General features: G+C 33.3%; 12 protein-coding genes, 1 long non-coding RNA gene and 2 pseudogenes across 17 annotated transcripts; 6 read left to right on the top strand and 9 right to left on the bottom strand.

Annotated features, from left to right (window-relative positions):
• Window positions 1-6694: 6694 nt before the first annotated feature.
• Window positions 6695-8368, bottom strand: LOC7467540 (protein LIGHT-DEPENDENT SHORT HYPOCOTYLS 4). Its single transcript, XM_002311638.4, has one exon. The coding sequence runs from the start codon at window positions 7583-7585 to the stop codon at window positions 6974-6976; it is 612 nt and encodes a 203-aa protein (XP_002311674.3). The 5' UTR covers window positions 7586-8368; the 3' UTR covers window positions 6695-6973.
• Window positions 8369-20021: 11653 nt separating this feature from the next.
• Window positions 20022-27050, bottom strand: LOC7467539 (putative E3 ubiquitin-protein ligase XBAT35). Of its 2 annotated transcripts, XM_024607551.2 has the most exons (11): window positions 26669-27050; window positions 26442-26556; window positions 26146-26226; window positions 25922-26010; window positions 25726-25817; window positions 25454-25535; window positions 22991-23093; window positions 22822-22875; window positions 22523-22608; window positions 20755-21460; window positions 20022-20317 (listed from the first exon to the last, which is right to left on the bottom strand). In XM_024607551.2, exons 1-10 carry the CDS (start codon window positions 26768-26770, stop codon window positions 20783-20785), a joined length of 1482 nt encoding a protein of 493 aa, XP_024463319.2. In that variant the 5' UTR covers window positions 26771-27050; the 3' UTR covers window positions 20022-20317; window positions 20755-20782. The 2 variants fall into 2 exon arrangements, with proteins under 2 accessions (XP_024463319.2, XP_052311243.1); XM_052455283.1 differs by lacking the exon at window positions 22822-22875.
• A 1224-nt stretch (window positions 27051-28274) lies between these two features.
• On the bottom strand, window positions 28275-36279 carry LOC7467538 (PH, RCC1 and FYVE domains-containing protein 1). Its single transcript, XM_024606742.2, has 9 exons — window positions 35724-36279; window positions 34940-35026; window positions 34048-34137; window positions 33820-33906; window positions 33614-33712; window positions 30709-32799; window positions 30435-30581; window positions 29277-29746; window positions 28275-28709 (listed from the first exon to the last, which is right to left on the bottom strand). The coding sequence occupies exons 1-9, from the start codon at window positions 35769-35771 to the stop codon at window positions 28526-28528; spliced, it is 3303 nt and encodes a 1100-aa protein (XP_024462510.2). The 5' UTR covers window positions 35772-36279; the 3' UTR covers window positions 28275-28525.
• Window positions 36280-37024: 745 nt separating this feature from the next.
• Window positions 37025-44723, bottom strand: LOC7467537 (uncharacterized). The gene is made up of 8 exons (XM_006379838.3): window positions 44458-44723; window positions 44244-44339; window positions 42010-42093; window positions 41202-41362; window positions 39948-40065; window positions 38994-39129; window positions 37922-38100; window positions 37025-37366 (listed from the first exon to the last, which is right to left on the bottom strand). Exons 1-8 carry the CDS (start codon window positions 44650-44652, stop codon window positions 37127-37129), a joined length of 1209 nt encoding a protein of 402 aa, XP_006379900.3. The 5' UTR covers window positions 44653-44723; the 3' UTR covers window positions 37025-37126.
• A 1167-nt stretch (window positions 44724-45890) lies between these two features.
• On the bottom strand, window positions 45891-49731 carry LOC18101607 (probable glutathione S-transferase; annotated as a pseudogene).
• Window positions 49732-49969: 238 nt separating this feature from the next.
• Window positions 49970-51267, top strand: LOC7473462 (uncharacterized). Its single transcript, XM_002312548.4, has one exon. The coding sequence runs from the start codon at window positions 50386-50388 to the stop codon at window positions 50968-50970; it is 585 nt and encodes a 194-aa protein (XP_002312584.1). The 5' UTR covers window positions 49970-50385; the 3' UTR covers window positions 50971-51267.
• A 7845-nt stretch (window positions 51268-59112) lies between these two features.
• On the top strand, window positions 59113-66434 carry LOC18110048 (uncharacterized). The gene is made up of 7 exons (XM_052455147.1): window positions 59113-59221; window positions 59623-60999; window positions 61089-63658; window positions 65557-65830; window positions 65928-66027; window positions 66096-66220; window positions 66349-66434. The coding sequence occupies exons 1-7, from the start codon at window positions 59113-59115 to the stop codon at window positions 66432-66434; spliced, it is 4641 nt and encodes a 1546-aa protein (XP_052311107.1).
• Window positions 66435-66633: 199 nt separating this feature from the next.
• LOC112328457 (uncharacterized) lies at window positions 66634-67767 on the top strand. The gene is made up of 4 exons (XM_024607039.1): window positions 66634-66654; window positions 66737-66888; window positions 67002-67514; window positions 67638-67767. Exons 1-4 carry the CDS (start codon window positions 66634-66636, stop codon window positions 67765-67767), a joined length of 816 nt encoding a protein of 271 aa, XP_024462807.1.
• Window positions 67768-72690: 4923 nt separating this feature from the next.
• On the top strand, window positions 72691-76056 carry LOC7467536 (malate dehydrogenase). The gene is made up of 7 exons (XM_002312547.4): window positions 72691-72997; window positions 73696-73854; window positions 73990-74165; window positions 74471-74748; window positions 74836-74971; window positions 75054-75165; window positions 75687-76056. Exons 1-7 carry the CDS (start codon window positions 72955-72957, stop codon window positions 75779-75781), a joined length of 999 nt encoding a protein of 332 aa, XP_002312583.1. The 5' UTR covers window positions 72691-72954; the 3' UTR covers window positions 75782-76056.
• Window positions 76057-80402: 4346 nt separating this feature from the next.
• Window positions 80403-82683, bottom strand: LOC7473461 (transcription factor MYB30). Its single transcript, XM_002311634.4, has 3 exons — window positions 82431-82683; window positions 81964-82093; window positions 80403-81419 (listed from the first exon to the last, which is right to left on the bottom strand). Exons 1-3 carry the CDS (start codon window positions 82561-82563, stop codon window positions 80819-80821), a joined length of 864 nt encoding a protein of 287 aa, XP_002311670.1. The 5' UTR covers window positions 82564-82683; the 3' UTR covers window positions 80403-80818.
• An 11458-nt stretch (window positions 82684-94141) lies between these two features.
• On the top strand, window positions 94142-99040 carry LOC7473460 (cryptochrome-1-like; annotated as a pseudogene).
• LOC127905616 (uncharacterized) lies at window positions 97434-98381 on the bottom strand. Its single transcript, XR_008059800.1, has 2 exons — window positions 98236-98381; window positions 97434-98105 (listed from the first exon to the last, which is right to left on the bottom strand). It is a non-coding gene; the product is annotated as an uncharacterized LOC127905616 (long non-coding RNA).
• Window positions 99041-111491: 12451 nt separating the features above from the next.
• Window positions 111492-113945, top strand: LOC18101605 (phosphoenolpyruvate carboxylase kinase 1). Of its 3 annotated transcripts, XR_002983283.2 has the most exons (3): window positions 111497-112356; window positions 112470-112694; window positions 113326-113945. XR_002983283.2 is itself a non-coding variant. In XM_024606773.2 (2 exons), exons 1-2 carry the CDS (start codon window positions 111573-111575, stop codon window positions 112482-112484), a joined length of 822 nt encoding a protein of 273 aa, XP_024462541.1. In that variant the 5' UTR covers window positions 111492-111572; the 3' UTR covers window positions 112485-112854. The 3 variants fall into 3 exon arrangements, 2 of the variants coding, with proteins under 2 accessions (XP_024462541.1, XP_006379898.1); XM_024606773.2 differs by lacking the exon at window positions 113326-113945 and having other exon boundaries at window positions 111492-112379; window positions 112470-112854; XM_006379836.3 differs by lacking the exon at window positions 113326-113945 and having other exon boundaries at window positions 112470-112854.
• A 4538-nt stretch (window positions 113946-118483) lies between these two features.
• LOC18101604 (serine/threonine-protein phosphatase PP1 isozyme 3) lies at window positions 118484-123526 on the bottom strand. Of its 2 annotated transcripts, none has more exons than XM_006379835.3 (4): window positions 122788-123526; window positions 120194-120753; window positions 119861-120082; window positions 118484-118976 (listed from the first exon to the last, which is right to left on the bottom strand). In XM_006379835.3, the coding sequence occupies exons 1-4, from the start codon at window positions 122960-122962 to the stop codon at window positions 118953-118955; spliced, it is 981 nt and encodes a 326-aa protein (XP_006379897.1). In that variant the 5' UTR covers window positions 122963-123526; the 3' UTR covers window positions 118484-118952. The 2 variants fall into 2 exon arrangements, with proteins under 2 accessions (XP_006379897.1, XP_024462960.1); XM_024607192.2 differs by having other exon boundaries at window positions 118484-118966.
• Window positions 123527-128837: 5311 nt separating this feature from the next.
• Window positions 128838-129862, bottom strand: LOC18101603 (ethylene-response factor C3). The gene has a single exon (XM_024607193.2). The coding sequence runs from the start codon at window positions 129751-129753 to the stop codon at window positions 129091-129093; it is 663 nt and encodes a 220-aa protein (XP_024462961.1). The 5' UTR covers window positions 129754-129862; the 3' UTR covers window positions 128838-129090.
• Between the last annotated feature and the right edge of the window lie 9226 nt (window positions 129863-139088).

Below are 139088 nucleotides of genomic sequence, written 5' to 3'. Positions count from 1 at the left end.
CACGAGAAGCCAACGGAAGCCACTTCACTTCAGTCACTTCAAGTTGAAACAGAGTGCCCTGCTAACCACAGCTTGCATGTGATCACCTGTCATGTCATTCATGTGTATCATGTAACTCTTAATTATGAAAAAATATACAAGCCTTTTCAACTATTTGTTTTATGAAAAAAAAACCATAATGATAAATTGGAAAGTTTATACATGAATTTAATTAAGTAAAAATTATATATGCTAATAAATTAAAAAAAAAATTAATGCTACTATTTGAATTGTCTTTTTGTGAGTTGAGTAATTTTTTTCTAGTATGAAAAAAATAAATATGTAAGTATTATTAATATATTTTTTGATATCAAGTAAAAAATATAATTGCGAATGAAAAATTAATACCATGTATAGTAAAATAATATAAAAATTATATGTGTTAATAAAAATATATAAAATTTAAAATTAATTTTAACATTGTAGAAAAATAAGACAATGTTGTAATTAGTGAAATATCATTTACTTTTAGTTTTGTATGATAATTTTTCAAAACAAAGTGTAAAGAAACAATTTATAAAATAACAAAGATAAGAACAAAAAAATGGCATGAAGAAGTCAAGTATAAAGTGATAAATAATTCAAATGTAAAAAAATATAATATAATATTTTTTTCAAAAAAGAAAGTGTAAATGAAAGGAAAAGCTAAAAAATATTACAAAAAAAAAACAGTGATGAGTAAGAAATCTTAAGAAAAATAATCAATTTGGAAACACAATATATGATAAAAATTTGAGCATCTAGAATTTTTCAATGTATTTTTTTCACATTAAAGAATAATAAATGCAAATTAAAAAACTTATACACGCATCAGATCAAATAAATAACAAACAATTCTTTAAATAAATTTCTTGAAAAAGTCATGAATGATAAAATAAAAAAGTAATTTAAAAATTTTGAGAGACGAATATAAATTAAGATATTTAATATTGCAACACGGATCATTTACTTAGTTGTGTCTAATAATTTTTTTTATAAAATTTAATTTGTAATAAAAATCAATACACACAAAACTTATTGAATAAAATAAAAAAAAATAATATGCAATATTGTATATATTAAAAGTAGTATAAAAAAATATACATGCTATATCTATATAAAATAAAAAAATGCTGCACATATTAAATGAAAGAATAAAAAAAACATATATGCTAAATCTATATAAAATATAAAAAAACATTATTGATGAGTTATACTAACTTTTTTAAAAATAAAACACTCAATATAACCATTATTTCAAAAAAGTAAAATAAAACAAAAAAAAATCATAAAAATGGGTATTAACTAAAACACATGTTTAGAAAGATATAAAAAAAATATTAAAAAATAATTTTTTTAAAAGAAATAAATGGGGCCAGACGTTGCTCTAGAGAGCTAGTTTATCTCTGTAACCATACAATGTTTTTTTTTAAAATATTATTTTTTGTTTTAAATTATTTTTTTGTGTTTTTTATATCATTTTGATATGATAATTTTAAAATTGAATTTTATAAAATAAAAAAATTATTATTTTAATATATTTTTAAATAAAAATACTTTGAAAAACAATAATAATTAAAATGTAAAACAATAGCTTCTTGTTAAATTCAATTCATATGAAAATATACTAATTTCAAAAATAAATTTTATAAAATTAAAAATACTTTTAAAAAATAACAAAACATAAAACAATAGCCTGGTGTTAAATTCAAATTCATTTGAAAATATGAACATTAACTTATTGGGACGGGACCCAGTGGTTCACAAGCTGAACCTTTGGCATGTGGTTTCATTATATACGCTTAAGAAATTAGTCTAATGGTCCGTTCGCGTTCCTTTAAGTTTTGTTAAAAAAAATTTAAAATTATTTTAACGTGTTAATTTTAAAAATAATTTTTTTTAAATAAAAAATATTATTTTAATATATTAAAAAAATATATTTTAAACTGTATCTACTATAATTCCAATCAGCTCCTTAGTTGATGAACCCCGCAAAGGCGATCCACCAGCACCCCATTTGCCACTTTCAGCTCCAGTGGATACGAAAGAAAACTCACCCCAATGAAAGCGGTTCTTTTTAGTCATTGTGTCCAGCGACGAAGCTATAATTATCTGTTAAAATCGGCTTTTTTTATTTTCATATGCAAGAAAAAAAAAAATACCAGGGGAGGGAGAATTAATGCATTTTTTATATGGACTTACATGAAAAAGGGATAAATTGTGTAAGGACTAAGAGATAAATAATGAAAATTAATTTTTGGCAGTACCTAGTTCACGAGAAATTTTCCCATTGAAAATTTATGTAGCCTTGAAATTTAGAGGCCAGAAAATAAGTTTTTCACTTTAAATTTTGGAATAAAAAACTCAGTTTCAATATCAAGTGACAAGCACACGCTGCTTTGATGTACATTAAAAAAATTAAGAGTGGATTAGAAAAATTGAGAAAAAATATACGTTTATGAAACTTCAAATTGATTGAGTTAATTAATTTTATTTTATTTTATTTCCAGAGGGATCAACTAGAAAAGTTTTTTAAAAAAAGTGTGTATAGTCACAAGACTTTACTCGATAATTCAATCCAATAACTTGGCTGACCTAGGATTTGGTCTCGGCGGAGCAGTGGAAATTTTCTGACCACTCCGTCCACCCATTTCTAGACGCGTTGACAGGAAAAATCCACAAGTGCTCGGTGAGTTATTTTAGCCTAAAACAAAAACCCCTTGACGGTAGACAAGAACCCTCGAAAGAGGTCGACCTAGATATCTTCTTCACTCCTAGTGGGAGAAGAAGGAGGAAGGAGAGGGCGAGGAGGCCACCGGCACCCGATCCCTATACTGGACAAGGAGAGTATAAGGAGGGCTTGACCACATATGAGAAGATTTTCAAAGCAAATTCTGCAAAAAATAAAAACATGAACATCTTTATTCCCTTTTAATTTCCAAAACGTATTTTATTATTGTTTTTGTTTACAAATAGATTTGAACTCAAGAAATCTTCCAGTCGAGCCACAGTTACTTGCCTCAGAAAATCTATATTTACATGGCTTCAAATTACGTAAGAAGAAGCAAAAACCACGCACCAGAGCCCTTAAAAAATAAGCATCCATAAGAGTAACCATTGCACCACACACACACACACAGAGTGATCAATATTGCTGCTCATATACTAGGGCACCAAGTCAGCCATCTTTAATACAGGTCAACGCAAAATGAATCCATTGGCAATAAAAAACACAACAATCCATGGTCTGTTTGGTTTGGTGCTATATTTTCCATCACCCAACCATGACACAAGCATCGGTGCCAACAACAAAACAAGCCGCGGACCGCCTAGCTGAGTTTGGCTAGCTAGCTAGGTCAAATTTACGGTGAGTTAAAGTCAGTACGATGCATTATGCCAAATTTGATAATGCTTTCAAGTTCAATACCAGCACATCGACTCAACTTCAAGTAGAGCTAGCCAACTGGTTAGCATGCATTGAATATATTTATAGGCAAAGGAAATCAGACTGGCATCAGAGTGAGAAAATATATATCCAAATTCTTCTTATTCCCCTAAACTATGAACAAAGCAGTTAGTGTCTCTCTTAAATTTTCAACTTCAAAAAAACAAAAAAGAAGAAGAAACACACACACACACACACACACACACATATATTTTCATAACAAAGAGATCATCAATTTCCTGAGGCTGTAACTTGACCATGAAATATTTTTAAGATCGATCATGGACTGAACCGAAGGAGGTCATGCTCATTTCAGATACCATAATTTATCATATACCAGCCCTATAAAAATTGATATCTTAGCTTCCACTCTAATTAATCCGTGGTGGGTGCAAAGTGGTTCCTATAATTTACATGTTACGCAATTACAACAGCAATCTAGACCTCCATTTACCAGCAACCATTCTCCATATAAATTACTCACTATTAAGCTACCCCCAAACACGAGATGATCGAATGATTCTACTAAGCTAGATGTTTTAAGGCTAGGAAATCAATAAAATTAACACCGGACAAAATCAAGCCTTACTAAATTCTAAAACAAACGCTACTCTATCCCATCAAGAGGGTTGAAAAAGCGAGGGACATTTCTATGAAATTTTTGTCTAAATCCATGAAGACTGCATATAATCTATATAATTTTACATGATTGCGATGGTGATCAAAATCTTTTGACTCGTCTAGTTCCCCGGATGCGTATGTGCAAAGCCGAGAGAAATGCTGATCAAATCCATGGACATGGCCCAAACATGGAATTGTCAATTTATACCATATGGAGTTGATCAATGCCTAAAGTCATGACAATAAAAATAATTAAAAGATTATAATAGCACTAAAAATAAAACCATTCATGTTTCATACATTTGCCTGTCAATCAACATTAAATGCAGCATTCTTTTTCAAAGATAGGTAATTTAAAAATATTAAAAGTGCATTAACTTCTTTTCACCTAAGATTATCAATGATTTTATTAATAATGCCCGTGTTTGGTTTTAATATATCATAATATTTAATAATGCACCAAAAGATATATACATGAAAGAAGGAAAGTCCTTTCGCGGCCCGGCACCTTCTTACTATATATATATATATATATTCTTTTGTGTAGGAATTGTGATTTTTAAGATTGATTTAATAAAATATATAGCCTCATGTAATCATACAGTACTATAAAATAGGCACACGGTATAACTACCCATATCTTGTCGACAATTAATATAAGTTTTCATGGCATCTAAAGATATTTCTTTAATCAAATTCTTATGCATCTTATCCTTTAACTTGTCCCTTGATCGGATTTCAGAACATCTTCAGGCAACCTAGCTAGCTGTAGGAACCCACATTAATCTTTTTTTCTTAAGGTCAGGAGTATCTTCCAATCAATTTACGACTGAATTTTCTTTTTAGAGACCATAAGAACTCATCTAATACATATTTTTTTAAAAATTATTGTCTGGTCTCAAAATTCTAACTCAAAAAAGAAAACAAAGCTATCATGGATGTTATACATAAATATAATTAATAGCATGAAAATATAGATGTTCCATTGAAATCTAGAGAGGTAGCTATGAATCTATTGAAAAATCTAAGGAATATATTTGAGAAATCTATAGAGTGGATTTGTGCCAATTATGGGTTTTCTCTTCCTAAATCAAATTGTCACAGCTAAATATAAAACCAATGCTTTGGTTCGGGTCAGGTTGTTGGGTGTTATATTTTCCACCCAAAGTAATTTTTAAAAGTATATTTTTATTTAAAAATATATGAATTTTTTTTGACATCAACATATTAATTAAAATCATTTCAAAATACTAAAAAATATCAATTTGAAACCTTTTCAAATCAAACAATTTTTTTAAACACACTTAAATAAAACTACACATACAAAAACAAATAGCCTCAAGCTAGCATTGGTCCATAAAAATTAAAAAAATTAACCCACCACAAAACTATTATTAGAAAGACGAAAATTTTCTAGGAGCTAGTACAAAGGTGAAGACATCCAAGATCAAGGAAATAAGCTAAGACTTGGAAAATGGGGTTGGGGAAATTAGAAGAGAACTGCGAAGAGGGAATGGAATCATAATAATGAGTCCACTCTTCAAACTTAGAGATATTCAGTGTGACTGTTGATAAAATTTACACAGAACGTGTACTGTCATTTTAGGAAGAGAGAGAGAGAGAGAGAGAGAGAGAGAGAGAGTACGTGTGTGAGCTCCATGTATACATAATTCACCTCAAATACATTTTACAAGATTGATCACTCCATTTTGGGGAACACCCAGGATTGATATGACAGGATGGAGAAATGGGATGAGGATCTGTATGACAAATGAGACTATGGTAATACAATGCATAGTATTTTGAAAAATTAATTTTTAATTATAAGAGAATAAATTTTTTATTTTTGATATTTGTATATTAAAAAAATGTAAAAAATATTAATTAAATATTTCTCATGAAAAAACAACTTGAACATAAAAAATAAACACACGATAAGATTCCATCCACGCTATATAACACAAGAAACGAGAGGTGAAAAGCTTTTATTTTTTTTTCTCCTCATAGCTAGTTCCCACAACATGTATATATGCTAATGTCCCTCCTCTACCTTTTTATTAGCGATGTAAAATCTGAATGCAGAAACTCCATTTTAAGCTTAAATTACCACTCCTGACATCAAGTTTACAGGTTTGTCCTATATGATCTTCTCAACATATCCGTACAAGTTTTGCAAACATGGCAAGGTGTGAGCAAAAGCAATAACAGGAAGCAGGAGGAAAAGCAAAAAAAAACAAACAGAGTCATAGATTATAGAATATAATACCATTTATATGTAAAAATACGTATATTATGAAGGCACTGCTTGGCAAGCTGACACAATTCCTTTTTAGTGCCTGAATGATTTGCCAAAACGAGCATACATAAATATTACTTGACAAATCTGACAGGAACCTTTTTTATTGTCTGAATGATTTGCCAATACCTCAGTATTATTATTATAAAACCCTGAATAAAAGAGAAAAAGAAAGAAAAAAAGTGGAGAAAAGATACATAACTTGATTTCCAAATCAATTCCAGTAGTGCTACTAGTCATAAAGCCTCTCCTATGAAAACTGGATGCCGAGTCACAAACATATTTTACTAGCTACTACTCATGAAACTAATAGCTAGGAAACAAAATCCTTATATTATCCAACAATGCAATCTGACTACCTTATCAATGGCTCCTTAAACCCAACATCCGATATTACACATGCGATGCAACAAATTAATTAACGACACAAAATGAAATACCCTTAGCTAGATGGGAAATTCATTACTCATAGCAAACATACTTTAAGAGATCGTCATCAAGTTGTAATGAGTTATGTAATATACTCATTGATCTTTTTTCTTTTAAAATCCAAATTTCAAATAGCTAGATTACGACAGTAGCTTAATTTTTTCTTACTGATAATTCTCACTTGCACTAGTAGTACTCTCTGGTGGTGCTTGTGGTGGCATCAGTGAAGCAGGATTCTGCTGCTGTGGTGGTCTCTTTCTCTTCTTCTTCTCGTAGCTAATCCCTCTAGCTTTAGACTGCGAGTCCCTAACTTCACGTAGATAAAGCCTAACAGCACGAGCCCCAAAAGGGTTGTTCTCAGGCTTGCCTCCGTGCTCTTCAAAGGCAGCACGTAGACGGCCAATGAGTGCATCGAGGCTTCCCCAGGCCTGGCGGAGCGGGCATGGGCACGGTGCAGGCGGGTTCGGGTGGCCAAAGAAGGGGCAGAGTTGGGTGTGGACTTTGGTTTTTCCAAACTGATCAAGGTAACGCAAGAACTCGAGGACGTGGGCTCCACTGCACCGGGAGAGTGAGAGCGGGGGACGGTGGTTCCGGAGGTATTGCCCAAAGGTGTTCCAGTCTCGCCGCTTCTGGTTCTCATAGCGGCTGAGAGTGGTGGGGGAGGTGGTGGTGGTGATGGAGGAGGAAGAGGAGGGGGAGGCCGTGTTGGTGGTGGCGAGGGGGATTGTGATTATTGGGTTTGTTGCGGCACTGTTGAAATCTTGAACAGAGTCCATGTGTTTAATTTGGCTTAATTTCTAGGCAGCGTTAATCAAGGTCTTTACTAATAACTATCTTGAAGGACTGGAAAAGATGGTGTTTTTTGACTAGAAGATTTCAACAGGAACTTGATGATCCCATGAGAAATATATATAGATAGGTCCACATAGACTAAATTAAGGTATAGTACTGTTAATTCTCACTTCTCAGTGCAAGAAAGAGGTGTGAGATGTGGATGAAGGGGGCTTCAATAAGTGTTGTTGAAATATCAAGAAGATTGATAGCTTAAAAGGGGTTTGGTATGTCAAAGATGTATGAGCTTCGTATATCTAGGGTTCAAGAACGCCATGACTATGAAAACCACTACTCTCCATGAGAGAGCTAGGGAGGAAAGATAGTAGTGGTGAGATTTTGGAGGTGGAGAGGTGATGATATATAGGGTAAAAAAACAGCAGCTACTGATCTTCTAGTGGTTTTGAGGATTCTTTTTTAATCTATTGTTTATCAATCCTAGAAACCTTATGAAAGGCTTATGATGATGGTAGGCTTTTGCTAACTTCGTAATCTGAAGACATCTGTGAATTTCAGCGGATATTTTTCCCTTAAAAGGGCGAAGCAAGTTCCAAACAACCTAGCCAAGCTAGTCCTACAGAGAGAGATGGGTGGGTGGTAAAAGAAAATTGGGTTAAGTGGCAGGAGCCAGTTTTAGGGCTTTTGTGGAAATGTAAAGAGGTTGACAGTGAAAGGCAGAGAAGGAGAGGGAAGAGAGAGGTGGTGGGATGGAGACAGGAAAAAGGCACTGGGTTAAAAATATACAAAGGAATAACATGATTTTGTTTCTTCACACCCTTTTGTATTGATTGACAACACCTTTTTGTCAATGACCATATTGCCCTCCACTGATTTCTTTTCAGGAACATCTTGCATCTCAAATTTTCAAAATTGACAGCATGGGTCCTATATATGTCAACTACAGTTGCTGAGCACAGTGCTTCTACACTGTAGCAGTAAGATCAAGCTTTCTCCCGTTTTTCTTTTTTGAGCAAACCTGCCCGAATCCCTCCTCAATTCATATGGACCTTGCACCGTCGGTCGTGTGGCTTCGCTAAGCACCTCAAGCTAGGCTCGTCAGATCAGCAGTGGCGGAGCCACAATGGATCAAAAGGGGGCAATTGCCCCTTAATTTTTTTTTTATTAAAATATTAACTTGACTCATATGTTAATATATATATATATAAAAGCTCCCCAATTTTTCCCCTTTTCCTTTTTATTAGTTTTTTTCAGCTGTTATTCTGTCTTTTCTATACGCAAATTTCTCATCAATTAATCTTTTGTGCCTTTTAATTTATGCTTTAGGTATTTTTTTTATTTTTTCTATTTATTTTATTGTCTAATTTTAATTTTATTTCTTTATAATTAGTTATTAAAAATATTAGGGTTTATAATAATTTAGAAATTTTGTTATGAATATGTTCAAATATATTCAAAATAAATGTTTAAATATGCTAATTTAATCAATTAAGTGTTTTTTTTTATAAATAAATAAATTAATATTCATGCAAAACCAATATTCTTGACATCTCTTGCATTGACAGAGTAGTTTATTGAAATTCTAAGAGAACAATTATAATATAAGTTTTTTTATTTTAAAAGTATTTTTAAATTAATTTTACTTGAATTAATATATATGTTTTGAATTGATTTCTAATACATATCTATATAATATAATATTTGTTAATAATTTGTCCCCTCATTTAAAAAACTTTGCTCTGCCACTGCAGATCAGTGTTCAAAAACCACTCTACGCACAGAACTGTCGGAGGGAGGGAGTTGTCTATCAGCATGCCACACTAGAAAAGATAGTTGCTGCAGTGCTGATTGCAGAATGCGTTTATTTTTGAGTTCGCAATGGGGTTTATATTTATTTGAGTTTAAAAAATATTAAATTAATATTTTTTAATGGTTTTTTTTATGATTTTTATGTGTTACTATAAAAAATAAAAAATATTTTAAAATATTTTTCAAACAAAACGTCGCTTGTTTTTTTGTATTTGAAATTGTGTTTGAATATATTTGGCTTGAAAAAATATTAAATTTATATTTTTTAGTATTTTTAATAATTTTAATGTATTAATATCAAAAATAGTAAAAAAATTTTAAAAATATTTTAATATATTTTTAAATAAAAAACTATTTTAAAAAATTTATACATGACGGTACTAAGTACACTCTGTGTCAGTTCAATGGTGATGAACATGGTGTCTTTGTATTTGTTAGACTAAGCTATATTTGTATACTTCTAGATTTATTAATTTTCTACTTCTATTTCAATAGTTTAAAATTTTCCTGTGTTACCCCTTGTTATTTTAACATGTTTTAATTTTATTTTTTACTACTAATTAACTAACTAAAAAAACCTATTTTCTTTTATTTTTTTCTCTCTCTCAAGTTCACACACACATCTATTATAATATGTTACAAAAAAACACGTGAAAACATTAAAAAAAAAAACTCAAACCCAAATTTGAAAAGTAAAAGTTTTAACGTTAGAGATAGCATTGAAACCGTTTAAAAAAAACTATAAAGATTAAAAAAACAGAGAGAAATCTGAATATTGATATGAAACTGAAGTTTTTTTTTTTTAAAAAAAAAAAAAACTGGGTTGGAAAGAAAAAAACTCATCACTAAACCAGGCATCTCCATGTATATTTGAAAAATAACTAAAATTTGGTGCCTAGCTGTGTGATCTTGCTAGCTAGGCTGAGCCTTCTTCTGTAAATCTTTTAGCCATGTGCCTGTTTCCATCCTACCCCCCTTTTGTTGCGAGGGTAGAAAAGTAGAGAGTCACTAACTTCTACAGTTCTTTGTCCAGACAGATCGATAGACAGAAATTGTTAAAATTATTGATTAATAGTAAATAATTATATGTTATCTGTACCGTTTCCCTTTATAAAAAACTGAACATGAACTAACATTTTTTTACCCTTAAAAAACAATGTACTTTGCTTGTGAAATTCTGTTTCTTTAATTAATTAATTAATTGTATACATTAATTTCACATGAATGGTATTAAAAATTCAAAGAGGGACTGGATTTTACTTATAATCCTCGCTCATTTTAATTTAAAATTGACTCCAGTTCTTTTACTCTTGTTTAATTCTCAATGTTTTGATTTGAAGTATTGATTTTTAATTTTTTTTAATTTTTTAATTTTTTTCTATTAACTAAACACTAGATTAACAATAACTCATCCAACATTTCTCCTTTTAATCCTTTCACTTCACTCCCTTCATCATTTTTATTCATCTCTATATATTGACAAATATAAAGTTATGATTTTGCTTGAATATTTGATGCTCATAGATAACAATTATAAGATTTTAGTAATGGAATGCATTATGTTTTTTAATTGAAAATACTCTAATTAAAATAATATTTTTTTTATTTTAAAAATTAACACATTAAAACTATAAAAAATATAAAAAGTATGTCAAATTCAAACACTCCATACGAGTTACGACAACTTTATAATGGTATCATCATTACCCTAAACAGTCGCAAATAATATTAAAACCTTCAAAATCTATAATACGTGTCAAGAAAATATTAGGATAACCCTAGTCAAGAACGAAAGCCGAGAGGGGGAGGAGATCTCCCAACAGTCATGACCCATCTAATCACATAAATTAAGAGTTTAATTTCCAAGACCTAATAATTTAGATCATGAAAAAATGTTTAGAGCGACAATTGTTGGCCCGAGAAGTGAAGAGCTGCAGCCTTGTTTCACGGTCACTTGGCTTTGGCCTCCGAGGTAAACCGTACTTGCAATGTCAGGCGACCAAGAGAATTGCTAGCCAATCCTTGCAATCTATAATTGAATCAAGGCCAGTTATATCTCAAGAACCTGTACTAATCTTAGATAAATTAAACTTAAACACATGGCCCAGAAGTATCATCGTATCTGGTTTTGCCTCCGTTTAGTTTGACGATGGGGGCTGGTTGTACCGAAAAGTGTTATTGTGTTTCTCGATAAATTATTAACTTACAAATAATTAAATGACTGGTTTGGGAGAGCCATGTACTTATAAATTCCCTCATCCATCCGTCTATGATTTCTGGCAAATAATACGTTGAATCATGATAGTATATGCTTTTTTTATTTATTTATTAACATGAATATTCATGTCAATTTTTATATGCATTAACTAATTTTATTAATTTTAAAGTTAATAATTATATAAATTTCTAGTAATTCTAAAATTTATAACACTCAAACTAGTAAATTTTAAAAAACAAACTCAAGATGCAACCCGTCTCTTGGAATTTACCGCACATGTTTTTGTGCAGAGGGAAAGAGCAGTAGCTGGGTTCTAGCAGTACTTTATGTTATTCTAACAAATTTTTATTTCATACTCGTGACTTATATATATATATATATAGGTGTAGTAATTTGCATGCATCTTGTATGTTTCATGTAACTTAAATATGAAATCTATAAAAAAAAACATAAAATTATTGTTAATTCTTGTGTCTTTTATGATTTTCTAAGTTAATTCACTTCTCTAAGAAAATCATAAAATGATTTTTTCGATGGGAGTATGATGTTTAATATCTTTCATAGGTTTATGATTTTCTACGTTAATTCACTTCTCCATGAAAATCATGAAATGATTTTTTGATGGGAGTATATATGATGTTAAATATCTTTTATAGGTAATGTTTATTATCATAAAGTTATAAAAGAACCCTTGAATGTTTGAACATATAGAGCCATTTGGACTCCACGAAAGAATCTCTCGGGAGCATCTTACTACCATGTAAAGATAAATCAATGTTGAAGGTACAGTATATTTATAATCTATTTATTATCTGTCAAATAAAAAATTTAAATATTAATGCTCTATTCATTGAATTTCAGGTACTCATTACCCTAGTATTATTTCTTATTTAACATAAAATAGATAAAAAAATAATAGATATTTGAGGTATAAATACATGTATATTAAATGACAAAACTGTTATAAGCATATGCATGTATTGTACACAAAATAAGGTATATATATTAGATTGAGTTCAAAAAATATGTTTTACATATATATTCATATATCTGGACTAGATTTGAATTGATTTTTAAATTAAGTTTGATAATATTTATATTTTACTTATTAAATACCCATCGAGTAAGATATTTATTAAAAAAAACTTATTTATCGAATTCATTTTTAAATTCAAGGTAATATCTCTCTCTCTCTCTCTCTCTCATCATTTACTATTTAAAAGAAACAGAAGGGGATGGTAACTTAATGTCCCTCTGTACACATTGCATTGTGTAGTGGTAAAATTATCTTTGCAATGATACCAATTTAACATTTTAAAATTTGTCAGGGACAAGTCATATATCTTACTTTATTTTTGCACAGTAAAGTTATAAAGGAACTGTTAATCTATCAGTAAAGGGTATTTTTATATTTTTGTTTGATTGAGCACAATAAAATAACTATATTACTCTTAAAATTATAAAAAAGATTGAATTGACAATGAATGTTTTTTTTTTTGTCTTTTTATTTTTATAAACATAGTAAAAGGACCTACTTGCCCCTAGAGTTTATATTCTCAAGCCTATGGTCAGAATGTATTCTAGTCACTGCGCAACTAGATTTTTTTTTTTTAATGTTATTGTATTGGGTTAAGGGTAGTTAATTTGGTTATTTAGAAGATGAAAATAAATAATAATAAAAAAATTCATTGACACGTGCTCGCGGTAGCTGCTCTGTTGTCTTCAAACGATGCGTGCGACTAATTCTTGTGGCCAATAATATTGTTCCAGCATGGCGTCTACTTTGTCTTAGCATTTCCTCCATGAACATGTGGTGTGTGCACCGAGAAGAACTGTAATCTGGTGTTGACGACCATTTTTTTCTTCTTCTTTCTTTCCTCTATGCTCCTCGATGTTTGCGTCCAACCCTTGATTTTTCAAATCAACCCCTAAAATTCTCTTTTCTTTTGATTTAGTCTATGTTATTTTGGTTATTATTATTTTTAAATAACTCATTAAATTATTTTTTATTTTATTTTATCCTTGTTCAATTTTTTTTATATAAAATTTGGTCTCCATTCTTTTGATTACTTTTTTTAACTTTTGTTTTATCCTTTTTTTTAATTTAATTGGCTTATCTCGGGTCTTTTTATTTGTTGTTCTTTTTAAAATTTATTTTTAAATAAATTTTATTCTTGAAATAAATAGAATTAATTGATTGAATATAATCTATACTCATTTCATTTTGTTTTATTCAATTTGCTCTTCTAAGATGTTGCTTTAGCGGTTATGCAACTTCTTCACTCTTTCACTCTTTCGAGCACCCATCTCTTATTTTATTTCATCTCTCTCTTTCTATTTTTCTATTCTTTTAATTATCATACTAGCTCATCAATATCCTTTTATAATTTTTTTTTGTCTCTTCAAATTCTTTTCATTATCATTTTATTTCTTTTTAGTTTTTTTTACTTTAGTCTCCTTTCTCCTTTTTCTTTTCATGTTTTTTTATTATTAATTTTTATGTTGATAAATGTCATAGTTAACTATTTTTTTTATATGTTGTAGTCATCTTATCTGTGTGTTGTTACCTGTTTTTTTTTTTTTGTTATTGTTATGTTGTTTAAGATTATGTGTGTTGATAAAAATATATATTTGTTTTATTAAAAAATATGCGATTTATTTTAGTTTTTCTGTTTATAATTATGTGGGTTTTTTTGGTTTTTTGAATTGTTTTTTATTAAGTGAAATTGATTTTTTTTAATTCTTTTTATAGAATCTAAATGAAAAAAAGTATATAATTTAATTTATACCTACAGAGAAAAATAGAATACTTTGGATTTTTACTTTTAAATACTTTTTTTATTTAATTCAAATCTTATTTTCTAATAATTTGTAGTTTAATTACAAAAAGAATATATCCCCAAAACAATATTTTAAAAATACTTTTTTCCAAAAAAAGTAATTATTAGATTCTTTTTTCATCAATAATTTTTTTCCAAGGTAATTATTGGCGGATTGATAGGATATTTTGTTAGAAATAATGGGTTTTCTGGCATCATCACACAAGATCCCCATCTATTTTGCAGATCCCGACAACCTTTGCCAACTGATAAACCTCTTGTAACATAATCGATTAGCTTCCATAGCCGATCGACCACCAAAGCCAACCGATCCATGGCCGTGGATGATCTATTTTTCACCTCAGCACGTGACCTGTCATGTTATCACTAACATCTTTACTCTAAACAATATCTTTTCTCAAATTTCCCTCTTATATGCCCCTTTAGTTTTGTTTGTAGTAGCCAGTAGGTGAAATGGTCACACTTGGCTGATTTAAATGGCTGATTTAATTGTAATATGATATAATAATCTGTGGATTCAATATATATAAAGTTTTTTAAAATCAAAGCTATTAAGAAATTGTTCTGCTAAAAAAAAGAGGATTGGATAATAGTTTATTAATCGTTGATTTGTGTATCAAATTCCTATTTATATTTAGTGAGTTCTTGTAGAGAATTATATTGTTCTCTATAGATTGTTTTTTTTTTTTTTTTTAAAGAGCAATAGAATTTGGTGTTACTTGTATAAATAGAGAGGCCAGAAATAACACACTGAATTAGAAATATGAGTTTCCTAAATTCTAAAATTGTAGCTAAAATATAGAAAGAATTCTAATTTAATAAACTCTCGATGTTAATGGTTCTTGAATAATTAAATATATTCTGAAAAATATTCCTATTTATACTAGTTCTATACCTAAGACCTAATCTTTATAGGAAAAAAAAAAATTCAAATTTAGTGTTTATTTGATATTCTGGTAGTTTTTGTGATTGCGATTTGAAAATGCAAGTTTAAAAAAAGATAAATTGTTTTAAAAAAAGATAAATTATAGTATTTTTTTAATCAAGATTTCAAGAGAGAATTTTTAATAAGATCCATACAACACTGTAGTATGTGTTGATTAACTAAACACTTTTGAAACCATGGTTGAGATGAAATGCAATTTTAACGACACCATACTACACTCTTAAACAAACCTTTAATTTGGACATGAAAACAACCTTAGTTAGTTATAACAAGCTAACTTTATACATAATCGAATCTATAAAATATGATTGTAAAATTTCAATCAAATCCAATAATCATATAAAAAATTATATATATTTTTATCACTAAACTTACTTCAAATGTTCAAACTATAAATATATCTAGAACATTCCACGTGAAATGATATACCTCCTACAATCTTGTTTTGAAAAGTTCAATTATGGCTAGCCGATAGCTTGTTAGATATTATGATAGCGATTGTTTTTAAAAGTGTTTTTTGCTTGAAAAACAATCTTTTACTTGAAAAATAAAAAAATTAATTTTAACATCAATACATTAAAATAATCTGAAAAAATAAATAAAAAATATTTTTTTTTAAAAATACTTTTAAAACACAAAAAGAAAAGTAGTTGCGTAGGAATAAGAAATTCCTTGTAGGTTCCTCCATATTGGTTCAAGAACTAGCAATGTCACGTGATATAATCCCTCTTTTTGTCTCCAAATATAATTCTCATCCACAAAACTTACCAAAAAAACATGTAGTTTAACAAGATAGCAGTACTGTTTACTAATGGAAAGCATAATTCAATTAACGAGTGGCAATAGTTGATTGGAAGCATGCGATTATCTTCTAAGACTTGTTATCATAGTCACAGATCAACAACATAAGAGAAGAGAAAAAAGTTGTTAAGGTCACATAAGTAAATTAAAAAGAAGTCGACAGCATTTAGGTGAGGACACAAAAAAAAAGCCTACATGCTTTGTGGAGTTGGAGTGTGGAATCAATTTCAGTAACTTGCAATTGAATAAAACAAGAATCCGTATTCGCTGTTTCTTTCTCTTTTTTCTAAAGAAACCAGAGGAATATCTTGGATTATATGCTAACAAATCTCTTAATCATCGGTTTTATTCCATGTTTCTGTACTAAGATGGTCTAATTACTCCCTCAAGTACTCTCCTATCTACCTTTGATTTTTCTGTGCTGTGAGAAATCTAAAATGAAGCATTATTCGTCTGTTTGTTTTTGCGTTTTAAAAGTGTTTTAAAAAAAAATATTTTTTTTTATTTCAAATTAATATATTTTGATATTTTCAGGTGATTTTAATGCGCTGATATCAAAAATAATTTTTTAAAAATTAAAAAATATTATTTTAATACATTTCTAAGTGAAAAATATTTTAAAAAAGAACCACCCGCAAGCAAAATGACTCGGCTAATGAATACTTGGATTTAATCCGTCTCCTTTCCTCCTTTTTATTTATTATTTTTTTAAAAAAATTGATGCCAAATTGCTAGGCTAATTTTTAATACGAAGACCTGTAATTTTTTTTGAAAATTCTACTTCCACTGATTTTAAGTAAATTTCTTTTCTTTTTCCTTAAGAAAAGCGAAGCACCATTGAGACACAGGGTTGGTTTCGGTATTTTCCATCAAGATTAGTCACGATCTGTATACTTGAAATGTGCACGTAATATGCAATAATGGCGAAGCACGTATACTTGAAGGAATAGTTTTTAACATTATCTTGTAAGTAACTATAAAAGAGAAGGGTTTCTAATCTATGATGCAGAACACACACACACACACTCAGTTCACGGAGAATATGTGCGTGTGCGTGTGCGTGTGAGAGAGTCATTTTACCAAAAAGGGAGGAGAAAATAAAAAAAAAAAAAGAAAAGGGAGGAGAAAATCTACCTGCCATCCGCTTGCGGGATGGTCAAATGTCAGCAGTGCATCCGCCATGGCTGATACTGAGAAGGGCAATGAAGCCTGCACATGCAAAATGAGAATTGTGCCATCCCACTACCTTCACACTGCAAGGGGATGAGCAACTACAAAATGTATACAAGACACGCACTAAAGAGGAAGACCTGGAAAGTAAAATTACTAATATACCAACACTCAAGTTCAATCCCTAAATTTCTCATAACTAATGCACTAAAACACAATGTGCTTTTACCGTTCATCGAACAGTAACAGTGAATTGTGTTTCTGATCCCCAAATTCGTTCTTTTAGTTTTAGATACATTCCATTTTAGTTCCTCTATTTTTCATATTTTCCATTATAATCCTTGGATTTTCATTACTTGTTCCATGTTATTTTAGTTAAACTCCATTCATATTTACTCCTCGTGGTTCAAGTAAAGTCTATTTCTGGTCCCTTAACTTTTCATATTCTCATTATTTAGTCCCTTTAGTTTTGGGTATTTACATCTCAGTCCTAAACTTTATTTCCCCCACACTTCAGTCCCTATAAGTTCAGAAAAGAGGGAGAAAATCACTAGAAAAAGGAGGAAAAAAAGAAGGCTTGGGATTGGTTTCATTTCAACCACAAAAAAACCAATCTCAATGTTAATGGCCTCATCCTGGCTAAAAGAGTTCGATATAGGAGATAATATGGGTTTTTTATCATGCCAAAAGACAAAATGTATCGGGTTTCATTTTTTTTAATTCAATTTAATTTTGTATTTTTAGATTGATTACATGATTTTTTTTTTAATTAGAAATAGAGTTATTAACCTCCATTTATTTTATGTTTAAAAATAATCAAGTGCTCCACAAGACAGCATGTACAAACAAACTAATTACGTAATATATTAAAAGGGTTTAGTGTCCCTGTTATTGTTTACATAAACATAAAGCACTGTGGATTGAAGTAGTGTAATGGCAACCCAGCCCTTAACACAAAGAGTTGCAAGGGCAGTGGGGGAGGGATAGGGTTGTCTTTTCACTAGGGTGCATTTGCTATTGAAGGGATGGTTGAGGAGAAAATGATCAACACAAGTTTTGGTGTGGCTGCAAGCCATGGAGAGCGGGCACCTGGCAATGACGCTACCCACACAAGGATACTTGGTGCTTGGACGGCTCCAATGCGCTAGGCAGACCCCAACGCCACTTGGCACTTGGATCTTGGCAAAAAGCCCGATTAACTATGGCAGCTCCACCGCCACGTGGCGCTCGGGTCCGGATGCGTCCGCACCCAATCCCAAGTTTGATCCGGACGTGTCCGCGCCCAACCACATGTATTTATATAATAATGTGTGTTATGAATATTAAAAATATTATCATTTGTGTTATAAATATTATTATTTTTCTTATAATTAATATTATTAATAAAATAATTAATAAATTTAAAAAAATATATTTTTAATATTTTAAAAAATATTATGTGTTATAATTATTTTTATTTTCATTATGATTAAAAGTATTAATATTAAAAATAGTGTTATTATTTTTATTTTTCTTATGATTAAGAGTATTAATATTACAAATAGTATTATTTGAGTTATAATTATTTTTATTATGATTAAGAGTATTAATCTTAAAAATAGTATTATTTATGTTATAATTATTTTTATTTTTATTATAACTCACTGTCTGGGCATGTCCACGCCCACCCCAAGTGGGGCTGGACACAGCCACGCCCAAACCTAAGTTGGGTCGGGACGGGTCTACGCTCACCTGCAAGTTGGGGTTGGACATGTCCGCGCTCAACCACATGTGTTAATATAATAATGTGTTATAAATATTATTTTTTCTCTTATAATTCAAAGTGTTCATATAAAAAATATTATTATTTGTGTTCTAAATATTATTAATTTTATTATAACTCGAAGTATTGATATAAAAAATATTATTATTTATATTGTAATCATCCTTGAAATTCTTAATATAATTATTTATGTTATAAATATAATTATTTTTATTATAATTCTAAATATTTATATTAAAAATAATATTATTTATGTTATAAATATAATTATTTTTATTATAATTATAATAGTTTTTATAAAAATAAAAAATAATCCCGCCACGTAGCGCGGCATCCAACTAGTAAGAATCTAAAACACCTTGAAAGAAAAAGGAAGGAGAGGATGCCCACACATATCAAGTTAAGGCACGGATAACTTACATCAGATACTTTTTTAGCACGAACAAGTTATTTTCATAAACCTGTACATTTGATACTTTTTTACTTAAGCTTACATTTGCAACCATCAAATAACTAACATCAGATCATTTTCAATTAGATAAACAGCATAGCACCTCTCACAATTCACAAATTGACATGCAAGTTAAGGCACGGAAATTTGCAGGACATGTTGGATGGCGCAAACAACACATGATCCGCTAATTTCTCATCCCTTCGCACACGAAACACCAACCCAACCTGATCTTTCTTAAATTTCCCCAAGTTATTTACCATCTAATGGTGATTACACACAAAAGAAGCCTACGTTGGAGTATAAATTGCCAGATACTTTAATTGGGAAAGATGGTTAAAGATCAAAGATTTGCAAGCTCCATTAAGGAGGAACCCGATGAGGCTAGCTGATAAACCACTTCTGAAGCAAATGCATGTACATAGATTTAGCACGAACAAGTTATTTTCATAAAGGATAACCTTGAAAATTGCAAGACACTTTGGATCCCTTTTATGCAGTTCATATAGGACTTAAATATACAAGCATATTATGCATACAAATAAACTATACACAAAGGCTCATATAAATACCCAAACATGGTCTTAACAATAACCAGCTTCAGCTTTATTTCACAAGTACACGAGTAGAATGTTCCAAGAAGTTACTAACCCATAAACAAGGTGATCCAGCTGCTGCTACTGCAACTCAAGTTGTCAATTCCCTTGCGCTGCCAAACTTACCTGCAGAAATGGTTGCCAGCCATTTAGCGTTTTCTGTTTCTTGTAAAGTTTACTTCTCTTCATGATCATACATTCAAATTGATAAGCAGATCAACAGAGTCCCATGTTTTTTCACAGTATATCACTTGACTCCCAAAAGGTTCATGCTTGTGTCCAGCTATTCTCAATAAAAATCCTACCCACTCTCTAATAGTTTCATATAATTCAGATGTTGAGAAAATAGTTCTAATGTCCAATATAAGCTAATCTGAAATGTCGCAAGCATGGGATCTACATCAGTGGAAGGACAACGGTAACTCCAAAAATAGGGAATTCGAGTGATGCTACAGAAGGCACAGACACAAAGGCTTGTTCAAATAATTCATAAAAAAGGTTACAGCTATGTATTGTTCTATAGGAAAGGAAACATAACTCTGAGGGGCCCAGAAAATAGTTACCATTTCTAGCTTCATTCTTCAGCAATAATCAAACAGCATAGAGCCTTACAACCTGGTCAATCTTGGCACGACACACAGGGCAACCCCATTTCTTGGCTTTGATTTCCTTCAAACAAGACATGCATCCAGCCATGTGGCCACATGGAATGCAAGCGCCCTCAACCAGAGCATCTAAACATATTACACATGATGAAGAACCTCCATCTTCTCTCTTTTCACCTGTGTTTTCTGGTAAGTTCTCAACAGACAGGGAAGAAGTATCAATGGGGCTGGAATCAATTGATGGGTAGTGAATGGGACCGTCTTCTACAATCTCATCTACAATGGGTGGAGCTGATGGGACTGAATCTTGGGCATCAGTTGCTGTCTGGACATCAGCGATGCTGCTATTCTGGATCTTGGTTTGCTGAGTTGAACTGCTGGTAGCTCCAGTTTCATGCAGTGCCAATTCACTGATAGTTACTTTTGGAGGAGGTGCTGCTGGCGTTTCCAGAGCAACTTGACTGCCAGTATTCACAGGGTAACTCCAGCTGGTGGATGAACTTGCCCCAGCGCTAGAGTGGGGGTCAAAAATAGGTCTCTCTGCTGCAGACTGGATGTAGGCATTCATTGCCATTGCTATCTCTATATCTTCAGCAGATGGTGGGGCAGTTGCTTGAACAGCTGGAGCCTGAGAATTATGCAGAAATGCTGGAGGATGCATTACCTGTAACATTATAAGCATTCATGCCCCAAGTACTCTTGTAATGAACAAAGTCAATCTGAATGATATAAGCTCTTATTTACCATGCAAGTTTTTATATTGAAATTTCCTACTTTATGCATACATATGCAAACAACAACAAAGGGAATTTTAATTTAAGGGTATGAAACACTTGAAATGTGATCAGAACTTAAAGTAACAGATCACACCAAACGGATACTCTTGTAGTCACATTAGGAGCCTTTTCTAATTAATCATCAAATAAAAACCATTTTTTTAAAAAAGGGAGCACATCAACAACATAATATAAAATAGTTAATCAGGTGCAAAAGGAACTTCAATCTGTAGCCAATCTGCATTACAGTTACAGTGTTTCTGCCAGTTAAAGCAGTCTAGCACCAATCAGGAATACATGCATTTCTTCAGTAACAACCATAGCATGATGACTAGTTTTCATTTCAGAGATGTTTGAGCATGGGTCATAACTCGGAGGGGGCTATGAGCCTCAAGGGAAGTAGTACGTTATACACTATACAAATATATGGGAACAAGAAAACAGGTGGAATTTTAAGACGTTTAAGCTTTGACTTCTCCCAACATGAAAAGAAAGTATGAATGGTTCTATAATATGAGTTTTCACTTTGACCATGTTGACATGAAAACCAATAATAACCCAAAGATAAAATTGCTTTATGCCAAAAAATTCCCACAATAAGATCCTTGTGACAACATGAAACCTACTGTTTTTGAAGGCTTAGAATGGACCCCAAGGAGGGATTTTCATGTCTTCTAAATGGATCTAAGGAACTCCCGAACAACCCTATTCTCAAGAAGGCCTCTTATATGGCTAAACATCTAATATTAGTTATGCTGGAGTCTGGATAGTCTTGAAAATTATAGCATTATAAGAAAAGGATTCCTTAAAAGATGTTATGGTTTTCATCAAAAGAAAGGAAATGGCATTCAAATACTTTTCAGCTGAAAAAACATCTCATCTACTTGTAACATACAAATTGTCAATTGCTCTTTGACCAAAGAAGAACTGTATACTAGGGTGAATCAAACCTGCTGTATTCCTTTACATGCATCACAAAACCACTGAAGCTGTTGCTTGTCGCTTTCATTTGCAGGTGCAAGTTTAATTTGCGTTTCTGAAAACAAAACATTTCAGGTTTAAGATTATCAATATAGTATTAACCAAATGTAAGTTACTTTCGATGCAGTGAATTGTCAAATTTTTTTTGCTATATATCTGTTATATCTACTTCATGTTGGAGGCTGGAGCATGGCGAGGCACACTATATCCAGAGTAATTTGAACAGTATCTAATTTCTTATGGTGTCAGGATTATTTATCATACTTACGCCTAACATTTAGGGACCTACACCTCGCTCGTCTCCGCCTCCTGCCTCTTGAGGCTACGCATGGACATAAAATCCAGAGTAAATGTAGGGACTAGGAAATCAACATAATATAAATTTCAAAGAAGGCCAACAAAAGATTCACAAAAAGTTATCATCATTAAGAAATTACTGGTGGAGTTATCAACAATCATCACAGATGGATCAGAGTGGTGAAACTTCATTTCTTCCAGATTTGCTTTCCACAGTGCGACAATAGTCCGTGGTTGTGCATCCTGGTCATTCATTAATATGTCAGAAAAGTACTAAAAACCAGAAACTCATTGCTTAAAAGAGAAGAAAACATAGCACTTTTAAATGTAGGAATACAACATCTTGCATTTGCCAACACTATTTGGCATATTAATTCAAACCAGGAAACAGGGCTGCAAAACTAAAAGGAAGAGCTCTTCCCTAATAGCAAATTATCATCAAAGGAAGAGCTCTTCGAAAATGAGTTGGAGTCCCATTTCATGCAGCTTCATGAACCAAGTCTGCTTTGTTTTAATAAGCAGTACAAAGTGAGTCATTTCAAAATGCAACCTATGTGCTGCAAAGTCCTAATAACACCACAATGTCCCAAGTGGCAGTTGATACAAAGCATACTAAATGAAAAATCTGAATGTGGGAGCAATATCTAAATCATGACCACCTCTCATGCAGCAATAATCTCATTTGTGAACATCATTAAGGAAGATTTCTATAGCACAAAAACAGCTAGAAAGAACAACATAGCAGCACATTTGACACCAAAGATGGTAGCGGTACTGTAGGTGCTTGGATTCCTAAATAAAACAGGTAGACTTCAACCTAGGATAATATCCCGTGTCTCACTCACATGGGATTTTAGAGAGAGATTATTAGTTAGAGCTCTCCACCTGAGCTTCTACCTCTACTTGTGGAATGAGCTACTACCCAAACAACATTAATTGCTTCTCACCACATTCTACAATTGGTTATATTCAGAGCAGAACTGTCAGAGATCCTGCTTCATGAACCACTAACTCAGCCATCAATTCAGGCATCTCCTTGACTAATATACATGCCCATCTAGCTTCTACCTCTACTTGTGGAATGAGCTACTACCCAAACAACATCAATTGTTTCTCACCACATTCTACTATTGGTTAAATTCAGAGCAGAACTGGCAGAGATCTTGCTTCATAAACCACAAGCTCAGCCATCAACTCAGGCATCTCCTTGACTAATATACATGCCCAGTTAACTTCCTATGCAGTTACCATCACCCTTAGGTAGTTTATCAGTGTCATTGAATATGTAAACTTCTGGCAGCTCAGTTCTACTGCTAGATCTTGAACTTGGAAGCAAGCCCATCACCTCAGCAGAACTGGCAACTCAATTATGACTTCCCACAAATCTCATCCATTGGAAGAGTGACAAGTGGAACCACTCACTGAATGGACGAGACTTTTCACGAAGAGTCCTCCAGTAAAGTTAGCATTACTTATGGAGACTTGTCTCTTCTGAACTCTTATGTCTTCATAATGCAAGGAGGAAGGAAGAAATGGCTGTATGAAGGATTGCTCCAATACCAGATTGTAGTACAAAGAAGAAAGTCTCCTAAGATTACTCCAGTTAAAATTGGAAGCAAAAAGAAGTTTTATGAAGCTACACCACAACCTATAGGTGTACAGGAAGAATACTCATGTCTGAACCATGACAAATTTGGATTGATCATTTATCATGAAGAATTAACACACATGGCCATGCTCAAGCTCAGGCAACAACTACCAACAAAATTAACCATTGATCATTAAAAATAACACACATGCCACACTCCTGCTCCAGTCAAAAGTACCACCACAATTGATTATGGATAGGAAAAGTGCATTTCTTGTTCATATCCATTTTAAGGTCCAAATCTAAGAACCCTTTGGTCTCCTTTCCCACTTGGTGCTCAATCAGGAATATTTCTTGAATTGGATAGACTTAAGTAAGAGTTAATCCATACAAAATCCTATAAACTAAGGAAGTAAAAGCTGCAAAGAAAACTAACAGAAAGTATCATCTCAGCAGTCTTTGATACTGTTTTGAACATTGCAGTCTTCAATATTTCAGATCCAAACATGTGGTGTCTTACAACTTAGAGCCTTATCAACAATTTTTTTATTTCGACAAACCTATGCAACACTCAATCCACACAAAATCCTACCAATTAAGTCAAAGCTGTTAAGAAAATGTGACAGCAAGTTTTATCTCACTAGCCTTTAATATTCCAATGAAAAAAAAATCAGTGCATGGAAGGTTAACAGGGATAGCTACAGACTATATGGATTCATAACCAGAGAAATTTGATAGTAGAAGGTTTTCCTTTTGGTTCTCATAACAACACCAAAAAGTCAACCACTGTATAGACATGAATAAAGATAAACCACCAAAGCAAACTAGAAATGTGTCAAACAAGAATTCCCAGAGCTTAAAAACAAATACAAGGATCACTGCAGTGGAGCCTAAAACCAAAAAATAACTCTCAATTGCAGCACAAAAGCAAAGGCCTAAATCATTATAAACTTCAACAGTGAACGTGAATCCAGTATTCCAATTTCTTGCAAATTAGAAAATCTTAGTTGCATACCTGCAATCTAGAATAAATGGCAAGCTCCAATTTGTAAGGCCTTCTAGGATTACGGGAACCAGTAGGTAAAACGACAACCCATCTGCAAATGATACAAAACTAACAGGCATGAGAACTCCAGTGCTTCACGAGAACAATTTGATGTATCACAAATAAAGAATAGCAGATGTCACATGACAGAGGCCATTTCAAACTTCCTAGATGACACATCGCACAACTTAAAATGGAGTTGCAAAAACAACAAATGATGAACACATGGAAATGATACCCACACGTCTCTCGAAACCAACCGAGGTGCCAATACTTCTAGAAATCCAGGCCCATAAAACTCCCGCAGCCAACCAGAGAATAGACAAATATGACTCTGCAAAGAATTAGTAAAAACATGGTAAGTCACAGATTATTTTTCCACATTGTCCAAACACAAACTAGTTACACTGACATCACAACACGACGCATTTCGCATACCTCAATTGCACGAACAACAATGCTGTGCCCCTTCGCCCTAGCAACTTGTAGAGGAGTTTGACAATCATCATTCGTCACTAATGCATTCGCTGAAAATTCAAAAGAAAAAAAAAAGCACTCATTAAAGTTAAACTACCAGAGACACAAAAATAAAAAAAAAACCTACACAGCAGCAAGCACATGAAATTTCCAAAACGACAGCAAAATACGACAGTACACCTCACCTCCACGTGAAAGAAGCAACTTCACGGTATTTTCAAGACCTCTTTTCGCCGCATGATGCAAGGGAGTTCCCGCATTACGACCTGCAACTCAATAATAATAATACTAATAATAATAATTAACAGAATTCAACACATTCTCAAAAAATTAACCCGTTCACTCATGCATTGCAGTAATAATTAAGCATGAATCTCATTTCTCTTAATTCAAAATTAATAGTAAAAAAAAAAAACAGAGAGAGAGATAGAGAAAGCAAGAAGTCTTTAATAATTAAGAAGCAAATCAAAGCAAGGCATACCGGGGCGATAAGCATCGACATTAGCACCGAGCTCAATCAAAGTTTGAGCCACATCAAAAAGTTGAGGATTCAAACACGCCAATATCAGTGGTGTTTTCCCCTCTTTATCAATCCACTGCAACACACACAAAACCAGTTAAAATCTCTTTTTAAACATAACAACAACAACAACAACAACAACAACAACAACACAACAGCAAGAATTTTATAAATTATTCGGGACCTACCTCGAGGCCAGCGCCTTGGCTGCAAAGAGTCTTGATGCCTCCTATATTTCCGTAATTCACTTGCTGGTACAGCAACTCGTCCTTCGATTGCTGTTGCCCCATTTTTTCTTTTCTTTTTTGGAAAAGAAGAAAAAATGAAGGATGGATTGCGTTCTATTCCTGTAGTATTATTTAGAGGAAAATTGGATTGGCGCTTTCCAGGAAAGCTACGAGTAAATTAGAATTATTTTCCTGGAAAATGAAATATTATATACATACGATGGATTTTTTTAATTTTGCCCCTCTTTGTTTCTCTTGCAAGATGATTGCTTCAGAGAGAAGGAAATTAAATGGGAAATTAATTAATTTGGGTGAGGACTGAGGAACCGTTGAGCTGAACTGACGTGACCTCTCTAAATTTGCGGTGCGGGTTAGAGAGCGCGTGGACCCAAACCACCATCATGATAGCGGTAATGGTTTTTGGCAATAAAGATATTATTGGTAACGGTAATGTTTAATTAGCTATTTGGTATTTTTGTTTTAGCAGTTTTATGAAAGTTTTTTTTTTAATATATTTATTTTTAAAAATATTAAATTAATATTTTTTTTGATAATTTTAATGTGGTAATATTAAAAATAAAAATATATTTTAAAGTATTTTTAAATAAAAAATATAAATTTAAAAAATATTTTACATCACAATATTAAAACTGCACTGAATTTTTTACCAATGAAAAATTCTACTAAGTTTTTTATTAAATTATTTAATTTAACTATATATTTTTAAAAGTACATATTTATATTGATATATTTAAAGTGTTTAAGATAAATGGCATTGAAAACACTGTCACAAAAAAAAATTTTCTTTTATAAATTTTTTTTTATATTAAAACATCAAAATAACTGAAAATATTAATTTAAAATAAATAAAAAATAAAATTTTTTAAATAAAGAAATAAACAAATCCATAATAAAATAGTTAAAAATAAAATATTAAATATATTTTGTAGGCTTGTAAAAATTATATGTAACGGTGAGATCTAGTAAATTGCAAATCAATATTAAAAGTCAAATATAATAAATAAATAGTGTGTAATGTAAACTGTATGGATCAATAATTGACCGGCCTGATCCAAGGAAAAAAAATATTATTTTTTGAATTTTTTTTAACTTTAAAATATTATTTTTTTGTATTTTAAATTATTTTAATGTGATAATATTAACAAAAATAAAAAATATTATTTTAAAATATTTTATAAAAAATATTTAAAAAAACCATATTTATTACATTTCCAAGCAGCAGTTCGTCCGACCTGAAACTCTGAACTAACTGTAGACAATCAGTTCAGTTACCAACTGGTGGAGATCTAAAGCCAGAGTGATCTGCAAAACATGAAGATCAGGGCAGCTTCCGCTTCCGCTACTGTGGTTGCCCCTTTTTTTGTACCAAATGTTTTTTTTTTATCTAAGGTATTATAGTTTTTGAGGGTATTTTACACAACGAAGAATTCATAAAAAACTTTTAAGATCCAACTGAGACGAAAGAATTGTTTGATTATTTGAGATATGTTGACGATATAGATATAGCCCTGCATGTCCATAAAAGCAGGTAAAAAACCAAAGCAAGAAAAAGAATTGAGTATTTCTGCATTCCAATTTCATCGTGTCACATATTGAACTGTAATTTCAGTAAGTAAAATCACTGCTCTACCATTAAATTTCTGAAGGAAGAAAAAAAAGAAGATTCCTCCTCTAATGTTTTTTTTTTATAACAAGGGCACTGACAACTAGAGGATTGTTAATGAAGTGGTTGAAGAGCAACTCCTTGATCCTACGTTCAACTTTCTACTTAGTACCGCGAAAGACTACTTTCTGAAACTATGTTTCTGGTGGTCCTGCCTCATTTACCTCAGTAGGAGCTGGAGTAGAGGATGATCCAACCGGGGTCGATGGTCCTCCAACCAGACTGACATTTATTGTTGGTGGACTGTATTTCTTAAGTAGTCTATCTTTGTTTTCTTTCCACCATACTTCCGCTTGCTGCTCCTGAAACCTTCTTTTACTGTTGAAAACAAAGGAGGCAGGTATAAGCAATTGAGACAAGGAAGTGGAAGATATTGAAGCCATCATAATAACTGTTTTTTGAGCTCAAGAATGATTGCTAATTTCACAAATACGAAGGAAACTGGTGATCATTGAGATGCATATGAATTTTAGTTATTCAGAGCATAAAAGATCTTTGTTCTGTACCACCTACTTTATTTATTCCGAAGTCTGCATTTCATTACCAGTGATGAGGAGACTAATTTTTCTAATTTTGGTTGAGTTTGTTCATTCAAGCCTGCAATTCCAATTTGCCACCAACGTGGCATGTATAGGCTTTAGAAATCCCGAATACAAGACAAAAACCTTAACAATTCCTTGGAAACTTACAGTAATGAAATAGTTGGTAATTAGGGTGCAGTTTCAGTTAATGGTAAACCACTGCTGCAAAATATGATAAGTTGCACAACTATTTGATCCATCTCTATATGGTATTTGTTGCTTTACACTGTAAGGGTTTGACAACAATGAATATATTTGCAAACTAGTATTATGAAGTTCAATTGGATCAACCATGTTGTCATACCTGAATTTGACTCGCTTGAAGATCTTTACTCCATTGGGACGTAGAATGACAGTTACATAAACCCCAGGTTCAAATTGTTCGATAATTTCTTTTTGTGATTCAGTTCTCTTTATTGAAGCTGTAGGTGTTCTGGACTCGTTTTCTGAGCTTTCTCTAGGTACAGCCTCTGTCAAATGAGAAACAGATGATCTGCTGCTTTCCTCAGGGACACTTCCATCAGTACGAGACATCGCAGTAGCTCTCACAGTATCTGTTTGGCCTTCCATCCTTTTCTCCAGCAAGTTAGAAGAGTCACTGGTCAAAGGACTTGATGCTGATGCATTTTGGTAGTCAGACCCTACGCTTTCTGGCAAGGAAGAACTTTCAGATGCTCTAATTTTTTCTAGGAAAGCTTCTATTTTAGAATCAATGGCTTTCAAGGTGTCAGTTTCTCGGCCCTCAGGAGGCAGCTGCTGCATCATCTCCTTCAACTAAATCACAAGAAAGGTAACACGCATGGGGAAATTAGCAAGATCTAAAACGTGTACCAACAAACTTGTCATATTAAAGGACTTGAACGATAGATAATTGGCCAAACGGTTTGTGGAGAATGAAAAGAAAGAGCTTTTCGTTTTAAGAGAAAATGAGTACGGAAAAGAAAGTTCAAACTTGCACAAAAAAGAGCTAAGATGGCTAGAAGTTAAAACATGTCTGGTTATAGTAACTACTGCATGAGTGTGCTAATGATGCAAGAATGTCTTGAGCATCAACACATGACATATTGTCAATCTAGTTCTTATATTTACAGGTGTGTTTTACATAACATAACACAACAAACATTTCTTTGTTTATATTAGGCATCACAAGCTTGTTGTTTCAAATTCTTTTATCTGTTTCTTTCTTCTTTTCATTATCTATTAAATCTTCTAAATCAATTTGAAGTGAAGAATTCTTCACAAAAATAAATAAATAGATAAAAACAGTAAGTAAGGCTGCTTTTCTACACTGAATTCTGCCTGATGTAAGATAAAAAAATATCAGAGCTGGTAACTTAGTTGGGCTTTGGGAGGTTTCCTCTACAAAGTTATTGTTGAATATATATTATAATGTGTCATCATTTGCAAGAGTGGAGAGAATTATTTGAATTGGAGTGCAGCATCGAAATAGAGAGAAATATACCTCTTTTGTGATGGATTTGGCAAATTCCATGGCTATGTTAGACTTGGAAGATTCTGCTGCAGCCAATTTAGCAGCTCCTTTGGCACGGTTCTCTAGATTATGAATCTCCAATTCTTGGTTATCACACTTTTTCTTCAAAGTTTTAATCTGCAGCCAACAAGGATAATAGAAAAGACGAGAGTTATTCCTTTCTCTATTGAGATTCATGAGATGATTAGCAAACAAGTCAAACAAAGCATGCAATTAAGAATTACAAATATGATTGAAGCAGTACTTGGTTTTGCATTTTTGTCATGTCTTGCTTAAAAATCTCGTTTGTTTTCTTGAGGCTGTCAATCACACCCCTGGAGAATCCCGGAGAGGCAGAGCGTGGAGGACTTGGTCTCCTCGAGTATGGTGATGAAGGTCTTGAGTTGGCAGCGGGCTGAGAGGAGTTAACAGTCAGCTGAGGCACTATTGGAGGAGCAGGCTTCCATGCATTTTGAAGAGTACTTGGAGAACTTGGAAATGCAACGTCTTTTAGCGGTAAAAGTGATGGAACTTGTGAAGCTCGGACTATGGAAGCAGCCTCAGATTGTGCCCCTTGCTTTCCTGACTTGATCTCAAGGTATTTTATAGGTTCTGTTGTGGGAGAGAGTAAAATTCTTGAAAACCTGGGCTCTCCCCTTTCCATCTTTTCCCTTATGTCCATGGAGCGGCGTGGAACAGTAGTTTTCCTATTAATAGCAGAAGTATTTCCAGACTCAGCAGCTTTGAGTTTTGCATAGCAAGAATCACACACACGGTGTGGTTTGCCAGGAGTTGGTGCTAATGCTGCCTTCATTGCTTTTTTGGAACTGCAATTATGGCAGTGCACCAACCCACAATTGTAACAATTGTGCCTCTTTCTAGTAAAACCAAATGCTTGTCGACAACCAGAGCAAACTGATTGGTCAGCTCCAGAAACCCACTTATGGATGCATATACTGGAAGTAAAATTTGCGCCACATGATAGATTCTTGACATGCCTCTCTTTCAGTGCTTCAACCAATGTCGGAAGTTTCCTGTCTTCCGTGTCTCCATGTCCCAATTGTCCATTGGCACCTCTCCCCCAAGTGAATACTTCACTTCTTGATGTTAAGACAGCAGTGTGATATGCCCCACAAGAAATTTCTTCAACAAATTCACCAACCAATCTATCTTGTACTAAGCAAGGGATTTTTCCATTAGAGCTTGGATTTCCTAGCTGACCATATGCAGAGCCACCCATGGTAAACACGTGACCTGAGGTAGTGAGGGCAACAGTCATTGTATGTCCACATGCTAACTGTTGGAAGTTGTAGTCGATAAGGGAAGAGACACAGGTGGGAAGCAGATAAGCATCCTTGTTTCCATGGCCCAAACGGTGCTTATCACCATCACCCCAAGTGAACAGTTTTCTAGATGAAATGTTTGAGCCAGATTGGCTCATTACCTCTACGATAGCTGCAGTATGCCATACACCGCAAGCAACTTTTATGGTTTTTAGCCCATTCAACGACTGAAGTTCTTTGGGACTTGAAACACTTTTTCGATCTCCATGGCCCAATGCACCAAACGTTCCATCACCAAATGTAAATAATTTTCCGTTTGAAGTTGCCAAGGCTGAGTGCCACGTTCCACATGCGATGGATAAAACCTGAAGTCCTTCTAAAGGACCTGAAACTCTTTTTGGTATCCAATGGCTAACATCAGTGCCATGACCAAGAAGTCCAGAATTATTGCTCCCATCACCCCAGGTAAATAAGTCACCAGATGTAGATATAGCACATGTATGATACTCACCACATGCAACATAATCAATATTAGTGACCGCCAAAGACTCAACAAGTTTAGGATGAGTAAAGTGATCTTCAATTCCATGACCAAGTCTCCCCCCAGATTCCTCTCCCCAGGTGAAAACCTCACCTTGCCTTGTCACAAGAGCAACATGACGTACACCACAAGAAATTTGATGAACATCAAGAACTACATTTGATTCTAAGGGCTTAGGAGTAAGCACATCGTTCTTTGTAGGAACTGAGCTCACAGACCCATCAGGAAAAACCCCATCACTCCATATTTCTCCCCAAATATAAACATCACCTAGGGATTCTATGTCATCTGGACCGGATCCAGCACTCGAACAGCTAGGAGTGCTTGAAACACTAATTCGGAAATCTCCTCCAGTACTTGCTCTTAGTTGCATACTTGATCGTTCTGACACATCTGAGCTTCTCAAATCCAAAGGATTGTCACGAGAACCTAAATCAATAGACACCCTGCCACGGGCAAGACTTGAAGTGAACTCTAGAGTTGCACCAAAAGGACGACCATTTTGATATAACTCACCATCAGTTAGCTGAAACTAAAATATCAAGAAACAAACTTAGGTTTCCTCAGGAATAAACTGTAACAAACATATCATCAAGTTAAGAAAGAAGCAAGTATATTTTCAGATTCCCCTTAAATGCAGTGGGAACATGTGCTCACTGTCACGCATGGTAAGGTCATCATTGAACATAGGTCTATATGCACATGCAAGATTTGAAATCACTAACCTGGAACATGGTCAGATTATCTTATGGATATGTGACTTTATGGCTATCATAGTATCCGTTCCTGGTTAATTAGTTCAGAAAAATAATTTAATTGAGGTTTACTATGATTTGTATTTGAAAAAAAATTAATGATGCTGGGTGTCATGCAAGTTCTTGGTAGAACTTACCAACTTGTAAGGCGGTAAGCTTGTTAGTAATCAGTAGGTAAGTAGTAAATCCAAATATGAGGGGCTCTAAGTTCTATCTAGCAGGTGTGGAACCTAGCCTCAGAAACATCCGCTATAGAGCTCTAGAAGATATGTACTTTAAATAAGCTTAGCATTTTAAAGAGGACTAGAATGCTGCTTTATAGTGGAGTTTCCTAGCTATCCTATTTGTTTCAAAATGTTCTACCATGATCTTCTCATAGTTTTATACTCCAAAATCTACCCTTCAATCAGTTCCATTGATTTTGGAAGGACTTAACCAATCAAAGATCATTTAAAAAAAAAAAGTTAATTTAGCCCCTGCAAAATCATTGATAGTAGCTAAAAGTATTATCACGGATAATCAGTTTGGTTATTCATGCGAAGGTATCAAAGACAAAAGTAACTCTTCACATATGTTGAAATGATAACTCACATCTGAAATATTGCTTCTTGTACGTCTATTATGATTTTTTCCAATCAATGCCTTGAGGCCTGCAAGCCACACCTCTGCCTCAACTTTGTCCTTGCAGATCTATGGATAAAAAGTTTATATGTAATTACTGGATCTGAAATTGTTACTAGTACAAAGATAAATCAAAATCTGAAAAAAAATATAAGTGAACGTTTACTGGCACTGACCAGATCAAGAGATCTTTCACCGTTGTTATATAGAAGTGAAAATGACAAGTAATCCTTTTCAGGGCGCAAGTATCTTCTAAACACGGCCTGTATAAATCAGAACATAGCAAACAATGTCTAGACTTTGACACTTCAAAATAAGAATCTCAATGGTATTATACATAATTGAAGGTTAAATGAATGAAATGGATATCAACATCTAGTTCCCAAAGCAAATGTTCAACTCACAGTTCTCTGTCCAGGGATGATTCTCAATACAGAAGACAATTTCAGGTTCTTTTCTTGTCCATGTGACAACCAGATCAATGATGTTTCATCCTGTTAATAGCACTAAAATTGAAATCATTTATAACCTTGAGGGTAACGAGAGATGCACCAGAATCATTCTGAGGGTCATTATATAGATATTTGAGCAAGTTACTTTAGCCATGAAATGTGTATCTAAGAAAAAATGCTAAGGTTGCAGGACATTGCAGAAACAAGGGAATAAATAAAGATATGATTTTTTCTGCAAAAAGTTATCAAAGCATGCATCTAAGAATAACCAGTTTCGATGATATATGGAAATCCAGATAAACGCTCATTTGTAAACATAAATCCAGTATGTTGATGCAAGATATCATCTTAGATCATACATTAAGTCAGGACGACAGGCCAAGAAGAGGAGGACTGAATCACATTATAAGAGAAGGATCCTCAACTAGGTTAACCTGATAAATACTTACTTTATTGTGAGAACTGTGTAAGCACCCTAACTATTTGCTGAATAGGAAATGTGGTGATGTTGATCATACTCCTTGAAACCAATATTTCATAATGAAAGAAATTTTCTTAAATTGTATCTGTCATTTACTTTCAGTTTTCTAACAACTGTTGCCAATCTACAGTGCTTATAGACATGTCCCTACTTAGGAGAACAAAACTAAATCTTACAGCCTATGTGAAAAGAAAAGTTTCGATCACATATCCAATAGGGGAAAATCGGTTATTACATGATTTTAAATTCTCCAGGCAAATTAATTCTGGGGACAACGCAACATCCTGTTCTGTTGTGCCAAAAAGTTCCACAGGACCACAGCAAAAGCTGAAAGACATGTCAGCTAAATGGTAAATAACATACCGGAGAAAGTCTGAAGGCGCGAAACTTGGGTTTCCCTTTCCGGCTGTACTTGATTAATTGAGTGCCTTTTTTCAAAGTAACTAGTGCCTTCAAAGTTAAGAGAGAAGAAAAAAAAGCATCAAGAAACGAAAAGCTTTGATGAAAATGCAACCAGAAGAAATTCTAAGGTTATAATTTTCTATTTTTCATAAAGAGAACACTGCAGCAGTTTATTCCATCTTATCAGTATATTCATCTAGAATTCCTGAAGGGCTACTTCTAAGAGCCAGTTAACCATTTAACTTATGAAGATTTCCACAGACCACTCAATAAGCTTTGCTCTTGTTTATAGCTTTAGTTGTCTACCTTCTAAACTACCTGACCAACACTACAATGACAAATATTGGATTCACAAGTTTTTCAAATCTCATAACTACAAAATTTAAACACCTTTTTCTCGCTCTCTCTTTGTTTACAGGGATATCATCGCTTATTAGCATATTTGGATTCCTAATTTCTTAACCTAATATGTATCTTGGTATGTCTTAGGGTTCAACATAATCTTGCATCAACTTGATTGTGCAGAAAAGGCAGGGAAATTGCAAGTATAAAAGAAACTGTATTTGCGCGTCCAGTATATGTTAGGGATCCAGGAAAACACCAAGTGCCAGTGAATTGAACCTAATAAACCCAATGAACAGTTTGCTTTAATTTTTTGTTCTTTATTGAACCTCTGGTTTGCCTGCATTTTTATAAACATTGGACAAAAGAAAGCTGCAAGCAACGGAAAGGGTAAAGAACTAACTTGCTCAATGTCACGCTCAGGATTCCCATAATTAACAAGATCTGCCATTCCATCTGAAAGTTCTGCTGAAGAAGAAGCTCAACCGACAACAACTGCATCAGATGGTGCCGTGGCGACTTCTGTGCCTCAGTCTTCATAGATGCATATGTTTTCTTCTACTTTGGCCTCTCATCAACCTTCCTTTTCTCCTTAATTTTTTTTTTACCTTCTAAAGATTGCCCAAAACCAAGCGGAAGAATATATATAGAAAAGAAAAGAAAAAGGTGTATATCGGATCACATTCAACGATTCAAAACGCACAAATCATTAACCCATCTTGAAAATATCACAAGAATATTGACCCACATTGCAGATTTCAGAGAACATGACCCATGTCTGATTCAGGATGTAAGAATGTGATGTTTCTCTCCTTTTTTTTCAGTTTTTTCTTTGAGCGAGATGGATTCTGTCAATTGATCTTGAAGAAAAATCAGATCAAGAAGCACATCAACGTTTGTTTGTGTGACCGGAGAGAGGGAGGGAGGGAGGGAGGGAGAGGGAGTGGAGGCGAGATAGGAGGGAAGGAAGCAGCGTGTCACATTGTTAAGGTGGTTTTGTAGCTAAAAAGCAATTGGGTCAGATATTGGCGCGCTTCTTTGATTGCCGCCACGTCCCCTGCCTGGCTAAACTGCTTTTCAAATGTGCTAATTGTTATTTTCATTTTCATTTTTTGTTTACTATTTTTCATTTTTCTTCATATTTTAAACCATATAAATTAAAATATAATTGTCAATATATATATATATATATATATATATAGTTTAATAAATGAAGCATGGAATAATAGGTTTTCTTAAAATATTGAAGATTTTTCCGGCCATTGAAGGAAAAAAAAACCCTCAAAGGATTTATCATACAAGTAGGTCATGTTTATCAAGTCTGATGGCACATGATTACTCACGAGTGTTCAACACCCGCAAATATTAACCCACGCGAACCAGATACCTGCGAGCTCAGACAGACAACCCGCAAGCTAGCATAAACATATTTGTATTTAAGTTAGCACTGTTAAATTCATAAATATTAAACACCTGTTATTGTTCTTAACGTATGGAGAAAAAATGGTAGAAAGCTTTGTTGAGCTAATACTCGATTGTTTCATATCAAGTGTTCTTTTTTCCCTGGCCTCGATAAATGCTTGTATAGTGATAATATGACAATATATGTTTAATCTTTGAAGAGTCAACCTCGGCATCTGATCTACTCCCTCATGGTCTTCTTTCATGATCTGTGGCCTTTCTGCATATGAGATGCAACAAGTATAAAGAAAATGAATTTGTATTGAAATAAAAATGAAGAGAGCTGTATTTTTACATGGGAAATTTTGCATAAAAGATTATAACAGACTCTTAAGGCAACAACAGTTAAATGATGGACGGATCTTTGTATCTCTTGAAAATAGTTTCAATATCTGCAGTTAGTTCAGCTGGCAGAGGTCGCGGGGCTGTCATAATAGCATCGATATCTTCTTTTAGTTGCTCAAGAGAAGTTGAGCCAATGATTGAACTTGTCACAAATGGACGGTCTCGAACGAATCCAAGGGCAAGCTCAACTGGAGTTAGACCATGCTTCTTGGCCAATTCAATATACTGTACGGTTGCTTCCTGAGACGCAAGGAACATTGAGCACAAAAACAAACTAGCTGTGATAGATACAACTTGATGTTCAAAGCAATCAACTAAATGCAGTCAAAAAACAGATTCCAAAATAGTCATACATCTTAAATATACGATAACCTGCGAGAAATGTTCCTGCTCATGGATTTCTATATGTGTGTGTGTGTGTTTGATTGCCCTCTGACTTCTAGTGTATATGTGGAAGTACGACATTGTTCAGGATCTTTTTTACCAAGAGCACGAAAAATCTCAAAGAGCAATGTTTTTGTAAACTAGTCTAGTAAAACTAAAAATAAAACAAGATTGTAAAAGACAAAGTCCAACAATTCAACTAGTTCTCAACCCCTACACAGAGTGCCACTAATACTTTTTTCTGATTTTTCTGACAATAGAATTTAGACCACTTAGTTTCTCATAACAGAGATTGCTTCCGCCCTAACAACAGAGTCAACCGTGCTTTCTCTGCATTTGTATATCAATGAGTCCGAAACATGCTCAAAACTGTCCATTGCAATCTATAGAAACATTTAGATTATAGCATACCCTGGAGAGTGAATTTTTGTATCTTTCCATGTAGCCAGGGAAGAGGTTCAGCCTTCCTTTCTTTGCAGCCTCGGAGTTAACATCCAAATACTTCCCACTCAGCATGCCACTACCCAATGGAGAGTAAGCAAGCAAGCCAATGTTGTAATTTTTTGGGTGGCAGACTTCAAGGAGATCAACTGCAATAACCAAGGAGACATAATTACATTGGCCTTCAAACAAGCATCCAAACAAGTACAACTTGTCTATTGCTTTCTCCAAGTAAAACTTAGAATTAATTTATTAGTGGGGGGGAAAACTCCCAATTCTACCAACTTTATTAGTTTATTAAACAAGGGACAGAATAAACACAGCTTGACATGTATTAATTATTTATTAGAATGAAATCAAAGCCAAAAGCAAGGAATTAAAATTTTGAGAACAAATTCAAATTGTGAGGCATTGAACTTCAATCCCAGCATAGCAACATGACATTGTAGCCAGCTACTGAAACAAGATGTGCATATCAGGTTATCTGATAAACAATCAAATACTTTCAGTCTGGAAACATGAAACTTCCTCTTGTAATCACCTCCTCTAAACTATTTTTGCTGCTCAAAGCTCAGTTTGCATCCCAAGCATTATTGATGAAATTAGAAAAGCATTGGCCTCAACTGCAAAACCGTTAAAGGGTTTCTCTAGAAGCTTTAAAGGCATGAAGAAAATCTGGAAAAAAAGTACTACGAGAAACAATTGAGAAAAATTTACTTAACACAGATAGCAGATAAATGAGGCCAGCAGACATCGATGAGAACTGGTAACCAAGTTCTAGAGCTACAGAGGGCATGGTACTAGACATGTGAGGAAGAATTGGGTTCTATGTGTACAAAAATGCCTTGCCCAAGAAAGAGAATTAAGGTGACAAGTAGTTAGTGAAATAGAAAAGCTGGAGTGAGATAACAGGATCTTCTATTCTAAAATTTATGTTAGATGCAGCAATGAAAGTGGATTCTCACTCCAGCAGGTGTCAGATCAGAAAGGGCTTCATTTTGGATTTCCACCTGAAATTATATGAAGAACAGTAACCAATTACCTTCAAAACGACACCTAACTAGCAGACTATAGCTGTTTTGGATACTGATGATCTTTGGCAATCCTTCAACTTTGGCTGCATGAACAAACTCCATCACTCCATATGAAGTCTCATTTGAAACACCAATATAGCGTACCTAAATAATTTCAAAGGCATTCATATTCTCAAGCAGTTACTAAAATATTGATGTTAAATTCATGCAAGATAAAACAGGGATAAGTCATACAAAGACCTGCCTCCATGTGATTAAGCTAAGTGTTAAGATAGAAAACTCAGAGGTCAGAGCCATCTTCTCTCCCAGGCCAGTAGATTAGTGCTTATAACATGGATTGTTATTCATCAGCAGTGAGTCCTGGATGTTTAGGTGCAGTTTAGACTTTAGAAGACTGGTAGTAAGTGGGACTCTCTTCCTCTCTACCCATTTTGTTGTTGGTAAAACCCCAACACAAAGATCTTTATCTCCATTTCTGGATAGTGTCAATGACTTGTTTCGGAAGCATTTTACAGATTTTGGGGAGGCAAGCAGTGGAGGTGTGCTATGTCTCCACTTGTTTGGAGCATCAAGATGGAGCAGAAGTCCAGATTCTTTAAAAATTGCCTCACTTCACAACAATTTTTACAAGTTAGGAAGGATAGTTTTCTTAACTTCGTTGTGGGATGCTGCAGGATAGTTTTCTTCGAGGAGTCTCTTCAATTGATAATCAGTTTGAGTGATTTCTTTTATACTAGCTGAACATGTGATCTCTTCCCTTTCTATTATTTCAGAATGCAGTTCAAGATTTCTTTCATTTATAGTGTTCCTTGAATGTCTGGTGCACTCATCATTTATAAATTCACCGTATTACATCAAGAAAAGAGTATAAATTCACCATATTATCCAAAAAACAGTGCCATAATATATGTATTTAACACATAAGGGAGATACAAGTCGTTAAAAGTATAGCAACCAGTTACCTTTCCTTCATCAATCAGGTCTTGAAAGGCCTTCAGTTGCTCCACAAATGGCGAACTTGGTCTCCATTTTGAATAATCATACGAAAACTCACCAAACACTGGTACATAGCGATCAGGCCTGTATTGAAGATAAACCACAACTCATTTGATGAGAGTTTTCCTTTGGTATATAGCTTTTATTCTGAATGAAAACTGGCAAGTATAATAAGAAATTCCTTAGTGATATGACAGGACAAACAGTTGAGACATCAGGGAGGGAAAGTAAAGAGAGAAGAAAAAATTAGGAGGGTCAACTGTTTGTCCTGTTATAAAACTTTACAGCATAATGATCCCAACACAACAAAAAGGTTTCCAACAATATAGGAAAAATATGACTTTACACTTGGGATCATTAAGAATCTTGATCAAAGCCATTTTATACCTGATTTTTCCTTGATATTTAAATGCACCAGCTTTTGGTACTCTTCTACTTGTCCTTGGCATTTAAATGCACTAGCTCTTGGCCAAGCAAAAATGCTCATACTATGTCATGTTGCGGATCCTTTTAGATGGTACTCCTCTATGTGTCCTTGTTATTTAAATGCACCAGCTTTTGGCTTTTATTGCATTATGAATCTTTTGAAATAAAGAAACTATAACATAAGAGGATCAGTGACTCGGTTTCTGTAGGGACGCCCAGATCTTAATTTCTTTATTAAGACAAAGTACAACCTCTTCAGTGATATAAGCAGAGCAAAATCTGTTGCCATAAGTTCTCTTGATGTATTCATAGAAGATGTGATCATATAGGAGTACCATATCTGGTAGTTTCATACTATCATTAATCAGCAGCATATAGGAAGTTGAAATTTAAATGATTGACTAGCCAATATGATAAATATGTAACAAGTAACTAAAAACTAATGCCTACTCTGCCTAGAGAACCTAACTGGCTGTCCCAGTTCTATTGGGATTTCAATGCATGGTGTGTGAGACTCCAGGTAGCTGGAAACCAAAAATATTCCTGGTTCAGTAGTTAAGTATCCCACAATATATATCCTAGGACAGTTAAAGATCTTGTGAAAATGTAATCAGCATATGTTTATATTCTAAGCAAATTAATCATGTATTCTTAAATCAAAGTAATTGCAAATCTTCTTTTGGGGTCAAAACAACAAGTTCAATCATATAAATTACCTCCAGTCATAGGAAATCTGAACTTCAGATGCTAGGGAGTAAATCATTAAAACAAAAACAAAAAACACACAAAGTTACCAGTGGATTTGCAACAGGTCAATGTAATCAGTGCCAAGGCGCTTGAGGCTTTTCTCCACACTCTCTTTAATATTAGCAGCATCAACCCGCAAAACCTTAGCATTGCCACGAAGATAACTTAACCTCTCCGAATACCCACATACTTTTGTAGCCAAAATAACCTATGCATAATGAAAGATAACCATATATCATTGATCTGAAAGTACTAAGAAATTAGGTACTTAAGCTTGAGTCAACCAAGTGTTGACCAGGAAAGCTGTGTGGTGAAGAAAAAACTAAAGTTACTGATGATATTATCTTTACATTCGGTGATTAATCAAAGCCGGACATACAAATCCATGAATTTATCCACAGCTCCAGATTCTACCACCGCAAAAACAAAAATCACTCATTAATCAAAAGGAATCAAATTAACACAGGACATGATCACAAATCAAATTAGCAACTCTGGAGTAAATGTTCAGCATAAATTAAGACCATGGATCTGCTTCGAGCTTTTAACTGCAAATATTGTATCAACTTTATCCACCATTATCAGTTACCATTGACATTGAATGTAGCACACATAAAAACATGCACCATTAGAAGCCTAGACATATACTGAAAATTAACTGCTGCCACTAGCTAAGAAGTAAGCACGGCAATTCAAGCAAAGGATTAGGAAAGAATCACATGCTTTGATCAATTGAAGTACTTGATGAGATTGAAGAAACTGGAATTTGAAAGAACATTTAAAATCTTGATCAGGGGTGCCTATCGTGAACTCTAAAAAGGAAACATTGGCAAGTAATGTGTCTTAACAAAGTACCTTGTCTCGGGGTTGAGACTTCAACCAGTTACCAACATAGAGATCTGTTCTTCCTTGTGTCTCCTTCTTCACCGGAACAGGATACTGCAAGAAAAAATGTATGCATCTAGTTCAAATGATATATAAAACCATAAAAAAAAACAGATCAGATAACACTAAGCTCCAGAAACTAGAGACACGAAACTTCAAAACAAAGACCTTATAATCTTACATGCAGAAAAGGTTGAGTCTAGTGGCTTGCTAGAGATGCTCCTATTAAACTTTGAGTTTGTATCTGGCAAAGGCCGCTCTCATTTTAGTATTTGTTTTTACACTTGTAGGAGCATCCGTCTTTCAGAAAAAAAAAACATGAGAAATCTTTCAAGTAAAAGGAACTGCATGCAAAGAAGAATTGACAAAAAAAACTTTTATCCTTGGCACTTGATGATTCATTAAAATACTATGTATCGCCTTAACAAAACAAAGCCTTGAAATTGGATTAGAAAGAGAACAGCAATGTCTTTACTTTTCCCCTTTGTAACCACATCCACAATGAAAACTCATTTAAGATCTTTCCTAAAGGTTGAAGCTCATGATGTTGAGATCTGCAAAGTTTTTCGCACCTAGGGAAAAATTCATATGGACATTTGTTATGTCTAATTTAGATGCACATGCGAATAGGATTTAGATGCCATCAAGACAATACCCATAAGTTTAAATGAAACATGATTATCATGCTTGCACATGGTCAAAGCGACATCCATCCAAGTTGTACAACAAAAGAAGAAATCTACTTTTCCAATCCAATCTCAAGGCTTCATATTGTAAGATGGACAACTTATTTTACTGAATTATCAAGTGCAAAGGATCAAAAATTGGATTTCATTTAGAGAGCCTGGTCAAGGTAAGTATGAACCTTATGATGAGTTTGTTTATTAAACTTGATCAAATGCATCCGGTATATTTATTATAAATTCCTCTTTGCTTGGAGTTTGTTTCACTTGGCAGATTTTACATACTTATTAAAGACAATTAGAAGATTTTGGTCTGCTGCCTCCACTGGACTAAATCTTTTGTGCATATTGAGAGTCTGAGGTCAAATTCAGAAGTATAACTCCACTAATTTTGAAACATCACTAACGCCATATACCATTGAAAAGGTATGTCTAAATTCCAGTGCTTCAAACAAGTGCACTCATCATAGTTTTCTAGAGGATTTATGAGTAGTTTCCTATCAAGTTGTCAAAGCTTATTACACAATCTGAGAAGACTATTTTAAATTGTCTTCTACAGAATTCAGGGATTCTATTTTTCTACTGGATTTATCACGATTACAAAGCCTTCCTTCTATTTGTTTCAGTTCCCTTAAAGCTAGTACTCTTAATCTTGACAAAAAGTTAAACTTTATCATACTTGAAAGGTTGTAACAACCTAGTTTACATAAACTAAGATCTATCACTAGTAGAGAGCAATCTTTGTGTTTGAAAGAAAAAAGATTAGCATGTTCATTTACTGATCAGAATGGAGGTATCCTCCGACTAAATTAAATATGTATGGAGCAATCTTTGTTTGCATTGAGTGGCATTTACCATTAGTGACATTGAGTTGACTTCCACTGCTCCCAGTTAAGTAGCATCCTGTGATTTCATCTTTTCAATCTCCTCTTTCTCTATTTCATATGCAGGCCTTAAAAACGAGTCCACATCAAACCTATTTCAATATTTCTTTCCCCATTATATGCAGTCAATTCTTAAATCTCGAAGATTCCATCAACTAAAAACACTAAGTGGTAGCACCTAGTTCTAGAACAATTCATTTACCAAAAGTGTCCAGAAGCCCCCATCTCTCTAAGAACTGATTTAATTTTAAATGGATGATGAATTACTTAAGAACCGGAAACTTAACTTTTCTTATACCAACAAATTACGAAAGGGGTACTTCACTTTTCTCTAAGAAAATGAGTATACAGAAGCACCTAATAATTAGATAAAGGAACTTCACTCTCTGAGCTATTTCTCTTCATGGGTAAAGCAAAGCTCAAATTCATCACACGGTTAGGCCCACTTCCCTTATAAGTGGGAATAAAGAAAGGGAGCCACGAAAATCCTGTCTTCCATAGTTTTATCCAAAAAAAAGAGAAACAAACAAACAAATTATTACGCAATACAAAAGATTACAAAGCAGAAATTTGTTGGAGAGACCCAGTCAAGAATGTCCATAAGTGCGAACGTAACAAAGTTAAGCAAAGGACTTACTGCTTCTGCAGTGTCAAAAATATTGATTCCATGGTCAAATGAATAGCTAAGCATTTCATGAGCTTCTTTCTCTGTGTTCTGTTCCCCAAATGTCATCTGAAACAACATTGCAGGAAAAAAATGAAGAAACAGGCAAACTCATTTACCATTACTTCATTACAAACTTCAAACGAAAAAGAAAAACAAGATGTGGCCAGAAAACAAATGTTCTTACAGTTCCCATAGTGATTTCGCTGATTTCAAGATCAGAGTCTCCAAGTTTCCTGTACTGTAAGGCGTTGGTATTCTTCTTCTCTGCGAGCGTAGCAGTGATGGGTGGTCTAAGCCTTGTTTTACCATTCGGTGCATGGAGAGTGCTTTTGTAGAGAAATGCAGGGATTGTTGAGAAGGTGCTGGAGGAGAAAGCCATTATTTCTTTCTCCAAGAAAATAAGTGGCGCTTCTTTTGCCTTGTCGCTCCTTCCCTTATCAACGCCTTATTCTGGGATGCTGTAGATTTTTATGCTTGGGATAACCTCTTATTAGTCCCCAACAAATATACCAATTTTTATTTAGGTCTCTAGCTTGTTTTTACATCAATTTGGCCCTTAAGTATCATAAATTCCCAATAAGTTCTCCATCCAAATCCATCAATGTTTCTCATCTAATCTGCGCAATTTATGCAATAAAAATTCGTGATTTTTAATCAAAATTAGTAAAACTTTATGTCAAATGTTTGCAATAATTTTATACATAAGAACTTGATTGGATTATAAAGACCTAATTGATAAGAAAATAGGTTGGACCTAATTGAGAAATAGATAATAAAATAGGAACTAATATGAGGATACATCTTTATTTTTTTAACCCAAACATTTGGAACTATTTAACCATAGTTATAAAATATGGACTCGTTCACTCGACTAACTTGTAACTTGACTTTTTTAGGGTCTAGACTGATTTAGAACTCTAGGTTGGAGAGAAAAAAACCCGATGTAACCCAGTTAAAAACAGGATCGACATGCATTCTTGTTGACCCAGAGTAAAACACGATCAAAACTCAACCTCAACCTGTTAATTTATTTATATATATATATATAAGAAATTGTTTTGATTTTAAAAAAATTAGATTAATCGAGGTTATTCCTTCTTATTCATGACTTAAACTTTATCCTAAGTAAACCCGGTCTACTTTTAAAATTATGTTAATAGGAGAAAAGAAGATAAGGTTGTTTAAAAAGAAGAGAGCCACTCAGAGTTCGATTCCTAAAATTTCATTTATTTATTTATTTATTATTTTTTATATTAACGTCAATGTCCGGATCAGCTTGCACGCACTTCGATTAATCTCACAGGCCCTGAAGTTAACGACTATGTAAGCCTCCAGTGACCATCATTTTAGCAACCACAAGGAGAACAAATCCCTTGATTCCAAGCTCTTACCACTAGGACACCTACTAAATGGTTATTTTCATTTATTTAATTGTTGGAAAAATTACATAAAACGTAACTTGTCTCTGAAAAAATGCAGGAAAAAAAAGAAGAAATTTTTCTCATATATAGCATTATTCAATTTATATTACATAATCACCAATTAATTTGTAGTTCAACTGGCTCGCATGTTCCCTTCTCTTGATGTCTCATATTCGACATGTATAGCCAATGATCATCAAGTCCGAAATCACCCGTGAGGCCTAGAAGCACTTTGGTTCGATTCAGGAAATAAATGATCATCCTGTCTCGAGGAGGTAAATTGTCCTTGATCACAGGATGCTCGAGAAAATTTTTAATCCACGAAGTTAGCGCCGGAAATTGGAGTGGATCTACTATCTTCATGGACCCAACTTCTTCCCAAACTGGAAGCCAGTAAGACATCCATCCTAGAGCAATGTCCAAGTAGCCAATGCTCTCTCCTCCAAAGAATTGCTTCCCTTTTAGCTCTCCCTCTATCTTTTCTATGACGTCAACGGTTAGTTTTGCTGCCTTTTCCTTTTCCTCTCCTCGGGAGCACATTGCATTCCATGCAGCATGCAAAATCTTCAAAAAGAATAGGAAAGTTAAATGGCGTCATATATTCCAAGCTATAATAAATCGCACATCGAAGTCATGGAGATATAAATCATAAACTATATTAATTTTTTATTTTGTAATAAATGTAGTTATTTATTGCCCAATTCTGATCATGTCTAGTCCACATATATATCTGTGTGTGTGTTTGAGTTCGTTAACGTCAATCAAAATTATTATTTTCTTGCATAAATTAAGTGATCACGCACCCCTCCTATTAGCTCTAATATATTCAAATAATTTAATAAAAATTTCTAGATACTAATCTTAAAATCTTTTTTTTTTATTCGAGAAAACCTCACCTTCCGGGAAGCGCACTTTGTGGGTCTAAATAAGCGAGTAAAACCCTGGCTGTCCCAGGCTCTTACAAGAGGTGCACGCCCTAACTCGAATTCGAGATCTGCTGTGCAGATCTCAAATCCTTTGTCATCACGCCATACTCTCTGGACCTAATCTTAAAACCTGAGCTCAATATAAAACACATTTTTTTCAAACATTTATAACCCCTCAAGATTCCTAGCTCAAAAAAGAAAAGAAAAGGATGAGAGTATTTATGGGTATTTGGTAACGCAAACTCTTACAGAAGTTTTTTTTTATTAGATTAATTGGATGCTTAATTACATGGACGTGTCAAAGCACACGTTGCCAAACGAGAAACTCACATCATTTTTCTCACTTCACTTTTATTATTTTTAATTGAATTTTCTCGCAATAAAGTCCTAATATTACAAAAAGGAAAGAGAGAAAAAACTAAGTGAAATACTTACGTGCTCCACTTAAATTAAAAATCAAGCAATAAACAAAGTAAGAGAATGGTAAGCAATAATCACCCACCTTCTCTTCAGCAAATTTAGTCCAAAAGCGTATCATGGCTCTTTCGTGAGGATCTTGAGGCATCAGGGGACATTGTTTCCATGTTATGGGAGTGTTTGTAGCCTCCTGCAAGCGAGTTTTTTAAAATTTTAAATTTTTTAAATTAAAATAAAAATTATTTTTATGTTTTTAGATTGTTTTAATATATTAATATTAAAAATAATTTTAAAAAAATAAAAAAAAATAATTTTAATATATTTCTTAAAAAAAACACTTTAAACTGTTATGATTAGCATATTTTCAAACAGTCTTGAAGAATAACAAATGACTCAGCGATCACTTTCTGGCCATGAACAAACACTGGGACCTTTTTATGGACAGGGTTTAACTCTATGAGCTGAGAACTCTTGTTGAATATATCTTCTTCATTCTATGTACTCGTAATCAACACCCTTAAGTTTCAGAGCCCATGCTACCCTTCGCGCAAAGGGGCTAGCCCAGAACCCTAAAAGTTTTACCTGCTTGCCATCAGATTTTACTTAGTTGCTACCTCTTGGTTCCTCAGCTGCTTAGTTCTTTTATATATATATATATATATATATATATATATATATATATATATATATATATATATATATATATATGTAGAGTTGTAATATATAGTAGTTGTTATTAGTATTCGAATTTCAGGAAGCAAAGTCAGAGTAGATCGTAGTTGTTTTCTTTTTAACACCACCAAACGCGAGGGCCTAGAAATCAAAGGGGAGAAAAATATCGATAACTTTATTGGCTCAAGGGAAGATTCCGAGAGATTTGTGGTTTTCTTGGACCTTTCTTTCTTTCTTGTGTTTCTTCGTTTAGGTAGGCGTCCCGCCGAGCAACGACTATTCTATTCTACTCGTTCTCGGCATTTATTATATACGTGTGTGTGTGTACAACTGTCTTATTTATAGAGATAGTTTATGTGATGTATATTTGTCGTCTAATAAAATGAAGAAAAAAATGGATTAAGAAAATAACTTGGCATAATTAATTTAATTTGTCAAATAAGTGATTCAGTGGGAGGCAAATTTAATTAGCCAGCATGAACTCTCTAAGCCTCAAACTTACCCACTCAAGAATTATTAAGTAGTGTTTTATATTGTAATAATTGTTGTTTTTTAAAGTAAATTTTGCTTGGAAATATATGAAAATAATATTTTTTTAAAAAAATATTTTTAATATCAATTCATCAAAATAATTTAAAAATATATAAAAAATAATTTCAAATTAAAAAATTAAAATTTTATAAAACACGATTTTCACTCGTGACCTTTCATGATAGAGAATAGAGATAGAAGACACCCCAAACCCAAATCAAAGTCACTAGATAAACGCACTGGACAGCCTGACACGACGTGTCATCGATTTGAAACTATTGACGACAGGTCGTTTCTACGAATACAGCCATACAAGTCCAACAAATTAGTGCCTATCCATCGCCTGCAAAGAAAGCATACTGCTGAGAGCACCCTGTTTGTGAATTTCTGTTATAATACGACCTCGTTTTAGGTCTAAATCGTTTCCTGAAGAGTCCTAGAAGCTGGAAAGCGGGCTAGGGAGATAATGGCCATTGCCTTTCCCTAACAAAAATTATTAAAATTAAGGAAAAGGTGAGCTTATAGTCTTTACAAGTTGGAAAGAATAGCGTGCGTGCGTCTTGCAATGCCCTCGCAAATTGTACGGGAAAGGGGAGAGAAATGAAATCCTCGCATCGCTGGACGGACCATGTCTCGCAAGGCCATGTTAGGTTCATTTCGACTATCGAACGAGAAAACAACAATATTATTCAAATTCAAATACAATTGTATACCAAAGTCGGATTCCAACGCGGTGGTATTCGTTTCTCCGTCAACAATCCTATAAATGATCAAAATCATTTTTTATTTAGATTGATTTAAATAATTTAATTAATTTTGCTTTTTGAGTGAATGGTGTTTGGAATGAGATGTCCTTTATTTGTCACCACAGGCAACTGAATGCTGTTCTAGATGCTTCTTTCGAAGTACTTTTTAAGAAAACAACTACAACATGCCCTTTTTTATTAAATGTCTATTTGGTTTTGAAATTGCACTTGCCGTATAATCTTGGTTTTTCTATTAAAATGATACTTTCTATTAGAAAACACAGTTTATGTAATTTTTATGAGTGTTTTTAGAAACGCGATGTAAATTATATTATTTTTTAAATTTAAATTTTTTTTATTTAAAATAATATTTTTGTTTTTTAAAATTGTTTTTATATACTGATATTAAAAAAAAAAAAATTTAAAAATATTTTAATGCATTTCTAAGCAAAAATACTTTTAACCGCCACCGTTACCATAATCCTAAATACACGTGTGTGTAATAATAGTTGTTTTTTAAAGTATTTTTTGTTTGAAATTATATTTAATTTTTTTCTAAAAAATATTTTATATATCAATAAATTAAAAAAAATTATATATATATATCGCTAAAAAATTCTGTTTACTTTTGCGGTAACAGAGGAAGTGAAAATGAAAAGTTTCAGTAGCATGTGATGAGCTTTTCTAAGAAAAAAAAATTACTTTCCATTGAAAAATACAGTCCAACGTTGACGGAACCAATCATCCGTAAATAATTCACCCATGAATTTGCCTTGTAATAAATAAATAAATAAATATTGCTAAAAAATAAAAATAAAAATTGTCTCTATACTATCTTCCGAAATGAGAACATGATACCCTTAAGAAACATGTTTAGCAGATCTTACAAGGCAACCACCTTTTTTTATTTCCATCGACAACGAAATTATCCACTTTATATTACAATAATGGCGTCGGGGCCCACATTGAAGTGGCATTGCACTAAAAAAAAGGAGTTTTTACAGGACTCCAGCTTTAAGTCATCTCTTGGTAATCTTAGGACCCAAGATTGCTCCCAATAGGGCCACCAAGACTGCCGAAAGTTAAAGACTCACTCGACTAAGAAATTACATGCATTTTCCAAGTCCAATTTCTTGCCATCATCCCTACCAAAGCCATCTGTGTCTTGTTAATCTTTTTAGCATCCTTGATTGAGGAGCGGCATTTTGCAGCACAATAAATAGAGAAACTAGAGCAATATATAGGAAATACACAAGCCTCGCTCCATAAACACCAATGCACCTTACCGAATTTCTGTTTACCTGAGTGAAGCCTTCCTTACAAATCTCCTTCTGCTAGTAGGATCTCCTTTTTTCATAGCAGACCATAAGTGCACGTAGCTGAGGGATTTCAACACTCAATGTCCCGCTCAAGACTTGCAAAGAAGCTTCAACCAGCCAAGAAGGCATTGAAACGCTTCGCCAAGACGCTGCAATCAAAACTCCATGATCTCAACCTTTCTAAAGCAGTCAAGGTCATCAAAACCAACACCGATCGCCTCCTCGCTTATTGCTCTAGCCGTCTCTTTCTTCCCTTCAAGAAACGTTCCATAACAAAACCAAGAGGCCGCAGCCGCCAGTGTAACCATCGTTACAGCAATAAAACTCTGCTTCATAATACCTTACCGCCTATATACATAGACAACCTCTATGCCTCAGAACCAAGCTTGATGTCTGCCAGGCATTTCCACGCACATGCAGAAACAAGTAGTGGAGGTAAAGCTGTGACTGTTGAGAAAGTTGTCCCAAGAAAAGAAGACAAGGCAAGGAAGAAGAGCGTGTATAGCATTGAAGATGCATGGAGAGAAGTTGTCGCTAGATCACCGCAGCTGCGGCCAGTGGATGAGAGGGCTGAAGAATTTATATACAAATTTCGTGAAGAGATTAAGCTTCAAAAGGAGAAATCAATTCTTGAATACGAGGAGAGGTTGGCTAGGGGTGCCTAGAGAGTCATTTTATTCTTTATTTTTATGTTGGTATTTCATACTATTTCTCAAAACAAAGCGTGAAAGTGTGAATAGCAGGAAAATTTGATGGCGTGAACCAGATCTTAGACGTCTTAGGTACATATTCGAGGTAGATTCTTGTTTTCTTTCGTAATTGAAGACATGTTCTGCAGAATGGTGTGATTATGGATATGAAAATAGTTTGTGTGGGATTCATTATGCATCTTCTTTAAATTGTATGGTGTATTCAATTGGTTTGAGGTATAAAACTTTTGATTTTGAGATTGATTTCTAACAGATTGAAGATCTTATTGTATCATATTTTTCTCCTTTTTTCTTCTTTCTTAGACAACGATTCCCAGAGGCTGAGATAAGTGAAAGATTAGAAAACTAAATATACATATATGTATATGTGTATATATAAAGACATAGATCATTTATTTCTCATCTGTTTGGTTTCCAAAAGAATTTCGCAGCACATACTGCAAATGTGCAGCATTAACAGAGGGATTGGAACTATGAGTTTTGTTTGGCAAAATAGAATCTGCAGAAGAAGTCTTTCCAGTCCATTAATTGTTATGAGAATTGCATTGCGCTCCTTCATCTGCTTTGTTTGCAAGGAGAGGAATCAGAGAAATGTACAGTGCTATTTCATAAAAAAAAAGTAGCATCGTTCAGAGAACTTTCCAATCTGTTCAACTTAGAATGGAGGGAACTAACCAGTTGCGGGATTAAATTTTCAGCTTGCTTGGCTTCGGGGTTTTACATCTCTTGTATGCAGGACTTTTTCCTGCTTTGGTTGATTTTGGTCAAAGAAATTCTTTCATTCAAACTTCATTTTCTCAGGAATTCGATCGAGAGAGGAAGCAGGACATCACCCAAGCGATTCCAAAAACACTTTATGCGAATTCTTTGGTAGTTACAGGACACTTGATTTCTGTGTCTGGAGTCGCAGAATTCTGTCATCAAGGAGTGAGTAAAAAACTTATTTTAAGTACCTTCAGATAGTCATAATTTCTCTCTATTAAAGCCATTGCAGTTAAAACAAATGAAATATCGCCTGAAAGTTGCTTCCCGCAGACAAGGTACATGCACATACGGGAACGTCGTGTTGCTACATAGTCGCTGTCGTTAAATAGCCATTCTTGTTATATTAGTTATTCTGAGTTAAACTATCAGTCCCTAAAATATCTGAACCAATAGACCTGAAAAGAGAGCAGTTCATCGACACAAACTCTGCTACAGGAGCAATGCAGCAAAAACCTTTACTAGTGTTTATAAAATGGGTAGTTAAAAAGTTAAAATTTAGTCCAAAAAGCATCTAAACTTTTAGAAAAGAGATATTCCAGGCAAAATAACTTTTGAGCTTAAATTCATACGCGTGAATGTTAGTTTGTAAAATAATATTTTTTGTCATAAAAAAGTTTTTTTTCCAATTGAAATATACACTTGGGCCAACTTCTTGTTTGTCTAATTTAGCTCATGAATATTAATAATCTCTTCCTTGTTGATCTAGATAATTTTCTCAACTAAAAAAAATACAAATTTATAATTACTATGTTCATATTTAATTCTTGATCTATAGCAGTTAATCAAATGTTGATAATGTGGGAATTAATTCTTCGATTTTTTATCTTTCAAAATCCATTATAAAAAGGGGTGAATGAAAAGATTAAACAATGATTTTTTAGATTTTTACACACTCTTACTCACCTCATTTTAAGTGATTTTCTTTCTTTTTTTATGTTTTGATTTTTCTCCTAGAAATCTAGAGCTCATGCTCACTATGTTAAGAGATAATTGAGTCATTTTACTTTGGTTCAAATACCTTAATTTAAAAGTATATTTAAACCAAAATAGTGGTGTTAAAATCTTAAAAGACATAATCCAAACAACATAGTTGTACGAGCGATGATCAATAAAGCTTTAAAGACAAATAATTTTTATCTTTGACAACAACAAAAGTCTCAATACTTTAAAATGTTTCAATAAGTGAATATGTTTATTTGTTTTAATTTAAGTATACTTATTTGTATTATTAATATGCATGTTAAGACTTTGATTTTATATAATACAAGCTTGAATATATGTTCAGTATGGATATTAATTTTTTTTTATTATATCTATGTTGAAAACATTTTTATTTTGAGTTTTATTTTTATAATATTTTATAGATTTAAAAATGTATACTCTCGATTTCTCTTAAATATTTTTTTATACTATAAACTAAACTTTTTTACCCAGTGGTCTAATATATTTACATCTTTTAAAAATACAATTAGAGTTTGAAGCAATGCTCTGAATCTGAAGTTCGTTACCAACAATTCCAATTAAGCATTTCAAGATTGCAGCAACCAGCTGACAGACAAATCAAGCTTAAATTAATATTGTTGTTGTGGTTGCTTTTTAAATAATTTTTTGTGCTGAAATGCATGTCAATGATATTTTTTTATTTTTAAAAAATTATTTTTGACATCAGCACATCAAAACAATTTAAAACATACAAAACATATTAAATTTTAACAAAATTTTTTTAAATTTTTTTTTTAGAAACGTGCCTCGTTCTCAAACCGTGTCGCAGGAATAAAATTTGCTCCAAAGTAAAGCCTGATGCGTCTATTAGTGCAAAAAATCTTTCACCGGGTCATCGCGATGTATCCTTTTCATCCGATATGCCTCTATCTCCTCGACGGTGACCTGAAAATGGAATCAGAAAATTTACCAATATAGTCGAATGACAATAAATCCAGTGGTAAAATAATCATGGTAGAAGGTTAAAACATACCTCATCGTCTCATTTAACATTATATTTGCGCTTTCTTTCATCCTTCCCTTCCTTCCTTCTCTCATCCTCCTGCCAAAAACAAAATAAACAAGAGAGTAGAGAGATTATTCTGAATTTGATTAAATTTAAGAAAATGCTCCATGAGTTCAGTACTCAAAGGAACTTTTTCTATACGATATATAAAAAAACTTAGGAAGCTAAAATGCAATCTATACGAATTTATCTACGCACCTTCTTCTCAAGTGCATCTGTGACATGTTTCAGGTCAAGCACCAAGTCATCAAGTGCGTCAGTTCTCCATGTAGAAAGCCGTTTCTCCTCTGCTGGAGCAGGCGTCTCTGCAGTAATATCATAAATCAATACGAAAGGGAGAATTTGTAGTTAGCTAAATTGATCAATTTTGAACTTTCTAATTATTATAAGTCTGATTTTTTTTAAAATTATTAAAAATTTATATAATTATTAATTTTAAAACTCACAAAATTAATTGAAATACACGAAACTCATCCAAATACTCATATATATATATATATATATATATATATATATATATATATATATATATATATTAACAAAGAAACTAAATCATGTCGTGGTTTTCTTGTTCATTCAGACTCATGCAACTGTGGATTGTAACAGTTGCTTCAGCCCGCATATCTGTTTTTTTTCAGTTGTCGACGCATGCCTTTCTTTTCTTTTGCTTCTACATTGTTAATTAAATTGGTGGGCGAATGGGCATTAAATGTTGTTCTTTTTGCTGGCAGCCATGTCTTTGTTTTCTTTGATTTTGCATTGTTAATTAGATTGGTGGGCCAATGTGCATTAAATGTTGTCCTTTTTGCTGGCAGCCATGTCTTTGTTTTCTTTGGTTTTGCATTGTTAATTAAATTAGTGGGCCAATGTGCATTAAATTTCTATTTGCTGTCACAAAATGCATCCTACTTGCTGTCTTTATATTGGGAGGAGGGCTGTCTGGTTTCTGGTTTGCATGGGAAATATAATCACGTTGGTTAGAGATAAGATTTTACTTTTTGTGCAGCAATTATCCTTTATATTTCGTGTAACTAGAAACTGAAAATGCCCTGTTTTTTTTAGTTCACAACCAAATGCCTTTTCTTTTGCTTTGTCTATTTCCGGTCTGTGTGTTTCTTTACCTACCAGTTGTTGTCCTCTCATTTTATGTTTTCTCCATTGCCTCTGTTGCTGGTTGTTGCACCATCAGTTTAGGTTTTTTTTCCCCTCTTTCCATTGCCTCTCTTATTATTATTTTATCGTTTGTTTTCTTATGCATCCATAATTAATCTGTGTGGTCCCTTTGTTTTCAGCAAATTTGTTCAGCTGTTTTTAGCCTTCTTTTCGGTTGGGTTGCTGTGTGGCTACTTTATTCACCTTAAGGATTGCTTGGTTTACGCTACTGGTATGTGCATGTATTATTGGTCTATAAGATTAATGGTTGTGTTTTTTCTTCGTTTGTTGGACTGTGAAACCAGCTTCCCTTTTTTTCCATTTGCTTGCTAGGAGTTTGTATTCAAAATTGTATCTGCTGTATTTTCTTCCCTTTTGATGGTTGTTGAATTTGTGCTTTGGATTCCCATCTTTATTTATTTAGCCACTTTATGTTGCAATTTATATTTGTTCTTTTCATGGCTTGCCCTTTTGATTCCAGTCATTCATTTATTTGTCTTTACGCTGTCATCAAATATATAACATTTAGTCAAAAAATTTCATAATTGAAAAAAATGAAGGAGCTGATGGAGTCATTAGCATAATCCAACACTGTGTATTTCGTTAAAGCTGGCTTTCATAACTGAAAAAAATGCAGCAACAGATAACATTTAATCAACAATTTACAATTGTTTATTTACAAATACACAAAAATCGTTAGATGTCAACCTTGAATAAGTTTCTTAGTCCAAACCCTCTTCAAAACTGTTTTATATTAAAAGAATTGTTTAGCTAATAGAGAACTAAACAAATATACCTCATTGTTTCCACATCTCCACCCATGTACATCGATGCAGGTGGCTGAAAAGGTGAGTGTTAATTTTGTTAAGACATGATTATAATGGAAAGTGAACAATAGTATTTAATTAAAAATTAAAAATTAATATATTTAAATCAAAAAATATAAATTATTATAATTAATTAAGAAAAAAATATAAATTTTATATATCAATATTACAATTATCCCGTTTTCCTGTTAATGCATCTTGAATCCTTAAAATTCTTATTTTATTAACTCAAGAGCTTTTTCCTTGACCAAAATAATAACGTGACTATGAATATGTGTTGTTTAAGTTGTAGACTTGGACACAAATTTACACAAAGTCCCAATTGGGTAGGTAGCCCAAAAATGAAAGAAGAGGTTGGATGGATGTATACAAGCTTGCACTTCTTGGATTACTTTCGATTTTATAACGTGTGGGCATCTACTTTATTATGAGAAAGATAAAAAAAAATATAAAATAAACCAACTGAAGATTTACCACCACGCAACTTTGAAACCTTAGCCTTTTAGGTTTGCCATTTTAATTATTGAGGTATCACAAATGCTGTTTTCGGTCAGTCACCTTATACACCATTATTTTCGCTGCTTGGTGTTCTTTTCAGTGTGCTGTGCAATTTAACTGCTGGGATTCTATGGCTAGAATCGTTTTTTTTCTAATCAGTTGCTGGATTAGCATATTAACAAATTAGAATATTATGCCAGCCTTAGCAGAATAATTAACTTGGTTTTTGTCATCGTCAACATATAATGATAATGATGACTCAGGTAATAAATTCAATATTTTTTTTTCTTAACTAAGTCTGATGAACTTTGATTTGCTTTCTTTTCAAAAAAAGAAAACAAATTTGCTACAAGTCTATACAGGAATGTCAATATTTTAGGTTCTGTTAAAAATTTCTTTATTGGCCACACAAGTTTCATTTGGTTACTGCCTGTAAGTCCAAAGTTTAATGCTTCCCTAGCGGTCCTCAGCTGAAAAAGAAGACGACTTTATTCAAGCTTTTCCATAAATAAAGATCAAGCAGTAAACATGCTGCGAAACAGGAACCATCAGAACATATGGAATGAACCAAGTGTTGACTGCTGGAATTAGAAAAAAAAAACACAAACAAAATCAAGTCAATTCAGGTCTATATTTTGAACACTATTCTCAAATCATTAGATCAAGATAATATAATGCAAAGTAAAAATAAATTAATCATAAAATCTTATTTTAAATCAGCCCACTATAAATGATGCAATTAGAAAAAAAAATAATTAAAAAAAGAGAGTCAATTAAGTTAACCGCTGGATATAAAATCTATGTTGTAAAAGTATGATAACTAAATAAAAAAGCAGATGCAATATTAATAAATTAAATAAAAAAACAAAATTTTTCTAATTAATATAAAACCCTTACGTTTATGCAACTTCAATTATTGATTTTATACCTATCATGTCAGTGTTTCTGCTCTAAGTCTTAACTCAGTTTTATTATCGCTTTTTCCTTGCACCATTTCTTTATCTAATTTCATGTTAAGCTTTTTCCAATGTTTTGTTTTTTTAACTAGATTTTATACATATATGACTACTCGACGACAACGCTTGCAATCATCATATGCAATTAATAATGAGCAAGATTCTCCATATATTTTAGGTTCTGTTAAAAATTTCTTTATTGGCCACACAAGTTTCATTTGGTTACTGCCTGTAAGTCCAAAGTTTAATGCTTCCCTAGCAGTCCTCAGCTGAAAAAGAAGACGACTTTATTCAAGCTTTTCCATAAATAAAGATCAAGCAGTAAACATGCTGCGAAACAGGAACCATCAGAACATATGGAATGAACCAAGTGTTGACTGCTGGAATTAGAAAAAAAAAACACAAACAAAATCAAGTCAATTCAGGTCTATATTTTGAACACTATTCTCAAATCATTAGATCAAGATAATATAATGCAAAGTAAAAATAAATTAATCATAAAATCTTATTTTAAATCAGCCCACTATAAATGATGCAATTAGAAAAAAAATATAATTAAAAAAAGAGAGTCAATTAAGTTAGCCCGCTGAATATAAAATCTATGTTGTAAAAGTATGATAACTAAATAAAAAAGCAGATGCAATATTAATAAATTAAATAAAAATTTTTTTTCCTAATTAATATGCAAGCTCCTTGAATATTTCTAGGCAACGCCTGTTGTTGATACTGCTCCAATTACACTTCCTGTAAGTCCAAAGTTTAATGCTTCCCTAGCGGTCCTCAGCTGAAAAAGAAGACGACTTTATTCAAGCTTTTCCATAAATAAAGATCAAGCAGTAAACATGCTGCGAAACAGGAACCATCAGAACATATGGAATGAACCAAGTGTTGACTGCTGGAATTAGAAAAAAAAAACACAAACAAAATCAAGTCAATTTAGGTCTATATTTTGAACACTATTCTCAAATCATTAGATCAAGATAATATAATGCAAAGTAAAAATAAATTAATCATAAAATCTTATTTTAAATCAGCCCACTATAAATGATGCAATTAGAAAAAAAATATAATTAAAAAAAGAGAGTCAATTAAGTTAGCCCGCTGAATATAAAATCTATGTTGTAAAAGTATGATAACTAAATAAAAAAGCAGATGCAATATTAATAAATTAAATAAAAAACAAAAATTTTCTAATTAATATGCAAGCTCCTTGAATATTTCTAGGCAACGCCTGTTGTTGATATTGCTCCAATTACACTTCCTGTAAGTCCAAAGTTTAATGCTTCCCTAGCAGTCCTCAGCTGAAAAAGAAGACGACTTTATTCAAGCTTTTCCATAAATAAAGATCAAGCAGTAAACATGCTACAAAACAGGAACCATCAGAACATATGGAATGAACCAAGTGTTGACTGCTGGAATTAGAAAAAAAAACACAAACAAAATCAAGTCAATTCAGGTCTATATTTTGAACACTATTCTCAAATCATTAGATCAAGATAATATAATGCAAAGTAAAAATGAATTAATCATTAAATCTAATTGTAAATCAGGCCACTATAAATGATGCAATTAGAAAAAAAAATTATAAAAAAAAAAGAGTCAATTAAGTTAACCCGCTGGATATATAATCTATGTTATAAAAGTATGATAACTAAATAAAAAGCAAATGCAATATTAAAAAATTAAATAAAAAAACAAAATTTTTCTAATTAATATAAAACCCTTACGTTTATGCAACTTCAATTATTGATTTTATACCTATCATGTCAGTGTTTCTGCTCTAAGTCTTAACTCAGTTTTATTATCGCTTTTTCCTTGCACCATTTCTTTATCTAATTTCATGTTAAGCTTTTTCCAATGTTTTGTTTTTTTAACTAGATTTTATACATATATGACTACTCGACGACAATGCTTGCAATCATCATATGCAATTAATAATGAGCAAGATTCTCCATATATTTCATCGCAACAAGAAAATGAAACTTATATTTGCTCAGTTGGTACGTTGACACGATCATCAAGGCTAGCTACAAATCTTGATCCTGGGCCTTCCAATGTTCAGCTCTCAAATTTTTATCAAGAAGAGAGCTCACGTTCTCAACCTTCATTGTATTCTCAAAACCGGCAAGATCATGATTGTTTAGCTTCTACAAACAATCAATCTTACTCATTACAATCATCAACTTTATCATACGCTGATAGTATTGGTGCTTCTGGTTCAACCTGTGTTGATCATGAACTTACAGCTTCTGCAGTTGAGCAACTAATGATTGGGCAAGCTTCATATAAAAAAAAAAGAAAAAGTTTGTTTTTTAATTATTTTTTTCTTTTGGTTTTTTGTTTATTATAAGAGTTTTAGTTATCCATTAACATCTTCTTTGACTCATTTTTTATTTCTTAGGAAGTATAAATGAGTACATTGACTTTGGTGACAAAACATTCAAATGCTCTCATTGCAAGGCTTTTTTCTGGCTTGATGAGAAGCTTGCACGCTCAACCAAAACCAATCCACAATTCTCACTCTGTTGTCTTGGTGGAAAGATTAGGCTTCCACGACCATTATCGACGCCTCATGTTCTTGATAAACTCCTGGACCCTGCATTTGGTGAAGCTTCTAAGAAATTCCGCACAAATATTCGAGCCTACAACTCTATGTTCGCTTTTACATCCATGGGGGCTAATATAGATCACTCAGTTAATTGTCGACCTGGGCCCTATGTTTTTAAGATAAATGGCCATTGTCATCATTTAATGGGTTCTCTTTTGCCTTCTGATGGAGAGACTCCAAAGTTTGCTCAGCTTTATATTTATGACACTACAAATGAAGTTGCAAATCGACTAGCACCGTTTCCACATGGGAGCTCTGCTTCAACTTTAGATGAATCTGTTGTCAAGGATCTTATTGACATGCTTAATTCAACTAACTGTTTAGTTGGCTTATTTCGTCATGCTTCGCAAAGGCTGTCAATGTCTGACAATCCTGGATATAAACTACGGTTGCTTGGTCAAAGAACTCATGACTCAAGACAGTATAATGACCCATCTTCAGATGATATTGGTGGCTTGATTGTTGGAGATATTGGTGATTATCGTTCAAAACGAGATATTGTTATTGAAAGTTCTTCAGGGACTTTACAAAGAATCTCTAAATTGCATCCAAAATTTATGTCATTGCAGTATCCTCTTCTTTTTCCATTTGGTGAAGATGGTTATCGAACTAATATTAGTTTTGCCAACCATGATAATCAGGTTCCTAGAAGACGTCAAAATATACCGATGAGAGCTTTTTATGCCTATCTTATTCATGAAAGGGAATATGGTGAAGACACTATTACAAAAGGCGGTCGTCTTTACCAACAATTTTTAGTTGATGCGTTTACCAATGTTGAGGAAGACAGGCTTGATTACATTAGAATGAACCAAAATGATCTTCGGACTGAACTCTATCAATGCATTAATGAAGCTGTTCTTAGAGGGGATATTCAAGGGTCCAAGACAGGGAAAATTATTCTCCCCTCTTCTTTAACTGGTAGCCCGCGATACATGATAAATAATTACCAAGATGCTATGGCCATTTGTAGGGCATATGGAAATCCAGATCTTTTCATCACATTCACATGCAATACAAGCTGGCCTGAAATCCGAAGAGAGCTTAAAAAAGGCAGACTTTATAAACATGAAGACAAGCCTGATATAATCACACGTATTTTTAGAGCAAAGGTTCTTGATATGTTGAAGTTCATCAAATCTGGTGTCCCTTTTGGCAAGACAATTGCTGGTAATTAAGCCTTACCCATTTCTTTTCTTTCTCATCATATATATCTTTATTTATTTATTCTTATTTGATTTCATTTTGCAACTCGATAGATGTATGCTCAATTGAGTTTCAAAAGAGAGGGCTTCCACATGCACATATTTTGGTTTGGCTTGCCTCTGAATTTAAATGTCGAACTGCTGATGATGTTGACTCGATTGTTTCTGCTGAAATACCAGATAAGAATATTGATCCTTTATGTCATGAAATTGTCTCTAAGTTCATGATACATGGTCCATGCGGCGTTGCAAAGCCGAATGCACAATGCATGTTGGAATGTAGATGTGCAAAGTCATTTCCAAAAAAATTCAAAGACTCAACTGTTTTTGGTGAGAATGGGTTTGTTTATTATAAGCGACGTGAATGCCACAATAATTTTGTTCTCAAGGATGGAATAATGCTTTGCAATGACTATATTGTTCCATACAATAAAGAACTTTTAATGCGGTATAATGCACATATAAATGTTGAGATATGCTGTCAATCAATGCTCATCAAATATCTATTTAAATATGTCAACAAAGGGTCTGATAGATGTCGTATGGTGCTCCAAAATGAAACAAATGATGAGATACAAGCATATTTTAATTGTCGTTTTATCTGCCCTTATGAAGCTGTTTGGCGTCTTTTCCAATTTCCAATCCATTCAAGAAACCCTCCAGTTGAACGACTTCAGGTTCATTTGCCTTTTCAACAAAATGTTGTCTTCTCAGGTAGCGAGTCTCTCCATTCTGTTCTTAAAAGGCCGAGTATTAATAAAACAATGCTTACTGAATGGTTCGAATGCAACAAGAAAGATTCTAATGCACGAGAACTTTGCTATTCAGAATTTCCAAGCAAGTATGTATGGGATGCTGGACAAAAAGAATGGATTACAAGATCAAAGGGGTTTAGCCTTGGGCGTTTAACATATATACATCCTGCTGCCGGGGAACTTTATTTTTTACGATTGCTTTTAAACCATATTAAAGGGCCAATAGGATTTGTTGATTTAAGAAAAGTTGATGGGATTGTTTATCCAACATTTCAACTTGCTTGCAAAGCATATGGGCTTTTAGGCGATGATAAAGAATGGTCTGAGGCTTTTTGTGAAGCCATCGCAACTGCAACATCTCCACAACTTAGACAACTTTTTGTCAGCATTGTTTTATTTTGTGAAATTGTTGATCCTTTGGTTTTATTCAATCAGTTTTGGCATTCAATGCACGATGACATCCTTTATAGATTGAGAATATCTTTTAAAATGCCAAATTTGATTTTATCTGATGATCAGCTTAAAAATTATGTGTTATATGAGCTTGAACAACTTTTCAATGATGCTGCAACAACACTTCAAGATCATAAATTGCCAATGCCCAATGGCCAATTGTTAATTGAAATTAGGAACAAGCTTCTAAGAGAAGAACTTAATTATGATCTTGCTGACCTTAAGAGTCAACATTCAGTAAATCTCCCCCTTCTCAACAATGGACAGAAAATAATATATGATTCAGTTGTTGCAGCTGTCCTTCAAAAGAAACAAAGTTTAATCTTTGTTCATGGTCATGGAGGAACTGGTAAAACTTTTTTATGGCATACAATCATCAATCGCATCAGATCTGAGGGGTTAGTTGTCCTTGCTGTGGCCTCATCCGGTATTGCATCTCTTTTATTGCCAGGCGGTCGTACAACCCATTCAAGATTCAAAATCCCACTTACTGTTGATGAATTATCAACATGTGCCATCAAGAAAAACACACATCTCTCTAGCCTTCTTGAAATAACTTCTCTTATAGTTTGGGATGAAGCGCCAATGAATAACAGGTGTTGTTTTGAAGCCCTTGACCGTTCAATGCGTGATGTCCTCTCAGGGTGTGACAATTGTAGTCGAGATCTTCCATTTGGCGGTAAAACAGTTTTGCTTGGTGGTGATTTTCGCCAAATATTGCCAGTTATTCCTGGTGGAACAAAAGAAGAGATAATTAATGCTTCTCTAAGCAGCTTAGCTTTATGGCCTAAATTTACTGTATTAACTCTTACAGAAAACATGCGCCTCTCTACTCATGGTCTAGCCGCTGAAGAAAGAATTGAAATCAGCGAATTTGCTAGGTGGATTTTAAGCATTGGTAATGGTGATATCTCTGATTTACCTTTCTCTGGTGAGTTAGATGATTCTTTTATTAGTATTCCCTCAGATCTACTCCTTCATGCTTCATGTGATCCAATTCCAGCCATTGTCTCAGCAATTTATCCATCTATTTCTGAGCCTCAAATGGACCCCTGCTATTTTAGAGAAAGAGCCATTGTAACACCGAAAAACACAACAGTTGCTGAAATTAATGATTTTGTACTTGCTATGACGTCGGGCGACAAACATATCTATCTTAGCACAGATTCTATTTCAACATCATCAAGAGAGACTGACATTGCCAATTCATTATATCCAACAGAATATATCAACCAACTTGAATTCAATGGTGTGCCATCTCATACACTTGCTTTGAAAATCGGAACACCAGTCATGTTGCTTAGAAATATCAACCCATCTATTGGTTTATGTAATGGGACAAGACTTATAGTGACACAGCTTTCAGCAAGAGTCATTGAAGCACAGATAATAACTGGGTCTAATATTGGTAATAGAGTTTTTATACCAAGAATTATCTTTCCAATAAATGAAGGAAGGTGTCCGTTTACGATAAAAAGACGTCAGTTTCCTTTAAGACTGTGTTACGCAATGACAATAAATAAAAGTCAAGGCCAATCATTAAAAACTGTTGGAGTCTTTCTTAAAGAACAAGTCTTTACTCATGGCCAGCTTTATGTCGCTCTCTCAAGAGTCACTTCAAGAAAGGGTTTAAAAATTATCTCATGCAATAATCAAGGGGAACCTTCTCATTATGCAAAAAATATTGTCTATAAAGACATTATAAACGCTCTTCCTAGAGGTTGTTTTTGAAGCCTTTTTTTCTAACGCTCTGAAACACATCAATTAATCACTTATTGTTTGTTCATCGCTCTTTTACAGATGATTAGATTTCAACTTTGCCTTCAGAAGTGTTTCTTTTCCCCCCTTTGTTTGCTCGCCTGTTAATTAGCCTCATTAATACATTTGTAAGACGTTACTTCACATTTTTACATTGCATTTGTAGCATTTTATAGTTATTGGTATATTGTAAATTAAATTCCTTTCAAATTTAAAATCATTAGTTCTTATTTTATTTATTGTTTTTCCCTCTCAGGATCATGGCGCTGTCTATCCAAAACATTAAAAAATACACCTTTTACACATCCCTTCGTGCTAGAGTTTGCCGTGTTTGGATTCCTAAGCTCAATGGTCAAACAAGTAGTTTTAATTGCCTATTTGCTGATAACATGGTAAGCTCATCTTTTGCACTTTGGTTTTCATAGCTATTTTTCAATTTTCTTTACTGTTTTGAAAACGTTTCGACCGAGTATCATTTATAGATGCACAAAAAATAGAATTGCTATTTTTTATTCTATTTTTTTTTTTAAATTTGCATTTTTACATTATATTAATATATGATTCTACATTGAATCCCTTTTAAATTTTACATTCTTAATATAGGATTTAATTCTTTTTAAACCTGTCTTTACCATTATTGAACAACGTTGGTCACCCCTGTCTTAACACTAAACACAACCTGAAAACCTAATTAATTAGTCTAATAAGTTGTTGGATAATCATCATCTAGAGTCTAAACAGTTTTGTCGTTTGAGCTCTATTTTTGGTAATTGGATTACATTTAGCTTACAATGATGTGCACTATGCAAATCTATTCATGAGAATCTAATTTCTTTTAAAAAAATTCCATTGCATAATAAAATGATTATAATATATTTCCGATCTGTGTACTTTTTTAAATCTAAAATAATATTATATTATACCAGCTACTATTGCAAAACACATTAGAGTAGTTTTTTATTACAAAAGGTTGTCCACAGGATTCCATGTACTAAATAAAAAACAATAGACTTCCTTATCTTTACCCTTTAATTTTTACAAACTTTAATCTCAAATTGAACACTGTTTTTACAATTGAATCCAAAACAAAAAAAAAACTTAAGTGTTATCCATTTGGTATCATCAAATGTTTCTTTTATTTTTTCAACTAAATAACCTTTTAGTATTTTTACAAAACAAAGCTTCTGGTACGCCTATATTTTATTTTTACCCTTTGTAACAAACATAACAGTGGTGTAGGTTTAAAAAATAACATGACGCACAAACCATGGTTTAATGAATTATTTGTAAAATGTATTCATTTTATTTTATTAATTAAAAAGATGACAGCAATGTGTAATACAACTATAGCAAGAATTGACTTCAATTTCTAATTATAATTTAATTATCATTATAATATATTTCATATTTTATAATATAATAAATTATATGACTCAAAATTGTCAAATAATTTTTATTTTATATGACTAATGAATCATTGTTAGCTTTATACTTTGTTTTTTGTGCTCAATTTTAATGCTATCTCATTTATAATAGTTTTCATCATGATTCCATAGGGTAACGCAATACAGGGCTCAGCTAAAGGCAAGGATATACAGTTGTTTACTACTTCTATCATTGAAGGTGATTACTACCAAATCAGCGGATTCTATACATTTGAAAATAGATACACCAACTCTGTTGTTGCCCACGAAGCCGTTATTGATCTTAAGTCTGACACAAAAGTTGCAAGGCTTAATCCACTGACACCCCAAGTACCACGCCATTACTTTAACTTCATCGACTTTGCACATTTGTTGACTAAAGGAAAGGGATCAAGAACACTCACTGGTATGAACAACAAAAAAAAAAATTCATGATGCATTTTAATTACCTTATTAGATTTGGTTTTTAAATTGCTAACACGTTTAAAATTTTTAATCATAAGATGTACTCGGTCGATTAAAAGCTATTCAGCCACTTGAGCAAGTGTTGGTTCGGGGTCAAGACATAACAGACAAGAAAGAGTTTATCATTGAAAATATCAGGTTTGGCTTATTCTATCTGCTATAACAACTTTAATAGCCTTATTTTTTACTTTTTATCTTTTGTGCAGGGGCGATGAACTTAGGATAACTCTTTGGGGCGACGTTGCTAAAAGCTTTGATGATTCTGTTTTGCATGAACACACAAATCCAATTATTGTTGTTTTTGCTGGCTTTCGAGTCACTGAGTTTAAAGGTTTGTATTATCAAATATTGCCCTTCAAATTTTTGCAATTCTTAAGTGCACCTTCCATCTATTTGCACGTTGCATCATTTAACTTATTTTAAAATAATTTAAATCAATTTGCTTCCTTTTACTCGCAGGAAAACCAAACCTTGCTAGCACTGTTGCCTCCTTATGGTATTTGAACCCAGAAATTCCTGAGGTTCTTCCATATAAGCATCAGTAAGCTAGCTCTTTTTCTTTTCTTTTAATCTCGCTTATTTTCTTCAATTATTATTTTTTCCTTTTGACATAAAACTACTTCTATTCTCAGCTATAATCAGCTGTCGGTTGAGGTCTATCAACTCCCTGCTTCCATGAATGCCGTTAGATCCATCGAACAACAAATAAATGAAAACAGGAAGACTATCAAATAAATTCTTTGTATGGATCCATATGAACACAAAGTATGTCAACAGTAATCTTATTCTTTTACTTTGATCTTTATAAATACACATCAAACTATATTTTTTTCTCAATAATATGTAGAGCGAAAGATTTACATGCAAAGCTTCCATAGCTGACTATGATCTTCATAGAGGATGGTGGTATCAAAGCTGCCCTTTATGCACAAAATCATTGCCTGACAAAGGCACAATTTTTAGATGCATTGAACACAATGAAGTAACGCCGGTTCCATGGTTAAGAGCTCTTTTCTATTGCTTTTCATGTCTCAAACTAAATTATAAATTTTCTTTGCATCTTTTTAACAATATGTTACATTTATTTATCTCACTTCTAAACATTTTATCAGGTTTAAAGTTGATTGTATTGTGACTGATGGCAATGATGTTGCAACATTTCTAATGGTTGGAAAAACTGCTGAAAACTTCTTTGGCTCCTCTGCCCATTGCTATCTCTATGACAAAGGGTTTATTAATTGCATCCCACCTCCGATGATTGAAAAGTTAAACAAGGACAAGATTTTCCAGCTGAGGTTTGGAGCTTTTCGCTCAGTTGTTAACCGTTGTGACATCATTGTTACCAATGTTTTTGACGACATTGTAACTGTTGAGGCTCCCCCCTTGCCTGATGAACCAGAGCTGCATATTATTGATGTTCCTCTTAATAATCAAGCATCTTCATCATCCTCTAAAGTTGCCTCTCCATTAGACCCAACAACACCAACACCTGTTCCACCATCTAAAACTAATGCTAATTTCTCACAACAGCTACAAATGTCCCCAGAGCAACCATATATGGTTGGTCCTTTTCCATCACAGGCCAAAAGACAGTTGCTATTTGAAGATGAAACGCCTATTCAAAGGTGACAAACTGCTCCTTTCTCTCATTTAAAAGTTGTTGCCTTTCAATTTCAGCAATGTTCATTGTTTCTTTTGGTTTTATGAGTAGCAGATACATAACTTATTAATTTATTTTGGATCAACAGCTCTGCAATAGCTGTTGTGGCTGATCCTCAAGCTGGATTCACACCACTTGACCGTGATACATCAACCATCGCTGAGGCAAATGATCCACCAAGCAAACGCCAACGCCCTTTCAAACAACACCGTGATTAGGTAATTTTAACTAAGTTGCCTTTTAATTTATCTTACACTTTTATCATTTAAATGATTAATGCTAATTTCAAACAACCACATGCATTTCTTTACATGTTTCTTTTGTACAGTGTTTTTAAATTTTAGCATCTTTTTTTTTAATTTTATAGTATCTTTTCAGTCTCCCAGATTCATATTACATTTCTACAAGTTGCTATTTAATTAATTACAGTTTAGTTAGTTGATTGATGTTAGGAAATTGACGTACTGGGAGTTGATTCCAGTTCTTTTTTATCCTCCAATTTTCTTTGGCTTGATTTTCAATCTGCCTGTGCTTTTACGGGTTCAAACTACAAGTACAAATCTTGGTGTTATGGTACAATAATAAAAATGTAAAAATACACCCCTCCAAACTTCTGCAGCTAGGAAGAATTTTTACCTTTGGTTATTCTTTCATTATTACCTTTATATCTTTTTCACTATACTTTTTTGTCTACACATATCTTACTTCATATTATTTATTTCGTTGTTCATCCATTCACCCAAATCTATAAAAGTACATTCTCAAAATCCATATTCCAGTTATATTAATGCTTAAAGCTTAGTTCAAAAAGCTAAGTTAATATGTGTGCAGCTGAAGCATATTATTTGTCCATGAACAATACGAAAGAGCTTCTTCAACTGGTGTTCCAAAAATTCTTGCTATATTTTTTTAAATATCATAATACCATAAGAGAGAGAATTGAAGACAACAAATAATTTATCGCAAATGATATTCTTAGCATTCACAATTATTTGTCTGCAGTCGATACTAATGAAGCATATAACCCATTGTTACAACTCAAAACAAACAAATAGGCATTTCATAATAACTTTTGTAAACATATTTAAAAAGTCCTGTCTTTTTGTCACTTTTTATATATTTCCTCTAAACATTCCTATTTTTATATATTTCCTCTAAACATTCCTATTACTGTAGATAAAGATGCAGTTTTTAAAAAATATTGGTAATCAGATCAACCCATAATTTTAGTCACTTAACATAAACTGTGCTAAATAGAACTAACAGCACAAAGTTGCTGGATATGTATTTAAAAAAAGGATTAAATTAATTCTTTCCAACAAAATTATTTGCGAAATGTTCACAGCTTAAAAATAACAACAATAATAAATTGATAGAAAACATTCATTATTCTTTCTTCACTTATACTAAATTTTATAGCTGGTGTTACAATTTATTATAGCTCACTGAGGAATCAACATTGTTGAACCATACATTATCCCACATCCATGATGTGCGGTTAGCATAAGGCATATTACTACTACTAGACAGCTTACAACCAAATTCATCGCTGGTATTCTGATCACAAACCATCTTCATAATCGCATCTTCCATTGCATGTAAATATGACGAAGTCCTATGAGCATTCTGCTTAGGTTGGAAATGCATTGGTGGTTGAACGTTCAATGGATTTGGTTCTAAGTAAAGTTCCAGGTCTGTTGAATAGCAGTTGCCATTGTTGCTCTCCTAAAAACTTGCATTCCTTGTAGTCCCATGAGAAGTCTGTTTAGATTGGAAACCGACCGGTAACTGATCATCTAAAGGCCTTGGTTCATAGTAAACCTGCAAGTCTGTTGAGTAGCCATTGCTATACTTCCTCTCCAGTAAGTTGGTCAAATGAGAACTCTGCTCAGGGTAGAATACCATAGGTGGTTGAGCATCAAAGGGATTTGAATTTTGAATAAGCTGCAGGAAATTGTCATCTCTGCTCTTCATGTAGCTTTCCATGTCGTGAGAAACGCTTGGACTAAGCGAGGCAGCTTGCACCCCTGGTGCACCCATGACATCCAAATGACCAACAATAACCCTTAATTGATCTGCATAAAGCCTGTTGAGACGATCATCCCATGCAGGGTACTTAGCACACAAGTTTAATTATGAAAATCATATGCCCTTAGTTTCTAGCTTCTTTACTATCATTTTAAACTTTACTTTCTTCTTCTTCTTTTTTTTACAAATTAGCAGCACATTATCTCCACCTTCCCTTTCGTTTTTTCTACTTTTTTCCTTCATTTGACCACTAATAATGCAAGTTTCTTCTTCATTTGCAGGAAATCTCCATCAATAGGGTGACACGCAGTATTTTTGTTTATCAAGCAACTTCACAGGCTATTTTCCTATTAATTTTGCATGCCCCTACGAACTAATGCAACAACATTTAACTCTGTTAAACAGCAACGCAACTCTTTAATGTTGTTGTGGCATCGTTTTGTTTATAATTAGTTATTACATCTTTTTCCTAATGTTTTTTAAATAGATATAATATTTTATATGTTGTTTTACTTTTGAAATATAATCAATGACACAATCAGTCTTCTGCAACCACCTCCAATCATGTAAGTCTTTGATCTTTCAATATCTATACAATATCAATATTTTTCACACAATTTATTCTATCCAATCTCTAGGTTCTTAATCACTGACATAATTTTTTCCCCTCATAAAATATTAGTTTATCTAACATTAATTCACAATTATAATACCATCATAGATATTGTTTCTATAAGCCCGCAACAGCACGCATGCGACAACTAAATGGTGTGGGGAAACACAGTGCATTCCTCTTCTTTTTTTCACTTTTTCATTTGTTTTCGTTTTTTTTTCCAAAATTACTTTTTTTTTTCAACTTTTCTTTTTTTTTTGGCATTTATTTTTTCTTTTTCTTTTTCAAGATTATTTTTGCTGATTTTACTTTTTAAATGTTAAGCTGGTTAAAAATTTCACTTTGTAGTTTTTTTCCTTTAAAATACTGTAGATTGCTGCATTGTTTTCCTACATAGTTTTTCTATTTTATTTTTTTATTTTTCAAAATTCTATTTGTCGATTTTTTTTAATATTGAGTTTATTAAAAATTTAGTTTTGTATTTTTTTTTCCCTTAAAACATTGTTGATTGCTGCAAATCTAAATTCTCTACCAACTATGAATTGTTGCAATGTTTTCCCATATTTTGATCACCAACACAACTTTTTTTTTCATCATAAAATGTTTGTTCCATCATACCTTTAGTTTCTATTACTTATCTAGCGCTGGTTCACAATTATAATACTATTAAATGCATTTGTTTTATAAGCCCGCTGCAGCGCGCGGGCATATCATTTCGGGTATATATATATATATATAAGGTGCGAGCATTCGAAATCAAACCGAAGCTGCTGAAACAGTAATACAAAACTTTGACAGGTCAACAGGGGACCAGAACAACCAGGATTTCTAATCAACTGAAGTGGACAGGTGGCATCAAAAGCAGAACATGACACAAAGATTGGCGATTTTTTGGCCAGTTAGCCGAGAGCTTTTTGTTTATCTATCTTTTTTAATTGCAGAGAAATACAAGAGAAATAAAGTTTCATATCTAAAATGAAAATTTTGAAAAGTACATGATCAAAATACAAAAAAGGTGCATCTCAATAGTGGAAACGAAGAAAATGGCTTTTTTTTTTTTTAATTCTTAGCCCTTGTTATTTTATTCATTTTTATTTTGTAATTGTGATTTTTTTTAATCATAGGTGTTCGATTCAGTTTACGCGCATTTCGATTAATTCCCGATGCTCTGAAATTAACAATTTTGTAAACTTTAGTAATCCTAAAACTTATAGCATTCAAACTAGTAATCTTTAAAAAATAAATTTAAAATCTAATAAGTTAGTTACACCGTTAAAATTGTAAAGGTAATATTTGATGTAATAGAAGAATAACTCTGTCACAATATATCAGATATACCAGATTATATGTATATGGGAACACATGAAACTGTAACAAGAGAAATTTTGACAACAAATTAGAACCAAAATATAAAAAAATTTAGTGACCAAAGCGCATACATCAAAGGGCCTGATAAAGCTAAAAAGGTTAAAAAGTTTGAAAAGTGATGTGAACATACACGAGTATGAGTGTTAATGAATGGTTTAATGCACAGTGTTTATATTATATAATAAGAGCCCGCGATGAGCAAATGCACAGGACTGTTGATGGTGACTTGAAAGTTGAAACCATTTCGTAACGCCGGAGGATTTATTAAGAGTGTATTTGATTTTGATATAGTTTTTGTGTTCGTAGTTTTAAAAAATAAATTTTTAAAAAAGTGTAATTAAATATAGTTAGTTGGATTTAAATATGTGTTTGATAAAAATTATAATTGAGATTTATATACAGTAAAAAATACGTATAAAATGTTTAGTTGTGGTTACTTTTTAAAAGTGCTTTTTACCTGGAAATACATCAAAATATATTTTTTTATTTTTTAAAAATTATTTTTAATATTAACGCATCAAAATGATCTGAAAATATAAAAAAAAATTAATTTGAAGCAAACAAAAAAATAAAAATTTTAAAATTTTGAAAAAAATGCTTTTAAAACGCAAAAACAAACAGAGTTTTACGAAACTCAGTTAAAAAATCATGTAAAAACTGCTTCATAAAAATTATGTTTCAAACTTAATTTTTTAATGGATACTACAATATAAAACACAATTTAATATATTACCAAGCCCTTAATTATATTTTTTATACCACAAATACAAAAGTTAAACCTAAACAAACGGACCCTAAGGTTAGATCTTGTTTCAACTTTGGGGTGTAACGTGTGCTGGCTTTGTTTATTTTTGTGATTAAAAGTTATTTTTAAATTTTTTTATTTTTTTAAATTATTTCTATATGTAAATACTAAAAAATATAAAAATATATTATTTTATATATTTATAAATAAAAAATACTTTAAAAAATAAATTACTGTCAAACTCAGCTAACCGTGGACCCAGAGCAGCTAACGTCCTTGTGACGGTCTGATCCACCTGCCCATCAAGCATGATCCGTGTCGTCATTTAATTCACCAATATCAATGCTCCCTTATCAAAATTTCACGAATCTAATCAGCATATGCGTCATACCCCACGCGCACTATCTTCTAACAATCAATATCCACCACTTAAATTAGAAAAGATCACCAAAACGACGTCGGTACATATCACATTGTTATTGACTGGCACTAGCCATTTCCTCAAATAAATAACTCCTTTGCATTCGTGTTTACTCTCGCTCAAGAAAAGCCTCTTTACACTCTCACTGTATTTGCTTTACCTCCTCCCTTCGCTATCAACGAACGATCTTAAACAAATCGCTCTCTCTCTCTCTCTCTCGATCTTCACCAATGGCAAAGGAACCAGTTCGCGTTCTCGTTACCGGAGCTGCAGGTACTATCACAAAACCAAAAGAAGAAAAATATCAGTCTCACTCTTTAAGTTTACCTCAGATCTATAACGGTTTGACTTGATTTGATGCTAGACTTTGAAATATCATCGATCTTGATTTTACTGATATAGATCTAGTGTACTTGGTCATGATTAGGAGGGATTATCAAGTTTGTGATGCTAATAGATTGAGTTTTGAAAGCGAAATTAGTTGATTCAGTTACTATTACTCGCTACGAGATGATCGCTTACTGTTTGATGCGAAACTATTTTAGAGTTTGTTGTTGTTGAACTGTACACTTCATTTAAATGATCTTGGCTTGTAGATCTGAGATTTAACTGAAGAATATGTCTCTTTGTTTTAAGTTTCAAATCATATTATTGATTACGAGCGCTCAAGTGCTTGTAATAATGTCTAGTTCGAATTGAATTCATAAAATCAAATTATTGATTTTTAATTTTTAATTTTCTTATGAATTGTTGAATTCGGAGAATTATTTTTATTTCTCGGTTTATTGGTTTTAGTTCTTGAATGTACTCGTAGTTTTATAGCTGTTATATCTGTAAACCACAATGTAACAATGCGAATATGGAAAATGAGTTGTTTTTGTATTTGTGCAGTTGGTCATTTGTGAGTTTTATAACTGGAACTAGCGGAATTACTGATATTGGTTGTTAACAAAACGTAATTGGGTTTGCAGGACAAATTGGATATGCCCTCGTTCCCATGATTGCTAGGGGAGTGATGCTTGGTCCTGACCAGCCTGTGATCCTCCACATGCTTGATATCCCACCTGCAGCTGAGGCATTGAATGGTGTGAAGATGGAGTTGGTAGATGCCGCGTTTCCTCTTCTTAAAGGTATCTGCCCTTAATTCCCCTTTTCAAATTGCCAAGGAAATTTTTGTTGAAGAATAATATGTTTTTTCCGTGTAACATGTTGTATTGTAAGGAATCAGTTGTATAATCATGAGATCTGACCAAAATTTGCAACAGGTGTTGTTGCCACAACCGATGTTGTGGAGGCCTGCACTGGGGTTAACATCGCAGTAATGGTTGGTGGCTTCCCAAGGAAGGAAGGAATGGAGAGAAAAGATGTGATGTCGAAAAATGTCTCAATCTACAAGTCACAGGCTTCAGCTCTCGAGAAGCATGCAGCTGCAAACTGCAAGGTAAAATATTAAAAAAAAAGACAAAAAAGGCTGCTGTGTGGATGCTTTGTTGAAATGATCGTTAGATTACATATTGTGAAACAGAAATGATTGTTTAGTACTGGGAGAAAACTATGGGATCTATTGAATTATATTGGAAATCTATGTCATATATATTGTTACCATTTTGAGACATCCTGGGAAATTCCTGTTGCTTTCATGTGTATAAAACTGGATGCATTTAGAGCTCTGCTTTGCTTGAGCAACACAAACTTAACTTCATTTGAAGTATTCTCATGACTGTTGTTACCTTTTGTTCTGTTCAGGTTTTGGTTGTTGCTAACCCAGCAAACACCAACGCATTGATTTTAAAGGAATTTGCACCATCTATTTCTGAGAAAAACATTACTTGTTTGACAAGACTGGACCATAACAGGGCACTTGGTCAAATTTCAGAGAGGTTGAGCGTCCAAGTCTGTGATGTTAAAAATGTGATTATTTGGGGGAATCACTCGTCTTCCCAGTACCCTGATGTCAACCATGCTACTGTTAAGACTCCAGCTGGGGAGAAACCGGTGCGGGAGCTTGTTAAGGACGACGAGTGGTATTAATGATTGTATATGTTTTAAAAGTGTTTAATTTGGTTTGGAAAGGTGTGGATCACAATGTTAATTCTATTTCTTGGTTGAAGGTTGAATGCAGAGTTCATCACTACTGTTCAACAACGTGGTGCTGCAATCATCAAAGCAAGGAAGCTTTCAAGTGCACTATCAGCTGCTAGCTCAGCTTGTGACCACATTCGTGATTGGGTTCTTGGAACTCCTGAGGTTTGACAATGGTTGACTTGCTTTCTGATGTTCAATTGTGCAAGTTTGGTATTATGGTATGATTTTATTTTCTTTATTGTAGGGTACCTGGGTTTCCATGGGGGTGTACTCTGATGGTTCATACAATGTACCAGCTGGTCTCATTTATTCCTTCCCTGTAACTTGTCAGAATGGAGAGTGGAAAATTGTTCAAGGTAAGGATTGCCAATTAAAATGTCACCATTTTCCACTTACTCTTCATGATTTTATGCCAATATACGAGATTATAATAGTCAGATATTATCTATTTCTTGTAAATGTACAAGATTCTTTTGTTTGTATCTCTGGCATCTTGGTATTGTTTTTATGGTGTTTGCTGGTGACTGCATATATTTTTATGATGTATTTTTTATCTCTAAAAACCTGCTCTTTCTCTTGTTTCCCATGCACTTCTGTTATCTGCTCAAATTTGATGTTTTCCTTTGCCTAAAGTCTGGTTGTGCGGTAGGCTTAGGAAAGTGAATTTTTATGTGATGAAAAATGCATAGAAAACTGTGATTGAACCTTCACTCCCAAGGATATTTTCATCTTGATTTTTTGTACAAGCAAGCTACAGTTTATGTTCTTTCAAGTTTGCCTCTGTATGAAAAGTTTGTAGTATTTAAGTTCATATTAATCTTGAATTTCAGCTTTCCTGGAGTATTACAACTGTTTTATGGCTCTTTCTGTGACTCAGGGCTCAGCATTGATGAATTCTCAAGGAAGAAGTTGGATTTGACAGCTGATGAGCTTTCCGAGGAGAAGGCTCTTGCATACTCGTGTCTCTCTTAGATGCGCTTTCCCCCCCACCCCCTACACTGGCGTGTAATAACAGAGAGCCCATTCACCTTCCAAACCAGCAGCCGGCAGCGTTAATTTTTCAATAAAGCTTTTGTTCTACCTAGATGAATTAATTGTGGAGGAGCTGCCACCTTGGATCTTACTTTGTTAAAGACTGTCGCATATGATATGAGGATGTTTGAATTTTTGTTGTATGTTTTCCTCGATTGAGACTTCAATAGCTGCTGCCTATACATGATGAGTTCTCAAGGTAATTTTGTACGAAAGTTGGCGTTTTTTTGGTCTTGCATCTCATTTGGAATATGATTCTATGATAAGTTGTGCTAGCATAACCGCTTTTGTGTGGTTCCATGGCATGCATAATCATCCTGCTTTCCGAAAAGTATCTGATGTGTGATTTGAGCTGTCCACGTTCGCGAGGGTCGGATTGATTATTATCTTAGCCCAGCCCGTTCTCATTTTCATATTCGAAGGGAACCACAAGCTCCACAACGACATGTTCCTCAACCAGTCCATTGTAGATTCATGGCTTTCAAGAACTCCGCGCCATTGAGCTCTAGATCCATTTTAATAGAAAACTTTAGGTAATGTTCAGTATCATTTTGACTTTCTATTTCTTTATTTCCTTTTCTAAAAGAAAAAAAAAAAAAAAACATGTTTGGTTACATTGTTGTGTGTTTTTTAAGAACAATTTTTAATCAAAATAATTTCTTCAAGCAACCAAAAATGGTTATATATGCTGTGTTTTTTTTTTTTATTATTATCATACATCATGTACATTATCATTATACTCCCACCACAACAACCACTATCATTGATATTTGCTTCCACAAAAGACTCTACCTTCTCACTCTGAAAAATCTGAAGAAAGAGATAAATAGTCTAAATTAAGATAATATTACTCATCACTATGATTACAGGTCATTTTCATTATCATTTCTTCAACACATCCATATCTTTTAACATTATCACATTATTTTAATAAAATTCACAAACATATTATGACTCTCTTTGACTCTTACCAATAAAATAAAAGTCGTCATAAACTTTGTATTACTATAATCCCTATTATCATTTCTACCATCATATTAATTATTATCATATTGCCATTACCTTCACCGTCATCATGCATGTTGTTCTCGTTAACAAATTATATAATATTTATTTTTTATATTTTTAACTAATAATATATTATTGGATTTTAAAATTATATATTTATAAGGATTTTCTCTTTCGTACACTTGAAAAAAAAAGTTTCAAAAAATAAAAAAGATTGTTGGTTTTCTATTATTAGATAACCAAAACTAAGAAATTGTACCAAAAGGGCCCTCGGTTTTCTAAGAAATTTATTTAAGATATTAAAACAATAGCCTATAAGAAATGCTTTTAGTTAAAAAAAATTAAAAAAAATTCAAATTCTCCATCGCACCAAAAAAAAAGCCTTATTTGTCTTGCCTAATTTTTTATGTTCTTTTAATTATTAGTCGAAGAAAAATTGTATTCAATATGTATGTTTTCTTTCTGTTTTTGAAAAAAAAAAGAAAAAAAAAGAAAATGATAGATGAAAATTACAAAACTATTTTTCAAATGTAAACGTCAACCTAAAATAGTGAAGTCGCTCTTCTCTTTTATCACGGAAGGGATGACACGGAATTGGAAAAGGGGGCTGGATGTAGTATAGAAAACACCGTGAATAATCTTGTGGGATAGAAAAAATCTATGACGATATTAACAAAAACTAAAGCTCGTGGTTGGGTAAAATACTATAACAACTTTTACTGTTACTTCTTTTATATTTTTTTCAAAATTTTTATTTTTATTCTCAATTTTTTAAAAATGATTGGGCTATTAAGAGCCTAGATTTAACTTATTGCATGATTTTTTTTAAGAATAGTTAAATTAAAAAAAAATTAAATGAAAAACATGGGCAACATAGATACCGACTTCGAGATTTTTTTTGAAAAATTTATTTATATCCTCTATTTTTTTAGTTATGAGATGACTGATCCCTATAATTTTTTAAAAATACATTTTAATACCAAACTTTTATTTCTTTTATTTTTTAGTCTTTTTTAAATAGAGATTATTTTTTAATTATATTGGGTCTGTTTAGTTTTTTAGGAGGTTAGTATGGTTCATTTGTAATTTTTTAATATATTTTATATAAATTAAATTTTTATTTTCTATTGTATTTTTAGTATGTACAGCCTTGCATAATATGTTTTTCCTTTTATTTTATTCAATAAGTTTTATGTGCGTCGATTTATATTACAAATTGATTTTAATAAATAAATTCACTAAAAACAACTAAGTAAATAATTCGTATTGTAACATTAAATAATTTGATTTGCATTTGTCTCATAATTTTTTCAATTATATTTTTATTTATCGTTAATGACTTTTTTTTCTATTTATTTACACAATGGTTTGTAATTATTTAATTAAATGGATGCATAAGTTTTTCGATGTATATTTATGATTTTTTATGTAAGGAATTACATTGAAAAATTTTACATGTTCAATTTTTTTTTAATTATGTACTGATGTTTTCAATTTGATTTTATTTTTGTGATTTTTTATTTTCAGTTTTACCCTTCAATATAAGTAGATGGTTTTTTTAAAAAATTTTTGGTTCTTTTATTTCTTTTTTTTCATAAAATTTCAGTTCTTTTATAAATGCCTTTTTTATATGTCTTTTTTAAATTTATGCTTTAATAAATACCTCTTCTTTGTTATTTGTTTTTTGGTTTTTTATTTTTTTTAAATTATATTGAACGTGTTTAATGTTTTACAAGATTAGTATGATTTATCTATAATTTTTTAAATAAAACAAGTTTATTTAGTTAATCAAAAATATAATCTGAGTTATTAAATTTTTGTCTATAAAATGTACTTACAATACTTAAATATATTTCATAAAAAATAATACGTGCATGAAACATAGCGGGAGAAGCATCCTAGCCAAAGCCAACTCATGATGTCCATGAAGCCTTTACTTGGGTCTCGGAAACCATAGCAAGCAGCACCTTTTTTAAGCTAAGAAAAACAAACAGGTAAAGTGAAAAGGTACGAAATAACAGGACATGAGTGTGTTTGTTTTAGCTTTTATGATTGAGTTTGAGGTTGGGTACAATTTATTTATACATAAAATTCAATTATAAACGCTATTTTTTATTATTTTTTAAAACTTTTTTGATGGATCCCACACACAAAACTCTATCTCCACCTCAAAAACAAACACCCTCTCAATGATGAATTATGACCTTAGGTAAAGTTAAATACAATCTAGAACCATCGGTCAATTAACGATTATGATTATTTTTTAAAATATATTTTATTTAAAAATATATTAAAATAATATTTTTTATTTCTAAAAAAATATTTTTGATATTAATACATCAAAATAATTTAAAAATATCAAAAAAAATATTATTTTAAAATAAAATAAAAAATATTACAAAATAATTTAACTTTTTAAAAAACACTTTTAAAACAAAAAAAAATCAGTACGAAATCTCTTTCTTTTTCTTTGGAATTGACTGGTTGCAGTGCATTTTAATTAAAGCAAGACAGAGAAAAGATGAATGGAAAAATTATCTCCATTTCACACTGCTACTTTCTCCATTTCACACTGCTACTTTCTCGAGAACAATCATCTCCAGGAAGAAAAGTTTTTTTCGAGGATCAATCAGTCAATTCCTCCAAAGATTTGTAATGGTTACAAGGAGAGACTGTAACAATGTCGGTCGACGTATCAACTCGCTAGAAGGCTGATCCCAGGAGCGGATGTTTTACATGGAGGGTGGGGGAACCTGGCATCCCAAAACTTCAGAATTTCTTACATTTTGGCTCTAATATGTTGAAATTTTTAGTTATACCCTTTAATTTAACATGTTTTGTTTCCAAAATTGTCCACCGATCTAAATTTCTAGTTCCACCCCAGAAAAAAGTTGTGCCACAGTGCATTAAAAAAGTGTTCCATACCACCATGAACATCCTTTTGTTTTTCTCATGGTGCCCACGAAATTTAGTTCATCAATCCAATTGTTTCGATTGGAGATACTTTGTTTTTGTATTTTAATTTTTTTTTAAATTGAATATTTTTTTATCTTTTTTTTTTACTTTAAATTAAATTTTTAATATATTTCCGGATAATTTTGATGTATTAATATCAAAAATAAAATTAAAAAAATATTTTAATAGGTTTCCAAACAAAAATTCTTTAAAAAATAACAGCTAACACAGTTAAAAAAACACTATAATAAACTATATCATCCTGAATTTTATTTGTACAGCAGGGGTTAGCTGGGTTCGAATTCTTCCTTAATGTGATATGCCTCGACAACAGCAACAGTTGGATGCCAGCATGTACATGGCAGCATATCAACTGTTATTGCAGCGGTTCCAAGTTCACCACTACAGGAATTTTAAGCAAACCATCATCAACTGGTTCATTCTGTCTGAGTAATTAATCGAGGAATCATCTTCCATGATCAAATGCAACATGGAGGCAGGCAAATGAAAAGAATCGAGTCACGAGAGGATAAAATGCATGTGATGCGTTAAAGCTAGATTATATATCTTCACCGTAATACAGGTATACAACGAGAAATTATTGTATGAACTAAATTCACACAGATCAAACCAGTTGCAGAAGTTCACTGCACAACCGATAATAATCCAGGATTCATAACATTAATTCACTATTTTGATTTACATAATGGTTAGAGTTTTATGAATAAAAAGATTCATCATAAACATTTGTTCAACGAAGATTCCACCCTTTAGACATCCCTTGTCACTATACAAAAAATTCCTATATATGTAGCCCACTTCATTCTTCTTTGTGTCCTCTCAATTTGCAGCAAATCAAGGGAATAATCGCCCTTTTTTTTTTTTTTTCCTAGACTTGCTTTTCTTTTTTCTTCTTCAACCAATGATTCTATCTTTTGGACTTGGACAAGTCTACCCCACGATTTCCCAGGTACTTTCGATGTCGAAGAGGTCGAAAACAAGACACCATAGTATTCAGATTCTTTCATCCGCCAGATAGCTATACCTCTGCAAGTATTGAACTGGTAGTTCTTCTATTCCCCCAGATTTAATAAAAAGGTTGTACCAAAATTCCATGTTATCGTCAACCTTTGGACCGTAACCATAACATCCTGCCCGTTCCATAGTGTCTGGTGAGGGGAATGGAAATTGTGAGTCGTCTAGAAAATTTGATGATGGCATGCCAGAATTCTCAACCATTTCTGGTTCTGACCAGAAATCTTCATCAATCACTGGATAAATCTCTGATGAGTCTATGTTTTCAACCTTGATCAAGCCGGTGTTGTTTGTTTCTGAAGTGGTGACTGAAGTATCCGTGACTGAGGAGTGATCACTAGAAGAGGGTTGAGGGGAGATCTGCGCGTACTCTATGCTCTTACACCCTGAAAGAGAAGGAATAGTCGAATTTGCCGATTGTGATAGTTTATTGTCATTGAGATGACAATCTGGTATTCTGATGTGTTGTTGTGACTTGGGTTCGCCATTTTGTTTGAGTCTTTTTAGCAAGTGGGTGTGCCATACATTCTTAATCTCATTGTCTGTCCTTCCTGGTAATCTTGATGCAATTGCTGACCACCTGGAAAATGGAAGAAAATTTGTGTGAGATAATGAGTTGGACAGGAAAAAAAAGGTTCATGCGGAACAGCAAGTAACTTGATCTGCATCGAAAACAAAATCTCATGATCGACTTATGATTGACATCGAGCTGTACAATTTCCTCTTGTGGTTACCTAAATTAATCAGGGAAGATCTCAACTCCAATTATAATTCGTTTCTTATCTTTTTTTTTTAAAAAAATCCTGTTTCAGTGGTGGGGTTCCTGTTCCAGTTACTGCAGTCCGATAAAACTAAAGAACTTTTTCGATAACATAGCTTCAGTCCCTACTGAATTTGAAGCAGAAAACACGTTTGTTTCCGTGAATTAAACTTCTAGACCCCACCAAATAATTAATGAAGAAGAGAGAACCTATGCAAACACAAATTGCCATTTTGTCATTGTTTATTTGATCAAGTTAATTAATGGTGATGAAGTAATTTAAATCTAATGAATAATGGAAGTTTCCAAGAGCCAACAAGAAATCACTTCATATATAGAATTTGACAATCCAAGCAGTGCGTACCTATTTCCAAGAATTTCATGCAACTTGATGATAGCTTCCTCTTCTTCCTTGCTGAAGTTGCCTCTCTTTATATCTGGCCGCAAGTAGTTTACCCATCGGAGTCTGCAACTCTTGCCACATCTTTGTAAACCTGCAGAGAAGAGAAATAAAACATTAGCCATGCAATAGAGATAACCAGGACCTTCTTAACTAAGATAGCTTATTAGACTAATTTGGTTCAAAACTCTCATTATAAATTTGCTTTGACAGATATCATTCATCTAATTTCTGACATGGTGCTTAGATCAATAATACTCCTCAAGACCAACTGCCTCTTGGCTGGCCACATACAGCAGAAATAAATAACCAAAAGTTCCAGTGTCAGACAGAATCCTTTCATGCGTTCTTTAGGGCTAACCTTCATAGCAAAACTCATAAAAAAGAACGTTCCAGATGAAAACCCGAGAAGGGTTATCAGAATAACTTACCAGCTTGCTTAGGCAGCGCACGCCAATTGCTATGGCCATATTTCTGAACGTAGGAGATCAAGATCTGATCTTCTTCAGGTGTCCATGGCCCCCTTTTCAATCCCATTTTCTCACAGCAAGGAGCCCTCACCATGTCGGTTTCTTTTGTTTATGTATGAACTTGAATGAACAGTATAGATTAATTCTCTCTTATCCTCCTTTGATGCCTCAGAGAACAATGATTTTCACTAATTGGTCTCAAGCTTACAAGGCCTTGGTGGGTATTTATACACCAAATTCTAAGAGCATGCACGTGCTTGAAAAGTCCAAAGACGAGAAAGATTAAAAGCATCTCTAATATTAAAAAAGCATCAAGCAATTTCCAGGAACCAAGAGTCTCTATGGCTCACACGCAGAAGGTCAAAAACACACGGGACAATATTAGATCATATTAGTTTATAAAATCACCTTTTGAGTACCGACTAGAGTGTGAGATGTCCTCGATTGTCATATAGTGGCTACCCAGTAAAACGACACGAGGAATTGCTACTTCTTGCACTATTCTTTATTATAAGGAGAATAATGAATAATTACTGGATAGTGATCGGTTAACGTAAGCTAATGGCGCTACAAATTAGAGCACATTCGTTAATGAGGTGCAACCGCTCATTAAAAGCATCTTTTTTTTTTTTTTTTTTTATGCAACTTGCGGTTGCACTCGTTAACAAGCAGCTAGGCTCTTATAAGCAACCAAACAACTTTTAAAATATCTTGTTAATTACTTGGGATTTTTTTTAAAAAAAAAAGAGTAATGAGGTCAGGGTTTTAATATTATTTTTTTGTTATTGATGTTATTAAAACAAAAATTAATTTAAAATAATGTTGTTTTGAGGGTTTTTTTTTTAAAATAAAATCATTTTATTTTAGTTTTTTTTAATATTAAAATGACATCATTTTATTTTTTATAAAAATCAAATTAACACTTAAATTCTGACCGAGTCCATTGATTTTAACTTATATCAACGTACTATCATCTAATTTTATATAAAATTAAAATAAAGTTTTGACTAAATTTAATCCAAATCACTTCATTTTACACGAAGCCCGGTCCACGTTTATAAAAAGAAAAGGAAACTCAAAGAAGGGAAAAACGAAAAATAAAAGAAAATGGAACGCACCACGTCTTCAAGAGCACGAGACGACTGTCAGGATCAAGTTGAGAAAAGAAAATGGAGGCTAGTTGCATTTGCAGGCATGTGGTTAATATGATCATTATAATAATTAGGATCAAATTGTCGATTGAATGGAATTAATTAATGAATTGTTGAGGAAAATATAGTATAGTTGTTTTTTCTTCTTCATCTTCTTTTGTTTACTAGAAGTGGAAGGTCACTTACATTATTAAATTTAATAGTTTTACCAATGAAAATTTTTGTTGGTATTTATACTAGCAGTATGTCGGTATGTATGTTACTGACAGACTCACAAACAAAAACAGTCTATCAAAAAAACTCTCATCGGTAATTTATGGTTTGTCAATGAGACGTCAGCAATAAATATACCAATAGATTTACAAACAGATAAAGCGTGCTAAATTTTTTTGGGTGTAAATCGTGAGTATCACCGGCCAATAAAAATAAGGAGTAATAAATGACTCGAATTGATTGAATCTGTTTATACATAACCCAAGATGCATGTTCCTTGTCTCCACTGAAAACTGACGATGCACACTGTTAAAGTGTTTCCAGGCTTTACCAGTGGAATGGTGCACCATCACCCCATTCACCGCATCATGTAATTTGTATCGTGTCATGTGCTCAACAATCTTTGGTGACATGAATAACTTCTACAGTCTATGCATGATTGGAAAGTATATAAGTTTTTTGTATGTGACGAGTCCTTCCCCTACCAATCATGAGTTTATAACGAGAATGTCCACATATTTTGTACTTGGTCAACTCTACATTTTCAAAGTAGTACAACATCCAGAAGTTTGGACACATGTTAATTTTCTAGTATCTTATACCAAGGGGTTTCATCATGGACTTAGTAACATAGAAGTTCTCTTTCAGTTTGTTTTCTTAAGGTAAAATGCTTCTCGTCCATTCAACAATTCTGTCATAACTGACATTACTCAACCCATGATCTAACTTTATGGTGAATACCTGTGTAACGACCAATAATTTACAGTGATTTGTGCAACCATCCCATAATGGTTTGTTAGAATATTTGAAAAGATAAAAAAAAATATGGTCGCATCTGCATTGGATTCTTCATCTACGATTGAACATTGACTGACATGACTATGATTCATTCTCATTACATCCATAATCATATTCCTATAATGATTAATATTGTCATCTACAATTCCATACACGTTCTTAGAACTAGAAGTTGACTTAACCATCCTTTCTACCATGGTATCGTGAGGAATATATGGTTCTCCGTAGGGGTAAGCAAAAAAACCAAAAAACTGATTAAACCGAGAAAACAAAAAAAAATAACCGAAAAAACCGAATTGTAAAAAAAACCAATTAAAATTTGAAAAAACCGGCCGGTTCGGTTCGGTTTTATAAGCAAAAAATTGAAAAAACCAAACCGAACCGAACCAAAACTGAAAAAAACCGAGCCAAACCGGAAAAACCGAGCCAAAACCAAGCCAAACCGATTTGAACCGGTTTTTGTCCTATAAAACCGAACCAAAGCCGGTCGGTTTGAACCGGTTTCGGTTCGGTTGTTTTTTTTTTAAAAAAATTTGTTTGCTTACTTTTTTTTGATAAAAACCGAACTGAAAATGATCACCCCTAGTTCTCCATATGTATATCAACACATATATTTCTCCATGAACCTTTTTTGTTGAAGATCCATTGTTACAACATCTGGATCGAGAAACTTTTTATTTTTAAACCTCTTGTATAAACATCTAATACCCCCTTCACTAATATTTCTCGGATTAGATAATGCGTAATTAATAAAATCATGAACCCCCGTGCACTAATTCATCATCCGCAACTCTTGGGGTAAATCTCTATATTTCATGAATGATCATTCATTACTTATATCAAACCCATATAAAATAATTATGATGACAACAAGTATTAATTAACTATGTTAACTAAATAATTTGCAAAAATATTGATTTATCTCAAACTTACTCAATCTATTTTAATAGTACTCTTAATTCATTATCAATTATCTACATAAATTTAAATTTCTACACATTTACCAAAAATTTCAACTCGAGAATAAGATTGACAAAATATAAAACAGACCCATTATATAAGCAATTATTTATTTCGTCACAAAACACCTATGTCGAAAATTCGACATAAATTTCATTAATTTACAAACAAATACAATTTTACAAAATCTAAAACAAACTCTAGCATGTACAAATCATAAATCCATACAATAAATTTGTATGAGAAAAAACTATAAAATAATTAAACACCCAAACAAAATACATATACTAAAAGAAATACATAAAAAAAATCAACATTTTAAAATTGAGTTCAAATAAAAAAAATGATAGATTTGCTTACTTAAAGTGGAGAATCTTTAATAAAATTTGAGTTAGTGTTGTGGTGATCGGATTTATTATGGGAGGTTGAATTGTATTTAGATTGGAGGGAGGGGTGACTGTTTGTTGCAGGAAAAAAAAGCATAAGAAAGAGGGAGAAATGGGGGAGGGGAAGGGGGAGATGAGGGTCGATCGACATATCATAAATTAAATATCACTGATGACATTACCGATAAAATCATTTTGTCAATAAAAATATCATGTCATCGTACAATTTGTCCTTTTGAGTCCCACTGTAATACCCTCTATAATTCTCTCTGTATATAACAATTAAATTTTTTTGTCAGTATATTTACAAACATACTTTACCGTCGGTAATGCTGTCCATAAAAGTTACACGTCATTATATTGTTTGGCTTTTTTTTTTCATTTCTTATTTTTCCATTGCAATTCTCTTTGTATATTTTGAGAAATTTTTTTTCATGTTAGTATTTACCGATAGATACAAGGATATAAAATTTTGTTGGTAAAGATCATCTTAATATACCGGAAAAAAAAATTTAATTGATTTTTTATTTATATTTACTAATTTTATGCTGTGAAACATGTGTATATTATCGGCATAGTAGATAGCAGTTGTACTTTTTGTGCAATAAGTTAATTAGATGGTAAGAGAGATTGATACCAACGATCTTCGGTAATTAAACGAATTAGCACTCGTGATTACATTAAGAAAACCTCAAAATTAATATTATGCCAGCTAGACCAGATTAATTCTGAACCAATTAAGTAGAATATTCAAATACTAAGACTTTTTAGTTTAGTTATGTTTGTCCTCGAGGGGACACTCTAGCTACTACGACTGGAAGTTTTTACTTGAAAAGATCTCATATGCATATACTAAGAGGAATAGCATGAAAACGGAAATCTATCAGGTTTTCCAATAAATAAATAAACAAATAAGAGGTGTTATAAAATCAATAATATTAATCCTGTTGCTTTTTATTCCTTAAAATATTTAGGTAGAGTTAATTAATTGTATAATTCTCAAAAAAATAAATAAATTACGCTATACTTGAGTGATGGTGGTGTTACACCGTGAAGCCAGTCGACATTAGCTCGTGCTTATGTTACGACGTCGTCGTTACGATCTAGGAGGAAGTTCACAATTGCTGACTTGCACTGCATAATCTGAATGCACGCGGTGAATATTCTAGGTCAAAGAAAGAGGCCTTCCACTTAATTTTCTTGACAATGCATATCCCGAAACTAGAAAATGAAAATCATCGGTCCACTCACAGACATCAAGGCACCAATAATCATAGGAACCTTACCGGTCAACATCCTTGTTTTTTTTTTTTTTTTTTCTATACGGTAGAGGTTTCGGATAATTGGAGGGAGAGAGGAGAGACACCACTACGAGAGACACAACGACAAATAGCAACTTGAGATATTTTAAAGAGAGGAGAGGCGCCTCTCCGAAAGACGCAACTAAATAAATGGCAACTCTGAGCGTTTGTAATGTCACAAATGGCTGCCTAGCGTATCATTCTATAGGTGTTGAAGATTATTCTTCTATGAATTTCAAGATAGCATGGCTAGAAAGCCTAGAATGATACTTAACATGGCAAGGAGGAGGGGGAAGACCTAGAAAACTCCATATATAGATCAAATTCTGGATGTATCCACATAATGACATTGTTGATGTGCACTATTTTTTTTTATTAACATAGATGCACGGCCTAACTTGCGTGTATCTCAACTAATCCTATGAGTCCTGAAATTAATGATCATGTAAGTCTCCAGTGGCATTGAGAAGACTGTTGGTGCGATATAATACGTGCAAATTGCTAGATCACATTACTCATGTATTTTTATTAGATAGCTTCATATAATTTCCACACTGGTTCTCTCTACATTGACCGATTCATGCTGCGAAGTTCGTCTATTTTTGGGTGCTGTCATGATCAATACCTGCCCCCATTTCAAAAACAGGCAATTGAACATGTTGTTAAGACAAGCTCTGGTGGCCATTTAAAATCTATTGACCTCCTTGGGGACATTTCATATTGGTGCATTCTAGGTTATTGAACAAGAGGAAAGAAGGTGGCAGCGTTTTATGTTCTCGTACGGTGACATGTGTAGCAATGAACAAGTGGGAAAAAGAAATCAAGATGAAAGTGATTTTTCAAGTGTTCTCTTAAAATAATAGCAAAAAAACGTATTATGACCTGCAGGAGCATTCACACTGGATTATAATAGTAAATAATAAATGTCTGAAAAGATGAACACAATGTTGTATTTTTGTAAGAAGGTAAACAAGCTGGGACAAAAGAAGGAAGCTAGATCAGGTGGTGGAGTGATTTAAGTAAATTATGGCGAATGTTGCTAATTGACATTGTTTAGTATCAGAAGGCGCTGCCCTTTTTGGCCATCAAATCATTAACTGCTGGGTTGCTGTTGCTGTTCCAAAAATAAATAGGTTTAAGAAGCTGTATAATTCATGTCGTGGTTCTAAAACACGATATTCTTATTAGAAACGTGACATTCTAAAAATATATTATTTTACTAAAAGTTTTTGTTTTTATGTCACTTTTTATTTATTTGTATTTTATATGACAGTTGTGAAATTAATTCTTTTTCTTTTTCAAGAACACCATCACAGCATTGAAGTCACTGATGAGGGTTATCTCAATTGCATTTACGAGAGTGCTTTTAGCGCAAATACTAAATAAATCCAAGAGGGCAAGCAAATGCTTTGTTTGATTATCATCAATCATTCATTCATTCAAGTGGGCTCGCACTTTAGATTATTTAATGGCAATGTGGATAATCTGGTCAAAATGTAAATCTCATAAAGGAAGTAAGAAAAGGATTAAAATGCATGATCCTATTTAAATAATTTGATAATGCTATATATATATATATATATAATATTTGCGTCTGCCTTGAATCTTCGTGCTATATGTGTGAATATGAAGCATGTGCTATGACCGACTCCAGAATTCTCGATTGAAAGAGAAATGAAAATACTAATATTGCATGTGCTAATATTGCTTGAAAAAAGATTTCGAATTTTAAATATATATATAACTCTCTTGTCAAAACAATTATTTTTAAGATAATTTATCATAAAATAATCATTTCAGTACAAACATAAAAGAATATATTTTAAACAACCAATCACACGGCAGGTTTGAACCACCACAGTCATGCTGCGCCGATTAAAAGCAATAAAAAAACTAGTACAGTTGTCTTTTATATAAATGCATGTATTGGATAATATAGACCGCAGACTAATTAGTAAATTGGAAAACGACAAACTTCTCCTTCTTCGAAGAAAAGTCCTGGCGTTCTCTCTCTCTCTCCTGACCACTCTCAAATTGAGAGTGGCAAGTGGAGTAGTGGCAAGAAGCTGCTAATAGTCCTCCTTCTATCATTCTACAAGCGGTCGGTCAAAGTCAATTTCGTAGGCCAACTTTTAGATGGTCAAATATGCATCGTCTACTGTGAAAAAATTAAAAAAAAATCTCCTTAACTTATATTTCTACGTTACCATCAATTAATAAACAATTACCGTTCGTAAAAAAAAAAAACAACAAACACGTAGGTTTTTCCTTGAATATAGATGGGTGGCTGGATTATGTCACAAGCATGGTTAATTTTTTTTAACATGTGATGCAAATGTTTTTAAATAAACAAGAAGAATTTTAAATTCAGATTATTAACTTCACTGAGTTAATAAACTTAATTAATTTAATAATATAATTAAAAAAAGCTTTGATGACAAATAAAAGAACAAAACAATTGTAATGGTTAACTATAAAAAATAAACTACAAATATCATACCAAAAAAAAAATGATAATGTTAGAGACTCATCATAGCCCTACTATAAACATTGTCCTATCACCATAAAAAACTCACTGAACAAATTATAAAGTCAATATGAAATGTTGCAAGACAACACCAAAAGAGATTGCACGCACCATGAGAGTAATGATCTATAAAGCAAACTAAACAAAATGTATGATGTGAGAATCTTATTCTCATATTAAATCAATTAATTTAAATTAAATTAAATTTAACTTAAAAAAACTAAATTTAACAAAAAAAGGAAAATAAAAAGACTATAAAAAGCAATTAAAAAATAATGGAGCTCAATCTCCAAATTAAATAAATAATGAATGATGAAACTGAAAAACATAAGCTTAAAAAAAAAAAAACAAGCAAACTAAGACAAATCTCTTAAATCTGGGTTAATGTTCTAAATTTGCAACTTGTGAAATATTAGACTCAAACTTAATCAAGAAACTCAATTCCTTATCAATTTAAGGATGAAAAAAAAAACAATTTAAAACATCTCTCAAAGTAGAAAAAATAGCTATAAAAAATGAGAATCAAATTTGATAGAAAAAAAATTAAAGCGGGTGAGATCATAAAAAAAAATTATATAAAATAAAACAAATAGCAATAAAAAAAATAAAGACCAAATCTGCAGATGAAAAATTGAAGGAGGATGACACTGAAAAAAAATTATTTTTTTATAAATTATTTCAAATTAAACAAATAATAATCAAATAACATGTATAAAATCTGAAGGAAAAATAAATAAAATGGCTATTTTGAAAATTTAAAAGGTCAGACGTGAAAATTAAGGATGAGAGAGAAAAGAAAAAAAAATTATCAAAGCGAAACCAAAGATCCATTGCCCACTTGCGCCACTAAAAAATAGAGAAGTCACCAAGATGATTTGAACACCTCCGCAAAAGCATGAATTTTGCTGCTGAGTGATGTCGCACGAGTGCAATGCACATATTAATAACTTTTTTTTTAAATAATATTTTTATTTGTTAAATTAGACAAATACCCCTAAGTATATTTGATTATAAACAAAAAAAAAGGATAAAACAAAGCTAGTTAAATAAATTTTGTTTTTAAGGATAATTTAATTAAATCATTGTGCTAAAAAGTTAAAAAATTGAAAAGATAAATTTGACCCAAACAAACAATTCAACAATAACCAATGAATCCAAAGAAAAAAATTGTATTATCCTCTATGCCAGCTCAATTTATTTTTTAAAATAAAAATAGTAATTCTACTATTCCAGTACAATATAAACATGTCTGGGTATAAAATAAAAAAAACTGAGGCCTTTTTTTTATATATATATAATGCTTGGTATGGATTTCATCTTTTGGGGAGGAGTGCCACCTATCACTTAGGCTAGAAATGAACTCATATTCTTAGTACAATACAATAAACTAAAATATTTGGATTTTTTATTGTTTATGTTTATATATATTGTGCAATCTCTAGCACTTTTTTATCCATACCTATTTTTTTTCCAATTCCTATTTTTTTTTATCTTTTTACATTTTGACCACTTAACTTTATTTATTTATAAGTTATGTTAACATAGTTTTGTGTGCTGGAATTTATTTTGACTATCATGCTCATGTATACCGAATATTACATTAAATATATCGAAGTTGAATTAAAGACTAATTTTATAAAATTGAATTTCAAGTTATTTTTAAAAGAAAAATTGAAAGGACAAGGGCCATATTGTTTAAAAAGCACAAAAGACAAAGGTTATTGTTGAAATTTATCTTTTGTATTTTATTTGATGCCTGTTCTTTTTAATTTTTACATTTTAGCTATAAAATTTTATTTATTTTGCATTTTAGTCATTAACTGTTGTTAAAGGAGAGAAAAAGTCACAAAAAATGGAAGAGAAAAGAGAAAACTCTTGGGTAACCAAATTTTAGCTACAAGTAAGTACAATTTTATTGTTTATGAATTTATTTTTAAGAGAAAAACTCAATGGATACAATTTTTTATCTTTAGTTATGTCTAAAAAATAAACCGGGGCTTAGTAAATTTTTTAAATTTGATTTGATTATGAGTTTTTTGTCTAGTTAAAATCTGTTTTTATGGTTAGCAATGAGGTTTTAAAGGTTTATATGTTTTTTTTTCTATTCATTTTCTAGGTTAAAAAAGGTTGAGATTTATGGTTTTAAGGTCTGAAAACTTGAACCTTGAATTTCTGATTACTGTAGCTACCTCTAATGACTGGAAAATTTTGTAATTGAACAATATGCCGCTTGTTTTATTTTAAAAAAATAAAAATGGACGACAAGTCATCCATCCTTTAAATAAAATAGGCGCGCGAGCCTTGCCTTTTAGACTACCTCTCGTGATTGGAAATTTTTGTAATTGAATAACATACCACCTGTTCTATTTTAAAAAAATAGAAATGGATGGTGAGTCATCCATTTTTTAAATAAAATAAGCACGCGAGCCCTGCCTTCTAAGTTCTAGGCACATACGTGTGGAGGTTTTTTAATTTTGGATAAGGTGCTATTGAATTGAACATTTTTAAAATGGCTATTATTTATTTATTTTGAATTTTATAGTAAGATTCTCTTAAATAAATTTATTAACATGATGATTAAATAATTCATTAACATTAATTAACCTTAACCACTTTTTTTTTTTTAAATATCATTTTATTAACAACAAACATTTTTTTTTCATTTAAAAAATCAATGCTACAGAAAAAATATCCAAATACCGAGGTTTTTATTTTAAAAAATCAAAATAGAATCCTAGGAGCATAGCAACGATAGACTGACTAGTTATCCCCCTTTTAGGAGACAGTGCGGAGGCAGAAAAAGATCTGGGGCCAATGACTGAAAGAGAAGAGTTTGATTTCCAGCAATAATCTAAACAGCTAATCCTAGTCTAGCTTGACCCTGGGATTCCATGGAATCAGACGGCAGCATCACGATCATCCCAGCCAACAAAGAGAAAAATCCAATCTCTTCATCCCGTCAGCCCGGGAAAAAACTGCAACAAAGAGAAAAATCCACCAAGTTCTGGGGAGATAGCAGCAGATACAGATTAATCAAAAGCAAAGTCTGCTGCTAACGCCTTCAAGAAGGAATCGGGAATGGCACAGACACGCGCACACGGCTGGTTGGATGGCTGGGTCAGCGGATTGGGCCGGTTCTTGTAACTATGACGAAGACGAAGGACCTTATCTTCCAATTCACAACAGTGGATCCAGAAAAACACAAAAGTCATGCTCATGGCCCACAATTATCAATATCACAACAATGGATAGGGGCATGTGATGTGTTTCTTGAAGTTCAGTAATGATTGTTTTAAAATTATTTTTTAAAAAAAATATATTAAAATAATATATATTTTTTATTTTTTAAAAATTAATTTTAATACCCTATCACAATAATTAAAAAATATAAAAACAATTTTTTTAAAAAATTTAATAAAATAGTAGTCACAATCCACTATCAACACAAAAAACACCTCAGTGTCAGTGGATAACAATTATGCATTTTATTTATTTATTTATTTTTTAAGTTAGAATCTAGAAAATATATCCGAAGTAACTTATTTTTTTTTCAGATATAATAAAAAAATTCATTTTCGTCCATTTTTTTTTAAATAACATGAGAGAGCAACAGCTATGCCCATTCTTCAAAGGCAGTGTCGCTGTACAATGTACTGAATCTACTGATACAAGATGCAAGCAAGCTTTGCCATTACTTTATAGATTTTATGGGCTACGAGAAGCTGGAAGTTTATTGGGTGCTAGAAGATCATGATCTATCTGGGTACAATCAGAAACCTTTTTTTCTTTCCTTTTCTTAATCATTTCTGTTTAGTTATTCGGTTTCTTAATTATTATACGATCTTTATTTTTTTTGTGGATACAATTCTTTAATGTAAATTATTAGGGAATAATTTTAGTGTGTCTCGGATCTCTATTCTTCACGTCAAAGCAACTCTTAATGATATTAAAATTTAATTTGGAAAGCTGAAAACAAGATTTTGATACAACTTTGATCTACAAATAATCTTATATGTAAGAATTACAAGTAGCGGAATAAACTTGGATTGAGAGATAATTCATATACCTAATTAAAAACTTGAAATATGCTAATGATATTACAAAAATAAAATCATGTTTATTATTACTAAGCCTTCAAAATTTTCAGCTAACAAAACATTATATAGGTATATAGTTTTATCTAAATAACTCTAATGAAATCTTTTTAGGTTACAAACGAATGAGCAAATGAGTTCAAACTAAAAATTAATTAACATAAATTTAATAATAAAATAAATTATTAAATAATATTTAATGAATTATAACAAACTCAAATTAAAAATAATTATTCAACATCGAATAAATAAAATACAATAATAAAAACAAAGTCTTAATGCTAGAATTACTCTATGTATTTGAAATCTCCAAGCTTTCGTGAGTGGTATTTTAGACGAAACTTTTAGTGTAGAAATTCAATTATAAAACTTTGTTTTGATTGCTAGAACATTTTTTTTTTATATTGGCCCCTCTTAGTTTCTTGATGTGCCTGTAAAATAAAAAAAATTAAAAAAAATCAATCTCATGCATAAATTTAGGATCTAAATAAATCTCATTTAATTTTTTTTTGATGTCTAAAATTAACTCATTAGAATTTTGAACTAATTGGGCTGAAAATAATAAAAAAAAATATTTTATTGATGAATTTGTTAAAACAATAACAACAACTTCTATTAATTTAAATAATATATTCTCGAACTATCTGAAATTATATCACAGTATAATTTTATATATGTAATTAGAGAGATATATCTAGCAAAATTAATCGATAAATATTTTAAACTAAAATTCGGATCTAAGTTATTAGTGCTTGAATTTTCCTTCAAGATTCTAGAGTAAGATAAGTGAAGTTGAGGTGTCTTTGATGCAAAGGGCTAGTGTTAGTGTTGGACTGCTACTATGTGGTGAACTGGAATTTATGAGTTCCCGGTTTACAATTCTTAGTTCTGTTATGTATCTTGATGACAGCTAGCAGCTTGTTTATATTTACAGAGAGGTCCCATAATGAAGTCGAGTTGGTATTTTTATGGTTCCTGAAACAGAATATTGACAACTTTTTGATGGCGCACTCTGAGTCTTTAGATATTTGATACTCTGATTTGATCCTAAAGGTTCTGAATTATTGCAAAATGAGTAGCAGTAAGACCATTGTTTGGTTTAGGAGGGACCTTAGAATTGAGGATAATCCTGCATTAGCTGCCTCTGCAAGGGATGGTTGTGTTTTCCCAGTATTTATATGGTGCCCTAAAGAAGGACAGTTCTACCCGGGTCGAGTGTCGAGGTGGTGGCTGAAGCAGTCCTTTGCTCAATTGGGACAATCCTTGGAAATCTCTTGGTGCTGAACTCGTTCTGATCAAAACCCATAGTACAGTTGGTGCTCTTCTGGACAGCATCGAAACTATTGGGGCGACGACAGTGGCATTTAACCATCTTTATGGTATGTTTTCTTTGTTTCCTTAAATATGATTTGTCCCCACTACAATTGAATACGTAGAGACTCACTTGAATCAACTTGATGAAGAATGTCAACTTATGATTCTTTCCATATGTTGGTGAACTGTATCTAATTGATGGCTTAAGAGTTAATTGAATTGGGCTTTGTTTTCTTCTACTTTTTCATGCTGGGGTGATGGGGATTGGGGAGTGTCAAATTTTATCGCAATGGATTTGAGAAGATTATAAATGTTAATGATTCTATTTCTCAGTTGAAGTTGTTGCATATCAAACAAGGGAAAGCAGCTTCTGGTTTGTCAGAAAAAAATAATAAAAAGAGCGTGGCTTACGAAATTCAAATCTAAATATTGTAAGGAAATCCTAGCGCAGCAGCTTAATGATCCTTAAAGAGGTGGAAGTTTGTCTTCCCCTATTAAGATAACTAGTAGATGATCAGTTTTGTTTTGGTCTTTTTTTCAAATGAGAATGGCTTTGCTTTATAAATGATAGTTTTGAGTATGATTCCTAGTTTCCTTACAAGAGGTGTTTATCTAACGGCAAATTATCATGTTTTCCTTTCTTTTGTCTCCTTCTCCCAGATCCTGTCTCTCTTGTTCGTGATCACAACATCAAAGAAAAACTGGTAGAGCTTGGCATTTTTGTACAAAGTTATAACGGAGATTTGTTGTATGAACCATGGGAAATATATGATGAAAGAGGGTATGCATTTACGACATTTGAAGCATACCGGGACAAGTGCTGGCACATGCAGATGGAACCTGTTTCACATCTTCCTCCATGGCGATTGGTACCTGCTGCTGGTAGATTTCATTTCTGGGTGGTCTTTCAATCTGGTTCTCTGATTAAATAAATAATTTTTTTTTTTTATTATAGGACCTGTTGGTTTTGGTGCAAAGTCTCTTGCTAGTGGAGATTAATTCTCAATGTCTGTGCATTTCGGTGAGGAAAATGAATAATCTATGATTTTCTTTTTCATGACAGGAACAATTGTGATGTGTTCAGTTGAGGAATTAGGTCTTGAAGATGAAGCTGAAAAATCTAGTAATTCCTTGTTAGGAAGAGGATGGTCCCCAGGTTGGGGCAATGCTGTAAGGCTCTAGCTGAATTTGTTGAACAGCATCTAGTTGGCCATGCAAAGAGTAGGCTAAGAGTTGGGTCCTTCTCCTCACTTTTGTCCCCGTATCTTCATTTTGGAGAGCTGAGTGTGAGGAAAGTTTTCTGGTGTGTGCAAATGAAGCAGTTATTGTGGTCAAAAGAAGAGAACTCGGTGGGGAAAGAAAGCGTGACTCAGTTTCTTAGATCCATCGGGCTTAGGGAATGCTCCCGTTATCTTTGTTTTAATTTTCCATTCACTCATGAGAGATTATTGTTGAGCAACTTAAAGTATTTTCCATGGAATGCCAATCAGGTCCATTTTAAGGCTTGGAGACAGGGACGGACTGGTTACCCGTTAGTTGACGATGGAATGCGTGAGCTTTGGGCAATTGGTTGGATACACAACAGAATAAGAGCAATTGTTTCCAGCTTTGCTGTAAAAGTTCTTCTTCTTCCATGGAGATGGGGGTTGAAGTATTTCTGGGACACTTTTGGATGCAGATTTGGAAAGCGATATCCTTGGTTGGCAGTATATTTCGGGCAGCTTACCAGATGCTCATGAGCTTGAACGCTTGGATAACCCAGAGGTATGTTGGAATATTATGTTTATTGAAGCATTGGCAATTGAATTGAATTGTATGTGTATTGCTCCAACTTCCCCAGATGAAGCATGCTAAATTTTCCATAAACTTTTCCAACTCCATACTTCAAATATGTAACAGAATGCAATTTAGAGTCTCTTGCATGTTTTTGTGCTGTATACAGTCATGTCCAAAGCATATTTTCTCAAGCTTCCCATCTTTATTTTTAAGATTGCTGGATTGTGGCTTAACCACATTGGGATACAGAACTGTTATGGAAACTTCACTCTCTTTTGATCTTCTTTGACGCTGCATGAAAACATCCATCATTTGGTAGTAGTCATTGTTGAATCTTGTGGAAATGACATCCATGGTGCTTTACATATGGTTTATTGACTCCTTGAGCTTTCGATAGCATGTTAGATTATACATCCTTTAAACACTTGTTCAGAAGTTGGAGTATTTTGGGATGTACATGATCTCAGTCCTCTTCTATTTTGGCTAATAATTAGATGATCCACATACCAATGGAAACTGGCCTGCATGCATGAAAGACATCCCTTCCATGTTTTGAAATGGAGCAGCATCTAATACCATGCAATTAAACAAAAACAATATCCTTTTAGGCCTTCATGGTGCTGAGTTTCCCTGATTATCTATAAGAATATAGCAATTTAGTGAAACTATAGTGGCAGATGGTAAATGTATTAATTAAAAGTACAATTGCAAGTGCCCTATTTTCATGACTTATTTTTCTGCGTCATGTGAGTCAGATTCAAGGCTCCAAATTTGACCCAGAGGGTGAATACGTTCGGCACTGGGCCACTGGCTGCCTGAGCTAACAAGAATGCCAACTGAATGGATCCATCATCCTGGGGATGCACCCATTACTGCGCTTAAAGTTGCTGTGGTGGAATTGGGAGTAAACTATCCAGAGCCTATAATTGATATAGATTTTTGCTAGAGAGCATCTAGCGAAAGCTATATTCAAGATGTGGGAGGTGGAAGCAGCCGCAAGAGCTTCAAATTCAAGTGGAACAGTTGAAGTTGTTCTTGATAACACTGATGATACTAAGAATTTGGCCATTCCGAAGGTTGTCTTGAAGGAAAAGGCTCCTTGTCCTGCTAATTCATCTAATGATCAGAGGGTCCCAACAAATCAGAATTACAAGAATATTCCAGCTCATAGGAAGAGATCAAAGTTCATTGAAGAAGAAAGACCACAACCATATAAATTGCACAGTGATGATAATGTGGTGCGTACCTCAAGAAAGGATGAAGAATTGTGTTCTGCTCAGTCTTCAGCATCTAAGAAGCAGGCCACCAGCAGATGTTCATTTTCTGTTCCCCGGTGTTGTTCCTCATCAGAATGCAAGCCTTCGCAGGAGTGTGAATCTTCTGACCTCAAGCAGTCATGGGAAGCACAAATTGAAAAGGAACAGAGTTCATGCAAAGATGGTAAGCAATTAAGCAATTGCACTTTTAGTATTTTTTTCAAGTAACAATGCTATAATTGGGGAAAAAAAAACAAGAAAAAACTTATTAAAATATATATGAGCCATTAAATGGTATTTCACAATTTTTTTGAAGTTTTTTCTTATTATTTATCATTTGTTATCATCATCACAATCAGTCATTGCAACAAGTTAGATTAGGAAATAAATTGAAATGAAAAATATTCATTTCCATTTTCATGGTAACAATACTCATTGTGTCACATAAATTATCATAATTCCAAAGCAATTTTAAAAGCTAAGTTACGGGATGACGAAGTTTTTTCAGGATAATCAGTAAATATACTTAGTGGTTTGTAACCTGAAGTCATTATAATTGCAAACCTCCAAGTAGCCTTAGAAAATGTCGTCCTAGTCTTCGCACATATCACGTCCGAGCAATGAGCATTTGTTAAACCAAGACCTAATTTTCTCTCACAGACGCCATCGAGACCTGGAAACCTAGTGTAAAAAAGAAGAGGAAGAAGTATTAGAGATAATCCGGGGTAAAACACTTGGAGAAGATATGACGTTTGACATTCTTTCCAGGCTGCCAGTGAAATTGCTGCCGCCATTCAAGTGCGCCTGTAAAGCATGGATGGGCCAAATTGAAAACCCTAGTTTCAACACCGACCACTACAACAAGGCCTTGAAATCATATTTCAGGCTGCTTGTTTGGCAAATATATGTCCAACGCGGGAAGGCCTCCTTCCATCCCCTGCTTTTCCTTGTGTTAGTAGGCGAAACACTTGATCCTGTTGAAAATCAGATAGCATTGCCTCCCAGCATTTATTAGGATCTGCCATGTCCACCAGTTCTTTCGAGTCCTTGTAATTTACCGAGATTGGGATGGCATTACTTTATGGAATTTTGCAACGAGAGTCTAATGATTACAAGATAATAATCAAGGGCGACTGGAATTTCAATCCAAGAAGAGCTAAATTAATAATATAATTTTTTAAATAATAAAATATTTTTTATATGTATTTCAAGCTAAATATATTTTATAGATAACTATTTTAACAATTTAGTATGATCCGGTTGACTTAACAAGTTTAAAAACAATCCAGACGACTCTCCATCAATTTAATATTAAAAGATTAAATTAAAAAAAATCAATTAAAAAAATAAAAAAATTATTAAAATCAATTGAGTGAACTCGTCAAATCCATGACATAGATAATGAAATCAAAATAATCTCATAAAAAAATAAAAAAAACATAGCGTGAAATATTATTCTGAGACATCTATCAATAACTTATTTGCAAGAGATGATAAAATAATATTTTGTTTAGCAATATTCTTGAAATATATAAAAAAAAGCCAAAGTAATTTTTTTTTTATTTCTAGCTTTTCATTTAGCATCTCCATTGAGGATGCTCTTCATGCTATACATCCCAAGTATGATCTCTGGAGAGAAACTCCTGATGATCGTGCGGCCATAGAATTAGCAAGACGTGCTGTTCAGGTACATACGTGAAAGGATATTTTCATTCGTCGTCAAAGGATAAGAAGGATAGGACAGTGATCTTTTCATTCGTTGACGTCAAAGGATAAGAAGGACAGGACTGTGATCTTTTCATCCTAAGTATGATACTGGCATCAATAATGAAGATGCTAGTATACGTGTTCTTGAATCAAGCAACGACGACTCTCTTGTTGTGATCCTCTCAAGCCATACACAGTACACTAAGAAGAAATAACTTGAAATATGGGTAGCAAAAGATTATCGTGTCAAGGAGTCTTGGATTAAGAATAGGTGGTTGATCTACTTGATGAGTCCTCGCTTCCTTTTGCATTTTGGAGCAATAATAGATTGCTTCTACAAGGTGATATTTCACACTTGACCATATTCGATCCAAGAACTAACCAGACCAGATTTAATGCTAAGCTTGTCTGTTACTCTGGTGTTCTTTTCTACGTACGCGCAGAGTCTGTTTCCGATCAGGGAAGATGAGAATTGGAGGATCGAATGAAATTTGTTGAAGCATTTAATATTTATTTGAAGATCGAGCCTAGCCATGTTGCTCGGAATCGAGTAAGATATCTGATGCAAATACTTGATATATAGCTGTATTAAGTGATTTGGAGTTGAAAACTATTTAAACATACAAGGCTATCATCAAAGCAAGCTAATAGCCAATTGCGTGTAACTAAATCACTTATCTGTTAGAACTTAAAAGCTGGCACGCATGGGCATCTCTCTCTTTTTTACAAATGTTGGTGATCAAAGTTCTTTTTATTTATGGTGAAATGTATTAAATTATTTTTTTTATTTTTAAAATTTTATTTTTAATAATATTAGAACATCAAAACAATTAAAAAATACCCATAAATAATTTTATTTTGATTTTCAGCAACAAAATGAAGTTTGATTTTCTATTTAATCTTTATATATATATATATATATATATAGTGAAAATGCAATTGGAGGCTGAAATGAAGTTTGCTGAGTGGAATGAAGCAGTATTTTATTCATTTGGTGCTCGGCTGCAATTTCAGGCAGTAGACTTCAACGACTTTCTTATCTGTTTTTTTTTTCTTTTTTGTTGGTATTAGTTTGTCTGTAATAATTGTTAGGGTTTTATTTTTTAACCATCAAAATAAAGTATTACAAATTGAACAAGTATTACAAAACTTGATTGAGTCTCCGTTTATGAATCGATAGAAAGACTTGGTTTTTTAGAGGTTCACAATTTCTCGTTCACGTATGTTCCGTATGTTTATTCTCAAAGCTTAATAGCATATTAGTACTTGATGTTGTGCATATTGGACCGAAAGCAAACACAAATAAAACACAAACAAACAGATTTATGTGGTTCCCCAAAACCGGGTACATCCATGGAGGCAACAAATTGTATATTATTGGAGGAATGATACAAACACTCAACTCAACCCAGTACAATCCCACAAAACCCAGTGTTTCACTCCTACACTCGATATTTCTCTCAAATCTGCTCTTTTTCACTCTCACAGTTGCACTTGCACTCACTGCACACTTGCTATTTTTCTTACTCTCTCTTTGTCTGTATTTATAGGAGAAATGAAAGCCTTGACAACAACCAACAAATACCAAACAAATGCTAACTACTACAATAAATATTGCAGTTGACTTTAGTGTATTTGTCATAAGTGATGGTGGTTGAAAAATGATGGTGGTTAAAAAATGTTGACATAAATTTACTACAAATCTGGACCTTGGTAAGATTTTTTAACCACCATCACTTTTTAACCACCATCATTTATGACAAATACACTAAAGTCAGCTGCAATATTTATTGTAGTAGTTAGCAGTTGTTTGGTATTTTTTGGTTGCTACCAAGGGTTTCATTTCTCCTAGAAATGGAGATAAAGAGAGAGCAAGAAAAAGAGCAAGTGTGCAATGAGTGCAAGTGCAACTGTGAGAGTGAAAATGAGCATATTTGAGAGAAACACCAAGTGTAAGAGTGAAACACTGGGTTTTGTGGGATTGTACTGGGTTGAGTTGAGTGTTTGTATTATTCCTCCAATAATATACAATCTGTTGCCTCCGTGGACATACCCGGTTTTGGGGGAACAACGTAAATCTGCTTGTTTGTGTTTTATTTGTGTTTGCTTTCAGTCCAGTATGCACAATAAATTGTGTTTTATTGTAGGGGATTCCGACCGGTGATGTTCTGATAATTGCCCATTGAAGGTTAAGCACACTGACACAATATTTAACGTGGTTCGACAAATCACCTACATCCATGGGAGAGGTCCATATTATTAGATATAGAGAAAAGAATATAATACAAATACATGGAGGAGGATCACATCCACTCTACTCAACTCCCATCTCTCATTGCTGTCATTGCAGCCATTCTCTTTTTCTCTCTTCTTGTCTTCTCTCTCTTACACTCACTCACATTGCTCTTCAAATAATGCCTTTATTTATAGGCAACAATAGCAAGACAAGATCCATAAAACATGGCACCAATTATGCCACAACATGTGCTTCCACTTTGTACCAAGTGGGTGATGAGTTGTTCCACTTGTACAAAGTGGAAGTGGGGTATTTGTCACAATAATGGCAATTTCCTAACACTTGAATTGTGCCTAAAACTTGGATTCATAGTAGTTGGAACTCTAGTACTTAGGGTAATGTGGATTTTTGGTTCTTGTAGATTTTAGGATTTTTCTGAGTTAGACATTGAATTTTGTTGTTCTTTAAGAATCTTGGGATTAATTATGACGTGGGTTTTGGAATTGATGGTTAATATAGTGGTTCAAGAAGATGAGGGACAACAACAAGGAAATTGATATGTTGTTTAATGAAATTCTGCCTCTTGATGATGGAGGCACTAAAGAGAGAATAACTAAAGCATTCCCCTCCAGCAAACACGGCTTCCATGATCACCCGCTCTCTAAGAAACTCAGAGCAAAATCAAATGATCCAAGCATCACATGATCCTACTAAATTTTTTTCATAACCAGAATATTTTTATTTTCTATTTAATTTGTATATATGGTTAAATTGCCGTTGAAGTCTGAAATGAAGTTTTGTGAGAGGAGTGGGGTAATATTTTTATTTTTTTTGGTGCTCAACTGTAATAGGCTTCATCGACTTTCTTATCTGTTTTTTTTTCCATTAGTATTAGTTTATCTAGAATACTTGTTAGGGTTTTATTATTTAACCTTTAAAATAAAGTAGTTAAAATTAATTTTATATTTTCAGATTGTTTTGATGTGCTGATATAAAAAATAATTTTTAAGAAATAAATAAAAATTATTTTGATGTATTTCCGAGTGAAAAATACTTTAAAAAACAATATTTACTACACTCTCAAACACTCTTTTCAACAACTTTTTTTTTTTATTTTTCATTAGTATTAGTTTATCTAGAATACTTGTTAGGGTTTTATTATTTAACCTTCAAAATAAAGTAGTAAAAATGCAACAAGTATTGCAAAACTTGATTAAGCCTACACTAGCTTATGAATCAATAGAAAGCTTGTTTTTTTTAGAGTTTTATAAGTTCTTATACACATTCTCCATATATTTATTCTCAAAGCTTAATGACATATTAGTCTGTCTATAACATCTTTCTTCCAGCATCAATCATGCACTTCATACTCTCTTGTAAGAGTTCCCAAGTATGTATATATGTATATGTATAACCGAAAACTATGAATATCCAAGTTTTAGGCACAACAGTAAGTGTTCAGCATTGCTCCAACCTCTCTTGCCTCAAGTAAAAGTTACAATTGAAATGTATGTATGCAAGATTCAAGATCTCAAGTTTTGGTGTTGATTGTGTTGTCAAAACAGTTGTTGATGACATTGGTTGCGAATCATGACTCATCAATTTCGAATTCGAAGTAAAGTAATAAAACAAGAGTATGTAGTTGCTAATGAAAAAAAGTATATTCTCTCCGACAGCTAGAGATTATTACATCAAGAAACATCCATCGTGTTGGAATTAATGTTGTTCATATATATATATATATATATATATATATATATATATATATATATATAAACCGTTCAATGACCTTTCCTGATGTTATTTTGTAGACAATAATGAATGTCACATTTAAATTTATATAGCACATTAATATTTGTTTAATAGATTGATTACGGGGAGTATGTAAAATGAGTCAAGTCGGATAGCTAATTCACAATTAGAAAAGTGATGTTTGTGGGTTAATGTCAACATTGGCTAAGAGTATTTATTATACATTATGCTTGGAATTTGAGCAAGAATCAGTATATGGTATGCGGCTTGCCGTCTCCAAGCAAGCAAATAAACACTAAGAATATAATCGATTGTGTTTTTAAAAATGATCTTGATTAATTTGGACATAATCAGGTCAAAACAAAACTAAAAAACAAAATTAGCCTTGAATTAAACTCATTTAGAAGTTGCAACTCAGGTTCTTGTAGTACCGTGAACGACAATGAGGCTTCTTTAGATAATTAATTATTTCGCTTTTGTTTTGTTTTACTTTTTCACTCATGATTTTTTTTATATAGGTATTAAACTCAGTTTAACCTAGTTGATCCATTAGCCTAACAATCTTAATATAAATCATATTTTGATATCTCACCTAACAACTTAAGCTATTGAGTTAAAATGATTTTTTGACATGATATTAGAGCCTTGATGACTAAGCGGTCACAAATTTGAATCTTATCATTCTTATTTATTTGATAAAAATTAAGCACGAAATAGTATGAGTATGTGTAAGTTTCAAGCCCAAAAAGCTTTCACTTGAAGAGGGTGTTAGAGAATAATATAAATTATATCTTAGGATCTCACCTAACAGTTTAAGTTATTGGGTTGAGATAGTTTTTTAACAAATCTAAAATTTAATTCAAATTAGCTAGGTTTTACTTCAAAATATTTTGAATATTAATTTGGTCAAATTTAGTAACTTTCTAAGTTGGCCCACAACTTTGACTAACTCTATCCGAAACCAACAAGGTTAATTTTAAAGAGTATTTAATAAGAACTAAAATGACACTATTTGGAGCAAAAAAAAATTGAATAGGATTAATTAAATGAATCCAATGTTTCGAACCCTAAACTCTGTTAAATCTCAAACCGAACATGACAACTATGTTTTTGAGAGCAGGCAGACCCGATAGTGTGAGGACTGAGGCACCATTTATGCAACCTCAAAGACACACACTCCGAAGAAGATTTATAATTTTAAAGATAGAAATGGAAAAGTAGCATTGCTTACCACGAGATACTTGTCTCTGCCTGTGTCTATCACAAATATTGGTGAACAGTTCGAGCATGAAAGCAGCTCTTTGAACAAACAAAGAGCATGCTAGCAAGCATTTGCATTTTCTTGGTGACCGTCCTTCCTTTGTACCTTATCGTCCGGATTCCGTAGCAAACCCAACTTATAAATCACACATTAAGATCCCCCACAAACCTTTGCTGCCTCTACAAGTCATGAAAAGGACAACCTCGTATGACCCCCAGTTCCTTTTCGCTAACTTTATTTGTCCTCGAATCTTAAGAAGCCCCCCAATTATTTTGCATTGAAAAGAAGCCCATGGCTCAAATCATACTGTCGGCTAAAGAAATTTCATGGTCTCTCTAACGTGACAAAACATCATTGGTTGCAAAAATATGATACGTAATCAAGGATTATGTATGATTAAAATAAAATAATTACATATGGAAGTGCTCCTCGTTTCTTATAATAAGAGAGCAAATACGGTCTTTTGGTGCAAGTTTCTGCTAGTGGGGCTCGCATTACCTGAGCAACGTTTGTATGGTTGTTTCTGACTGCTTACAAACCTTGGCGTGCCGATTAAAATAAGATGGGCATTTGCATATTACATATTCGGGCACGTAGCAAATGCTAATTAAGAAAGTCCATTATTTGTGACTCAACATGGACTCAGTTTCAGCAAAGGAAAACTACAAAAATCCTTTTTTTACCACAAAAAAAAAAAATAGAAGAGAGTAAAAATCGGTCAATGCATAAGAGGTAAAAAAAACTGTCATGGGCATATCATTTGCGTAGTGTAGAAAACATGAAGCAGAAATTAAGAAGAACAAAATACTGAATTCTCATATCTCATTCTATTACTAGCGGAAGAATATATACAGTAGGAAGACCTACAATTAAGGAGGAGATTCAGCAACATTAGCTGACTCCTTTCAGAACACAATAACTGCCTAATTTCTAGAGATTTACATGTATTGATATGGCAACACAATATTTGAATGTATCTGCAAGATAAACATTATCTTGATAAATACTATCTTGAAGATCAACCATATCTTCAAGATCAACCATATCTTCAAGACCCCCCCTCAAGGTGGAGCATGAAGATTCTGAATGCCCAACTTGCGAAGAAGAAAGTGAAATCGATCACGTCCCAACGCTTTAGTTAAGATATCTGCTAATTGAAAGTGCGTTGAAACATATTGTGTAGCAATGATGCCAGATTGTAAGTGCTCACGAATGAAGTGGCAGTCGATCTCGATGTGTTTAGTGCGCTCATGAAACACAGGATTAGCAGCAATGTGTAAAGCGGACTGATTATCGCAGTGCAAAAACATTGGTTGAGAATGAGGCACAGAAAGATCAGCAAGTAGACTATGTAACCATATCAGTTCACTAGTGGTGGCAGCCATAGAGCGATATTCTGATTCAGCAGAGGAACGTGACACTGTGGGCTGTTTCTTGGACTTCCACGATATAGGAGCATCACCAAGGAAAATGTAATAACCAGTAACCGATCGTCTAGTCATGGGACAGCTTGCCCAGTCGGCATCACAATAAGCTTTGATCTGAAAATCACTGTTTGATGGAAAGAAAAAGCCTTGACCAGGAGAACTCTTCAAGTAACGAAGAACATAATAGGCAGCATCAAGATGTGGCTGACACGGTTTTTGCATGAATTGACTGAGAAGTTGCACTGCATAAGTGATATCTGGTCGAGAAATTGTAAGATAAATAAGACGTCCAATCAAGCGACGATATTGACTTGGATCTTGTAAAGGTTCTCCACAGTCTGAAGACAGTCGGTGCTGTTGAGGAATGGGAAAAGCAGTTGGCTTACTGCCAGCCATACCAGTTTCTTTTAATAAATCAAGAGTATATTTGCGTTGGCAGAGAGATATTTCTTGAGGAGAACGAGCCAACTCTAAGCCAAGAAAATACTTAAGTGTGCCGAGGTCTTTGATGGAGAAGCATGTACTGAGATAATGCTTGAGTTTCTGAATCTGCAAAAAATCATTTCCAGCAATAACCATGTCATCTACATAGACAAGGAGAGCAAGGAAAGATGTACCTTTAATCAGAGTAAAAAGTGAATGATCATTGGAGGATTGTGTGAATCCAAATTTTCTTAAGGACAAGGAGAACTTTTCGAACCATTGACGAGGAGCCTGCTTTAGTCCATATAATGATTTATGCAGCTTGCATACCCGATTATCACCTGATGGCAGATAGCCTGAGGGAGGAATCATATAGACTTCTTCATGTAATTCCCCATGAAGGAATGCATTGTTTACATCTAGTTGATGTAATTCCCAATTCTTAGCAGCAGCAACAGCCAACAAACATCTGACAGTGGTCAATTTTGCAACCGGTGCAAAAGTTTCAGTATAATCCAATCCTTCAATCTGTGTATATCCTTGAGCTACTAAACAAGCTTTATAGCGTTCAATGGAACCATCTGACTTGTATTTTAGTTTGTATATCCAACGAGAACCTACTGGTTTCTTCTCTGAAGGTAATGATACTAAACTCCAAGTTGCATTCTGCTCTAGCGCAGAAATTTCTTGTTTCATCGCTTCACACCATTGTCGGTCTGTTACAGCTTGGGAAAAGGTTTTAGGTTCACTCACAACAGAAATATTAGCTAGGAACATTTGATGAGATGGAGCAAAACGAGCATAAGACAAATGACATGCTATGGGATAAAGAGTACCTGAAGAAACTGTATTAGATGTGGGTTGTGATGACTTATCTATTCCAGGAAGCTGCCACACATAATCATCAAGATGAGAAGGAACTCGTCGAGGTCTTTGAGAACGTGAAGTGTTCAAGGGAACAACCTGATGATCAGAATTAATGACAGTAGGCAGTGCAGTTTCAGCATCCAGATTATCTGGAGAAGTTTGAATTTGTGGACTATGATCCGGGAAAATGGTGTCTAATGTCTCCAAAGAGTCAAAAATAGGCAGAGGAACAACTACATTTGATTCCTTTGAAGGATTATGAGACTGAAAAGGGAATTTGTTTTTATAGAAAACGACATCGCGGGATGTAAAATTTTTATGTGATTCCATGTCACATACTTTGTATCCCTTTTTCCCCATAGGATAACCGATGAAAACACAAGTCTTAGATCGGGGAGCAAATTTATCATTAGATCGATTTTTATCATGCACATAACATAAACAACCAAAAACACGTAAATGTGAGTAAGATGGGGGTTTTGAAAACAGTATCTCATAAGGACTTTTGCCAGACAATTTAGGAGTGGGGGTATAATTTATCAAGTAAGCTGCAGTCAGGACACATTCACCCCAAAATTTGATTGGTAAATTGGCTTGGAATCGTAGAGCACGAGCAACCTCTAACAGGTGACGATGCTTCCGCTCTACTATTCCATTTTGTTGTGGAGTATCAACACAAGACGTTTGGTGTGAAATACCATTTTGAGAGAAGAATTTGAACATATGACCAGCAGTAAATTCCAAACCGTTATCACTCCTAACTATTTTGATACTCCGATTAAATTGAGTATTAACCATAACATGAAATTGAATAAAGTATTTTTGTGCTTCTGACTTGTGTTTGAGAAGATAAACCCAGGTGCATCTAGAACAATCATCTACAATGGTAAGAAAATAATGAGCACCTGACGTAGATGGTGTTTTATATGGTCCCCAAATGTCGCAATGGACCATATCAAAAGGAAAATCAGATTTATTATTGCTTAAGGAAAAAACATTTCGAGTTTGTTTAGCTCGATGACACACATCACAACAATTGTTTGAATTTTTAAAAGACACACTAGATAATTCTGGAATTAAGGATAATCGATCAAATGAGATATGTCCTAACCGCTCATGCCACAAGTTGGAAGAAGAAGGAAGTGATGCTGCTGCGACAAAAGGTAAATGCAGCCCATGAAAGTAGTATAAGCCATCACGTAATTCACCCATTCCAATCAGTTTCTTTGATTTGAGGTCCTGTAAGACACAAAAAGATGGAAAAAATGTGACTGAACATTGTAGTGCTTTTGTCAACCTGCTTATTGAAAGAAGATTACATTTGAAAGATGGTATATAAAGAACATGATTTAAAGTCATGTTTGACAGTTGGATCTGACCAACAGAATGCACAGGAACTGATGTTCCATTCGGTAGTTTAACAGGCAAATAATGAGAAGGTATTTTTGTATCAGAGACAGCAAGTGCATCACATGTGAGATGTTCAGAGGCACCACTATCTAGAATCCAATCTGTAGTATCAGATGAGTGAGTGACCTTACCGACAAAGTTTGCTATATTCTGATTAGTAGAGGGCAGTAAGGACATGAGCTGTTCATACTGTTCTTGAGTGAGATTAAAACCTTTACCCGTAGGCTGACTTGACCCTGCAATGGCATTGTTGGATGAAACATGTTCTGGTTTCCTTTTGAAGTTTTTGTTCTGTCTCGTAAAATTTGAAGTCTTTGCTCTGCTTTGCCAACCTGAAGGATATCCAACAAGCTTAAAACATTTGTCTTTGGAATGCCCAGGTTTATCACAATATGAACATTTGAATTTGCTTGTCTCTCCTCTTTGTTGTTCTCCTGCAAAATCCCTTGCTGGAAATCTGAAAGGTTTGACAGTAAACGCTGCTGCCTCTGTCGGCTGATCACGACCAATTGAGGCAATGGCCAGTTGCTTCTCTTCTTTGGTTACAAATGCATAAACCTTATTAATTGAAGGAAAGGGTTCCATGTTTAGTATTTGGGACCGAATGATTCCATATTGATCATTCAATCCCATAAGAAACTGATGAACTTTTTCTGTTTCCCTCTCTGCCCAGATTTCTTTTCCAGCACCACATGAGCATAAAGGGACAGTAGAGTAGGCTGACAACTCATCCCAAAGACCCTTTAGTTTGGTGTAGTAGACTGCTACAGTAAGATCCTTTTGTTGTGCCAAACAAATCTCTCTTTTTAATTCATGAATACGTGGAACATTTCCTTGAGAGAAACGTTCCTGCAATTCTCCCCACATTTCATATGCTGAATCCACATAGGCAACACTGTCATGCAAATCTGAAGCTAAAGCATTAAAAATCCAAGAGATTACCATTGAGTTGCATTTTTCCCAGGCCTGAATTTCTTTGTTATCCTCCTCTGGTTTGAGTAAAGAGCCATCAACAAAGCTCAACTTGTTTTTGGCTCGTAGAGCATTCATCATAGTACGTCTCCATGTTGGATAATTGTCTCCTTTCAAAAGACAAGAAACAAGAACTGCTCCTGGATTATCAGAAGAATTCAAGAAATAAGGTGATGATGAGTCGTGTTTATACATTGTTTTTGATGTTGAACTTTTGAATATGCTGGAGGGAATTTCTCCACTCATGATGATTGAGTGTTTTTAAAAAACAAGGATCAGTATTTGCTCTAATACCATGTAGAAAACATGAAGCAGAAATTAAGAAGAACAAAATACTGAATTCTCATATCTCATTCTATTGCTAGCGGAAGAATATATACAGTAGGAAGACCTACAATTAAGGAGGAGATTCAGCAACATTAGCTGACTCCTTTCAGAACACAATAACTGCCTAATTTCTAGAGATTTACATGTATTGATATGGCAACACAATATTTGAATGTATCTGCAAGATAAACATTATCTTGATAAATACTATCTTGAAGATCAACCATATCTTCAAGATCAACCATATCTTCAAGACGTAGCGTGTGTTTTCATATCAATCGCATGTTCTTCGGTATCTTGCTCCATGAAAAAAGATGAGCATAAATTCACCAAAAAGAAATGAGTATAAATCTTTTTCTACTTGCTTAAAAAAATAACCACCTATGCTTCAAGAAACATATTCCTAGCAATATGTTTTGCCCATTAGAAAAATCTTTTACCCATAGGATCCATCACCTCACAAATCCAAGATTCCTTCACTCAATACAGAGATCTCACCTTTCCAATATTAAATGAGAAAATCAAAACAAAACAAGCACAGTGATAGGCTTCACTAATCTACTCTTTGAAACGTCATTACATTTTGGTCGAACATCGATTTACAGCAAGTACCGACACAAACTACCCCACCTTCGGATAACTTCCGTTAGAAGTCCTAACATGTACGGACTCTGTCTTATTACTTGAATAAACCAATTAAAATACACCCACCATGCCACTCATTAAATTAATAAAGCTTAAGACACAAACATCCGACCTGTTTCTAATCCAGCGGCTCTTTCAGTTGCAGTTGTTTCCATCCGTTAGATCCCATGCTCTGCCGAATATCCCTTAAAAACATTCCTTAAAAATAAAAATATTGTTCCTCCTTTGTCTTCTTTAAAAAACAAAACCACGCCACCAAACAAACAAACTTACAGCTTCGTAACTAATAAAACAGAGTAAATGAGCGAAGCACTCAACAGAGACTACCAAATCTGCGAGGAGATCGGCCGTGGACGATTTGGTATTGTTTTCAGGTGCATCTCTCGCTCCACTGGCGATTCTTTCGCTGTCAAATCCATCGTCAAGAGTCTCGTCTCTGGCGACTCCCTAGAAGCGCAATGCCTCTTAACAGAGCCCAAGACCCTCCACCTCCTTTCTCCTCACCCCCACATAATCCAACTCCACAACCTCTACGAAGACGAAACTCACCTTCACATGGTCATCGATTTATGCTCTAAACAAGACCTTCACGATTTGATAATCACTAACGGGGTTCTTTCAGAGAACGAAGCTAGAGTGGTTTTCACTCAACTGATGAAAGCTATCTCTCACTGTCATACATACGGCATCGTTCATCGAGACATCAAACCTGAAAACATCTTATTTGACGAGGGGAATGCAATTAAGGTAGCGGATTTTGGATCTTCTGAGGTTGTAATGGAAGGGGAGATGGTGAATGGTGTAGTGGGGACACCGTATTATGTGCCCCCTGAGGTTTTGTTGGGAAAAGAGTACGGAGAGAAGGTGGATGTGTGGAGTGCTGGGGTGGTGTTGTACATAATGTTAACTGGATTTCCGCCGTTTTATGGGGAAACAGTGGTGGAGATATTTGAGGCGGTTTTGAGAGGGAATTTGAGGTTTTCTGCAAGAGTTTTTCAGTCGGCGTCGACAAGTGTTAAAGATCTTTTACGGAGGATGCTCTGTAAAGATGTCTCCAGGCGATTTTCTGCTGAACAAGTGCTAAGTAAGTTGAGCGAATTAAATCATGTATTAAAGAGTTAAATTGTCCTTCTTGATACAATGTTCATTTAGCTCTTGCTTCCAGTTAATTGTCAAGTTTCATGTGTTTGTTTTCAGGACATCCATGGGTAGCAAATGCGGCTGGTTTAACATGAAGGGACAGGGGGCTTAGACTGAGTAAAGACATGCTTGTATAGTATAGATGTGTGTGCTTGGTAGTAGTGTGCATACGGCATAGAGAGCAGCAGCAGCTGCAGCAGCGAGTATCCTACTGGGTTTTCACTTAGAAAGAGGATGAGTTTTCTCTCCTTTCAGTTTTTTTTCCCTGGGAAAAGATGAGAGGTGCGTGCGGGAGTTTTCTTACTGTGATGTTTCTTAACCAGCATAAGATAATGTTGTTAGCTATATAGTTCATCGTTTGAGAACTTTTTGATCCTGCTCTTCCTTTTGTTTTGTAAATAAATATCTTTCGTATGAGGTTATGATTCTGTTTTATCCAAAATGCAGCGAGTCTTCTTGTCAAACATGGATTAATATCTTGTTAATGAAATTAAATCTGGATTCTCTTAGAAGGTTATTGGGATTCAAGCGATCAGATGAATTCTCTTAACCCCACAATAGTGTTTGGGTGAGAAGCTTTTGAACGTTATCCATTGGGGGTTCGAAGGCATCTCAAACTTCTACCATCCGAAAATCTTGAATATTTTTCAGGAATTTGTATTCTTTTCATGATCATACGAAATATCAGATTTCCATGAATTTGTCATTCCCTGGGGGATTAGCCGGTCCGACCACATTTTTTTTTTAAATAGTTTTAAATTAGTATTTTTTATTTTGTATTGTTTTAATTATTAACGTAAAAAAAATATTATTTTAATATATTTTCAAGTAAAAATTATTTTAAAAAACAATTTTTATCACAATTCCAAACCTGCAACAACTCATGATCATTATTTTGGTACGAAACAAACAGAGACAACAGTTGAAACCAGAGAAAAACGGTCATGCTTTCCATTGGTTGCAAAAAGGCTGTGGAAGAAGGAAGAATTGATGCAAGTCTGGATTCCTCAGTGGCCATTCAGAACCCAAAGTCTGTGTAAGAAAAATCACAAAAATTACGAAAAGGAGCGTGGAAATGATAGTTATGCGCTCATAAAGTTAAGGTTCTGCTTAAGAGTCTGATAAAGATGCAAATCATGAGAAGGTTATGAGAAAATGAAGCGCACTTACTGCTTGTTGCGATATGAAAAGGATATCATTAATGTACTGCTAACACAGTCCCAGGCAACAAGCGTAGGATAAAGTAGAATCAAAGATGCCTGTCTTCTTTGGATTGGACTCTCGGTGGAACAGGGAGATATTTAGCTTATGAAGCGTGCTAAAGGCACCTTAAACCATGCTGGTTTCAATGAAGGAAAGGATTAATTAATTTAGCTGGGAGCCTGCTTGCTGCCTAGTAAGCATCCAGGAGTGTTGTGGCTGTAAGCCTGTTAGGGTGCTTCTCCACTTCTTTGAACATACAGAAAGTTCTTTGCCTTTTAACTACCGAGCTACGCTATTCTTGTTAAGCATAACATCATTCATGCAAGGGCTGGTAGCCCAGAAAACATTACTGCGAGAAATAACAGAAACAATTTACACATACAGGGCAGAGAAATGGTCCCTAATTTCCAACTTAATTTCACATTTCAATCGAAGGCAATGGAGACCGATGAATGTTTCCAATAAATGTCGTTACAAAAGTGCCCAGAAAAGAAAAATAAATCACATGCTTTGGAAAAATAATTAAAAAGGCGATTAGATAGAGTGCAGGAATACGTACTAAAACACTTTCGTGCGATAGATTAAGTGAAAGGTTATGTGATCGGTGAAATAGAGATTCAATCTATAGGAAACGTGCTAGAAAACTGAGAATCATGCCACCAGAGACCTTTTTTTCTTCTCCCTGCATCGAAGACCAGGTAGTTCACAGCTAGAAAAGAAAGCAGAATCCTGAGCTTATTATGCTCATAAGCATGCTTATCCATGCATCTTTCGGTAGATTCCTAAGATTATACAGAGATACTACATAAAAAGAAAGCCTAGCTGAACTGAAACGGTTTGCCTAGACTCAGCTGTGGATCCATTTTCTTGCTCAGCCTCACCAGGCAATTCCTCAAGTGATTTTCCCTTCGACTCAAGTACCAAGAAAGTAAACATCAGTCCCAGGAAATTTACGACACCCAGTATTTTAAGAATCTTCCTCGCTCCGATACCATCTACAGCATACAAAGATCCGAATGCAACCACAACTGCCCCTTCTTTGCCAGATGCAGCTGATATACCATGGCAAGTAGACCTCAATTTCGCTGGGAAAATCTCAGCAAGAACAACAGCAGGACTTTTGCCAAAAGAGAGGCATGAAGCAATGGAGCAAATTACCATATCAAAATCCAAGATGTTACAGAATAAAAATGATGTGTTGAATAATTAGTTAATATTTTAATTTAAGTAATTTGATTTATTTTTTTTAGTTAAAGTGTATAGTGACTTAACATAGAAAACCTACGTGGTTAGTAGTAGCAAGTGGTGCTTAGAAAGTCAAGATGACTTGTAATTATAGTGTCTGGTAAGCTAATATGACTAATACTTGTAAAAAAATCTTTTATAATAGACGTTGGGATTCTCTGATGATAAAGTTAATAATTATATATATAGATAGAGAAAATATAATAATATTTCAGAGAGATAGATTCTGAAAATATATATGCTGAAAATGTTAAGAATAAAAAGATTGTAAACCTGAAATTTGAAGAATTCATGAGATTTTTACAGCCCATGAGTTTTGTCATTTTTTAAAAAAAAGACTATAGTATAATTTAATCCTTATAATATTTTGAATTATATTTTATTTTTAATTATATATATTGAATCAATAAAAAATATTAAAAAACCTTCGTCCTAGAAAATATTTTCATTTTCAAGAGAGTGTAAAGTTTGTAGCACATTCCGATCTCATGGGATGCTGGGTCCATGCACAACACCCCTAAAAAATTAGCGCACCCAACACCCTAATTAAATGAATCCAAGTGTAATGTTAGGATCCAATAGGGAGTGTAGGCACACCCAACATCCCAATTAATTGGAAGGGTGCTGCGCGTCCAGCACCGCCATTTAATTAGAAGGGGTTGAGGCACTAAGTGTGGATCCAATTAATTCAAGCAATGGACTGGACTTGTTTTATCCAGTGGAGCTTTTTTAGCCTAATTATTTTTGGGGCTTTAGCCCACTGAATTTGGATCCATCACATGAGCATCAATGTCATACCATAGACAAGTTTTTTTTCTCCCATTTTTCCATTGTTCCCAAATATTATGAACTTTATTTATTCAAACAAACAAAAATAGTAATAATTGTGACCAAATGCAATTACCGCCAAATCCAATTATGAACTCTGTCTTGACCCTCCATTGAAGCTTAGAGTTTTCTTTTTATCTCGACTGAGATTTGAGTCTCCTAGTCTTGAAAGATTATCAATTAAATTTTATGTTTATCTTATAGTTTTTTAACACAAAATGTTAAGTTTCTTGTATATTTGAAGAGAATCCATAATAAATATGGATGATAAGAGATGTAATTGAGATTTAAAAAAAAATAAAAAAAATTCAATTGATATAAAAAAATTTTAGGTTGTGGTTTTGTTCCTGGACATGTTTTGTATGTGTTCATTTTCCGCTAATCATGAGCCAACCAGCTATAGTCTAGTGTTTGGTGTTGTGGTTAGATGTTGTTTTTTTAAAAAATTATTTTTTAATTTTTATTTATTTTTTGATTATTTTGATGTATTAATATTAAAAATAAATTTTAAAAAGTAAAAAAATATTATTTTTATATATATTTTAAATGAAAAACAATTTAAAAAATAATTTTTATTACTATCTCAAACATCATCAATGTAATTTTTTTTTTTTGACTTTCCGAAGAAAACATGAAAGGGAAACTTCTCCTTTGCTTATGTGACATGTGTTGATCATAATCTTTTACTGTTTTTCTTTTCCAAAGTTATAATTTCCTTTTTAAATTCTTTATTATAAGATTTTACAAATGATATTAAAGGTAATAATTATCCTTTGTGTTAAACCTGGGATGGATATTATTAAAGTTAATTCTGATGGCAGTTCTTTCGAAATCCTGGACGTGCTGGTATTGAGATTTTGTTTTTTAAAAAAAAATAGCATAATTTGCAAAAAAAAAAAATTGGATAAATAATCCACATCGAAAAGGTATTTAAAAAATTGTAAATTTTAAATACAACCGTGTTTAAAATAGTGGTTGTTTATTTAGTAAATGATTCAAAACATTTTTCTTTTTCAAATTAATTAACCTCATTAAAAATCAATCAAATATTTTATTAAAATTCAATTGTCTAAAAATGAGATTAAAGATCTAATGGCTAAGAAAAAAAAATAAAAAAATAATGATCATGTTTAATGGTCTTCAAGGTATGGTTAGAATCATCTTGTCGAGATCTTTTTAACAGTATTGGATGTGTTGAAAACAAAGCTCCGATATGTCCTCGATGATCTATTTTATCTTAATTATTGGATCTTGAATTTTAATTTTAGTTATTAAATCTTTATAAAATTTTAGATTAACTTTTTATACATGTAAGTTAAATTAAATTAAGAAAGACATGATTTTTTTAAACAATCTCAATAATGATTGTGTTCAACTAATAAAATTGTATTATTTCCCTGATACTTTTTTAATATATGTTATTTTTAAAAAAATTTATGAAACTATGTAAGAATTCTAAAATACCCGCTTAGATAGGAATGAATGGGTTTTGACCTTTTGTTCTTTGAGGTGGACTGATTTCAATGTGGATGTGGACCATATAGTATGTCTATTTCAAGCTTGCAAAATGCCAAGAGCTTCTAAAATGTAACACCGAAGTGTAACTCCCCTTTCCATGCGAGTTTACCAGTAAACTAAACCCTACAAGTGACGGCATGGAGTTGCCTTGAAACTGCGAAGAAAAAGGCTGAGGCCTCGGTGTTCTTGTCATATTCGTTGTTTCGAATTTTCCGTTTGGTTTTGCAGAACAACTCTCTTGTTTATGCACTTAATTCGTAATAAAAAATGGTCATCGATTTAGCACTAATTAGAAACTAATTTTTACAGTCCTTCGGGCCGGAGTTTTGTCCATTCATTATGAAAGAATTTATGGGTTTTCTAAAAAAAGAAGAAGAAGAAGCAGCCTTTGTGGGTCGCCGCTGTGTTATTACAGAGAAGCCTTTTCAAATTAGCACAGATGAATGGAGAAATGCACCTACATAATTTCCTACTGGCATACCTCTGGGTGTGTTCGTGTGTGTAAAGCAGATAAACTGAAGACTTGATTCATAATACAGAGAAGGAATAGTTAATCTAGCGCTAGCATTCCACATTTTGGAAAAAGAAAGGAAGATAACATTTAAAAATGGAAGCCTCCATAGTCAGCAAGGATTCTCATCATCTGCTAAATTTCAAAGTCGAAGCTACCTTTATCTCCCGCCCCTTATCTTAAATGAGAAATCTCAAGGTAGCTTTCTCCTCAAGAGACCTGGAATCTGAATCTCCCATGATGTAAAGTTCATGATTTCCCAAATCTTAAGTAACAAAAAGGAATTGTGTGCCACAATAATTTCAAATAGAACTGTCACAGCCCCACAATCGATCTAAAGATAATGGAGAATAAATTATCTGTCCATAAGATCAACATAAGAATCTCACACTAGATCTTGACTTGCACCATAGCATGCCATTGGTAAGGTTAAGAATCGAAACAGAATCAACTTTTGTGTTTTTGTTTGGTACGATAGATCATTGCAGTCTACCATTCATTGGGATAAGAATTAGATTGCCACGATTCCTACAATAGAAGAGAGAGACTTTCCCGATTGGCCAGGTGCTCCTTCTAACCCCTATCGTCAAAAGGACAAAAGGAGAGGTGTTCTAATTGTTTATCACTCGGGCAAGTTATCTGTGATTCAGCGTTCAATATAGAATTTACTCCTTATTCTTTTTAAGATCAGAGGTTCTAAATGACCTGAGAAGAATTGGCATCTATTCCACGACGTTAGAACAAGGATTTCAACATGTATTCGTCATTTATACCAACGCTAGGTAAAGTTTATTGAAACATAACATAGGATAGGAACATCGAGACATAGCACTCAGTAGATCACCAGCAACCAATATTAGTACATAATGTGGGTTGAGGGAATATGATAAAGTAGGTCCAAAGAACGAAGAAAAGGAAGTGGGAATTGACTCATCCATGCATTTTAATGCTGTGATCAAAATACAATGATCTCCAAGTGGCATCTGCGGCAGAGAAATCACAGCCTCCTAAAGTTCTAGGTGGAGGGCATCTTTATATTATCCTAAAGTTGCCACTTGCTAATCTACATTCTTGATTCTTAAAGTTGCCAATTGCTGAACTAAATTCTTGATTACCCCTCTTTGAGATTTAACTCTTGGGCCCCAGAATTCCAAGATAGCCACTTTGGCAATGTTCCACTGGTTTCCATCTAGGACAGCTGGCTCTTTTGTCTCTCTCTTCATTGAAAGGATTTCTCATACTTTTCCACCTAAAAATGACTTGAAATGGGATAATGAAAGCTATCAGTAATAGATCATCACGTTTCCTAAATGTAAAAAGAAAAAAATGAAAGTGATGGAATGGACAGAACATTCATATACAGGGGCATTCAAGCTGAAAGTATATAGAACAAGGAAAGCAGGACATCCACGTTAAGTTTTATTGAGTTCTCCTGTATACTATAGCTTATTAGCCAAACTGTAAACCCAATTATTGGGAAAAAAACAGAGCTTTCTTCACTCGGTCACTCTCTTTCATAAGAATCGATTGACAAGTGGTGGGCGAGAAATGTTTATTTTGGGTGTAAACATTATTAGATATCATCATATGCATGGGATAATCTGCTTATTGGAAAACTAATTGACCAGTTTTCAAGCACTATGTCACTTGGAGAAGGCATTATACGACAGAGTTCACGCCAGGTAACTTTAATGATATGTAGGTGCTATTTCAGGGTCAAATCTGGATACTGCCGCTCACAACCAAGACTAGCTAAAACCTTAACATAAAGCACATATATGAACGTGTAACAGTGCAGATGAAAACATTATTCAAAAAATCAACTATCACAATCTTTTCACAGCATCTTTTCATTTTCTATGCCATAGATGAAGATGATGGATTTATTGTTAGAAAGACTGCATGTCAGAGAACTCGCTTATCAAGAATCAATTTACCTCCTAAACTGGTTCTTCTTGCTTTCAAGGAAAAAGAAAGGATAAATGATGAGAAGGAACTGCCCTAATGATGAAACCTCTAAGATTTGCACTAACAAATGACCATGGCTATCCTAAAGCACTTTCTCTAATATAAACATTTTGGAATGTTATTTGTCAATATAATAACAGGTATCTGTGCTGGGAGTAGTGTGGAATGCATATACCTTGATTTTAGGTGGAATGGTACCATTCTTAGCAGTGCCAGTGCTCCCAAAGCCAAACTTTGGCTTCTTTTCTGCAGGTCTCAGTATTTGGAAAGAACATAGCAGATTCTCATCCACGCTCATCATGGCACCAGCATTGTCAAACTCTCCACAATAATTAGGTGCTGAAAATATGGTTACGAGTTGCCTATTAGCAAAAAACTCATATCCATCTTCTACAACCTGCAATTATGACAAAATAAGCTTATAATAAATGAAAGCATTCCTAATTGTAAGACTTATGATGCCTAGGGCCTTAACGCAGTAAATGGTCAATTAAAACACATTTCATACCTGATGAGCTCGGCAGATTAGATCAAGGTCATGCTTCTGAAGAAATTCTGTCACCCTATCAGCACCAAATATATATGAAACTCCCCTATCATTTGCACCCCAACCTTGAATGTCTTTACTGGGATCAGACCAGAGGAGATCACATAACAAACCGGTTTCTGGAACAACTGCAGGTCGGTATAAATTTCTTATCTGATCCAAATTCCGCAGATCAGGAGAAAGTCCACCATGCATGCAGAGAATCTTTTCATCAATGAGAGCTGCCACAGGCAGGCAGTTGAAGCAATCTGTGAAAACCTTCCATAGTCTGACATTGAATCTTCGTTTGCACTCATCATAAAATCCATATATACGGTTTACAGAAGCACATTCATGGTTGCCTCTCAATAGGAAAAAGTTTTCAGGATATTTTATTTTATATGCAAGCAGAAGGCATATAGTTTCCAGGCTTTGCTTTCCACGATCTACATAATCCCCCAAAAATAAGTAATTGGCACGAGGAGGTAATCCACCATATTCAAAAAGCTTCAGCAGATCAGAATATTGTCCATGTACATCTCCTGGGTGACATAAGATAATAATGTACCAGGCATGTCAGAGTTTCTTTCCTAACAACCACAAACAAACTTTCTTCCTTGTTGTAAAATTTAACTAAATGTGCTAGTAAATCATCTCATTATAGGCTATGATCCAACTTCATATTACTCACAGATGAAGAAATCCTCTCTCGTTATCTCAGTATTTATAACTTGTAATCATAAACAAGAATGAGATGAGAATTTTCAAATTAAGAAGAGAATGGAAGTTCGGAATATCTTAATGACAGATCAAGTTGATATTCATGATTAACCTCAACTTAGATGTCATATCAAGTAGCATGGGGCAAAATGTGCATATGCAAGAGATGTAAGACCACTATAGACAATTTTTAGAGCTCGGAATTATCAGTTATGATGAAGAAGCAGCCTATACAGCAGCACTCCGAGTAATTTACACCCCCACTGAACTGGACTATATACTACAAGACAGCTACAACTTTAGGAAGTAGGTGCAGAAGACAACATGGAAACAAAAATGGGCAGCACAGTCCTAGCAACAACACAAGAGTGACAAACTTGAAGATGACTATAAATCCCAAATTTTCAAAACTCATTAAATTACCCATGACTAAAACTAGGCAACTCCACCAATATTATTATTCATATATATTCATGTCATTAGACTGCTATTTTAATTTCAAAACAAACAATATTGATAGAAAATGTTCTTCAAATATGGCAAGCATGACTAACCAAGACAATAATTTCTGAGTCTTCAACTTTCAGGAGCTCACAAGAACTCGAGAAACAGTTTAGTTTTTCTCCTAAGCAAATCACATGAGTAGCTATTCCAAATTTTTCACTGACTTTTCTTAAAGTAAAAAATTTCAACGGGCACTCTACAGCCCGAAAACAAGCTAAAAAGTGGAAATATTCTCAACTATATATAAACCACAAAACAATTTTGTCAACCACCCTCCTCAGCCTGATATTTTATTTGAAATGAATATACAAAAAAAATTTGGTTTCTGACTATGAAACTCAAATATGTCCCGGGTGTCCTATCAAGAAAAAGGATAGAGTATGATTTATATTCTCGGTGACTAATGGATGCATTCAAGTTCCAGTGCACAAACAGCTCTTAGAGAGGGCATTGAAGACATTAAAAGATATTATTTGCCATGCTATCTCTCACCCTCAAGCAGAGAGTTATTTCTAATATAACTTTCCTGCTTGTTACATGATCTACTAATCCCAAGAAATTTCAGAAGGCATATTAAAACTTAGCTGTGCAGTGATCCCTGTGTGCTACAACTACAAAGGAGCGGAAGGTAATATATTCAGAAATGAAAATTCTCAATCATTTAGTTGGATGAATGTACTAACTGATTTACATCAGAGTTTAGGCAGTTGCCTACGCTGAGTGCAAATGCAAAGTATCCAATGGAATTTCCATAGTTAAACTCCACTAATCTTTTTATTGGAAAGTTATTGATGTAGGTAGCAACAGTTTATGGCCAAAGAGATTTTTTAATTTTTATGAAAACAAAATACAAGAATTCAATACAGCCCACAACCAGAGTATCCATCAAAGTCATCTTTTCAACATTGCGCGTTTCAGAGTGTCCAACTTTAACCCACATCAAGAGCAAAGTTTTTGGATTTGGATCCCATAAAAAATGCATGGTTTATTTCAACTTCAGCCGATAAACTTAGAGCATTTAACAGACATAAGAATTTGTTCAATATGCTTGGCTTATCATACTGGCAGAGTAAGAAATAGGATACTGCATATCTATCAATATGAAGCACAACCCCCAGCATAATCAAATAAAACTAAACGCACCAGCATCAAGAAATTGAAACAAAATTCAAAGCAAAACAAGCTTTGCAGTCAGTAAACTTGAAGTGTCTGTAAATGAACTCTAAGCCTTGGCACTAACCAATTCAAATTTCAATCAACATATACTTTTGACTGTCCTAACATGAAAAATTCAATTTTGACATTATGTATATGGTTGTAAGAAAATAATAGGGTTTATAAGAGGATATTACCACAAATCTTGATAGGAGCTTCAAGCTCTAAAAGATTAGGCTGCTTCAAGAAAACCCCCCTTGAAGTGATGCAAAGTTGCCTGATTTCAGCCTCAGAAAGCTGGACCTGCTTCCCTGGTTTGCCCCTAACTTCAAGCAACCTGGTAATGATTCCATCAAGAACAAAAGGCTCCATATTTTTTTCTCACTTAAGTCTTCTCTTCTCACCCCTTGAAAGATTAAGGAAGAAGCATAAAGATAAAGAACTAGCAAGACCAACACAGCCAGCCGACACTCTACTAGCGCACGATGGTTGTTATGATTTAGTAGCATGGCTTTATAAAAGGGCGAAAGAGGATTAAAGGGAATATCAATTTTTTGGGGGTTTGAGTTTCTTTGTAGTGGAGTAAAGAATGAACGGCGAGTGGAGCGCAGAATTTTGAAAAAAAGCCAAGCAAGAATATATTCTTGTTTTGTTAGAGAAATTAGAAAGTAAACTAGCAAGTGTTTGAGGAGGACATAGAAAGGAGTAAAGTAGTCGTAGTAAGTGGGAGAAAATGGAGCCCAGAAAGAAGCTCCCTCTTGAGAGAAAGAAACGCTGACAATGGCAGCGATCGTGACGCTTGTTTTCTTTGAAATTTTGCAAGCGGCAACAACAGCACCACCAATTGTAGCGTTTCCGCTTTTTCGGAAAGTAATGGTGGTGGACCGTTATCCGCCCGTTGCCACCAGAGATGTGATGAGACCCCATCTCCATTCACTTCCCTCTGCCGGTTCGATTTTATACTACCTTTGGACTGGATAATTGCTAATTTATGCTATCAATTGGAGTTTCTTTGTGGGCCTCGAATATTATTCTAAGCCCACCTCACAAAAAAGGGCCCGATTCACGTGCTGTCGCGAAGAGACCGAGAAGGGGCCACATTCTGATATGCTTGCTATATTGCTATCTATCAATAGAAAAAAATAATTTATTATGTTATATTATATAAAAATACTAATTTTTAAAATACTCCAATTTTAATATATCTTTAGAATTCCTCTACATGCACTAACTGCTCCTTCTGCACAAACCCTCCAAAGGAATCAAATCAATTTTAAGGAGAGCATGATATTTGGCACCTGTGACCTGATTTGACAGCTTTTCTTTCTCGGAGTTTTATGAGTTTTTCTACGTTTATTTTTTCCTTTTTTTTTTTACATTTAGGATTCTTTGCTCAACATTTCACATTTTTTCATTTGCAATCGGGCGAGTAACAGGTCATGTCCATCGATGGTTGCTTTGGTTTTTAATTTGTTATTGGTTTGGATCTTCAATTTTATTAAAAAAAATTGATTACATAAAACAATCAGCAGTTAACTGACCTTCTATGCGTGAAAAGATGGCTCTTGATGTAAAATAAATCATTTCGATGCAACTCAAAAGGCTTTTAGAGGCGCAAGATCCTTACTTTCTAGCAGCTGAGAATCCATAATTCGAAGTGACTTGGTTTTTTAAAGTTCCAAGAAAAAGAAATGCATCGGATTCGATTTATCATTCGGGCCCTTGTCATTTGCTTGTCGATTCACTCAACTGTATCTCACATTCCTACTCGTAATCTTGATCTTTTTTACAAACACAAGGAAGTGCATAGAAATGCATAGGCTATGAATGAATAGAAAGCTCAAATACCGGCAGAAAAGCCAGCGGTTCTAACATGAAAAAAGAAAAAAAAATTGAGATTGCGTGCATGGAAAATAGAGCGCAGGCATGAGCAGTCTTATGTTAGTGGGAAACAGAATGCTGAAAACAAAATTAAGATTTGCATGGATATTATCACAATCACTAATTAGTTTATGGAATGATGGGATCGAGTTGCTTAGTCATCATCTGCTTCAATTGTGCTCTATTAAGAACTTGCTTGCTCATTTCCAGTTTCTCTGTTATGTATCAGCATATCATTGTACCAGCTCATTCTTCAATAATTGTGCTTGATTTGGATTCTTTTGCATTATTGGAATCAAACAGGTGGAAAGTAACTCGAATGTACGGTGAAGACAAGGTAGAGGACAGGTTTGGAATCCAGCCCTACTGGGAAATTCCAAGAAGTTCATTGCAAGGCTCTTGGCCATTCTTTGGCTTAAAGGCCATACTGTCGTGGTATCGTGGCTGGCACTCCAGCTAGCTATGACTGATTCTCCTCCTCTAAAAATCACAAAAGGTTAAAATGCCCACGCCATATCCAACAACATAATGGTGCATTAAATTGAGCCTCCTCGTTTTATCTCTTAATTGATTATTTTTGCTACAGTTTAGCAATATCATATTATATCAGTTAATATAGTAACTGAGCTTGTGGATATTGATGTATATCGGGGTCATCATACCTCCACGTTAGACCTAACCCACCTCCATATGGAACATGTATACCCAGATGAAGAAGGGAACCCGTCTCGCCAATTTCAAGACCACTCGGGGGGGGCCCGGCCTGGAACCTAGCTAGTCCGGACAAATTATGTTGGATCAATCTAGCTATTTGTTTCACCTATTAAAGAAATAAACAGCAGACGAATTAAATACGTCATGTTTCATAGATATGTGCCTTGCTAAGAATTGGATTTTCAGTTTACTTTCTACATTGATGAAAGCTTATGTCATCAATATAAACTTTACAGTACGTAGCTCATTGATCATTTTATTTTTTTTACTCTCAGGTAATTCTCAACTAATCCAAAATTATAGAGGATGAGTGAACAGTGAAGTATCACTTTGCTCATGTCTCTATGTAAGATACATAACCTCAACGCTTTTTAATGAGTAGAGATGTAAATTTAGTTAGAATTCGATAGATATCAAATCTAAATATGTGAATTTTTTTATATATAATCATCTTAGACGGTGAGTAATGGATAAAAAATAAATATTATTAAATCCAATTCGAAATGTAATCAAAATCTAATGTGAGATATGTTTTTATATATTTTAGATATATATGTAGAATATTTATATTTTTTTAATCCAATATAATATATACATATCTCAAAATTAACATGGCACATATAATACATGGATAACATTTATAATTTTATCTTGTAATATATATATATATATATATATATTATTAATTTATTTTTTGTTAAATAATAATAGTACAATGGATATTGGATACTTGAAACTTGATGTATTAAATATAAATATCTAAATTTCTTATCCAATATAAAAAAAAAACTCAAATACCCGTTTCCATCCCCAAGATTAAACAGCATTGAGTATTTAATTTTAAAGTAAAGAGGTGTTCTTCTTCAACAATATCTCATTCTTCTTCTTAGCTTTGTAGAAACATTTAGCACAACTTTATTGTTTTTTGGGCTCATTCCCTTCACCATCTATATTAACTTCAGATATCAGAGAATTTCCGATCCTTTCAAGAGACTTTCAGCCCACGTTAGTATTGAAAAGAGTGACATCCTCGGTGAAGGAGCTAGACATTTGATTAACTTTTTTGTGAAGATTTTGGAAAAAGTCTAAACTTTGTGAGAAGAATGTTTGGGGGAGCTAATACGAATTTCCGGAGAGTTTTAATTTGACCGAATCTTGCAAGTTACTTCAAGTTGCTGTGGATGGAAAACCAAGTGAAGGTCAGATGATAAAAAAAGAAAAAGAAAAAAGCTTATTGTTTTCAGAGACATGGAGTTTGATGAGACATTTAGGCATACGTACTAGGTATGGTCACCATGGTTACAATATTGATGATGATTCAGATGTGGAGAGCGACGACACAAACATGGACGATTCAGATACGAGAGCGTGGGAGAAGAGAGCGATATGCATATTGCTCTTTCATGTTCTTTCACTATTATTATGTGGAAAAATGATTTTCATATGGCTAATCAAAGAACAAGGGTTAACCACAAAAATGTTCTTCTTCTGTAGAGTTGTCGCTAATTTTACGCCTTACATTATCCATTATCTTAAAATGTACCCTTCTAACCACCATTCAAATTAGTTGACCTATTCTTGAATACTATACAGTGTGCAACTGGTTTATGAGAAATAAAAATTCAAATCCATCCAAAAAATTAAAATTTATAATCTTCCTAATCTTGAGCTCAATGGGATTCAATTTTTCTTATTTTCTTAACTGCTCATCTATTTATTTATTTTTTATATTAGGCGCGACTTTGTTTTTTTAATTCTTCAATTCAGTTTAAATTCACTACAAGATTTAACAGTTTTACCGACGGAATTTTTCCGTCGGCGTAAGACACATATTTCGTCGGTAATTAATTTTCCGTCGGTAAATCCGTTGGTAATAAAAAAATAAATTTATCCGCTTCATTTCGTCGGTATATCCCTCGGTAATAATATTTTTTTATTACCAACGGATTTACCGACGGAATTACTGATGGAATTTCCGTCGGTAATTATTTAAAAACATTTAAAAGAAATTCATTTTATAAAATTATAAAATAATTAAATTAGCATAAATTAACACTGTATAATATATACTCAAAATGCTTGGAAAAAAAATAAGAAAATCAACTCAAACAAATTTGCAACAAATAAATAAAATGAAAAAATAAATTCAACTAAAAAAATTCATATGAAAAAAATAAAGTTGCAATTGCTAAAAATTTTAAAATCCTATAAATAAATCAACTAAAAATTGATCTCATATGAAAAACAAAATCTCACAACAACATTTATACAATTATTAAGAACAAAAACAATAAAAAATAAAATAAAAAACAAATATAGTGAAAAAAATCATGAAAAAAGAAAAATCTTACCTTAATGTAGTTGCAAGTGAAGCTAAGGAGAGAAAAAAATTTTCGTTAAGCATATTAATTAAAAAAAAAAACTAAGAGGATAAAAGAAGAAAGAAGAAGAAGACATACCCAAGCATGGAGGAAAAGAGAAGGAGATGAGGAGAGAAAAGAAGAGAAAGAAATATATATTGATGTTTTTTACATATAGTGAAGAAGAAGAAGAAGAAGAAGTAGAAGAACAACAAGAAGAAGAAGAATAAGGAGAAGAAATGAGTCCGTCTCTTGTGAAATAAAGAGATTCAGGCTTTTTATTGGGGCGCGTTACCGACAGATTTACCGACGGATAATTGAATATTAATATTTTTTAATTATTCCGTCGGTAATTCCATCGGTAATATTTAATTTAAATTTTTAATTTCATAAAATTTTTTCAGAAACCGCCAACAATTACCGACGGTTTTTCAATCCGTCGGTGATTCCGTCTGTAATATTTAAATGAAAATTTTAAATTAATTGAATTTTTTCAGAAAACCTCCAAATAACACTCTCTGGAAAATACCGACGGAAAATTCCGTCGGTGATTCCCTTTGTAATTGACATGATGAACAGTGTTCACAGTGTTCCGTTGGTAAAAATGACACGTCATCCTTCTTTTTTTTGCTTTGTTTTAAATTTTTTTCCCACGGTAATTCCGTCGGTATATACCGAGGAAATATTTCCGTCGGTAAAATCCCTTGGAAATTTACCGATGAAAATATTCCCTCGGTATTTCCGTTTGTATTTATCAATTTTCTGATAGTGATGGATTAATTCTTTTCTTTCTAAACAATATTTCTTAAAACAATAAATTTGATTAATATTAAAATTTTGGAGTATCCTCGTAACTTCTAAGCTGATTTTGTAACAAGTTTGGATGGATAGCACATGGAAATGTAGGATGGGTAGAATTTAAAGATAAAATCGATGAGCGCGGTCAGTGAAAGGTAACATTGATACAGATCCTATAGGTGAGGAGTTTTTTTGTAGTTAACCCAAAGAACAAGGACAGTTTCTTAGAGTATGATGTTTCGTATGTAAGAGGGATTGCTGATAAATATTATCTTCCTTGGAATGAAAATGAAGCTGTTGGCTCCATTATGCTCATTCAGTGTTCGAGGACACCAGTTTAAATTATTTAATGACTTTTCGGGACGATGAACTAGTCGAAGGGCACCTTGTAGCTTTGTTTTGGATCATGGTGCTTTTGCACGAAACAAATTTAAGATCGGAACAAAGTTTGACTTTGTTTAACTCGAGTCTACGTGATCCCATGTTAAAAGAACTTTTCAAAGAAAGGCAGCAGTCACCTCATTTTTTTCCATTGATACTTAATTATGTGGTTTCTAAGGCCCACGTACAAGAAGGGTCATTCAACACCCTTCAGCCCCTTTACTTTACAAGGTTTCGAGAGGAAATACAGGGGGATGAAAATGGAAAATACACATGAAGATTCGGCATATGATCAATCCTACCATCTCAATAAATCATATGGGAGGAGGAAAAAAAAAGATAAGAAACATGTAAAATTAAGATAGTTCAGCAAGGACTAACAGCATCTTCAGATGAATTCAATAGGTGTTCCAGATAATCAGCACCTAAATCTTCCAAAACCATCACATTCTCTATCCTAACATTACTCTCTTTCTTGCTTCTGCTTCCCAATTTCCTTCTCATGGAGTGCTTCCTCTTTAGAGCCACCACAGGCGAGCACCCATCCTCTTGGTCAGTACACTTCATATCCTTCAGTGACTCCCTCACTCTTTCAACTGGGAAATTCAGTGTCGCCCCAGTTCCTCTCATTGAAAAAGCAGCTTGGTCATAGGCCAAAGCAGCTGCCTCTGCACTATCAAATGTGCCTAACCACACCCTTACGCCATGCCTTGTGGAATCCCTTATCTCTGCCGCGAATTTGCCCCATGGCCGCCTCCTAACACCCCTGTAGGACTTTTCCTTGTTGGGATCTTCTTCGGCCACGGAACTAACCTCTTCTTCCTTAATAATTCCATTATAGGAAGTTGCTTTTGACGTTTCTTGAGTGGCCTCCGAGATTAGCCCAAAAAGAAGCATTTCATCAGAGTCGTTTTCATTGAAGGGGAGAGAACTTTGGTTAAAAGATTGGCCATGGAAAAAATCTGGCGATTCAAAACAAGATTCGAATGAAAAATCAGAATTTGAGGAGTGGAAGAAGGAGCCATCCATTTGAATTGGCTGGGGGGGTTGGTTTTCGGTTTGCCCTGCAATTTGTGTTTTTTGTGGCTTCCTGTTTTCTTGCAGTGCCTACTGGGGTGTGCAAAATTTGAAGTCTAGTGTACTTTATATACCCAGCAAAGGGATGCAGTCAGTTAGGCAGGATTTTGATTTTATCTATAAAAAAATAATTAAAAAAATATAGATATTTTTTTATAAATACAAGTGTGCGGGTTTTTCATATAATATTTAATTACAAAAATATTTAATCTTCATGTTGTTCTATCTAAAAATCATTTAAGCTAGTCTTGCAATATTCTAAAATACAGAAAAAAGAATGGATGTGGGATCCACATCTGCATGCCTATGGGGTAAAATTACAGATTGGTCAACTGAAGATGGATGGCCACGTCAGAAGAGTTTTGTGATGACATCATCCCAATCACATCAGCTTTGTCTGGGTGTGGGATTTGTTGAAGAGGGCCTTGTCCACTTGTCATCCACGTGGATGAAAATTAATTTCCTCTTTTTCCCCGTAGTTGGGACAGCTCAGGTTGGCTGCTTCGTTTCCCTCCAAATGCTCTGCTCCGCTCGAGGAACCACTCCTTCCTTTGGTTTGTTTTCACTACAATGACTCGAGGGAACGAGTGGTTTTTCTCACTTGTAAGGTATCACAATGTGAATAAACCTTAATCTTAATAATAATAATAATAATAATAATAATAATAATAATAAAATTACCATAATCAGAGTCGATTTAAGGTAATTGTAAGTCTCAATAAAACTATAAATGTATTCTTTTAAAATATTTAAGAAATATTTTATTATTATTTTATATATATATATATATATATATATATATATATATCTAATAAATAGGATCTTGGATAATTTTTATTCTGAACTTGGGATTTTTTTATTAACTGATAATAATTTTCATTTCATAAAGTATAATTAATAAATATATCTTTAAACATTTTATTAAATAGAGTATTGGATAATTGCTGAAGCAACCCTTAGCTTAAGCTACTTCTACCTTAAGCAACTTCTCACCATAAATGTGCTTTTCCATTTTATGAATTGTAGAGTTTTCGGATTGTACTAAAAAAAAGTCAAAAATCGTTATCATTAGGGTTACTGACCTTTCTAAAGAATTATCGCTAGGGTTTAACGACGCTCAACTAAGTTAGGTTTAAATGTGATGAAATTATTTATCAAACAAACGATAAAATTATTCCCCTTTAATTTTCTTTTTTAAAAGACTTAAGATTAGGAATGAGTATTCTTGTGCATGTGCAGTGTTCTTTATAGTGAATTTTGTGTTTGTGTGTATATATAGTAACTTCCTTCTCTTTTCTTTTTAAGATTTTAGACCTTCGATCTCGGTACTCTTTTATTGACACCTTCCTTTCTCTCTCTCTCTCCTCTCTCTAGTTTTTCTTGTTACTAATAATCCCAAATATAATGATTTATAATGAATTTGATGGTGTTTGGAGTTCAAGTAATCACACATAAGTATCTTTTTATCTAAAAATATTGATTCTGACCACTACCAGAAATTTGATAAATACAAATGGAAATATCGATAGAAATATTTTCTCGATATATATCGAAAGAATTACAGTGGGAAAACAATAATTTAAACAAAGCCAAAAATTACGATGACGTGTCATTTATACCAACAGAATTACCGACATAATAAATTCCGTCAGTAAAATCATTGAAAAACTGTTAACATTGTTCATCATGTCAATTACAAAGGGAATCACCAACGGAAAATTCCGTTGGTATTTTCCAGGGAGCTTTGGAACTATTCACTTCCCAAATACACTGTTAATTATTGTTCTTTAGAGACAAAATCACCGACAGATTAAAAAGTCATTGGCGTTAATTGGCGGGTTTCTGAAAAATTTTGATTAAATTAAAAATTTAAATTAAATATTATAGACTGAATCACCAACGGATTGAAAAGTCGTCGATGATATTTGGCGGTGTCTGAAAATTTTTGATTAAATTGAAAAATTAAATTAAATATTACAGACGGAATCACCGACAGAATAATTAAAAATATTAATATTTAATTATCCATCGGTAAAACCATTAGTAAAACACCCCGATAAAAAACCTAGAATCCCTAATTTCACAACAGATAGACCTCCTTTCTTCTTCTTCTTCTTTCCCATATGTAAAAAAATCAACATCCTTTCTTTCTCTTCTCTTCTCTTTTCTCCTCAACTCTTTCTCTTCTCTTTCATATCCAGGTATGTCTTCTTCTCCTTTCTTCTTTTCTCTTCTCAATTTTTTTTAATTAATATACTTTACGAATTTTTTTTTCTCTTCTCAGCTTCATTTGCAACTACATTAAGGTAAGATTTTTCTTTTTTCTTTTTTTTCATGTTTTTTTTCACTATATTTGTTTTTTATTTTATTTATAATTTTTTTTGTTCTTAATAATTGTATTAATGTTGTTATAGGATATTTTTTTTTCATATGAGATCAATTATTAGTTGATTTATTTACAGGATTTTTAAATTTTTAGCAATCGCAACTTCATTTTTTTCATATGAATTTTTTTTAGTTGAATTTTTTTGTGTTATTTATTTATTGAAATTTTGTTTGAGTTTATTTTCTTTTATTTTTCAAGCAACTCAGTTTTGAGTTTTATAGAGTGTTGATTTATATTAATTTAATTATTTTATAGTTTTGTAAAATAGATTTTTTAAAAAATATTTTTAAATAATCATCAACGGAATTATATATGGTATTTTTTCGAGGAAAATACCAATGGAATGATGCGGTAACTTTTTTTGTGCTTTTTCTGTCAATAAATCCGTTGGTAATAATATTTTTGTATTACCAACGGACTTACTGACGAATAAAAAATTACCGATGAAAGATTCATCAACGGAGCATTTTCGTCTATGATTCTGTCAGTAAATTAATTACCAACAGAATGATAGTACAAAAACCGACGGAAAATTCTGTCGCTAAATATAAAGATTGTGGTAGTGAACGTGATGTCGTTAGTTGGAAAAGTTTTAATCCCAAATGTTGATTAGACTCAGCTGCACTTAGGCTCAGTAAGTTGTTGAACTAAAAAATATTACGTATGGTAGCTCGTTAGACATATATATTTGGACTCAACACATAACAGTTCACTACAATCACGTCAGCTTGGGATCAGCATATAACTGACCCAAGAATATTGGATTTAGCAGTTCATCTTTTATATATACTTAAACTCAATAGATAGTTGAACACAAGGATATTGGATTTGACAGATCACCATACCTATGACCACTTAGATTCGGCTCGTAGCCAAGCCTAAAAATATTGAGCTAGGAAGTGAGTTGCACGTACCTATTAGATTAAATCAAATGTATATCCATCATATTTGAATACTATTATCACCAATATCAGTGATGGTAAAAGAAATAAATATATATTAAATAGAATAATATATCATTTAAAAAATAATTATCATCTCTTATTCTTGCTCCCACCTCTCTTTGTAGAAGTGGAATTATGTTTAATTTCTATTTTTATTCTCATTATTTACTATGATTTTAAAACAACATGCTTATTCTTATTTTCATAATAGCATTCATTGTTACTAAAGAATACTCATGATCAAATGAAAGAAATCTCGAAATTGAAAGACTACTATGTCTATATCTTTAATATTTGTAGCACACGTAATAAAAGTGAATTCTTTAAAATTTCATTAAAAATTATAATGCTAATAGTATTGATGAATCTAAATTTAAGGGTCCAAAAACCCCCCCTCAATAACCTTCCTTAGCTTAACTAAGAAATTAATCTCATTTTCTTTGGGCTCAATCAAGAAAAAGACCTCTCTTCATTAGGCTCAACCAAGGAAAAAACTCGTTTTTCCTTAGCTACAACTACATTTTAGATCATATTCTTCATACACCTATTAGATATATAAAAATCCTCCAGTGGTCCATCTTATTTCCATAAACATTAATATATGCCAAAGATATTTCTATCAACATTAATTCATATGTCTGAGTTATTTTTTTTAATATTATTAAGTTAATATTACACTTTAGCCTCTTTTGTCCATATAAAAAAAATTCATGAGCTATAAATAGATCAAGAATCCTTTAAACAAAGGGTTCAGAATCTTTATTCTCTATTGCATATTTATTTTCAGGGTATCTCTATGTAATATTATTACATTTTTATCTCAAAAGGTCACTGACTTAACTATCGAAGAGTTCCTAAATTCACTAAATTGAATCTTTTTGCAAATATCGGGCACCAATCACCTTAAAGAAAGAATGGATCATATTTCTAGAAAAAGGATTGATGCCTCCATTAAAAAACAAAATGGTTGAACAAACACTCGGGGGTAATTTAATATTTTTATATTTTTATTGTACAGTATAATTATTTATATGACCTTGAAAAAAGAAAAAACACAGCTAATGTCCTAGAGGTTTTTTTAAAATTTCATATTTGTGGTACAATCTAAGTACCCCTTAACGCTTGAGGTCAACTTTTTTTTTTTGTCTTAAAAGGGTATTTTTGATTTTTTAACCTTAGTATATTTACAATTATCACGTGCAATGAAAAATATATATATTTTTTATATATTAAAAAAGAAAAAGTAACTAGTATATGCAGTACATGTGTTAGCAAATAGGAGCCGTCTGCGACCGCACCTTTCAAGTGGCAAAGCCTCCACACGCGCCGTCATAATTTTTATGGAGCTCCCACACGTCTGATCTAAATCATTTAAATAATATTATATGTTGAGTAATCAACAGTGTTTTGATCTATATCAAAAGTAAAAAGCTGATACTTTAAGGTTTTTTTTCATCCATGATGATTTTGATGTGTTTTAATTAATAAACTGTACAGAAGGTATGTCTAGAAACTCCAACCAGAAAAGACAAACCCATTTAAATATTAGTCTCGAATAATTAATTACACACAGGGAATTTCCTAGTAACTTCCGAGTTCATGTTGTTGCATTTCGTCACTCTACGTATCGGGATTCATGTGAAATGATTTTGCGATCCAATCATAAACTTGTGCCAACTTCGGATGAAAATGACTTCTTCCGATACGTAGAATGGTGCATTTTATTTCCCAAAATGCTAAAAAATTGTTCACCACTGGTTGGTGATCCACAGAAATGTATAGCCATCATCATCCTAGCTAGATATAGAGCCTATGGATCATAATCTTGAAAATCTTGTGACTGGAAATGGTCCAGATACACGGCCCCCTTGAAACCGAGGAAGTATTTCCAATTCGCCGAAACTCGGAGATAATAGTTGAATGCTTGAAAGTCCTCCAAAAAGAATGGATACGATGACGTGGACAGTGACCACCACCTATTTTTTTTAGTGCTGTTTGGTAGGAATTATTTTTGAAAGTTTTTTTATTAAAAAATATATTAAAATAATATTTTTTTTATTTTTAAATTTTTTTTTTCATATAACTATATAAAAAAATATATATTAAAGTAAAAATATATAAAAAATACGTCCAACATCAAACGTAAACACCCTCACGGACAAGACGTTGCGATGTTATGTAGGTTCCATTTGTTTTTCATATGTAGCTTCTAGGAAAGCGGTTTCAGGAGAGCCCCCCTCTTTTTCAGGTTTCTCATAAGACAAAATTCATACATTTAAATGAGAACACCGTTAAAATCTTGAATTCCCATATCTGCCCCTGTGTATTTTCGAGGACTCAACCCTTGGTCCTTTTTTTTTTTTTCCTTTTTTGTGTATCTAGCTATTAATCATCTCCCACAACGGGACAAGGGTGCGCATACCTTCTTCTCTAGAAGTTCTTCCCATTTTTACAGTATACATCTTTCTGCGTGTAATTAATTGAGAATCTCCTCCTTGATAATAAAAAAAGGAAAAAACCCCGATATTAAATGTTATATAAAACGTGTCTCTATAGCGACTAGAACAAAAACAAGTGTAAAAGGACTATATATCCAAAGGTTCTTCATACAATATTATCAAAGAAAAGTCTACTTTCCACTCTCCATTTTCTTTCCAAAACCTCACTTGATCAGATAGTGAGAGTAACATATGTTATATATGTGTGTGTACACACACACAGAGACAGACACACAGAACGTCAGTAGCATGTTTCGTTACTACAGATAGTATTAAAATAGGGGCCCCAATCAATTTAGGCATGAGTGACTACTACATGACTGATTGGTTAGGCGAGCCATGATGCCAACAGATTCATGGTACATAGTCGATTGATAGATGTTTCACGATTCTCTTTGCATCCATGGCGAGGCCCCACTGCCCGTGCTCTTTCCACTAAGCCGACGTCCTATTTTCGAGCCATCCCAAGAACCTGTCCGGCAGGCTAGAAATTGCAGGGCTACCTCTGTTCCCATCTCTGTTCTCTCTCGTTTCTTACTAAATATACGTGCATTTTCTTAATTATCTCCAGGGGAATTTGACAAAACACAAACTATTATTTCGGTTTTCAATAAGAGATGGAGCAGGGAGAGAGGGTGTGAAAGAAAATAACAATTTCAAAAGATGTGGATGCCACGTAACTTTGCCGTGGATTTACTATATCACTATCTCACCATGGAAATTGATCCCACCCTCTCGTAAATCTTAAATTATATCAATTTTAATTATTTTTATAAAAACAACTTGCTGTCCCCTGTGTTTATGGCAATTCATCGTCTTCCCCCTTGTATTTCAAAAGAATATTGGTCAATTTTCCTCAATTAATATACAAGGACTAAATTGTATTTTTACAAACAAAGAGACTAAATCAAGCTCTTGTTTTTGAAGGAAAAAAAAACCCTTCTTATGAGCTATTGTTCACCACTGATTCACTGCAATTCCATAACAGTAAACCACCTTATTAACTCAAACAATCCTTCAAACCTCCCAAACGACATTAAGACAAAAAAAATACTTGAATCAGAGTTCAATCCATTCCTTATATTTCTAAAAAAAATGCAATTTGGCCCTTTTTAAAGAACAATCACTGACCATAAGGTAAAGACAATCAATTACCATAAAAATATAAATGGCAATGATTAATATTGTTTATTTTAAGTAGATTAAATGCGAGAAATAACAATTTTATTTATTAAGGTGGTGTTTGACATTGTAGTCCAATTATATTTTTAAAAATATTAAGAATTTTCTTTTTATTTTTAAATTATTATTTTTTTATCCTTTTAACATAAAAATAATTTTTTAAAATAAAAATATTTTAAAAAATAATATCTTAAGCCATTTCTATTCCACTGTTTAAGATATGCTAAAAATATCTTAATTTCACAATCATCATCATTATAGTGGAGGTCTTTCTTTTCTTCTTCTTCTTCTTTCCATGATCTTATTACGTAGATCGGTGGCAATGATGGGGTAACAACTAACAAGACTTGCTAAACAGAATTGCTAGAATGCATGCACTTTGCAAATGGATATCTGACATCTATGACGTCAGACGTCATTTCTGTCGGAAAAAGAACCAGATCGGTAACAGTAAAAGTGTTTACCGATTGCTTTCGTAAGACTAACAACAATATATGAACACCGATCGGGCACGTATCCCATGGTTAACAGAGAATTCAAAATATTCCTAACATAATAAAAACAATTATTATAAATTACGAAAGATCCAACCAGCAAAAAGATAAGATTAGAAATAAGTCGTGCATTAATTACAGCTTAAAGATTCAAAAACCCACTGTTTCAGGATGTAACTGGTACATGAACCGATGCCAAATCCTTCTCCAACCAAGCCTGTAAAACGTATATAAATAATGCCAGTAACTGGAAAAAAACTCACAGTAGCTAACATTTCAAGGCTGTAATCAAAAGTTTAGCTTTAATGGAGTCAACACCATAGTGCAGAAAAACTAGTTGTGAGGTGCGTGTCCATTCCTGTGACGAGTTCATGATGAGTTCAATCTTGAAACCTCTGTCCAGCCCCATCAACCTCAAACCCTCTATGTTAATCACATGATAAACAAGCCAGAAGAAAGATGTTACAACGCTACGACCTCTTTTTTTCATTGTCTTGTGACGATGAAACAAAAACTCTTTTCATTTTTTATGGCTGGGATCAATGCACCTATATGAATTAGGCGATCAGTGCGGAATCATATCTTTTATCTTATCAGGGTTGATTGTCTATAATTTTGTATACCAGTAGAAATGCACAGGTACTCAAACTGCTAATCATCAATCTTGGAAAATTAATCGATTGGATTACCGTGACGAGGTGAAGAACTATATTAAATGCCCCGCCGCCTCTAGGTGTAGCAATTTTCTTTAATATGCACGTGGACTAATTAAAGATTTGGAGCCACCAGTCATAACACGTCTTACTTTTCTCTGTACAGAGTTGATTATTAGTCAAGTCTTGTTAAAAAACAAAGGGAGACTAGTCAAGTCCAAGTTTTGTTTTTAAATTTGATCGAATTCTTGAGTAGTATAGTTCAATTTACATTGTTCTAGAAAAGAGTTGGGAACACTAGTAGCTTTATTCTCAACCCTTCTCCCATTTGCCTACTTCGTGCTCATAAACCACATATATCGACAGTAAATTGGCACGGAATTCTCGAATTCTTGTTCATGTAATTTTTTCAAGTTGTGTCGAGAATAAAAAATGCTCCCTGGAATAAATAAAGTAGTGGTTAGGAGGACCGGTCATCAGATTTGAGAGGGTGGAAAAAGACGAGATTTGGTTGGGTTGGGCTGGCCCAGCACTCATCGTTCTATTTCTTAATCTTCACCTCTGAATGGTCTTCGATCGCCTCTTCGCCTTGTTACTTCCATGCGAAATTGACTCTTTTTTTTACTTGGAAAATTATATCATTTCAAATTGGAATATTGAGGAAAACTTTCGGTAGTAGCGCCAAGAGATCCGTCGAGGTGCTAGTGAGAGAGATCATTCGACTTTAGGCTAGCTTGAGTGTATCCAAATCTGATTAATCGTATATATTACAAGGAAGCATCATCCTAGATCGCGGATAGGAGTTATTTCAAACGTGTATAGATATAAAAACAACACTATTATTCCCTTATAAGTGTTCAGAAACAACAAAAAGAAAAGGGAAGAATCATTATTGTGTTCATCAAACTTATTTTTACTAGTGTTGGCAGTCAAGATATGGTTATGATTTGTGTCAATTCTTTCAAGGGTGATGCTGCTACGTACTAATTGTGAAATGGAATTAGAATGACTAGATTCGAAGCTCCCACTTCTTTTTCACTAGTGACCTTCATAAATTATTATTCATGGAGTCCAACTAACAAATTGGTTACCATCTTTCTTGTATTTGCGATCTTACCTGTGTATTGGCT

The sequence above is a fragment of the Populus trichocarpa genome, chromosome 8 (genome assembly GCF_000002775.5).
Source record: "Populus trichocarpa isolate Nisqually-1 chromosome 8, P.trichocarpa_v4.1, whole genome shotgun sequence".
NCBI lineage: Eukaryota > Viridiplantae > Streptophyta > Magnoliopsida > Malpighiales > Salicaceae > Populus > Populus trichocarpa.
Note: the sequence above shows the minus strand (reverse complement) of the source record. Positions and strands in the feature narration are given on the sequence as shown.

Bases quoted from the DNA above. Each gene is read 5' to 3' on its own strand.
- LOC7473461 (XM_002311634.4), bottom strand. From the start codon at position 82,563: ATGGTGAGGGCTCCTTGCTGTGAGAAAATGGGATTGAAAAGGGGGCCA. The intron at 82,094-82,430 runs GTAAGTTATTCT...TCTTCTCTGCAG, and splicing joins TGCGCTGCCTAAGCAAGCTG to GTTTACAAAGATGTGGCAAG. The intron at 81,420-81,963 runs GTACGCACTGCT...TCCATTTTCCAG, and splicing joins CATGAAATTCTTGGAAATAG to GTGGTCAGCAATTGCATCAA.
- LOC18101603 (XM_024607193.2), bottom strand. From the start codon at position 129,753: ATGGATGGCTCCTTCTTCCACTCCTCAAATTCTGATTTTTCATTCGAA.
- LOC18110048 (XM_052455147.1), top strand. From the start codon at position 59,113: ATGACTACTCGACGACAATGCTTGCAATCATCATATGCAATTAATAAT. The intron at 63,659-65,556 runs GTTTTTATACCA...ATGATTCCATAG, and splicing joins GGTCTAATATTGGTAATAGA to GGTAACGCAATACAGGGCTC. The intron at 66,221-66,348 runs GTTTGTATTATC...TTTTACTCGCAG, and splicing joins TCGAGTCACTGAGTTTAAAG to GAAAACCAAACCTTGCTAGC.
- LOC7467537 (XM_006379838.3), bottom strand. From the start codon at position 44,652: ATGGCTTTCTCCTCCAGCACCTTCTCAACAATCCCTGCATTTCTCTAC. The intron at 39,130-39,947 runs GTAACTGGTTGC...GAAATTATTTAG, and splicing joins ACCTGATTGATGAAGGAAAG to GTACGCTATATTGGTGTTTC. The intron at 37,367-37,921 runs GTATGCTATAAT...CTTGCGTCTCAG, and splicing joins ACAAAAATTCACTCTCCAGG to GAAGCAACCGTACAGTATAT.
- LOC7467538 (XM_024606742.2), bottom strand. From the start codon at position 35,771: ATGGCAGATCTTGTTAATTATGGGAATCCTGAGCGTGACATTGAGCAA. The intron at 33,713-33,819 runs GTCAGTGCCAGT...TTTTATCCATAG, and splicing joins GTGAAAGATCTCTTGATCTG to ATCTGCAAGGACAAAGTTGA. The intron at 28,710-29,276 runs GTATGACAACAT...TGTTTTCAACAG, and splicing joins TTCAAGCGAGTCAAATTCAG to TAAAAGAAGGTTTCAGGAGC.
- LOC7473462 (XM_002312548.4), top strand. From the start codon at position 50,386: ATGTCCCGCTCAAGACTTGCAAAGAAGCTTCAACCAGCCAAGAAGGCA.
- LOC7467539 (XM_024607551.2), bottom strand. From the start codon at position 26,770: ATGGGGCAACAGCAATCGAAGGACGAGTTGCTGTACCAGCAAGTGAAT. The intron at 26,011-26,145 runs GTGAGGTGTACT...TTGAATTTTCAG, and splicing joins GTTGCTTCTTTCACGTGGAG to CGAATGCATTAGTGACGAAT. The intron at 25,818-25,921 runs GTATGCGAAATG...AATTCTTTGCAG, and splicing joins TTGTTGTTCGTGCAATTGAG to AGTCATATTTGTCTATTCTC.
- LOC7467540 (XM_002311638.4), bottom strand. From the start codon at position 7,585: ATGGACTCTGTTCAAGATTTCAACAGTGCCGCAACAAACCCAATAATC.
- LOC18101605 (XM_024606773.2), top strand. From the start codon at position 111,573: ATGAGCGAAGCACTCAACAGAGACTACCAAATCTGCGAGGAGATCGGC.
- LOC18101604 (XM_024607192.2), bottom strand. From the start codon at position 122,962: ATGGAGCCTTTTGTTCTTGATGGAATCATTACCAGGTTGCTTGAAGTT. The intron at 120,083-120,193 runs GTATGAAATGTG...TCATAATTGCAG, and splicing joins TAATCTGCCGAGCTCATCAG to GTTGTAGAAGATGGATATGA. The intron at 118,967-119,860 runs GTATATGCATTC...AGTCATTTTTAG, and splicing joins CCATTCCACCTAAAATCAAG to GTGGAAAAGTATGAGAAATC.
- LOC112328457 (XM_024607039.1), top strand. From the start codon at position 66,634: ATGGATCCATATGAACACAAA. The intron at 66,655-66,736 runs GTATGTCAACAG...AATAATATGTAG, and splicing joins TGGATCCATATGAACACAAA to AGCGAAAGATTTACATGCAA. The intron at 67,515-67,637 runs GTGACAAACTGC...TTGGATCAACAG, and splicing joins GATGAAACGCCTATTCAAAG to CTCTGCAATAGCTGTTGTGG.
- LOC7467536 (XM_002312547.4), top strand. From the start codon at position 72,955: ATGGCAAAGGAACCAGTTCGCGTTCTCGTTACCGGAGCTGCAG. The intron at 72,998-73,695 runs GTACTATCACAA...TTGGGTTTGCAG, and splicing joins TCTCGTTACCGGAGCTGCAG to GACAAATTGGATATGCCCTC. The intron at 74,166-74,470 runs GTAAAATATTAA...TGTTCTGTTCAG, and splicing joins ATGCAGCTGCAAACTGCAAG to GTTTTGGTTGTTGCTAACCC.